Below are 144,179 nucleotides of genomic sequence, written 5' to 3'. Positions count from 1 at the left end.
GGGACCGCAGACAGGCTATCAAAGGCCTAAAATAACAAACAATAGGCTCATGGCAGTTTTACATCGGTTACATGGATACACGGGCAGGCAGCTTGGTGGTCAGTGGAGGAGTATTTAAAGTAGGGACCGCAGACAGGCTATCAAAGGCCTAAAATAACAAAGAATAGGCTCATGGCAGTTTTACATCGGTTACATGGATACACGGGCAGGCAGCTTGGTGGTCAGTGGAGGAGTATTTAAAGTAGGGACCGCAGACAGGCTATCAAAGGCCTAGAATAACAAACAATAGGCTCATGGCAGTTTTACATCGGTTACATGGATACACGGGCAGGCAGCTTGGTGGTCAGTGGAGGAGTATTTAAAGTAGGGACCGCAGACAGGCTATCAAAGGCCTAAAATAACAAACAATAGGCTCATGGCAGTTTTACATTGGTTACATGGATACACGGGCAGGCAGCTTGGTGGTCAGTGGAGGAGTATTTAAAGTAGGGACCGCAGACAGGCTATCAAAGGCCTAAAATAACAAAGAATATGCTCATGGCAGTTTTACATCGGTTACATGGATACACGGGCAGGCAGCTTGGTGGTCAGTGGAGGAGTATTTAAAGTAGGGACCGCAGACAGGCTATCAAAGGCCTAAAATAACAAACAATAGGCTCATGGCTGTTTTACATCGGTTACATGGATACACGGGCAGGCAGCTTGGTGGTCATTGGAGGAGTATTTAAAGTAGGGACCGCAGACAGGCTATCAAAGGCCTAAAATAACAAACAATAGGCTCATGGCAGTTTTACATCAGTTACATGGATACACAGGCAGCATTGTGGTCAGTGGAGGAGTATTGCAAGGAGTGTCTGTCCCAGTACTCCCAAAATATAAATAGATGTTAATGTCTCGCAAAACAACCAAAAAAACAAAAAGGTGGCATACTTAGGTACAGGGGTGGGCTCATCTGCTGAGTTTCTGACATAGTAATTTGGCAGTAACTATTTAATGGTGCCAATATAGGACACAGACACAGACTACTTTAAGTTGCATCATAGATGTCTACAAATTTGTATTGTCAGTGCCAGACATTGAATGATGTCAGCGAATAGACTAAAGATTGGTGGAGCTGTGCGACATAATTTTGCACGTGGTAGAGCACAGTTTGAGCTGGGGGAGGGGGGAACTCTCTTGAGGCCGGCGGGACCGCCCCAGGGCCCCTCATGTTACAACGGTGTGTCTGACGTTGGGTGCGCACCACCACCGCCAGAGACACTACATTGTACTATGAGGGACCCAGTAGCAATGCCGTCAACCAAAAGCGAGCACACCCACCTCTTCAGACAAACAGCAGTCTCACGGGTGCTTGCGCCAAGTCGCGATACCACGGCCCCGTGTGGGGAGTTTGGCCATTTAGGGAGGTGTAAACATGTCGTATGCTGTACAATCAGCTGCAGCAAATTAGACATTAGAAAAGTAATTCACAGGCAAGAGCTTTTCATAGGAAAGCTAGGTGTTGGCTGGGCAAGGTGGGGCAAAAGATTTCGAAATCCAGTTGTGGTTCATTTTAATGAATGTTAGATCGTCAACATTTTGGGTAGCCAGACGAGTCCTTTTTTCGGTTAATACTGAACCTGCAGCACTGAATACTCTTTCTGATAGGACACTTGCTGCTGGGCAAGCAAGCTCCTGCAATGCATATTCTGCCAATTCTGGCCAGGTGTCTAATTTTGATGCCCAGTAATCAAATGGGAATGACGGTTGAGGGAGAACATCGATAAGGGATGAAAAATAGTTAGTAACCATACTGGACAAATGTTGTCTCCTGTCACTTTCAATTGATGCAGCAGTACCTGTCCTGTCTGCGGTCATAGCAAAATCACTCCACAACCTGGTCAGAAAACCCCTCTGTCCAACGCCACTTCTGATGTGTGCACCCCTAACACTCCTAGTCTGCTGCCCCCTGGAGCTCGTGTGAGAACGATCACGTGCGCTGTGTGCTGGGAATGCCTGAAGCAAACGGTCAACAAGAGTTGATTGTTTGGTTGCTAATATTAGTTCCAAGTTCTCATGTGGCATAATATTTTGCAATTTGCCTTTATAGCGTGGATCAAGGAGGCAGGCCAACCAGTAATCGTCATCGTTCATCATTTTCGTAATGCGTGTGTCCCTTTTTAGGATACGTAAGGCATAATCCGCCATGTGGGCCAAAGTTCCAGTTGTCAAATCTCCGGTTGTGATTGGTTGAGGGGCAGTTTCAGGCAAATCTACGTCACTTGTGTCCCTCAAAAAACCAGAACCCGGCCTTGCCACGCAACCAATTTCCAGTGCCCCCGGGAAAGCTTCCGCATTACAAATATACTCATCCCCATCATCCTCCTCGTCCTCCACCTCCTCTTCGCCCGCTACCTCATCCTGTACACTGCCCTGACCAGACAATGGCTGACTGTCATCAAGGCTTTCCTCTTCCTCTGGTGCAGACGCCTGCTCCTTTATGTGCGTCAAACTTTGCATCAGCAGACGCATTAGGGGGATGCTCATGCTTATTACGGCGTTGTCTGCACTAACCAGCTGTGTGCATTCCTCAAAACACTGAAGGACTTGACACAGGTCTTGTAGCTTCGACCACTGCACACCTGACAACTCCATGTCTGCCATCCAATTGCCTGCCCGTGTATGTGTATCCTCCCACAAAAACATAACAGCACGCCTCTGTTCGCACAGTCTCTGAAGCATGTGCAGTGTGGAGTTCCACCTTGTGGCAACGTCGATGATTAGGCGATGCTGGGGAAGGTTCAAAGACCGCTGATAGGTCTGCATACGGCTGGCGTGTACAGGCGAACGTCGGATATGTGAGCAAAGTCCACGCACTTTGAGGAGCAGGTCGGAGAACCCAGGATAAGTTTTCAATAAGCACTGCACCACCAGGTTTAAGGTGTGAGCCAGGCAAGGAATGTGTTTCAGTTGGGAAAGGGAGATGGCAGCCATGAAATTCCTTCCGTTATCACTCACTACCTTGCCTGCCTCAAGATCTACTGTGCCCAGCCACGACTGCGTTTCTTGTTGCAAGAACTCGGACAGAACTTCCGCGGTGTGTCTGTTGTCGCCCAAACACTTCATAGCCAATACAGCCTGCTGACCCTTGCCAGTAGCTGGCCCATAATGGGACAACGTGTGCAACAGTGTCATCTGCCGATGGAGTGGTTGGCCGACTGCGGTCTGTGGAAGAGCTGTAGCTTCTGCAGGAGGACGAGGAGGAGGAGGAGGAGGGGGTGCGAACGCCTACAGCCAACTGTTTCCTAGACCGTGGGCTAGGCACAACTGTCCCGAAATTGATGTCCCCTGTGGACCCTGCATCCACCACATTCACCCAGTGTGCCGTGATGGACACATAACGTCCCTGGCCATGCCTACTGGTCCATGCATCTGTAGTCAGGTGCACCTTTGTACTGACAGATTGCCTGAGTGCATGGACGATGCGCTGTTTAACGTGCTGGTGCAGGGCTGGGATGGCTTTTCTTGAAAAAAAGTGTCGACTGGGTAGCTCGTATCGTGGTTCAGCGTACTCAATCAGGGCTTTGAAAGCTTCGCTTTCAACTAACCGGTAGGGCATCATCTCTAACGAGATTAGTTTAGCTATGTGGGCGTTAAAACCCTGTGTACGCGGATGCGAGGATAAGTACTTCCTTTTTCTAACCAGAGTCTCATGTAGTGTGAGCTGAACTGGAGAGATGGAGATCGTGGAACTTGCGGGTGTGCTGGTGGACCTGGCAGACTGAGAGACGGTTGGAGACGGTATTGTTTCCGCCGGTGCCCTAGATGCAATATTTCCTCCTACAAAACTGGTGATTCCCTGACCCTGACTGCTTTTGGCTGTCAAAGAAACCTGCACAGATACTGCCGGTGGTGCGGAAAATGGTGGCCTTACAGTGACGGAAGGGATGTTGCGTTGCTGACTAGCTTCATTGGCCGAGGGTGCTACAACCTTAAGGGACGTTTGGTAGTTAGTCCAGGCTTGAAAATGCATGGTGGTTAAGTGTCTATGCATGCAACTAGTATTGAGACTTTTCAGATTCTGACCTCTGCTTAAGCTAGTTGAACATTTTTGACAGATGACTTTGCGCTGATCAATTGGATGTTGTTTACAAAAATGCCAGACTGCACTATTCCTAGCATCGGATCCCTTTTCAGGGATTGCAGACTGAGCTTTAACCGGGTGGCCACGCTGTCCTCCAACAGGTTTTGGCTTTGACACGCGTTTTGGGCCAGATACGGGCCCGGCAGATGGAACCTGTTGCGATGTTGATGCCTGCTGCGGCCCCTCCTCCACCTCCGCTTCTGAACTACTGCCGCCTGCACCCTGTTCCCCCAATGGCTGCCAATCGGGGTCAACAACTGGGTCATCTATTACCTCCTCTACGAGCTCGTGTGCAACTTCGTCTGTGTCACTGTGTCGGTCGGTGGTATAACGTTCGTGGCGGGGCAACATAGTCTCATCAGGGTCTGATTGCGGAGCAGTACCCTGAGAGGGCAATGTTGTGGTCTCAGTCAAAGGAGCAGCATAGTACTCTGGCTGTGGCTGTGCATCAGTGCACTCCATGTCAGAATCTACTTGTAATGGGCATGGCCTGTTAAGTGTTTCACTTTCTAAGCCAGGGACGGTATGTGTAAAGAGCTCCATGGAGTAACCCGTTGTGTCGCCTGCTGCATCCTTCTCTCTTGTTGTTGTTTTTGCTGAGGAGGACAAGGAAGCGACTTGTCCCTGACCGTGAACATCCACAAGCGACGCGCTGCTTTTACATTTACCAGTTTCAGAAGAGGAGGCAAAAGAGCTAGAGGCTGAGTCTGCAATGTAAGCCAAAACTTGCTGTTGCTGCTCCGGCTTTAAAAGAGGTTTTCCTACTCCCAGAAAAGAAAGCTTTCGAGGCCTTGTGTAGCCAGACGACGAAACAGCCTCCACAGCTCCAGACTTAGGTGGAATATTTTTATCCCCACGACCACCTGATGCTCCACTACCACTACCATCATTACCAGCTGACAATGAACGCCCACGGCCACGACCTCTTGCACCAGACTTCCTCATTGTTTGAAAAACTTAACCAAATTAACTTTATTTGTTGCTGTCAAACAACTTACACGTTGAGCTATAACTTCAGTATGATTTCAATATCCCTTAACAGGTTGGTGAGACCACAAGCAAAATCAGGCACAATGTTACACACTCTGTTTTCTGTGGCACCAAATCACAGAGATGACACACACGCAGGACTGTCACTCAAGCACAAATGTCAATATTAATCTCCCACCTATTTTTTATTTTTTTTCTCAGGGAGACTTTAGAAACCAAATAAGATAAAATGTTTTTTTTCAGGGAGACTTTAGAAACCAAATAATAAAATAAAAAAAAAAAAGGCTTTCTATGGCCCACTGAGTGAGAGATGGCACACACAGGAGTGGCACACAAGCCCTGACTGAGGCCAATATTTTTCTCCCACTGATTGATGTAGTGTTTTTTTTAAAGGTAGATTTTAGAACCCAAATCAAGCAAAAAAATAAATAGGCTTTCTATGGCCCACTGAGTGAGAGATGGCACACACAGGAGTGGCACACAAGCCCTGACTGAGGCCAATATTTTTCTCCCACTGATTGATGGAGTTTTTTTTTTTTAACGTAGATTTTCGAACCCAAATCAAGGAAAAAAATAAATAGGCTTTCTATGGCCCACAATTTGAGAGAGAGAGGTGGCACACCCAGGAGTCAAGACTGGCACACAAGCTGAAAGGGCAATATTAATCTCCCACTGTTTTTTTTAAAAATTTTTTTTTTCAGGGAGACTTTAGAAACCAAATAATAAAATGAAATAAAAAAAAAGGCTTTCTATGGCCCACTGAATGAGAGATGGCACACACAGGAGTGGCACACAAGCCCTGACTGAGGCCAATATTTTTCTCCCACTGATTGATGTAGTGTTTTTTTGTTAAGGTAGATTTTAAAACCCAAATCAAGGAAAAAAATAAATAGGCTTTCTATGGCCCACTGAGTGAGAGATGGCACACACAGGGATGGCACTCTAGCAGAAATGCCAATCTTAATCTCCCACAAAAAAAAAAAAAAAAACAGGGACTGTCCTACAATTACTATCTCCCTGCAGTAATCTCAGCCAGGTATGGCAGGCAGCAATAGGAGTGGACTGATGCACAAATTAAATAAAAAGTGTGGACAAACAAAAAAGATAGCTGTGCAGAAAGGAAGGAACAAGAGGATATGTGCTTTGAAAAAAGCAGTTGGTTTCCACAGTGGCGTACACACAGCAATACAGCTATCACGGAGCCTTCTAGGGCAGCCCAATGAGCTACAGCGCTGAGAGAAAAAAAAAAAAATTTAGCTTCCACTGTCCCTGCACACCGAAGGTGGTGTTGGACAGTGGAAATCGCTACAGCACAAGCGGTTTGGTGGTTTATGGACCCTGCCTAACGCTCTCCCTGCTTGTGACGAAGCGGCAGCAACCTCTCCCTAAGCTCAGATCAGCAGCAGTGAGATGGCGGTCGGCGGGAACGCCCCTTTATAGCCCCTGTGACGCCGCAGACAGCAAGCCAATCACTGCAATGCCCTTCTCTAAGATGGTGGGGACCAGGACCTATGTCATCACGCTGCCCACACTCTGCGTTCACCTTCATTGGCTGAGAAATGGCGCTTTTCGCGTCATTGAAACGTGACTTTGGCGCGAAAGTCGCGTACCGCATGGCCGACAAGCACAGGGGTCGGATCGGGTTTCATGAGACGCCAACTTAGCCAAAAATCGGCGACTTTTGAAAATGAACGACCCGTTTCGCTCAACCCTAGTCACGACGCAGCCTGAGAAACTAGCTACCCCTAGAGATAGAAAGTAAGACCTCACTTGCCTCAGAGAAATAACCCCAAAGATATAGAAAGCCCCCAACAAATAATAATGGTGAGGTAAGGGGAAGATACAAACGTAGAAATGAAAACAGATTCAGCAAATGAGGCCCGCTAGTACTAGATAGCAGAAGACAGATAGGAAACTGTGCGGTCAGTAGAAAACCCTATACAAAATATCCACGCTGAGAATTCAAGAACCCCCACACCAACTAACGGTGTGAGGGGAGAAACTCAGCCCTCTAGAGCTACCAGCAAGCAAGGAAATCACATATTAGCAAGCTGGACAAAGACAGATAATAAACCAAGAAACATATTGAACACTGATTATCAAAAAATGAACAAACAGAAACTTAGCTTCTCTTGGAGAGACTGATAACGAAGGTAGTCAGGAGAGATCAAAATAGCACTGAATACATCGACAGCAGGCAACAACTGAAAGTCCAGGTGAGCTAAATAGGAAACCAACTAGCAGATAACGAGACAGCTGATCCCAGCCACAGACCTGCAGAATGACAAAAAGAGCCACCAGAGGGAGCCCAAAGATAGCACTCACACAGTACCACTTGTGACCACAAGAGGGAGCCCAAAAACAGAGTTCACAACAGTACCCCCCCCCTTGAGGAGGGGTCACCGAACCCTGATCAAAACCCCCAGGGCGATCAGGATGAGCAACATGGAAGGCATGAACCAAATCGGCCGCATGAACATCAGAGGCGACAACCCAGGAATTATCCTCCTGACCATAGCCCTTCCACTTAACCAAATACTGAAGCCTCCGTCTAGAAATACGAGAATCCAAGATCTTCTCCACTACGTACTCCAATTCTCCCTCAACCAGCACCGGAGCAGGGGGCTCAACAGAAGGAACCACAGGCACCACATACTTCCGCAACAAAGACCTATGGAACACATTATGAATGGCAAACGACGCTGGGAGGTCCAAACGAAATGACACAGGGTTAAGGATTTCCAAAATCTTATAAGGACCGATGAAGCGAGGCTTGAACTTAGGAGAGGAGACCTTATTAGGAACATACCGAGAAGACAGCCATACCAAATCCCCAACACGAAGTCGGGGACCCACACCGCGACGGCGGTTGGCAAAGCGCTGAGCCTTCTCCTGTGACAACTTCAAATTGTCCACCACATGGTTCCAAATCTGCTGCAACCTATCCACCACAGAATCCACCCCAGGACAGTCAGACGGCTCCACCTGACCCGAGGAAAAACGAGGATGAAAGCCAGAATTACAAAAAAAAGGCGAAACCAAAGTAGCAGAACTAGCCCGATTATTAAGGGCAAACTCGGCCAATGGCAAAAAAGTAACCCAATCATCCTGATCAGCAGAAACAAAACATCTTAAATAAGTTTCCAAGGTCTGATTAGTTCGCTCGGTTTGGCCATTCGTCTGAGGATGGAAGGCAGACGAAAAAGACAAATCAATGCCCATCTTAGCACAAAAGATGTTGTGAATTAGACTTTTTGGCTCCCTCTTGTGGTTACTAGTGATATGACTCTGGGATTGTCTTTCCTCAGTTTGGCACCCACCTGGGTCGTTAGTCCAGGGGTGTTGCTATATAAGCTTCCTGGATCCTTAGTCCAGTGCCTGGCATCGTTGTAATCAGATCCTTTCTGTTTGCTCCTGTCTGCTGATCCTGGTTTGTGCAAAATTAAGCTAAGTCCTGCTTCTTTGTTTTTTGGTTATTTGCTTGCTTTCATTTTTGTCCAGCTTGTACTAAATGTGATTCCTGACCTTGCTGGAAGCTCTAGGGGGCTGGTGTTCTCCCCCCGGGCCGTTAGACGGTTCGGGGGTTCTTGAATATCCAGCGTGGATATTTTGATAGGGTTTTTGCTGACCATATAAGTCATCTTACTATATTCTGCTATTAGCTAGTGGGCCTCTCTTTGCTAAATACCTAGCTCATTCTTACGTTTGTCTTTTCCTCTTACCTCACCGTTATTATTTGTTGGGGGCTTGTATCCAACTTTTGGGGTCTTTTCTCTGGAGGCAAGAAAGGTCTTTCTTTTCCCTTCTAGGGTTAGTTAGTTCTCCGGCTGGCGCGAGACGTCTAGAACCAACGTAGGCACGTTCCCCGGCTGCTGCTATTTGTGGTGCTAGGATTAGATATATGGTCAGCTCAGTTACCACTGCCCTATGAGCTGCTTTTTGTGTTTGCAGACTTAGTAATTATTTCTGAGACCCTCTGCCATTGGGGTCATAACAGTATGCCAGGCCAACATTGAATGTTTAATGTATTGCAGAAGTGGGATAATAAGAAAGGAAATTCTGAGTTTTTTTTTTTTTCCTCTCTTCCTCCCCTTTACCTCTGAGTGGCTTGTGCTTGCTGCAGACATGAATGTCCAGACCTTGATTACAAGTGTAGACCAGCTTGCTGCTCGTGTGCAGGGCATACAAGATTTTGTTACCAGTAGTCCTATGTCTGAACCTAAAATACCTATTCCTGAACTGTTTTCTGGAGACCGATTTAAGTTTAGGAATTTCAGGAATAATTGTAAATTGTTTCTATCTCTGAGACCCCGTTCATCTGGAGATTCAGCTCAGCAAGTTAAAATTGTTATCTCTTTTTTACGGGGCGACCCTCAGGATTGGGCTTTCTCGCTAGCGCCAGGAGATCCGGCATTGGCAAATATTGATGCGTTTTTTCTGGCGCTCGGATTGCTTTACGAGGAACCCAATCTTGAGGTTCAGGCAGAAAAAGCCTTGCTGGCTATTTCTCAGGGCCAGGATGAAGCTGAAGTGTATTGCCAAAAATTTCGGAAATGGTCCGTGCTTACTCAGTGGAATGAGTGTGCTCTGGCCGCAAATTTCAGAAATGGCCTTTCTGAAGCCATTAAGAATGTGATGGTGGGTTTCCCCATTCCTACAAGTCTGAACGATTCCATGGCGCTGGCTATTCAAATTGACCGGCGTGTGCGGGAGCGCAAAACCGCTAATCCTCTGGTGGTGTTGTCTGAACAAACACCTGATTTAATGCAATGTGATAGAATTCAGACTAGAAATGAGCGGAAAAATCATAGACGTCAGAATGGGTTGTGTTTTTACTGTGGTGATTCTACACGTTATATCAGCATGCTCTAAACGCCTAACAAGGGTTGTTAGTCCTGTCGCCATTGGTAATTTGCAACCTAAATTTATTTTGTCTGTGACTTTAATTTGCTCATTGTCTTCTTACCCTGTTATGGCGTTTGTGGATTCAGGCGCTGCCCTGAGTCTTATGGATCTGTCATTTGCCAAGCGTTGTGGTTTTGTTCTTGAACCGTTGGTAAATCCTATTCCTCTTAGAGGTATTGATGCTACGCCATTGGCGGAAAATAAACCGCAGTTTTGGACGCAGGTAACCATGTGCATGACTCCTGAACATCGGGAGGTGATTCGTTTTCTTGTTCTGCATAAAATGCATGATTTGGTCGTTTTGGGTCTGCCATGGTTACAGACCCACAATCCAGTCTTGGATTGGAAGGCAATGTCTGTGTCAAGTTGGGGCTGTCAGGGAATTCATGCTGATTCTCCGCCGGTGTCTATTGCTTCCTCTACTCCTTCGGAAGTTCCTGAGTATTTGTCTGATTATCAGGATGTATTCAGTGAGTCCAGGTCCAGTGCTCTGCCTCCTCATAGGGACTGTGACTGCGCCATAGATTTGATTCCAGGTAGTAAATTTCCTAAGGGAAGACTATTTAATCTGTCTGTACCTGAGCATGCCGCAATGCGTTCGTATATCAAGGAGTCTCTGGAGAAGGGGCATATCCGTCCATCCTCTTCCCCTCTTGGTGCGGGATTCTTTTTTGTGGCCAAGAAGGACGGATCTTTGAGACCTTGTATTGACTATCGGCTTCTGAATAAAATCACTGTTAAATTTCAGTATCCTTTGCCTCTGTTGTCGGACTTGTTTGCCCGGATTAAAGGTGCCAAGTGGTTCACCAAGATAGATCTTCGTGGTGCGTACAACCTTGTGCGCATTAAGCAAGGAGATGAATGGAAGACTGCATTTAATACGCCCGAAGGTCATTTTGAGTACTTGGTGATGCCTTTTGGGCTCTCTAATGCTCCCTCAGTGTTTCAGTCCTTTATGCATGATATTTTCCGGAAGTATCTGGATAAATTTATGATTGTTTATCTGGATGATATTCTGGTTTTCTCTGAAGATTGGGACTCACATGTGGAGCAGGTCAGGATGGTGTTTCAGGTTTTGCGTGAGAATGCTTTGTTTGTTAAGGGCTCAAAGTGTCTCTTTGGAGTACAGAAGGTTCCCTTTTTGGGGTTTATTTTTTCCCCTTCTGCTGTGGAGATGGACCCAGTCAAGGTCCGAGCTATTCATGATTGAACTCAACCCACGTCAGTTAAGAGTCTTCAGAAGTTCTTGGGTTTTGCTAACTTCTACCGTCGTTTTATCGCTAATTTTTCTAGCGTTGTTAAACCTTTGACGGATATGACCAAGAAAGGTTCTGATGTTGCTAACTGGGCTGCTGCAGCCGTGGAGGTGTTCCAAGAGTTGAAGCGCCGGTTTACTTCGGCGCCTGTTTTGTGCCAGCCTGATGTCTCACTTCCCTTTCAGGTCGAAGTGGACGCTTCTGAGATTGGGGCAGGGGCCGTTTTGTCGCAGAGAGGCCCTGGTTGCTCAGTAATGAGACCATGTGCTTTCTTCTCTAGGAAGTTTTCGCCTGCTGAGCGGAATTATGATGTTGGCAATCGGGAGTTGCTGGCCATGAAGTGGGCATTTGAGGAGTGGCGTCATTGGCTCGAGGGTGCTAAGCATCGTGTGGTGGTCTTGACTGATCACAAAAATTTGATGTATCTCGAGTCTGCTAAACGCCTGAATCCTAGACAGGCCCGCTGGTCATTGTTTTTCTCCCGTTTTGACTTTGTGGTCTCGTATTTACCAGGTTCAAAGAATGTGAAGGCTGATGCTCTTTCAAGGAGCTTTGTGCCTGACTCTCCTGGAGTCGCAGAACCAGTTGGTATTCTTAAAGAGGGAGTTATCTTGTCAGCCATTTCTCCTGATTTGCGACGTGTGTTGCAGAGATTTCAGGCTGGTAGACCTGACTCTTGTCCACCTGACAGACTGTTTGTTCCTGATAAGTGGACTAGCAGAGTCATTTCCGAGGTTCATTCCTCGGTGTTGGCAGGGCATCCGGGAATTTTTGGCACCAGAGATCTGGTGGCTAGGTCCTTTTGGTGGCCTTCCTTGTCACGGGATGTGCGGTAATTTGTGCAGTCCTGTGGGACTTGTGCTCGAGCTAAGCCTTGCTGTTCTCGTGCCAGCGGGTTGCTCTTGCCCTTGCCTGTCCCGAAGAGGCCTTGGACACACATTTCCATGGATTTCATTTCAGATCTCCCGGTGTCTCAGGGCATGTCTGTCATCTGGGTGGTATGTGATCGCTTTTCTAAAATGGTCCATTTGGTACCTTTGCCTAAGCTGCCTTCCTCTTCCGATCTGGTTCCTGTGTTCTTTCAGAATGTGGTTCGTTTACACGGCATTCCTGAGAATATTGTGTCTGACAGAGGATCCCAGTTTGTTTCCAGGTTCTGGCGATCCTTTTGTGCTAGGATGGGCATTGATTTGTCGTTTTCGTCTGCCTTTCATCCTCAGACTAATGGACAAACGGAGCGAACTAATCAGACTCTGGAGGCTTATTTGAGGTGTTTTGTTTTGGCAGATCAGGATGATTGGGTGACCTTCTTGCCGTTGGCTGAATTTGCCCTTAATAATCGGGCTAGTTCCGCTACTTTGGTTTCGCCATTTTTCTACAACTCTGGTTTCCACCCTCGTTTTTCCTCGGGACATGTGGAGCCTTCTGACTGTCCTGGGGTAGATTCTGTGGTGGATAGGTTGCAGCAGATCTGGAATCATGTGGTGGACAACTTAAAGTTGTCACAGGAGAAGGCTCAGCGTTTTGCTAACCGCCGCCGCGGTGTGGGTCCCCGACTTCGTGTTGGGGATTTGGTATGGCTGTCTTCTCGATTTGTTCCGATGAAGGTCTCCTCTCCTAAATTTAAGCCTCGCTTCATCGGTCCTTACAAGATATTGGAAATCCTTAATCCTGTGTCCTTTCGCTTGGATCTTCCGGTGTCGTTTGCCATTCACAACGTGTTCCATAGGTCTTTGTTGCGGCGGTACGTTGTACCTGTGGTTCCTTCTGTTGAGCCTCCTGCTCCGGTGTTGGTTGAGGGCGAGTTGGAGTACGTGGTGGAGAAGATCTTGGATTCTCGTCTCTCCAGACGGAGGCTTCAGTATCTGGTCAAGTGGAAGGGCTATGGTCAGGAGGATAATTCCTGGGTGGTTGCCTCTGATGTGCATGCGGCCGATTTAGTTCGTGCCTTTCATGCTGCTCATCCTGATCGCCCTGGTGGTCTTGGTGAGGGTTCGGTGACCCCTCCTTAAGGGGGGGGTACTGTTGTGAATTAGACTTTTTGGCTCCCTCTTGTGGTTACTAGTGATATGACTCTGGGATTGTCTTTCCTCAGTTTGGCACCCACCTGGGTCGTTAGTCCAGGGGTGTTGCTATATAAGCTTCCTGGATCCTTAGTCCAGTGCCTGGCATCGTTGTAATCAGATCCTTTCTGTTTGCTCCTGTCTGCTGGTCCTGGTTTGTGCAAAATTAAGCTAAGTCCTGCTTCTTTGTTTTTTGGTTATTTGCTTGCTTTCATTTTTGTCCAGCTTGTACTAAATGTGATTCCTGACCTTGCTGGAAGCTCTAGGGGGCTGGTGTTCTCCCCCCGGGCCGTTAGACGGTTCGGGGGTTCTTGAATATCCAGCGTGGATATTTTGATAGGGTTTTTGCTGACCATATAAGTCATCTTACTATATTCTGCTATTAGCTAGTGGGCCTCTCTTTGCTAAATACCTAGCTCATTCTTACGTTTGTCTTTTCCACTTACCTCACCGTTATTATTTGTTGGGGGCTTGTATCCAACTTTTGGGGTCTTTTCTCTGGAGGCAAGAAAGGTCTTTCTTTTCCCTTCTAGGGTTAGTTAGTTCTCCGGCTGGCGCAAGACGTCTAGAACCAACGTAGGCACGTTCCCCGGCTGCTGCTATTTGTGGTGCTAGGATTAGATATATGGTCAGCTCAGTTACCACTGCCCTATGAGCTGGTTTTTTGTGTTTGCAGACTTAGTAATTATTTCTGAGACCCTCTGCCATTGGGGTCATAACAAAAGATCCGCCAAAATCTGGACACAAACTGGGATCCTCTGTCAGACACAATATTTTCAGGGATGCCGTGCAAGCGAACCACATTCTGAAAAAATAGAGGAACCAAATCGGAGGAGGAAGGCAACTTAGGCAAGGGCACCAAATGGACCATTTTAGAAAAACGATCACACACCACCCAGATGACAGACATTCTCTGAGAGACTGGAAGATCCGAAATAAAATCCATGGAAATGTGCGTCCAAGGCCTCTTCGGGACAGGCAAAGGCAAAAGCAAACCGCTAGCACGAGAACAGCAAGGCTTAGCCCGAGCACAAATCCCACAGGACTGCACAAAGGAACGCACATCCCACGACAAGGAAGGCCACCAGAAGGATCTAGCCACCAAATCTCTGGTACCAAAAATCCCAGGATGACCTGCCAACACCGAAGAATGAACCTCGGAAATAACTCTGCTGGTCCATCTATCTGGGAAACAGTCTCTCTGGTGGACAACGGTCAGGTCTATCCGCCTGAAATTCCTGCAGCACTCGTCGCAAATCTGGGGAAATGGCAGACAAAATCACTCCCTCTCTGAGGATACCAGCTGGCTCTGAAACTCCCAGAGAGTAAGGTACAAAACTCCTAGAAAGAGCATCAGCCTTCACGTTCTTCGAACCAGGCAGGTACGAGACCACGAAATCGAAACGGGAGAAAAAGTACGACCAACGAGCCTGTCTAGGATTCAGCTGCTTGGCAGACTCGAGATAGATCAGATTTTTGTGATCAGTCAAGACCACCACATGATGCTTAGCTCCCTCGAGCCAATGTCGCCACTCCTCAAATGCCCACTTCATAGCCAACAACTCCCGATTACCAACATCATAATTCCGCTCGGCAGGCGAAAACTTTCTTGAAAAGAAAGCACAAGGCTTCATCACAGAGCAATCAGAGCTTCTCTGCGACAAAACAGCCCCTGCTCCAATCTCAGAAGCATCAACCTCGACCTGAAAAGGAAGAGAGATATCAGGCTGACATAAAACTGGAGCCGAAGAAAACCGGCGCTTCAGCTCCTGAAAGGCTTCCACGGCCGCAGAAGACCAATTAGTCACATCAGAACCCTTCTTGGTCAAATCCGTCAAGGGTTTAACCACGCCAGAAAAATTAGCAATGAAGCGACGGTAAAAATTAGCAAAACCCAAGAACTTCTGAAGACTCTTAACAGATGTAGGCCGAGTCCAGTCATGAATAGCCTGGACCTTGACTGGGTCCATCTCAATAGTAGAAGGAGAAAAAATAAAACCCAAAAAGGAAACCTTCTGTACTCCGAAGAGACATTTTGAGCCCTTCACAAATAAGGCATTAGCACGCAGGACCTGAAATACCATCCTGACCTGCTTCACATGGGACTCCCAATCCTCAGAAAAGACCAAAATGTCATCCAGATACACAATCATAAATTTATCCAGATATTCTCGGAAGATGTCATGCATGAAGGACTGAAACACAGAAGGAGCATTAGAGAGTCCAAAAGGCATCACCAAGTACTCAAAATGGCCTTCGGGCGTATTAAATGCTGTTTTCCATTCATCCCCCTGCTTAATACGCACAAGGTTATACGCACCACGAAGATCTATCTTGGTGAACCAACTGGACCCCTTAATCCGAGCAAACAGATCAGACAATAATGGCAAAGGATACTGAAATTTGACCGTGATTTTATTTAGAAGACGATAATCTATACAAGGTCTCAGAGAACCATCCTTCTTGGTCACAAAAAAGAATCCTGCACCAAGAGGGGATGAGGACGGCCGAATATGTCCCTTCTCCAAAGACTCCTTTATATAACTCCGCATAGCGGCATGTTCTGGTACAGACAAATTAAAAAGTCGTCCCTTAGGGAACTTACTACCAGGAATGAAATTTATAGCACAATCACAATCCCTATGAGGAGGCTGGGCAACGGATCTGGGCTCATCAAATACATCCTGGTAGTCCGACAAAAACTCAGGGACCTCAGAAGGAGTGGAAGAAGCAATTGACACCAAAGGAGCATCGCCATGAATCCCCTGGCAACCCCAACTTGACACAGACATAGCTTTCCAATCCAGAACTGGATTATGGGCCTGCAACCATGGCAGACCCAAAACGACAACATCATGCAAATTATGCAGCACAAGAAAGCGAATCACCTCCTGATGTACAGGAGTCATGCACATGGTCACTTGAGTCCAATACTGAGGCTTATTCTCAGCCAATGGTGTAGCATCAATTCCCCTCAGTGGAATAGGGAATTTTAAAGGCTCCAGGACCAAACCACAGCGCCTGGCAAACGACAAATCCATCAGATTCAGGGCAGCACCTGAATCCACAAAAGCCATAACCGAGTAGGATGACAAAAAACAAATTAAAGTAACAGACAAAATGAATTTAGGCTGTATAGTACCAACTGTGACAGATTTAGCGATTTTTTTTAAGCGCTTAGAGCATGCTGAGATAACATGAGTAGAATCACCACAGTAAAAGCACAACCCATTTTGACGTCTATGACTTTGCCGCTCAATTCTGGTCAGAATTCTGTCACATTGCATAGACTCAGGTCTCTGTTCAGAAAACACCGCCAGATGGTGCGCAGATTTGCGCTCCCGCAAACGCCGATCAATCTGAATGGCCAAAGCCATTGAGTCACTCAGACTTGCAGGCGTGGGGAACCCCACCATAACATTCTTAATGGCTTCAGAAAGACCTCTGAAATTTGCAGCCAGGGCACACTCATTCCATTGAGTAAGCACTGACCATTTCCTAAATTTTTGACAATACACCTCTGCTTCATCCTGTCCCTGAGATAGGGCCAGCAAAGCCTTTTCTGCCTGGTTCTCAAGATTAGGTTCCTCATAAAGCAGTCCAAGCGCCAGAAAAAATGCATCCACATTCAGTAATGCAGGATCTCCTGGCGCCAGGTAGAAAGCCCAATCTTGAGGGTCGCCACGTAACAAGGAGATAACAATTTTAACTTGCTGAGCGGAATCACCAGAGGAACGAGGTCTCAAGGAAAGAAATAATTTACAATTATTCTTAAAATTCAGAAACTTAGATCTATCTCCAGAAAACAACTCAGGAATAGGTATCTTTGGCTCTGACATAGGACTGTGAACAACAAAATCCTGAATGCTTTGCACCCTTGCAGCAAGATGATCCACACTAGAAGTCAGACTCTGAATATCCATGTCTGCAGCTGAAATCAAAGCCACCCAGAGATTAAGGGGATGAGAGAAGCTGGACAGACTGCAGCAAAGGGAGAAAAAAAAAATAGCACTCAGGACTTCTCTTATCCCACTTCTGCGATGCATTAAACACTCTTTGGCCTGCTGTACTGTTAGGGTATGTTTCCACTGTCAGGATGGCCGGCGGTATCGCCGCTCGGCGCTAAGCCCCGCCCCCTTTCTGGGACGCGATCATGCCGGATGTGTTAACTCTTCACATCCGGGATGATTGCTCTCTCCCATAGCGCCCTGTGATATGCCTTGCGGGGACGCTGCGTCCCCGCAAGGTGTACGGACATGCTGCGATCTGAAAAGACGCGCAGCATGTCCGTAGTCGCAGGGCCGCCGCGTGCGGGTTTCCACGCATAGTGGAGACGGGATTTCATAAAATCCCCTCCACTATGCTGGAACATCTGGACGCTGCTTGTTTGACGCTGCAGCTCTGCGCAGCGTCAAACAAGCAGCGTTTCCTGACCGTGGAAACATACCCTTATGATCCTTAGTGGCTGAGGATCACAGAACTGACGAGCTAAGTAACTGAACATAGAACGAGCTCTAGGGAGGTGGTAACTGGACTGACCGCAATCCTGATCCTAACCAAACACACTAAAGGTAGCCGGTGAACGTGCCTGAATTCCTAGACGTCACGACGCAGCCTGAGAAACTAGCTACCCCTAGAGATAGAAAGTAAGACCTCACTTGCCTCAGAGAAATAACCCCAAAGATATAGAAAGCCCCCAACAAATAATAACGGTGAGGTAAGGGGAAAATACAAACGTAGAAATGAAAACAGATTCAGCAAATGAGGCCCGCTAGTACTAGATAGCAGAAGACAGATAGGAAACTGTGCGGTCAGTAGAAAACCCTATACAAAATATCCACGCTGAGAATTCAAGAACCCCCACACCAACTAACGGTGTGAGGGGAGAAACTCAGCCCTCTAGAGCTACCAGCAAGCAAGGAAATCACATATTAGCAAGCTGGACAAGGACAGATAATAAACCAAGAAACATATTGAACACTGATGATCAAAAAATGAACAAACAGAAACTTAGCTTCTCTTGGAGAGACTGATAACGAAGGTAGTCAGGAGAGATCAAAATAGCACTGAATACATCGACAGCAGGCAACAACTGAAAGTCCAGGTGAGCTAAATAGGAAACCAACTAGCAGATAACGAGACAGCTGATCCCAGCCACAGACCTGCAGAATGACAAAAAGAGCCACCAGAGGGAGCCCAAAGACAGCACTCACACAGTACCACTTGTGACCACAAGAGGGAGCCCAAAAACAGAGTTCACAACAGGGGGTCTGTTCTGGGGTCTGTATACAGGGGGTCTGATCTGGGGTCTGTATATATGGGGTCTTATATGAGGTCAGTACAGATATGAATCTGATCTGGGGTCTGTATAGATGGGGATCTGATCTGAGGTCTGTATAGATGGGGGTCTGTATAGATGGGGGTCTGTATAGATGGGGGTCTGTATAGATGGTGTCTGATCTCGATATGTATAGATCGGGGTCTCATCAGGGGTCTGTATAGATGGGGTCTGATCTGGCGTCTATATACAGGGGGTCTGATCTGGGGTCTGTATACAGGGGGTCTGATCTGGGGTCTGTATAGTGGTGGTCTGTATAGATGGGGGTCTGCTCTGGGGTCTGTAGACAGGGGGTCTGATCTGAGGTCTGTATAGATGGGGGTCTGATGTGGGGTCTGTATAAAAGGTGATCTGACCTAGGGTCCATACATATGGAGGTCTTATATGAGGTCAGTACAGATGTGAATCTGATCAGGGGTCCGTATATATGGGGGTCTGATCCAGGGTCTGTATAGATGGGGGGTCTGATCCAGGGTCTGTATAGATGGGGGTCTGATCCAGGGTCTGTATAGATGGGGGTCTGTATACAGGGGGTCTGATCTGGGGTCTGTATAAATTGGGGTCTGTATATATGGGGGTCTTATATGAGGTCAGTACAGATGTGAATCTGATCTGGGGTCGGTATAGATGCCGGTCTTATCTGTGGTCTGTATAGATGGGGATCTGTTGTGAATTAGACTTTTTTGGCTCCCTTTTGTGGTCACTAGTGATATGACTCTGGGATTGTCTTTCCTCAGTTTGGCACCCACCTGGGTCGTTAGTCCAGGGGTGTTGCTATTTGAACTTCCTGAATTCTTAGTCTGGTGCCTGGCATCGTTGTAATCAGTCCTTTCTGTTTGCTCCTGTCTGCTGGTCCGGGTTCTTGCAAAATTAAGCTAAGTCTTGCTTCCTTGTCTTTTGGTTATTTGCATTGCTCTTATTTTTTGTCCAGCTTGTACTAAATGTGATTCCTGATTTTGCTGGAAGCTCTAGGGGGCTGGTATTCTCCCCCCGGGCCGTTAGACGGTTCGGGGGTTCTTGAATATCCAGCGTGGAAGTTTTGATAGGGTTTTTGCTGACCGTATAAGTCATCTTACTATATTCTGCTATTAGTCAGTGGGCCTCTCTTTGCTAAATACCTAGTTCATTCTTACGTTTGTCTTTTCTTCTTACCTCATCGTTATTATTTGTTGGGGGCTTGTATCCAACTTTTTGGGGTCTTTTCTCTGGAGGCAAGAAAGGTCTATATTTTCCCTTCTAGGGTTAGTTAGTTCTCCGGCTGGCGCGAGACGTCTAGAACCAACGTAGGCACGTTCCCCGGCTGCTGCTATTTGTGGTGCTAGGATTAGATATACGGTCAGCCCAGTTACCACTGCCCTATGAGCTGGTTTTTTGTGTTTGCAGACTTGGTAATTATTTCTGAGACCCTCTGCCATTGGGGTCATAACAGTATGCCAGGCCATCATTGAATGTTTAATGCATTGCAGAAGTGGGATAATAAGAAAGGAAATTCTGAGTTGTTTTTTTTCAAGTATTGACTTTGTGGTCTCGTATTTACCAGGTTCAAAGAATGTGAAGGCTGATGCTCTTTCAAGGAGCTTTGTGCCTGACTCTCCTGGAGTCGCAGAACCAGTTGGTATTCTGTCATGATCTCCATGGCCAGAGAACTAGCATAAGCCTCAATAGGAACAAGCTCTTGGAAGATGTAACTGTACTGACCATGAACTAAACCTACCGCATCATCTAGAAGTAGCCAGGTAGCATGTCCTACTTTTTATCCCTATATGCCCAGCGCCGGCCGGAGAACTAAATAATGCTAGCAGAGGGAAATATAAGACCTGACTCACCTCTAGAGAAATGCCCAAAAAGGAGACAGAAGCCCCCCACATATATTGGCGGTGATATGAGATGAAACAACAAACGCAGCAGGAAAATAGTTTTAGCAAATTTGAGGTCCGCTTTCTAGATAGCAGAAGACAGAAAGCATACTTTCATGGTCAGTAGAAAACCCTAACAAAACACATCCAGAAATTACTTTAGGACTCTGGCATTAACTCATAATACCAGAGTGGCAATTCCTGATCAACAAGAGCTTTCCAGACACAGTAACGAAACTGCAGCTGTGAACTGGAACCAAAATACAAAAACAAAACATGGACGAATGTCCAACTTATCTAGTAGATGTCTGGGAGCAGGAACAAGCACAGAGAGGCTTCTGATAACATTGTTGACCGGCAAGCATCTAACAGAGAAGCCAGGTTATATAGCGACACCCAGATCTAATCAGAACAGGTGAACAGGGAAGATGATGTCACAAGTTCAATTCCACCAGTAGCCACCGGGGGAGCCCAGAATCCAAATTCACAACAGTACCCCCCCCTCAAGGAGGGGGCACCGAACCCTCACCAGAACCACCAGGGCGATCAGGATGGGCCCTATGAAAGGCACGAACCAGATCAGAGGCATGAACATCAGATGCAGTGACCCAAGAATTATCCTCCTGGCCGTATCCCTTCCACTTGACCAGATACTGGAGTCTCCGTCTGGAAACACGGGAGTCTAGGATTTTTTCCACAACGTACTCCAACTCACCCTCAACCAACACCGGAGCAGGAGGCTCAACGGAAGGCACAACCGGTGCCTCATACCTGCGCAATAACGACCGATGAAAAACGTTATGAATAGAAAAGGATGCAGGGAGGTCCAAACGGAAGGAAACAGGGTTAAGAATCTCCAATATTTTATACGGACCGATGAACCGAGGCTTAAACTTAGGAGATGAGACCCTCATAGGGACAAAACGAGAAGACAACCACACCAAATCTCCAACACAAAGCCGAGGACCAACACGACGGTGACGGTTGGCAAAAAGCTGAGTCTTCTCCTGGGACAACTTTAAATTGTCCATCACCTGCCCCCAGATATGATGCAATCTCTCCACCACCGCATCCACTCCAGGACAATCCGAGGATTCCATCTGACCGGAGGAAAATCGAGGGTGGAACCCCGAATTACAGAAAAACGGGGACACCAAAGTGGCAGAGCTGGCCCGATTATTGAGGGCGAACTCCGCCAATGGCAAAAAAGCAACCCAATCATCCTGGTCAGCAGACACAAAACACCTCAGATATGTCTCCAGGGTCTGATTAGTCCGCTCGGTCTGGCCATTAGTCTGAGGGTGAAAAGCAGACGAAAAAGACAAATCTATGCCCATCCTAGCACAGAATGCCCGCCAAAATCTAGACACAAATTGGGTTCCTCTGTCAGAAACGATATTCTCAGGAATACCATGCAAACGAACAACATTTTGAAAAAACAGGGGCACCAACTCGGAAGAAGAAGGCAATTTGGGCAGGGGAACCAAATGGACCATCTTAGAAAAACGGTCACACACCACCCAGATGACAGACATCTTCTGAGAAACAGGCAGATCTGAAATAAAATCCATCGAGATGTGTGTCCAAGGCCTCTTAGGAATAGGCAAGGGCAACAATAATCCACTAGCCCGAGAACAACAAGGCTTGGCCCGAACACAAACGTCACAAGACTGCACAAAGCCTCGCACATCTCGTGACAGGGAAGGCCACCAGAAGGATCTTGCCACCAAATCCCTGGTACCAAAAATTCCAGGATGACCTGCCAATGCAGAAGAATGTACCTCAGAGATGACTCTACTGGTCCAATCATCAGGAACAAACAACCTATCAGGCGGACAACGATCCGGTCTATCCGCCTGAAACTCCTGCAAGGCCCGCCGCAGGTCTGGAAAAACGGCTGACAAGATAACTCCCTCCTTAAGAATACCTGTGGGGTCAGAGTTGCCGGGTGAATCAGGCTCAAAACTCCTAGAAAGGGCATCCGCCTTAACATTCTTAGAACCCGGTAGGTACGATACCACAAAATTAAACCGAGAGAAAAATAATGACCAGCGCGCCTGTCTAGGATTCAGGCGCCTGGCGGTCTCAAGATAGATCAAATTTTTGTGGTCAGTCAATACCACCACCTGATGTCTGGCCCCCTCGAGCCAATGGCGCCACTCCTCAAACGCCCACTTCATGGCCAAAAGCTCCCGATTCCCAACATCATAATTCCGCTCAGCGGGCGAAAATTTACGGGAAAAGAAGGCACAAGGCCTCATCACGGCGCAGTCAGAACTTTTCTGCGACAACACTGCCCCAGCCCCGATCTCAGAAGCGTCGACCTCAACCTGAAAAGGAAGAGTCACATCAGGCTGACGCAACACAGGGGCAGAAGAAAAACGGCGCTTAAGCTCCTGAAAGGCCTCCACAGCATCAGGGGACCAATTAGCAACATCAGCACCCTGTCTAGTCAAATCGGTCAATGGCTTAACGACATCCGAAAAACCAGAAATAAATCGACGATAAAAGTTGGCAAAGCCCAAAAATTTCTGAAGACTTTTAAGAGAAGAGGGCTGCGTCCAATCACAAATAGCTTGAACCTTGACAGGATCCATCTCAATGGAAGAGGGAGAAAACATATATCCCAAAAAGGAAATTCTCTGAACCCCAAAAACGCACTTAGAACCCTTGACACACAGAGAATTAGACCGCAAAACCTGAAAAACCCTCTTAACTTGCCGGACATGAGAGTCCCAATCATCCGAAAAAATCAGAATATCATCCAGATACACTATCATAAATTTATCCAAAAAATCGCGGAAAATATCATGCATAAAGGACTGGAAGACTGAAGGGGCATTAGAAAGACCAAAAGGCATCACCAAATACTCAAAGTGGCCCTCGGGCGTATTAAATGCGGTTTTCCACTCATCCCCCTGCCTGATCCGCACCAAATTATACGCCCCACGGAGATCAATCTTAGAGAACCACTTGGCCCCCTTTATGCGAGCAAACAAATCAGTCAGCAACGGCAATGGGTATTGATATTTAACCGTGATTTTATTCAAAAGCCGATAATCAATACATGGTCTCAAAGAGCCGTCTTTTTTTGACACAAACAAAAAAACCGGCTCCTAAGGGAGATGACGATGGACGAATATGTCCCTTTTCCAAGGACTCCTTTATATATTCTCGCATAGCAGTATGTTCAGGCACAGACAGATTAAATAAACGACCCTTTGGGTATTTACTACCCGGAATTAAATCTATAGCACAATCGCACTCACGGTGCGGAGGTAGCGAACCCAGCTTGGGTTCTTCAAAGACGTCACGATAATCAGACAGGAACTCAGGGATTTCAGAGGGAATAGATGATGAAATGGACACCAAAGGTACGTCCCCATGAGTCCCCTTACATCCCCAGCTCAACACAGACATAGCTCTCCAGTCAAGGACTGGGTTGTGAGACTGCAGCCATGGCAATCCTAGCACCAAATCATCATGTAGATTATACAGCACCAGAAAGCGAATAATCTCCTGGTGATCCGGATTAATACGCATAGTTACTTGTGTCCAGTATTGTGGTTTATTATTAGCCAATGGGGTGGAGTCAATCCCCTTCAGAGGAATAAGAGTCTCCAAAGGCTCTAAATCATACCCACAACGATTGGCAAAGGACCAATCCATAAGACTCAAAGCGGCGCCAGAGTCGATATAGGCGTCCGTAGTAATAGATGACAAAGAGCAAATCAGGGTCACAGACAAAATAAATTTAGACTGTAAAGTGCCAATGGGAACGGATTTATCAAGCTTTTTAGTACGCTTAGAGCATGCTGATATAACATGAGTAGAATCCCCACAATAGAAACACAACCCATTTTTCCGTCTAAAATTCTGCCGCTCGCTTCTGGACAGAATTCTATCACACTGCATGTTTTCTGGCGTCTTCTCAGTGGACACCGCCAGATGGTGCACTGGTTTGCGCTCCCGCAGACGCCTATCGATCTGAATGGCCATTGTCATGGACTCATTCAGACTTGCAGGCACAGGGAACCCCACCATAACATCCTTAATGGCATCAGAAAGACCCTCTCTGAAAGTAGCCGCCAAGGCACACTCATTCCACTGAGTAAGCACAGACCATTTACGGAATCTTTGGCAGTAAATTTCAGCTTCATCTTGCCCCTGCGATAGGGACATCAAAGTTTTTTCTGCCTGAAGTTCCAAATGAGGTTCCTCATAAAGCAAGCCCAAGGCCAGAAAAAACGCATCCACATTGCGCAACGCAGGATCCCCTGGTGCCAATGCAAAAGCCCAATCTTGAGGGTCGCCGCGGAGCAAGGAAATCACAATCCCAACCTGCTGTGCAGGGTCTCCAGCAGAACGAGATTTCAGGGACAAAAATAACTTACAATTATTTCTAAAATTCTGAAAGCTAGATCTATTCCCTGAGAAGAATTCCGGCAAAGGAATTCTCGGCTCTGATACCGGAGCATGAACAACAAAATCTTGCAAACTTTGTACTTTCGTGGCGAGATTATTCAAACCTGCAGTTACACTCTGTAGATCCATTATAGACAGGTGAACATAGAGCCATTCAAAGATTAGAAGGAGAGAGAAAAAAAAGAAAGACTGCAGCATAGACAGACTGGCAAGTGATCCAATTAAGAGCACACTAACTACTAGAGAAAAAAAAAAAAAAAAAAAAAATTTTCAGCAGACTTCTTATTTCTCTCCTTTCTCAGCCAAGGATTTTAACCCTTTAGTGGGCCGGTCAAACTGTCATGATCTCCATGGCCAGAGAACTAGCATAAGCCTCAATAGGAACAAGCTCTTGGAAGATGTAACTGTACTGACCATGAACTAAACCTACCGCATCATCTAGAAGTAGCCAGGTAGCATGTCCTACTTTTTATCCCTATATGCCCAGCGCCGGCCGGAGAACTAAATAATGCTAGCAGAGGGAAATATAAGACCTGACTCACCTCTAGAGAAATGCCCAAAAAGGAGACAGAAGCCCCCCACATATATTGGCGGTGATATGAGATGAAACAACAAACGCAGCAGGAAAATAGTTTTAGCAAATTTGAGGTCCGCTTTCTAGATAGCAGAAGACAGAAAGCATACTTTCATGGTCAGTAGAAAACCCTAACAAAACACATCCAGAAATTACTTTAGGACTCTGGCATTAACTCATAATACCAGAGTGGCAATTCCTGATCAACAAGAGCTTTCCAGACACAGTAACGAAACTGCAGCTGTGAACTGGAACCAAAATACAAAAACAAAACATGGACGAATGTCCAACTTATCTAGTAGATGTCTGGGAGCAGGAACAAGCACAGAGAGGCTTCTGATAACATTGTTGACCGGCAAGCATCTAACAGAGAAGCCAGGTTATATAGCGACACCCAGATCTAATCAGAACAGGTGAACAGGGAAGATGATGTCACAAGTTCAATTCCACCAGTAGCCACCGGGGGAGCCCAGAATCCAAATTCACAACAGTATTCTTAAAGAGGGAGTAATCTTGTCAGCCATTTCTCCGGATTTGCGACGTGTGTTGCAGAGATTTCAGGCTGGTAGACCTGACTCTTGTCCACCTGACAGACTGTTTGTTCCTGATAAGTGGACCAGCAGAGTCATTTCCGAGGTTTATTCCTCGGTGTTGGCAGGGCATCCGGGAATTTTTGGCACCAGAGATTTGGTGGCTAGGTCCTTTTGGTGGCCTTCCTTGTCACGGGATGTGCGGTCATTTGTGCAGTCCTGTGGGACTTGTGCTCGAGCTAAGCCTTGCTGTTCTCGTGCCAGCGGGTTGCTCTTGCCCTTGCCTGTCCCGAAGAGGCCTTGGACACACATTTCCATGGATTTCATTTCAGATCTTCCGGTGTCTCAGGGCATGTCTGTCATCTGGGTGGTATGTGATCGTTTTTCCAAGATAGTCCATTTGGTATCTTTGCCTAAGCTGCCTTCCTCTTCCGATCTGGTTCCTTTGTTCTTTCAGAATGTGGTTCGTTTACACGGCATTCCTGAGAATATCGTGTCTGACAGAGGATCCCAGTTTGTTTCCAGGTTCTGGCGATCCTTTTGTGCTAAGATGGGCATTGATTTGTCGTTTTCGTCTGCCTTTCATCCTCAGACTAATGGACAAACGGAACGAACTAATCAGACTCTGGAGGCTTATTTGAGGTGTTTTGTTTCTGCAGATCAGGATGATTGGGTGACCTTCTTGCCGTTGGCTGAGTTTGCCCTTAATAATCGGGCTAGTTCCGCTACTTTGGTTTCGCCATTTTTCTGCAACTCTGGTTTCCATCCTCGTTTTTCCTCGGGACATGTGGAGCCTTCTGACTGTCCTGGGGTAGATTCTGTGGTGGATAGGTTGCAGCAGATTTGGAATCATGTGGTGGACAACTTAAAGTTGTCACAGGAGAAGGCTCAGCGTTTTGCCAACCGCCGCCGCGGTGTGGGTCCCCGACTTCGTGTTGGGGATTTGGTATGGCTGTCTTCTCGATTTGTTCCTATGAAGGTCTCCTCTCCTAAATTTAAGCCTCGCTTCATCGGTCCTTACAAGATATTGGAAATCCTTAATCCTGTGTCCTTTCGCTTGGATCTTCCGGTGTCGTTTGCCATTCACAACGTGTTCCATAGGTCTTTGTTGCGGCGGTACGTTGTACCTGTGGTTCCTTCTGTTGAGCCTCCTGCTCCGGTGTTGGTTGAGGGCGAGTTGGAGTACGTGGTGGAGAAGATCTTGGATTCTCGTCTCTCCAGGCGGAGGCTTCAGTATCTGGTCAAGTGGAAGGGCTATGGTCAGGAGGATAATTCCTGGGTGGTTGCCTCTGATGTGCATGCGGCCGATTTAGTTCGTGCCTTTCACGCTGCTCATCCTGATCGCCCTGGTGGTCTTGGTGAGGGTTCGGTGACCCCTCCTTAAAGGGGGGGTACTGTTGTGAATTAGACTTTTTTGGCTCCCTTTTGTGGTCACTAGTGATATGACTCTGGGATTGTCTTTCCTCAGTTTGGCACCCACCTGGGTCGTTAGTCCAGGGGTGTTGCTATTTGAACTTCCTGAATTCTTAGTCTGGTGCCTGGCATCGTTGTAATCACTCCTTTCTGTTTGCTCCTGTCTGCTGGTCCGGGTTCTTGCAAAATTAAGCTAAGTCTTGCTTCCTTGTCTTTTGGTTATTTGCATTGCTCTTATTTTTTGTCCAGCTTGTACTAAATGTGATTCCTGATTTTGCTGGAAGCTCTAGGGGGCTGGTATTCTCCCCCCGGGCCGTTAGACGGTTCGGGGGTTCTTGAATATCCAGCGTGGAAGTTTTGATAGGGTTTTTGCTGACCGTATAAGTCATCTTACTATATTCTGCTATTAGTCAGTGGGCCTCTCTTTGCTAAATACCTAGTTCATTCTTACGTTTGTCTTTTCTTCTTACCTCACCGTTATTATTTGTTGGGGGCTTGTATCCAACTTTTTGGGGTCTTTTCTCTGGAGGCAAGAAAGGTCTATCTTTTCCCTTCTAGGGTTAGTTAGTTCTCCGGCTGGCGCGAGACGTCTAGAACCAACGTAGGCACGTTCCCCGGCTGCTGCTATTTGTGGTGCTAGGATTAGATATACGGTCAGCCCAGTTACCACTGCCCTATGAACTGGTTTTTTGTGTTTGCAGACTTGGTAATTATTTCTGAGACCCTCTGCCATTGGGGTCATAACAGGGATCTGATCTGAGGTCTGTATAGATGGGGGTCTGATCTGGGGTCTGTATAGATGGGGTCTGAACAGGGGTCTGTATAGATGGTGTTTGATCTGGATATGTATAGATGGGGGTCTCATCTGGGGTCTGTATACAGGGGGTCTGATCTGGGGTCTGTATAGTGGGGGTCTGTATAGATGGGGGTCTGCTCTGGGGTCTGTATACAGGGGGTCTGATCTGAGGTCTGTATAGATGGGGGTCTGTATAGTGGGGTCTGATGTGGGGTCTGTATAAAAGGTGATCTGACCTAGGGTCCATACATATGGAGGTCTTATATGAGGTCAGTACAGATGTGAATCTGATCAGGGGTCCGTATATATATGGGGGTCTGATCCAGGGTCTGTATAGATGGGGGGTCTGATCCAGGGTCTGTATAGATGGGGGTCTGATCCAGGGTCTGTATAGATGGGGGTCTGTATACAGGGGGTCTGATCTGGGGTCTGTATAAATTGGGGTCTGTATATATGGGGGTCTTATATGAGGTCAGTACAGATGTGAATCTGATCTGGGGTCGGTATAGATGGCGGTCTTATCTGTGGTCTGTATAGATGGGGATCTGATCTGAGGTCTGTATAGATGGGGGTCTGATCTGGGGTCTGTATAGATGGGGTCTGAACAGGGGTCTGTATAGATGGTGTTTGATCTGGATATGTATAGATGGGGGTCTCATCTGGGGTCTGTATAGATGGAGTCTGATCTGGAGTCTATATACAGGGGGCCTGATCTGGGGTCTGTATACAGGGGGTCTGTATATATGGGGGGTCTGTATAGATGGGGTGTGCTTTGGGGTTATGATCTGGGACTGTACAGATGAGTCTGTGCAGAGGGGTCTTTTTCTTTATAATATGCTATATATGTTGGGAGTTCGACCTATATAAATGGCCGGGGCATAAGGAAACATTTTTAGCAACCTCCCTGATGTCACTATTCAACAATTGCCAAGTATAATATTACCCAGAAATTTGAGCAATATTCAGTACAGTTTGACATTTTCATGCGTTTTTTTAACAACCTAAGGCTGCGTGTCCACGCTCAGGATGGCCGGCGGTATCGCCGCAGCGGCGAAGCCGCTCGGCGCTAAGCCCCGCCCCCTTTTTGGGACGCGATGGTGCCGGATGTGTACAGTACACATCCGGGATCATCGCCCCCCTCCCATAGCGCCCTGTGATATTATTTGCGGCTACGCTGCGTCCCCGCAAGGTGTACGGACATGCTGCGATCTGAAAAGACGCGCAGCATGTCCGGAGTTGCAGGGCCGCCGCGTGCGGGTTTCCACGCATAGTGGACACGGGATTTCAACAAATCCCCTCCACTATGCTGGAACATCTGGACGCTGCGTGTTTGACGCTGCAGCGTCAATCACGCAGCGTTTACTTACCGTGGACACTCACCCTATAAAAATGTTTCCAACCTAAAAATGGCCCCCTCCTTTTTTTGTTTTTTTACAGGTATTGTGTGTAGTAAATTTTCTCCTGCGGCTTTTAAGGTGATAAATAATGACAAAAGTGGAAGGTAAAGGTACTTCGCTTTGAACGTTTCGGCTCCAGCGCTCTGCGGGCCGGGTCTGCCACTGTAGTGGGCGTGGCTCCCACAGTGACGCAGAGCGGAGGCGGCAGAGTGCTGGCTGCTGCACAGCAGGGCTGTGCGCCTGCGCACTCACGTGACTTCTCTTCAGCGGCTGTTGCGTCGGTTTGTTTTCGCAGCCATTTTGTGTTGCATTACTGGGAAAAAAAAAAAACCCGTCATAGCGTCGGAGCCGGAGTGCGGGGCAGAGGCGGCGAGCTGTCACAGCCTCCCCTCCCCGCCTCCACCTGCCGCTGCTGGCCACCACCGGGGAGGGAGCAGGGAGCGGACGCCGGGGCTGCGTGTAGAAGCTCCGCTCCGGCCTGCCAAGAGCTCGTCAGGATGTGCGTCCGCCCGAGGAGGAGAAGCAGCAGCCGCCGCCGCCGCGCCTGAGGTAAGCGCTGACGGCTCCGGTGTCCGGGGAGGCGGCTGTATCCAGGGGCTGCCGGATTCTGCCCGCGCCGCTGTTTCTGGGGGGAGCACGGATTCTGCCGGAGAGGATGGTGGGGGGGAAGCTGCAGGTGTGTGACGGTTACAGTACCCCCCCACCTGGAAGTGGCACGGCCCATCCCGGGACCTGTCACCTATGGACCATTAACCATTTCAGCTTCTACCATTGCTTCTAATTAGGGGGGGTTATTGCATTTTTGTGCAGATTTTTTTTTTCTTTTGGTGTCCTCCGAAGAAATTGCTGTTTTAATATATGATTGTGGGTTCTCCTTCCATAAAATTATAATTCAACCCTTCTATTATTCCTCCTGGAAATGTGTGAATGAAGTGGTGCAACCATATATATATATATTTTTTTCCCAAAGCGATGAATGAATCTAAATTATCATATGGAAGGTGGTAAAAAACAAAAAAAACCCTTTAGTTTGTTTTCCTGGCCCCGCTGTAGCGTTCAGTCCACTCTTCATGGCCCTTGTGAGACCAATCAATGGTTTCAGGGCTAGAATGGCGTGAAGAAGACAACAGGAGAGATAGATAGATATATAATTATATTTATATTATTTTTTATTTATTTTACTCTTTTGGCCTCTGAGTTCCAATTTGGAATAGTTCTATCAATAATAATTAAAATACTAAAAATATAATAATAATTTTATTTATATAGCTCCAACATATTCCGCAGCGCTTATTCAACATTTCAACTCCACAGGCGAAAGCGTTAATTTTTTTACATTTTTTTTACCGAGTTCAATCTTAAATATTTTTTTTATTTTAATTATTATTGATAGAAATATTAAAAATTTCAGTTTTAACTCCGTAGGCAAAAAAAAAGCATTATGGGTAAGAAAAAAACAACAACTTTGCCGTCGGCACTGATGGTTATCCTGTGTAAAACGGTAACATCCATTTGCTCATTTATTCATACGTTTCCAGGAGGAGTAACAGAGGAATGCCACCAAGCAAATACATAAAAAAAACGTATTTACGCATGTTTCTGATTACATGGGCAGCCACTGATGGTTTTGTCGGTAAGGTACCAATGCTGCTTTGGGCAAGTGAGCCCATTGATTCATATGGGGGTAGGAAGTTGCAGTCAGGTCAGGACGCCCCCTACGTTCTCATCAAAGTCCTGGTTGGATCTTGGCAATGGCTGAGTTAACACTTGGGGTCAGGTTCTGCAGTCCTAGCATGAGCGATGACATGAGCTAGGGCTGCTCCTAATATGTGGTCCCCATGTCCTGGCCCTCTGTGGGGAGTACCCTGCCTGATACTTATAGCAGACTCACCGCAGTGTATGCGCGGACTGGTGACAAAAGGGACGCTTATGCCGTCGTGTGTGCTCACAGTGATGGCGAGCCCATTCATAGATGTGCAGCTGGATTGTGGGTAATCAGATAGATTACATGAAGGAGTCAGATCGGAGATGGATTGTGGGGACGGCGTTTCACTCGGCTTTTGGATAAGCAGAGTGGAAGTTGCTGGATTAGGGACTAAGCGATGAAGGGATATAATGTCAGACTCGATGGCTGCAGTATAGATTTTAGCAGGCGGATCCCTCCAATTACTATGGGGGCTCTAAGAGGGTAGTAAAGGGTCCTACAAGTTGGATTTTTACTTTTCTCGTCCATAATTCCCACAGAATTAGTGATAATTATCTGTCTTATTACAGGAAAGAGGGATGATAGCTTGTTGTCACTCACTCAAACTTTTGGCCATCACCTTTCAAATGGAAAAAGTGATTTTTATATGTTAGTTGTTATCTTTTAGTTTATAAAATTGTAGCCAGTTTCAGCCTGCAATTGTCACTACTTTATTCAAATTCAACCCCCCAGTATGTAATTTTCAGTATAATCCTAGTTTCAGATTTTTTTCTTGTGGGAATGTCTCTCACTGTAATATATGCTGGATGTGAGTGATGTGTTTCCTCTTAGTAATATAGTCTGGATGTGAGTGCTGTGTGTCCTCTTAGTAATATAGTCTGGATGTGAGCTCTGTGTTCTTAGTAATATAGGCTGGATGTGAGCGCTGTGTGTCCTCTTGGTAATATAGACTGGATGTGAGCGCTGTGTGTCCTCTTGGTAATATAGACTGGATGTGAGCGCTGTGTGTCCTCTTGGTAATATAGACTGGATGTGAGTGCTGTGTGTCCTCTTAGTAATATAGGCTGGATGTAAGCACTCTGTGCTCTTAGTAATATAGGCTGGATGTGAGCGCTGTATGTCCTCTTAGTAATATAGACTGGATGTGAGCTCTGTGCTCTTAGTAATATAGGCTGGATGTGAGCGCTGTGTGTCCTCTTAGTAATATAGTCTGGATGTGAGCTCTGTGCTCTTAGTAATATAGGCTGGATGTGAGCTCTGTGCTCTTATTAATATAGGCTGGATGTGAGTGATGTGTGTCCTGTTAGGCTATGTTCCCATGATGAAGAAGTAGCTAGCAACGCTTTGAATGCAGCATATTTTTTGCTGCCTCCAAAGTGCTGCTTTCTAATTACACAGGTAAATCCACGTGTACACTGAACAATGCGGATTTACCGAGTCAAATACATATACGCTGCTCAAAAAAATAAAGGGAACACTAAAATCCCACATCCTAGATATCACTGAAATATTCCAGTTGTAAATCTTTATTCATTATATAGTGGAATGTGTTTAGAACAATAAAACCTTAAAATTATCAACGTAAATCAAAACTAATATCCCACAGAGGTCTGGAGTTGGAATGATGCTCAAAATCAAAGTGGAAAATGAAGTTACAGGCTGATTCAACTTCAGTGGATATGCCTCAAGACAAGGAAATGATGCTCAGTAGTGTGTGTGGCCTCCACGTGCCTGTATGATCTCCCTACAATGTCTGGGCATGCTCCTGATGAGGTTGAGGATGGTCTCCTGAGGGATCTCCTAGATCTGGACTAAAGCATCCGCCAACTCCTGGACAGTCTGTGGTGCAACGTGACGTTGGTGGATGGTGTGAGACATGATGTCCCAGATGTGTTCAATCAGATTCAGGTCTGGGGAACGGGCGGGACAGTCCATAGCTTCAATGCCTTCATCTTGCAGGAACTGCTGACACACTCCAGGCACATGAGGTCTGGCATTGTTCTGCATTAGGAGGAACCCAGGCCAACCACACCAGCATATGGTCTCACATGGTGTCTGAGGATCTCATCTCGGTACCTAATGGCAGTCAGGCTACCTCTGGCGAGCACATGGAGGGCTGTGTGGCCCTCCAAAGAAATGCCACCCCACACCATTACTGACCCACTGCCAAACCGGTCATGCTGAAGGATGTTGCAGGCAGCAGATCGCTCTCCACGGCGTCTCCAGACTGTCACTTCTGTCACAAGTGCTCAGTGTGAACCTGCTTTCATCTGTGAAGAGCACAGGGCGCCAGTGACGAATTTGACAATCCTGGTGTTCTGTGGCAAATGCCAAGCGTCCTGCACAGTGTTGGGCTGTGAGCACAACCCCCAATTGTGGATGTCGGGCACTCAGATCATCCTCATGGAGTCTGTTTCTAACCGCTTGTGCAGACACATGCACATTTGTGGCCTGCTGGAGGTCATTTTGCAGGGCTCTGTCAGTGCTCCATCTGTTCCTCCTTGCACAAAGGCTGAGGTAGCGGTCCTGCTGCTGGGTTTTTGCCCTCCTACGGCCCCCTCCACATCTAACGGTGTACTGGCCTGCCTCCTGGTAGAACCTCCAGCCTCTGGACACTACGCTTTCAAACACAGCAAACTTTGTTGCCACAGCTTGCATTGATGTGCCATCCTGGATGAGCTGCACTACCTGAGCCACTTATGTCGGTTGTAGAGTCCGTCTCATGCTACCACAAGTGTGAAAGCATAACCAACATTCAAAAGTGACCAAAACATCAGCCAGAAAGCATTGGTACTGAGATGTGGTCCCCACCTGCAGAACCACTCCTTTATTGAGGGTGTCTTGATAATTGCCAGTAATTTCCATCTGTTGTCTATTCCATTTGCACAACAGCACGTGAAATTGATTGTCAATCAGTGTTGCTTCCTAAGTGGACAGTTTGATTTCACAGAAGTTTGATTTACTTGGAGTTATATTCTGTTGTTCAAGTGCTCCCTTTATTTTTCTGAGCAGTGCATATTGTGGAAATTTACATGCTGCGGCTTTCTATAAATCTCATCCTCTGTGCTTGTACCTTTATAACGCTGCTGTACCTGATCGTGGGCATGTACCCTTAGTAATATAGACTGGATGTGAGCGCTGTGTGTCCTCTTAGTGATATAGGCTGGATGTGAGCGCTGTGTGTCCTCTTAGTGATATAGGCTGGATGTGAGCGCTGTGTGTCCTCTTAGTGATATAGGCTGGATGTGAGCGCTGTGTGTCCTCTTAGTGATATAGGCTGGATGTGAGCGCTGTGTATTTCTCCCAGTAATATAGGCTTTATAGGAGGTCTGTTGTCTTTACCAGTAGTACTGGCTGGATGAGAGTTCTGTGTGTCTCAACCAGTAATATAGGCTGGATGTGATCTCTGTGTTTCTCTTCCAGTAATATAGGCTGGATGTGAGTGCTGTGTGTCCTCTTGGAAATATAGGCTGCATGTGAGGTCTGTGTGTGTCCTCTTGATAATATAGGCTGGGTGTGAGCTCTGTGTGTTTGTCCTCTTGGTAATTTAGGCTGGATGTGAGTGATCTGTGTCTTCTTAGGCTACCTTCCCATGATGAGGAAGTAGCTAGCAGCGCTTTGATTGCAGCGTATTTTTGCTGCATCCAAAGTGCTGCGTTCTAATCACGCAGGTAAATCCACACATGTTCACTTAACAATACGGAATTACCGAGTCAAATACATACAGGTCCTTCTCAAAAAATTAGCATATAGTGTTAAATTTCATTATTTACCATAATGTAATGATTGCAATTAAACTTTCATATATTATAGATTCATTATCCACCAACTGAAATTTGTCAGGTCTTTTATTGTTTTAATACTGATGATTTTGGCATACAACTCCTGATAACCCAAAAAACCTGTCTCAATAAATTAGCATATCAAGAAAAGGTTCTCTAAACGACCTATTACCCTAATCTTCTGAATCAACTAATTAACTCTAAACACATGCAAAAGATACCTGAGGCTTTTAAAAACTCCCTGCCTGGTTCATTACTCAAAACCCCCATCATGGGTAAGACTAGCGACCTGACAGATGTCAAGAAGGCCATCATTGACACCCTCAAGCAAGAGGGTAAGACCCAGAAAGAAATTTCTCAACAAATAGGCTGTTCCCAGAGTGCTGTATCAAGGCACCTCAATGGTAAGTCTGTTGGAAGGAAACAATGTGGCAGAAAACGCTGTACAACGAGAAGAGGTGACCGGACCCTGAGGAAGATTGTGGAGAAGGACCGATTCCAGACCTTGGGGAACCTGAGGAAGCAGTGGACTGAGTCTGGTGTGGAAACATCCAGAGCCACCGTGCACAGGCGTGTGCAGGAAATGGGCTACAGAGAAGCAGCACTGGACTGTTGCTAAGAGGTCCCAAGTACTTTTTTCTGATGAAAGCAAATTTTGCATGTCATTCGGAAATCAAGGTGCCAGAGTCTGGAGGAAGACTGGGGAGAAGGAAATGCCAAAATGCCTGAAGTCCAGTGTCAAGTACCCACAGTCAGTGATGGTGTGGGGTGCCATGTCAGCTGCTGGTGTTGGTCCACTGTGTTTCATCAAGGGCAGGGTCAATGCAGCTAGCTATCAGGAGATTTTGGAGCACTTCATGCTTCCATCGGCTGAAATGCTTTATGGAGATAAAGATTTCATTTTTCAGCACGACCTGGCACCTGCTCACAGTGCCAAAACCACTGGTAAATGGTTTACTGACCATGGTATTACTGTGCTCAATTGGCCTGCCAACTCTCCTGACCTGAACCCCATAGAGAATCTGTGGGATATTGTGAAGAGAAAGTTGAGAGACGCAAGACCCAACACTCTGGATGAGCTTAAAGGGAACCTGTCACCACGTTTTTGGAAGATGGGATAAAAATAGCGTTAAATAGGGGCAGAGGTGGGCGTTACATTAGTGTGTGTGTTATGCGTTTATTACCCACCTAAGTTGCCGAAATAACTTTGCAAAGTCTCCGTTTTCGCCTGTCAATCAGGCTGGTCAGGTCGCATGGGCGTTGTCTTCCCCCAGATTTGGCGTAGTTTTCCGTTGGTGGCGTAGTGGTGTGCGCATGCCCAAAGTCCGGAATCCTCTTCCAGGGGATTTAAAATAGCGCGGTGTTCGTTATTGCATTGGTGATCGGTGGGCGCGGCCATCTTCCTTTGGCCGCGCGTGCGCAGAAGCGGCGCTCTGCTGGCCGCGGCTTCAGGAAAATGGCCGCCGCGATATCCATCTGCGCACGCGCGGCATCCCGCGGCCATTTTCCTGAAGCCGCGGCCAGCAGAGCGCCGCTTCTGCGCACGCGCGGCCAAAGGAAGATGGCCGCGCCCACCGATCACCAATGCAATAACGAACACCGCGCTATTTTAAATCCCCTGGAAGAGGATTCCGGACTTTGGGCATGCGCACACCACTACGCCACCAACGGAAAACTACGCCAAATCTGGGTGAAGACACCACGCCCATGTGACCTGACCAGCCTGATTGACAGGCGAAAACGGAGACTTTGCAAAGTTATTTCGGCAACTTAGGTGGGTAATAAACGCATAACACACACACTAATGTAACGTCCACCTCTGCCCCTATTTAACGCTATTTTTATCCCATCTTCCAAAAACGTGGTGACAGGTTCCCTTTAAGGCCGCTATTGAAGCATCCTGGGCCTCCATAACATCTCAGCAGTGTCACAGGCTGATTGCCTCCATGCCACGCCGCATTGAAGCAGTCATTTCTGCCAAAGGATTCCCGACCAAGTATTGAGTGCATAACTGAACATTATTATTTGATGGTTTTTTTGTTTGGTATTAAAAAACACTTTTATTTGATTGGTCGGGTGAAATATGCTAATTTATTGAGACAGGTTTTTTGGGTTATCAGGAGTTGTATGCCAAAATCATCAGTATTAAAACAATAAAAGACCTGACAAATTTCAGTTGGTGGATAATGAATCTATAATATATGAAAGTTTAATTGTAATCATTACATTATGGTAAATAATGACATTTAACACTATATGCTAATTTTTTGAGAAGGACCTGTATATAGTGGGAATTGTCAAGCTGCGGCTCGTAGACCCATACCGCTGTGAGTTTACACGGCATCAAATAGAACGACAGTGGGGATGGGATTTCTATAAATCCCATCCTCTGTGCTTGTACCTTTATAACGCTGCTGTACCTGATCGTGGGCACGTACCCTTAGCAATATAGGCTGGATGTGAGCGCTGTGGGTCCTCTTAGTAATATAGGCTGAATGTGAGGTCTGCTATTCTTTCCTAGTAATATAGGCTGGATGTGAGTTCTGTGTGTCTCTCCCAGTAATAAAGGTTGGATAGGAGGTCTGTTGTCTCTCTCCCAGTAATATAGGCCGGATGGGAGGAATGTTGTCTCTCTCCCAGTAATATAGGCTGGATGGGAGGTCTGTTGTCTTTCTCCCAGTAATATAGGCCGGATGGGAGGAATATTGTCACTCTCCCAGTAGTATAGGCTGGATAGGAGGTCTGTTGTCTCTATCGCAGTAATATACTGTAGGCTGGATGGGAGGCCTGTTGTCTCTTTCCAAGTAATATAGGCTAGATGGGAGGTCTGTTGTCTCTCTCTTTCCCAGTAATAGAGGCTGGATGGGAGGTCTGTTGTCTTTCTCCCAGTAATAGAGGCTGGATGGGAGGTTTGTTGTTTCTCTTCCAGTTATATAGGCTAGATGGGAGGTCTTTTGTCTCTCCCAGTAATAGAGTCTGGATGGGAAGTCTGTTGTCTCTCTCTCTCTCCCAGTAATAGAGGCTGGATGGGAGGTCTGTTGTCTCTCTCTCTCTCCCAGTAATAGAGGCTGGATGGGAGGTCTGTTGTCTTTCCCAGTAATATATGGTAGGCTGTATGGGAGGTCTGTTGTCTCCCAGTAATATATGGTAGGCTGTATGGGAGGTCTGTTGTCTCCCAGTAATATATGGTAGGCTGGATGGGAGGTCTGTTGTCTCTCCTAGTAATATAGCCCGGATGGGAGGTCTGTTTCTCTCCCAGTAATATAGGCTAGATGGGAGGTTTGTTGTCTCTCTCCCAGTTATATAGGCTAGATGGGAGGTTTGTTGTCTCTCTCCCAGTAATAGAGGCTGGATGGGAAGTCTGTTGTCTCTCTCTCATTAATAGAGGCTTTATGGGAGGTCTGTTGTCTCTCTCTCCCAGTAATAGAGGCTGGATGGGAGGTCTGTTTTCTCTCTCTCTTCCCCAGTAATAGAGGCCGGATGGGAGGTCTGTTGTCTCTCTCCCAGTAATAGAGGCCGGATGGGAGGTCTGTTGTCTCTCTCCCAATAATATAGGCTTGATGGGAGGAATGTTGTCACTCTCCCAGTAATATAGGCTGGATAGGAGGTTTCTTGTCTCTATCCCAGTAATAGAGGCTGGGTGGGAGGCCTGTTGTCTCTCTCCCAGTAATAGAGGCTAGATGGGAGGTCTGTTGTGTCTCTCTCTCTCTCTCTCTCTCTCTCTCTCTCTCTCAGTAATAGAGGCTGGATGGGAGGTCTGTTGTCTCACTCTCTCCCAGTTATAGAGGCTGAATGGGAGGTATGTAGTCTCCAAGTAATATAGGCTTGATCGGAGGTTTGTTGTCTCTCCCCCACTAATAGAGGCTGGATGGGAGGTCTGTTGTGTCTCTCTCTCTCTCTCTCTCTCTCTCCCAGTAATATAGGCTAGATGGGAGGTTTGTTGACTCTCTCCCAGTTATATAGGCTAGATGGGAGGTTTGTTGTCTCTCTCCCAGTAATAGAGGCTAGATTGGAAGTCTGTTGTCTCTCTCCCAGTAATAGAGGCTGGATGGGAAGTCTGTTGTCTCTCTCCCATTAATAGAGGCTTTATGGGAGGTCTGTTGTCTCTCTCTCCCAGTAATAGAGGCTGGATGGGAGGTCTGTTGTCTCTCTCCCAGTAATATAGGCCGGATGGGAGGTCTGTTGTCTCTCTCCCAGTAATATAGGCTGGATGGGAGGTCTGTTGTCTCTCTCCCAATAATATAGGCTCGATGGGAGGAATGTTGTCACTCTCCCAGTAATATAGGCTGGATAGGAGGTTTCTTGTCTCTATCCCAGTAATAGAGGCTGGGTGGGAGGCCTGTTGTCTCTCTCCCAGTAATAGAGGCTAGATGGGAGGTCTGTTCTCTCTCTCTCTCTCTCTCTCCCAGTAATAGAAGCTGGGTGGGAGGTCTGTTGTCTCTCTCTCTCCCAGTAATAGAGGCTGGATGGGAGGTCTGTTGTCTCACTCTCTCCCAGTTATAGAGAGGCGGAATGGGAGGTATGTAGTCTCCAAGTAATAAAGGCTTGATCGGAGGTTTGTTGTCTCTCCCCCAGTAATAGAGGCTGGATCGGAGGTCTGTTGTGTCTCTCTCTCACAGTAATAGAGGCTGGATGGGAGATCTGTTGTCTCTCTCTCTCTCTCTCTCTCTCTCTCTCTCTTCCCCCCCCCCCCCAGTAATACAGGCTGGATGGGAGGTTTGTGGTCTCTCCCAGTAATAGAGGCTGGATGGGAGGTCTGTTGTCTCTCTCTCTCTCTCTCCCAGTAATAGAGGCTGGATGAGAGGTCTGTTGTCTCTCTCTCTCTCCAAGTAATAGAGGCTAGATGGGAGGTCTGTTGTCTCTCTCCCAGTAATATAGGCTGGATAGGAGGTTTCTTGTCTCTATCCCAGTAATAGAGGCTGGGTGGGAGGCCTGTTGTCTCTCTCCCAGTAATAGAGGCTGGATGGGAGGTCTGTTGTCTCTCTCTCCCCCAATAATAGAGGCTGGATGGGAGGTCTGTTGTCTCTCTCTCTCTCTCCCAGTAATAGAGGCTGGATGGGAGGTATGTAGTCTCCAAGTAATATAGGCTAGATGGGAGGTTTGTTGTCTCTCTCCCAGTAATAGAGGCTGGATGGGAGATATGTTGTCTCTCTCTCTCTCTCTCTCCCAGTAATAGAGGTTGGATGGGAGATTTGTAGTCTCTCTCCAAGTAATAGAGGCCGGATGGGAGGTCTGTTCTCTCTCTCTCTCTCTCTCCCTCTCCCTCTCCCTCTCCCTCTCCCTCTCCCTCTCCCTCTCCCTCTCCCTCTCTCTCCCAGTATTAGAGGCTGGATGGGAGGTCTGTTCTCTCTCTCTCTCTCTCTCTCTCTCTCTCTCTCTCTCTCCCAGTAATAGAGGCTGGATGAGAGGTCTGTTGTGTGTGTCTCTCTCCAAGTAATATAGGCTGGATGGGAGGTTTGTTGTGTCTCTCCCAGTAATATAGGCTGGATGGGAGGTCTGTTCTCTCTCTCTCTCTCTCTCTCTCTCTCCTAGTAATAGAGGCTGGATGGGAGGTCTGTTGTCTCTCTCTCTCTCCAAGTAATATAGGCTGGATGGGAGGTTTGTTGTGTCTCTCCCAGTAATATAGGCTGGATGGGAAGTCTGTTGTCTCTCCCAGTAATATATGGGAGGTCTGTTGTCTCTCCCAGTAATATATGGTAGGCTGTATGGGAGGTCTGTTGTCTCCCAGTAATATATGGTAGGCAGGATGGGAGGTCTGTTGTCTCCTAGTAATATAACCCGGATGGGAGGTCTGTTTCTCTCCCAGTAATAGAGGCTGGATGGGAGGTCTGTTGTGTCTCTCTCTCACAGTAATAGAGGCTGGATGGGAGATCTGTTGTCTCTCTCTCTCTCTCTCTCTTCCCCCCCCCCCCCCAGTAATACAGGCTGGATGGGAGGTTTGTGGTCTCTCCCAGTAATAGAGGCTGGATGGGAGGTCTGTTCTCTCTCTCTCTCTCTCTCTCTCTCTCTCTCCCAGTAATAGAGGCTGGATGAGAGGTCTGTTGTCTCTCTCTCTCTCCAAGTAATAGAGGCTGGATGGGAGGTCTGTTGTCTCTCTCCCAATAATATAGGCTCGATGGGAGGAATGTTGTCTCTCTCCCAGTAATATAGGCTGGATAGGAGGTTTCTTGTCTCTATCCCAGTAATAGAGGCTGGGTGGGAGGCCTGTTGTCTCTCTCCCAGTAATAGAGGCTGGATGGGAGGTCTGTTGTCTCTCTCTCCCCCAGTAATAGAGGCTGGATGGGAGGTATGTAGTCTCCAAGTAATATAGGCTAGATGGGAGGTTTGTTGTCTCCCAGTAATAGAGGCTGGATGGGAGGTTTGTAGTCTCTCCAAGTAATAGAGGCCGGATGGGAGGTCTGTTGTGTGTCTCTCTCTCTCTCTCTCTCTCTCTCTCTCCCAGTAATAGAGGCTGGATGAGAGGTCTGTTGTCTCTCTCTCCCAGTATTAGAGGCTGGATGGGAGGTGTGTGGTCTCTCTCCCAGTAATAGAGGCTGGATGGGAGGTCTTGGGAGGTCTGTTCTCTCTCTCTCTCTCTCTCTCTCTCTCTCTCCCCCAGTAATAGAGGCTGGATGAGAGGTCTGTTGTCTCTCTCTCTCTCCAAGTAATATAGGCTGGATGGGAAGTCTGTTGTCTCTCCCAGTAATATATGGGAGGTCTGTTGTCTCTCCCAGTAATATATGGTAGGCTGTATGGGAGGTCTGTTGTCTCCCAGTAATATATGGTAGGCAGGATGGGAGGTCTGTTGTCTCCTAGTAATATAACCCGGATGGGAGGTCTGTTTCTCTCCCAGTAATAGAGGCTGGATGGGACGTCTGTTGTGTGTGTCTCTCTCCCTCTAATAGAGGCTGGATGGAAGGTATGTTGTCTCTCTCCAAGTAATATAGGCTAGATGGGAGGTTTGTTGTCTCTCTCCCAGTAATAGAGGCTAGATGGTAGATCTGTTGTCTCTCTCTCTCAGTAATAGAGGCTGGATGGGAGGTCTGTTGTCTCTCTCCCAGTAATAGAGGCTGGATGGGAGGTCTGTTGTGTGTGTGTGTGTGTCTGTGTGTCTCTCTCTCTCTCTCTCCCAGTAATAGAGGCTGGATGGGAGGTCTTCTCTCTCTCTCTTCCCCCCCCCCCCCCAGTAATAGAGGCTGGATGGGAGGTCTGTTGCCTCTCTCTTTCCCAGTAATAGAGGCTGGACTGGAGGTCTTTTGTCTCTCTCTCTCTCTCTCTCCAAGTAATATAGGCTGGATGGGAGGTTTGTTGTCTCTCCCAGTAATATAGGCTGGATGGGAAGTTTGTTGTGTCTCTCCCAGTAATATAGGCTGGATGGGAGGTTTGTTGTCTCTCTCCCAGTAATATAGGCCGAACGGAAGGTCTGTTGTCTCTCTCCCGGTAATATAGGCCGAATGGGAGGTCTGTTGTCTTTCTATATAGGCCGGATGGGAGGTCTCTTGTCTCTCTCCCAGTAATTGTAGACCGGATGGGAGGTCTGTTGTCACTCTCCCAGTAATATAGGCTGGATGGGAGGCCTGTTGTCTCCTTCCAAGTAATATAGTCTAGATGGGAGGTTTGTTGTCTCTCTCCCAGTTATATAGGCTAGATGGGAGGTTTGTTGTGTCTCTCTCCCATTAATAGAGGCTGGATGGGAGGTTTGTTGTCTCCCCCAATAATAGCGGCTGGATGGGAGGTCTGTTGTCGCCCTCTTTCTCCCAGTAATATAGGCTGGATGGGAGGTTTGTTGTCTCTCTCCTAGTTATATGGGCTGGATGGGAGGTCTGTTGTCTCTCCCAGTAATATATGGTAGGCTGGATGGGAGGTCTGTTGTCTCTCCCAGTAATATATGGTAGGCTGGATGGGAGGTCTGTTGCCTCTCCCAGTAATATATGGTAGGCAGAATGGGAGGTCTGTTGTCTCTCCTAGTAATATAGCCCGGATGGGAGGCCTGTTTCTCTCCCAGTAATATAGGCTGGATGGGAGGTTTGTTGTCTCTTTCCCAGTAATAGAGGCTGGATGGGAAGTCTACTGTCTCTCTCTCTCTCTCCCTCTCTCTCCCAGTAATAGAGGCTGGATGGGAAGTCTACTGTCTCTCTCTCCCTCTCCCTCCCAGTAATAGAGGCTGGATGGGAGGTCTGTTGTCTCTCTCCCAGTAATAGAGGCTGGATGGGTGGTCTGTTGTCTATCTCTCTCTCTCTTCCTCTCCCAGTAATAGAGGCTGGATGGGAGGTCTGTTGTCTCTCTCTCTCTTTCCAAGTAATATAGGCTATATGGGAGGTCTGTTGTCTCTCCCAGTAATATATGGTAGGCTGTATGGAAGGTCTCTTGTCTCCCAGTAATATATGGTAGGCAGGATGGGAGGTCAGTCGTCTCTCCCTAGTAATATAGCCCGGATGGGAGGTCTGTTTCTCTCCCAGTAATATAGGCTGGATGGGAGATCTGTTGTGTCTCTCTCTCTCTCTTACTCTCCCAGTAATAGAGGCTGGATGGGAGGTCTGTTGTCTCTCTCTCTCTCTCTCTTCCTCTCCCAGTAATAGAGGCTGGATGGGAGGTCTGTTGTCTCTCTCTCTCTCTCTCTCTCTCTCTTTCCCAGTAATATAGGCTGGATGGGTGGTCTGTTGTCTCTCTCACTCTCCCAGTAATAGAGGCTGGATGGGAGGTCTGTTGTGTGTGTATCTATCTCTCTCTCTCTCTGTCTCCCAGTAATATAGGCTGGATGGGAGGTCTGTTGCCTCTCTCTCTCCCAGTAATAGAGGCTGGATGGGAGGTCTGTTGTCTCTCTCTCTCTCTCCAAGTAATATAGGCTGTATGGGAGGTCTGTTGTCTCCCAGTAATATATGGTAGGCAGGATGGGAGGTCTGTTGTTTCTCTGTTGTAGTATAGCCCGGATGGGAGGTCTGTTTCTCTCCCAGTAATATAGGCTAGATGGGAGGTCTGTTGTCTTTCCCAGTAATATATGGTAGGCTGTATGAGAGGTCTGTTGTCTCTCTCCCAGTAACATAGGCTGGATGGGGAGGTCTGTTGTCTCGCTCCTAGTAATATAGGCTGGATGGGAGGTTTGTTGTCTCCCAGTAATATAGGCTGGATCGGAGGTTAGTTGTCTCCCAGTAATATAGGCTGGATGTGAGGTCTGTTGTCTCTCCCAGTAATAGCGGCTGAATGGGAGGTCTGTTGTCGTTCTCTTTCTCCCAGTAATATAGGCCAGATGGGAGGTTTGTTGTCTCTCTCCCAGTTATATAGGCTAGATGGGAGGTTTGTTGTTTCTCTTCCAGTAATATAGGCTAGATGGGAGTTTTGTTGTCTCTCTCCTAGTAATATAGGCTGGATGGGAGGTCTGTTGTCTCTCTCTCTCTCCCAGTATTATAGGCTGGATGGGATGTCTGTTGTCTCTCCCAGTAATATAGGCCGGATGGGAGGTCTGTTGTCTCTCTCTCTCTCTCCAAGTAATATAGGCTGTATGGGAGGTCTGTTGTCTCCCAGTAATATACTGTAGGCTGGATGGTAGGCCTGTTGTCTCTTTCCAAGTAATATAGGCTAGATGGGAGGTTTGTTGTCTCTCTCCCAGTTATATAGGCTAGATGGGAGGTCTGTTGTCTCTCCCAGTAATAACGGCTGGATGGGAGGTTTGTTGTCTCCCAGTAATAGAGGCTGGATGGGAGATCTGTTGTCTCTCTCTCCCTGTAATAGAGGATAGATGGGAGGTATGTAGTCTCTCTCCAAGTAATATAGGCTAGATGAGAGGTCTGTTGTCTCTCTCTCCCAGTAATAGAGGCTGGATGGGAGGTCTGTTGTGTGTGTGTGTGTGTCTCTCTCTCTCTCTCTCTCCCAGTAATAGAGGCTGGATGGGAGATCTGTTGTCTCTCTCTCCCAGTAATAGAGGCTCGATGGGAGGTCTGTTGTCTCTCTCCTAGAAATAGCGGCTGGATGGGAGGTTTGTTGTCTCTCTCTCTCTCCAAGTAATATAGGCTATATGGGAGGTCTGTTGTCTCTCCCAGTAATATATGGTAGGCTGTATGGAAGGTCTGTTGTCTTTCCCAGTAATATATGGTAGGCTGTATGGGAGGTCTCATGTCTCCCAGTAATATATGGTAGGCAGGATGGGAGGTCAGTCGTCTCTCCCTAGTAATATAGCCCGGATGGGAGGTCTGTTTCTCTCCCAGTAATATAGGCTGGATGGGAGGTCTGTTGTCTCTCTCTCTCTCTTCCTCTCCCAGTAATAGAGGCTGGATGGGAGGTCTGTTGTCTCTCTCTCTCTCTCTCTCTCTCTTTCCCAGTAATATAGGCTGGATGGGTGGTCTGTTGTCTCTCTCTCTCTCACTCTCCCAGTAATAGAGGCTGGATGGGAGGTCTGTTGTGTGTGTGTCTCTCTCTCTCTCTCTCTCTCTCTCTGTCTCCCAGTAATATAGGCTGGATGGGAGGTCTGTTGCCTCTCTCTCTTTCCCAGTAATAGAGGCTGGATGGGAGGTCTGTTGTCTCCCAGTAATATATGGTAGGCAGGATGGGAGGTCTGTTGTTTCTCTGTTGTAGTATAGCCCGGATGGGAGGTCTGTTTCTCTCCCAGTAATATAGGCTAGATGGGAGGTCTGTTGTCTTTCCCAGTAATATATGGTAGGCTGTATGAGAGGTCTGTTGTCTCTCTCCCAGTAACATAGGCTGGATGTGGAGGTCTGTTGTCTCTCTCCTAGTAATATAGGCTGGATGGGAGGTTTGTTGTCTCCCAGTAATATAGGCTGGATGGGAGGTCTGTTGTCTCTCTCTCCCAGTAATAGAGGCTGGATGAAAGGTCTGTTGTCTCTCCCAGTAATAGCGGCTGGATGGGAGGTCTTTTGTCGTTCTCTTTCTCCCAGTAATATAGGCCAGATGAGAGGTTTGTTGTCTCTCTTCCAGTAATATAGGCTAGATGGGAGTTTTGTTGTCTCTCTCCTAGTAATATAGGCTGGATCGGAGGTCTGTTGTCTCTCTCTCTCTCTCCCTGTATTATAGGCTGGATGGGATGTCTGTTGTCTCTCCCAGTAATATAGGCCGGATGGGAGGTCTGTTGTCTCCCTCCCAGTAATATAGGCCTCATGGGAGGTTTGTTGTCTCTCTCCCAGTAATATAGGCCGGATGGGAGGTCTGTTGTCTCTCTCCCAGTAATATAGGCCGGATGGGAGGTCTGTTGTCTCTCTCCCAATAATATAGGCTGGATGGGAGGTCTGTTGTCTCTTTCCAAGTAATATAGGCTAGATGGGAGGTTTGTTGTCTCTCTCCCAGTTATATAGGCTAGATGGGAGGTTTGTTGTCTCTCTCCCAGTTATATAGGCTAGATGGGAGGTCTGTTGTCTCTCCCAGTAATAGAGGCTGGATGGGAGGTCTGTTGTCTCTCCCAGTAATAACGGCTGGATGGGAGGTTTGTTGTCTCCCAGTAATAGAGGCTGGATGGGAGGTCTGTTGTCTCTCTCCCAGTAATAGAGGCTGGATGGGAGATCTGTTGTCTCTCTCTCCCTGTAATAGAGGATGGATGGGAGGTATGTAGTCTCTCTCCAAGTAATATAGGCTAGATCGGAGGTTTGTTGTCTCTCCCAGTAATATAGGCTAGATGAGAGGTCTGTTGTCTCTCTCTCCCAGTAATAGAGGCTGGATGGGAGGTCTGTTGTGTCTCTCTCTCTCTCTCTCTCTCTCTCCCAGTAATAGAGGCTGGATGGGAGATCTGTTGTCTCTCTCTCCCAGTAATAGAGGCTGGATGGGAGATCTGTTGTCTCTCTCTCCCAGTAATAGAGGATGGATGGGAGAGCTGTTGTCGCTTTCTCTCACTCCCAGTAATAGTCTGGATGGGAGATCTGTTGTCTCTCTCTCCCAGTAATAGGCTCGATGGGAGGTCTGTTGTCTCTCTCTCCCAGTAATAGAGGCTGGATGGGAGGTCTGTTGTGTCTCTCTCTCTCTCCCAGTAATAGAGGCTGGATGGGAGGTCTGCTCTCTCTCGCTCTCTCTCTCTCTTCCCCCCCCCCCCAGTAATAGAGGCTGGATGGGAGGTCTGTTGCCTCTCTCTTTCCCAGTAATAGAGGCTGGATGGGAGGTCTGTTGTCTCTCTCTCTCTCTCCAAGTAATATAGGCTGGATGGGAGGTTTGTTGTGTCTCTCCCAGTAATATAGGCTTAATGGGAGGTCTGTTGTCTCTTCCAGTAATATAGGCTGGATGGGAGGTCTGTTGTCTCTCCCAGTAATATAGGCTGGATGGGAGATCTGTTGTCTCTCCCAGTAATATAGGCCGGATGGGAGGTATGTTGTCTCTCACCCAGTAATTTTAGACCGGAAGGGAGGTCTGTTGTCACTCTCCCAGTAATATAGGCTGGATGGGAGGCCTGTTGTCTCCTTCCAAGTAATATAGGCTAGATGGGAGGTTTGTTGTCTCTCTCCCAGTTATATAGGCTAGATGGGAGGTCTGTTGTGTCTCTCTCCCATTAATAGAGGCTGGATGGGAGGTCTGTTGTCTCTCCCAGTAATATAGGCTGGATGGGAGGTTTGTTGTCTCTCTCCTAGTTATATGGGCTGGATGGGAGGTCTGTTGTCTCTCCCAGTAATATATGGTAGGCTGGATGGGAGGTCTGTTGTCTCTCCCAGTAATATATGGTAGGCAGAATGGGAGGTCTGTTGTCTCTCCTAGTAATATAGCCCGGATGGGAGGCCTGTTTCTCTCCCAGTAATATAGGCTGGATGGGAGGTTTGTTGTCTCTTTCCCAGTAATAGAGGCTGGATGGGAAGTCTACTCTCTCCCTCTCCCTCCCTCCCTCCCTCCCAGTAATAGAGGCTGGATGGGAGGTCTGTTGTCTCTCCCTGTAATAGAGGCTGGATGGGAGGTCTGTTGTCTCTCCCAGTAATATATGGTAGGCTGTATGGGAGGTCTGTTGTCTTTCCCAGTAATATATGGTAGGCTGTATGGGAGGTCTGTTGTCTCACAGTAATATATTGTATAATTGTAGGCAGGATGGGAGGTCAGTCGTCTCTCCCTAGTAATATAGCCCGGATAGGAGGTCTGCTTCTTTCCCAGTAATATAGGCCGGATGGGAGGTCTGTTGTCTCTCTCTCCCAGTAATAGAGGCTGGATGGGAGGTCTGTGTGTCTCTCTCTCTCTGTCTCCCAGTAATAGAGGATGGATGGGAGGTCTGTTGTGTGTGTGTCTCTCTCTCTCTCTCCCTGTAATAGAGGCTGGATGGGAGGTCTGTTGTGTGTCTCTCTCTCTCTGTCTCCCAGTAATAGAGGATGGATGGGAGGTCTGTTGCCTCTCTCTCTTTCCCAGTAATAGAGGCTGGATGGGAGGTCTGTTGTGTGTGTCTCTCTCTCTCTGTCTCCCAGTAATAGAGGATGGATGGGAGGTCTGTTGCCTCTCTCTCTTTCCCAGTAATATTGGCTGGATGGGAGGTCAGTTGTCTCTCCCAGTAATATATGGTAGGCTGTATGGGAGGTCTGTTGTCTCTCCCAGTAATATATGGTAGGCAGGATGGGAGGTCTGTTGTTTCTCCCTTGTAATATAGCCCGGATGGGAGGTCTGTTTCTCTCCCAGTAATATAGGCTGGATGGGAGGTCTGTTGTGTGTGTGTGTGTCTTTCTCTCTCTCTCTCTCATATAGTCTGGATGGGAGGTCTGTTGTCTCTCTCCCAGTAATAGAGGCTGGATGGGAGGTCTGTTGTGTGTGTGTGTGTGTCTCTCTCTCTCATATAGTCTGGATGTGGAGGCTTGTTGTGTGTCTCTCCCAGTAACATAGGCTGGATGGGGAGGTCTGTTGTCTCTCTCCTAGTAATATAGGCTGGATGGGAGGTTTGTTGTCTCCCAGTAATATAGGCTGTTTCGGAGTTTAGTTGTCTCCCAGTAATATAGGCTGGATGGGAGGTCTGTTGTCTCTCTCTCCCAGTAATAGAGGCTGGATGGGAGGTCTGTTGTCTCTCCCAGTAATAGCGGCTGGATGGGAGGTCTGTTGTCGTTCTTTCTCCCAGTAATATAGGCCGGATGGGAGGTTTGTTGTTTCTCTCCCAGTAATAGAGGCTGGACGGGAGGTCTTTTGTGTGTGTCTCTCTCGCCTAGAAATAGAGGCTGGATGTGGAGGTCTGCTGTGTGTCTCTCTCTCTCTCTCTCTCCTAGTAATAGAGGCTGGACGGGAGGTTTGTTGTCTCTCCCAGTAATAGAGGCTGGATGGGAGGTTTGTTGTCTCTCCCAGTAATAGAGGCTGGATGGGAGGTCTGTTGTCTCTCCCAGTAATAGAGGCTGGATGGGAGACCTGTTGTCTCTCTCTCCATGTAATAGAGGCTGGATGGGAGGTATGTAGTCTCTCTCCAAGTAATATAGGCTAGATCGAAGGTTTGTTGTCTCTCCCAGTAATATAGGCTAGATGAGAGGTCTGTTGTCTCTCTCTCCCAGTAATAGAGGCTGGATGGGAGGTCTGTTGTCTCTCTCTCCCAGTAATAGAGGCTCGATGGGAGATATGTTGTCTCTCTCTCCCAGTAATAGAGGCTGGATGGGAGGTCTGTTGTCTCTCTCCCATTAATAGAGGCTGGATGGGAGATCTGTTGTCGCTTTCTCTCTCTCCCAGTAATAGAGTCTGGATGGGAGATCTGTTGTCTCTCTCTCCCAGTAATAGAGGCTGGATGGGAGGTCTGTTGTCGCTCTTTCTCCCAGTAATATAAGCCGGATGGGAGGTTTGTTGTCTCTCTCCCAGTTATATAGGCTAGATGGGAGGTTTGTTGTCTCTCTCTCTCTCTCTTTCTCCCAGTAATAGTGGTTGGATGGGAGGTCTGTTGTCTCTCTCCCAGTAATAGAGGCTAGATGGGAGGTCTGTTGTCTCTCTCTCTCTCCCAGTAATAGAGGCTAGATGGGAGGTCTGTTGTGTGTGTGTCTCTCTTTCTCCCAGTAATAGAGGCTAGATGGGAGGTCTGTTGTCTTTCTCTCTCTCTCCCAGTAATAGAGGCTAGATGGGAGGTCTGTTGTCTTTCTCTCTCTCTCCCAGTAATAGAGGCTAGATGGGAGGTCTGTTGTCTCTCTCTCTCTCCCAGTAATAGAGGCTAGATGGGAGGTCTGTTGTGTGTGTGTCTCTCTTTCTCCCAGTAATAGAGGCTAGATGGGAGGTCTGTTGTCTCTCTCTCTCTCTCCCAGTAATAGAGGCTAGATGGGAGGTCTGTTGTCTCTCTCCCCCCCAGTAATAGAGGCTAGATGGGAGGTCTGTTGTCTCTCTCTCCCCCAGTAATAGAGGCTAGATGGGAGGTCTGTTGTCTCTCTCTCTCTCTCTCTCTCTCCCAGTATTAGAGGCTGGATGGGAGGTCTGTTGTCTCTCGCCCAGTAATAGAGGCTGGATGGGAGGTCTGTTGTCTCTGTCTCTCAGTAATAGAGGCTGGATGGGAGGTCTGTTGTCTCTCTCTCTCTCTCTCTCTCTCCCAGTAATAGAGGCTAGATGGGAGGTCTGTTGTCTCTCTCTCCCCCAGTAATAGAGGCTAGATGGGAGGTCTGTTGTCTCTCTCTCCCCCAGTAATAGAGGCTAGATGGGAGGTCTGTTGTCTCTCTCTCTCTCTCTCCCAGTACTAGAGGCTGGATGGGAGGTCTGTTGTCTCTCGCCCAGTAATAGAGGCTGGATGGGAGGTCTGTTGTCTCTGTCTCCCAGTAATAGAGGCTAGATGGGAGGTCTGTTGTCTCTCTCTCTCTCTCCCAGTATTAGAGGCTGGATGGGAGGTCTGTTGTCTCTCTCTCACCCAGTAATAGAGGCTGGATGGGAGGTCTGTTGTCTCTCTCCCAGTAAGAGAGGCTGGATGGGAGGTCTGTTGTCTCTCTCTCTCTCCCAGTTTTAGAGGCTGGATGGGAGGTCTGTTGTCTCTGTCTCCCAGTAATAGAGGCTGGATGGGAGTCTGTTGTCTCTCTCCCAGTAAGAGAGGCTGGATGGGAGGTCTGTTGTCTCTCTCTCTCTCTCCCAGTTTTAGAGGTTGGATGGGAGGTCTGTTGTCTCTGTCTCCCAGTAATAGAGGCTGGATGGGAGGTCTGTTGTCTCTCTCTCTCTCCCAGTTTTAGAGGCTGGATGGGAGGTCTGTTGTCTCTCTCTCTCTCCCAGTAATAGAGGCTGGATGGGAGGTGTGTGCTTCTTCCATTAAGGCCAGGTTGAGTATTTGGTTAGTATTTTGCTTCCGTATTTATAAGCCAAAACATAGTGGATGAAAATACGGAAGGGGTGACCTGTTTCTAGTATACTTTTCCTGTGATTGTTCCACTCCTAATTTTGGTTTTCAGGCCAAATTCTTAATTTGTTAATATGGCCTAAAGCTGGGTTCCTGACTGGTGTATTTTGTGTTCATTATGCAGACCACAATGCCTGGACAGATTGCGGGTCTCCTGACCTGACCTTACAGCTTCACAAATCTGTTAATTCAGGTCAGTAGACCTGCAGTCAGTCTAGGAATTACGGTCTGTATATGCCCCTCATGAAAGAAGCCGTAAACCAGTCAAATATGGGCTGGATGTGAGGTTCATGCGCGTCTCTCAGTAATATAGGCTGAATGTGAGCTCTTTGTGTATAAGTTGTGCTGCTGTCTACTTTAGCTCATAAATCGGCACAGCTTCTATCCTGCCCTGCTTTCCTCTTTACCTGTAGAAATTACTCCAAATTTCTTCCTTCTTGCTCATTGTACAGTTCTTTGCCCATTCACTTTTGTTTTAGCCAAAGTTTGGGCATTTGAGGTTTCCCTTTGAGTCTTCAGTGATATAGTGCACCATGGCATGAGGAGGCCATGGTTGCCCTGTAGCTGTGTCCGTGTCAGTCACTCTGGGGACCTGCTGTGGACATTGATCCTTTCAGCATCTTTTTTAAGGCTGGGGCAATAAAGTTGCGGGATTTCTACAGCCAGTACAATTGGCTCTGGAGAGAAGGCTGATGGGCCTGGATCATATCTCTTGCATCCAAGGTGCAGAAGTCAGGGGATTAGTGCGGCTCCTCTAGGAGGTCATATTTGTTTCCTAACTGTTGTGCAGATGGTTGTTGAATCTCTGAATGATGTTCCCACATGATTTTGTGTTGATCCATGTGCAAAATGGATTTGAGGTCAAACATGGTGCTCCTGCAATGTAAAGTGGAGATTGCCAGAAGAAGCAGCCTCTGAACACCATGGTGGGTGGTGCTGTCATGTGGATCCTATTACTATGGATCATGGTAGCAAAGTGCTGATAGAGGGGAGCAATAGCTTAATAGACATAAGGGTTATTGCCAAGTAGTGTAGACCACTAGTTGGGGTTGTAAACTTTTTCCCAGACTCCTGCTTCATATATCGCATGTGCTGTGTACCTGTTATGTCCGTGTGTTGACTCCTGCCCCGGGCTGGGGTACGTGCTGCCTTTGTATCTTTATATTTGCATCCTGTAAAGTATCTGCCTAATAAATAGGTCAGTGTGATTCATGAGGAAATCAATGTCACCATTAGATCACTTTCACCAATATGTCGCCTAGTCTGCCGGAGGCCTGGATACGATCATGGCTTCTGTTCATCTGGGATGATAATTTACTGGAAGTTTTCTCTTAGTGTTGATTGTCTTTACAACTAAATATCAAAGTTGGACCTTGATCCTGGTGCCACCTATCCGAAAATATTAGTGAACGATGGCGGATGGAAAAACTCTATAAATCTGCTGCTGGGGGACGCATGTGGGATCAGGACGGTACTTTATATTATGATGTCGTGGAGCTGCTATTTGAGCACTTTCCTAATCCTTACCTGAGCACAGGTCTAAGGGGGCCGAGTCAAGTCAGGGTTGAGGGGAATGTTTTGGCATTTTCCTGGAAGCTGCCGGTTGCCCTTACTTGATAGTTTCTTTGGAATTTGGGTAAGTGTTGTTAATATAATTATCTGATGGTGATCGGATCTGTATTCCCATCATTCTCTATAGTCCGGGGTCCTAGTGACAGCAATGTATCCAGGAGTAAAGTCTAAAAAGCAGCCCCCAATGGTGGGTGGGTGGGTGGGTGTGTGTGTGTATATTAATATATATTATATATATATGTGTGTGTGTGTTTATTTAATTAGATTGTATTTATTATTTTGTTAATGTAATCTAAATAGTAATTCCCCAATCTAAACCTTGCAGTATTTTTACCACCCATCATCCCCTTATGTTAGGACACAAGTGACCACCCTAGAACCCCTCCCCTTCCATGCTGGGGGTGGGTGTCAGAACATGCCATCTGCTTGTGTCAGGGCTGGGCTATAGATGCCCGATTGCTGAAGCCCCCCATACGCGGCGGTGCATGTGTTTAGCGGCCAGCATTGGTGGCTGTGCGTGCTGTATGTCGCACCGCCGGAGCCCAGCGCCTGTCACGTTGTATTCTAGGCAGAGCAGGAAGTCCTCACACGTTCCCTGTTACTAGGGAATAATCGCCAGCAGTTCTGCTGTGCAGCTCTGCTGTGCAGTTTGCGTGCCTTTGATGTAGTGCAGCGCGGCGGTGAAGGCGTTAAGGAGGGGAGCGCCGCTGCGGAGGACTGCTGCTGCTGGAAATAGATGTAGTTGCAGTGAATTTTGCAGCAAAGTTCCACTCCACGTGCTCTACCTGGTTTTGTGGGAGAGGGCGTTTGATCTGAGAGCACTTTTATCTATATTTTTTTGTGTTGGTGTAAAATTTTGTCAGGTGTTGTTGGGGGGGGGGGGGGGGTGCACCTGATTCGTTGGGAGATTGGTGACGGGTCGGGATTGGTAACTGCAGCAGTGCGTTATTTATATCTGCATGTTCCTGGAAGGAACAGTGGCTTTGAAAAAGAGGGGGGTATTTTTGGAGAGAGCCTGAACTGCTCCGGTTTCTCTCTTTGTTTGGGCATAATCATTCACTGCATCATATATAACCTAGCAACATGCATCACCGCAGAGCCGCTCCCGGGATTGGCTGCAAGTAGCATTTGTGGCAGCCAATAGGGAGCCTGTTACCATAGCAGAGGAAATGTTAGAGGTGAGTCTGCAGAGGCATGCACGGGAACATTTGTGCCCTTATGCTCCGTGCTCGGGGAATCTGTGATACTTACAAAAGGCTGATTGATAGCGCTGAGTGCGCACATGGAGCATTTATCCCCGTGCAAAATAGAGGGGGAAGGGGTATAATGCACAAGGAAGGGGTTAAAGCTATGAGAAATGTAATTTCTCCCCCCCCCCTCCCCAAACCTTGATGAAATCTAATTATAGAAGGGGCTGCCATTTTTATTTTTTTGATCACGGCCCCCTCCTCACTGATAGCAGCCTCCTCTGTCACTAGGAATAGGCTTCTCCGAGACCACCTTCTTCACTTGTGATATTAGCTGTGTTTTGTAGGATGTGGCCAAGAGGGGGGGGGGGAAAAAGGGGGGGGGGGGGAGTAGTGATGCTTTATTTTGTTAACCCCTGCCGTGCTGGGGAGAAGCCAAGTTTCATGCATCAGATGCATCCTCCCCCTTTTTGCATCGGCGGTTAGTGCGGAGTGGACTGGTGACCTGCAGCCGTCAGGTACACTGCAAACAGCGTGGGCTTCAGGCGGGCCCGTCAGGACTTGTGCATGCTGCTTGTTGGGCAAGGAGGGTCCCCCCCCCCCCCTTCTTAAATGTATATATTTTGGGGTCGGCGTTGCATTCGCTGCAGTGTGGAGAGGGGGGCCGGGCTGCTGCAACTTGCTGGACTTGTGTGTTACACCGTGCTTGCATCATCTGTAAAGTGGATGTATATACAGCAAAATTGGTTATGGGCGCGTGGTGGTGTTTTTATTTTTTGCGGGAGGGAGCGGGGGTGCCATATTTAGAGGGGTAAGAGAGTAAAGTAAATGTAACTGACAAAGATCAGGTGAAGAGGAAACGTCTGCAGTGTCATTAGAAATTCTCACCTTCAGACTTCTCCTGTGATATGGTGCTTTGGGTTAAGATACAATGGCACTGATATGATGACTGATTGCAGCAGCTAATGGGGAACTCGCTCCGATCCAGTCCGGTGGACCCACGGTGATGCTACAGATACATTTCACCAGGGTGAGAAAAGTCATCGGCAGGGCAGATGTTGGTGTCGGAGAGGCCTGTACTGTTCATGAGTGTACGAGGTCTACCTTCTTTTGGCGGGCTATATAGTTATTATTTGGGCCACAAAGTGGCTCTATGGATTGGAAATGACGCTGGTCCATGAGTGCCGTGGACACATCCTTCTATAGAAGACCATCAGTCACTATTCTATTAGTGCTCACCTTGCCTGTATTTGGCCTGAAGAAATCCAGTCTGAGTCATGTATGTCTGGTTTTACATGTTTCTTTTAGTAGTAGTCATTACCTGATGGCCTAAAAAAAGAAGAAAAAAAAAACTTGAAGTTTTGAAAACTTTTTGAAAAGTTTGCCCATGTCCAAGTCGAAGTATCAGTGGTGGCGTTGCTGTCTACAGAGATTGTCCCGCATACTTTCCATTTCAATGTGATTTTAGACCAGACCTCACTATGGCCGGTGTCTCGCCTACCACCGCCCTGGTATCTGGGCCCAAAAGTGTGGCATTGACAGTATTAGGTCAATGGGTTATAGATGCTTTTCTTCTCGGAGGGGGGATGGATATGATAAGCACCTGACTCCAAATAAAAAGTTAACTAAAGAGCTGCTGCCACGTGGACAACCTCTTACGTAGTGCAAAAGTTGGCTAAATTGTCAAGAGGTTACTAATGTACTCCATACACGAGGGCTGAGCTTTCAGTAAGGTTACGTTCACATTTGCGTTGTGCGCCGCAGCGTCGGCGACGCAACGCAAACAAAAACGCAGCAAAACGCATGCACAACGCTGCGTTTTGCGACGTATGCGTCCTTTTTTTGGTTGATTTTGGACGCAGCAAAAATGCAACTTGCTGCGTCCTCTGCGCCCGGACGCGTGCGCCGCAGTGACGCATGCGTCGCAAAACGCAAGTGCAACGCATGTCCATGCGCCCCCATGTTAAATATAGGGGCGCATGACGCATGCGGCGCCCGACGCTGCGGCGCAGACCGCAAATGTGAACGTAGACTTAGCTAACTTCTTCGACGACTCACCCTATATTTCTTTGAGGAGCAGTGGATGTTATTGCCACATAGTCCTGCGGGCACTATTCTCCTAACAGAGCAATGGATCAGAATTGCTGAGCTCCAGTATCACTTAAATGGGTTGTTTCGACTCATATCCCTAGACTAGGTCATCAATATCCAGTCTGTGGGGTCCAACACAAGTGACACCCCCCCCCCCCCCCAATCACCCCCATTTGTTAGCTGATTGCAGCTCTTGAGGCACCCTTTTGTACACATTGTTCAGGGTCAGTACAGCTCTGCACACTCATGTCCCATTCACTTCACTGGGAGCTGGGCTGCAGTACCTGACGACGGCCACTACCCAGTGCCTGGAGCTATGCTAAGTCTACATTGGGGGTCCGGGACGCCTCTGGAGCAGTAACCAAGTGGGTTCAGTTGATTAAAGCCCCAGCCAGCCCTGACACTTTTGGTGAAATTAAGAGAATTGGATGCACCCATATTGTCACATTTACTTAAATAAGTTATTTATCCAGAGGATAGGTGATAACTTGTTGATGGGGGGGGGTCCAACTGCTGGGACCGGTATTGATCAGCAGAGATGGGCACTTGTATTCCTGTTAGATTTGATTAGCAGTGAGTGGGCTCCGCTTATTCTGAGCTCTACTTTTTCTGGCAGCCCTATAACATATGAAGGGTGCTGCGGTCAGGCACCCGAACTGCCACTTAATTTTGCAACAAGGATAAAATATTCCCCGTTTTTCTGATTCAACGAGCCCCTCACCGATCAATAAGTCCTCACCAATTCTGTGGATATATGATAGCATCCCCTTCATCTCTGCTCCAGAAGCGACAAAAACTCTTTTGATTGTTGCTACCTAAAAGTGTCACTACAGACTATTTCCTTCCTTATGGAGGAGAACTAATTTACATACTTTAGCCAGAGAGCATTGCTTGTAAGGCTACATTCCCATGATGAGCTTTTGAGTGAGTTTTTAATGTTGCAGATTTTCTGCACACATTAAGCAACATAGGTTACTTGCATTATATGCAAAATACACAACGTAAAACCTCATCGTGGGAACGTAGCCTTAAGGGTATGTGCAGAGATTTGGACACATAAGAGGGCATGGGATCTGGATGCATCTCTGGACTCCTAGTGGACTATGCTGTAACATTTGGACGCTACAGAAGTTCACAGCGTCCAACCCGCAGTATTTACTGATCCTCTGCACATACCCTCCACAAAGGACCAACCCCTTCCAGGAGTTTATTAACAAAGTACAGATTTCTCAAAGTGTTAACCAAGAGCTCTCACAGAAGTGTCCTGTGTGTAGAAGCTGCTGTAAGCAAAATATCTGCTCTCCCCAAAAACTTCTTTGAAGTTTGAGGCAAACTTTTTTTTTTTTTCAATGCTCTCTAGCTGTGTACACATGGATGACCAATAACTAAATACTTCATTGTAACTGCACAGTCATTTAGCCCTAATAGTATCACAGGAGTACGTTGCCTCATTGTATTAATGAGCTGCGATCGCCATCGATAATCCCAGTGCGCCTAAAAAAGAACCGGAAGAACAAACTATTTTAAACTCTGCTATTTGGCAAGGGTCTTATAGGTGTTTCAGGTGACTCCTCACATTATGAATGGGAGGGGTAGTGCGTCCGTCACCTTGTTGTTCAGCCTCTGATACTGCATCATCATAATCGTATCTCTACTACTGGATCAGTGACTTTACAAGACGAGGGGAACTAAATAGCTGATGTCATCTATACTTGCTAGATGAGTGCTGATACCCCCCAAAATTTGGACGATGGGTGGAATCGGCAAGGGAAAAAAATCCATGCAGTTGCCTTGATCAAACTTTAAAGGGAACCTGTCACCCCCAAAATGGCTGGTGAGGTAAGCTCACCGGCATCAGGGGCTTATCTACAGCATTCTGTAATGCTGTAGATAAGCCGCCGATGTTACCTGAAAGAGGAGAAAAAGACGTTAGATTATACTCACCCAGGGGTGGTCCCGGTCCAGTCGGATGGGTGTCTCCGGTCCGCTCCGGCGCCTCCCATCTTCATTCCATGATGTCCTCTTCGGGTCTTTACGCCGCGGCTCCGGCGCAGGCGTACTTTGCCTGCCCTGTTGAGGGCAGAGCAAAGTACTGCAGTGCGCAGGCGCCGGAAAGGTCAGAGAGGCCCGGCGCCTGCGCACTGCAGTACTTTGCGCTGCCCTCAACAGGGCAGGCAAAGTACGCCTGCGCCGGAGCCGCGGCGTAAAGACCCGAAGAGGACGTCATGGAATGAAGATGGGAGGTGCCGGAGCGGACCGGAGACACCCATCCGACCGGACCGCAACGGGACCGCCCCTGGGTGAATATAATCTAACGTCTTTTTATCCTTTTTCAGGTAACATCGGCGGCTTATCTACAGCATTACAGAATGCTGTAGATAAGCCCCTGATGCCGGTGAGCTTACCTCACCAGCCATTTTGGGAGTGACAGGTTCCCTTTAAACATTAGACTCCGGTTCTGCAAGATGTGAGATTGGGTAAGGCTGATGTCACCAGGTTTTCTGACCTTCCGGATATGTTCCCACGATCAGCAACTGCTGTGGGTTTGAAGCTGCCTATTTATGCAACTTCAAACCCACAGCGGCCAGATACCTGCATCTGCGGCCGGGGAACACCTGTGGACATTGACATGCAGCGCGTCTTTCAAGACCGCAGCATGTCAATTTCTCTTTTGTAGACGCAGCTCTCCGTAACAGAAATTAAATCAATAGAATATATTGAATGCAGTAAATCCACACGGTTCAGTGAACACATGCGGATTTACCTGCATTTAATACAAGGCAGCGTTTTGGACACAGCGAACATGCACTTTGTCCAAAGAGAAGCTACTTTTTGATTGTGGGAACATAGCCTAAAGCCGGGTTCTTGCGATCTGGAACTAGCACTACTTTGGATGCAAAGTATTTTTGCTGCTTCCAAAACATTGCCTTCTATTGAACGCAGGTAAATCTGCATGTGTACACTATAAGGTGTGCGGATTTACCACATCCAATACATTCTATTGGTGAAATTGACATGCTGCTGCATGCATGAACGCAGCAATTAATCATCGTAGGCGCATACACTTAGGGTGAGCTTTATTCAAAGAGAGGTTGGCCAGATAGGGCAGCTCCTCCTATTTCCCATCCCACGTGATATTGCACGTTTGTAACATATCCTACTAAATGTGGTAATAAATATTCAAGCTCGGCTGATCTCAGCTTGCATGTTTATGGGAGAGTTGTGGGCGATTCAGCCTAGTTGTATGACCAACTTTGGAAAAAGTTTAGCTCCCGGTTAGAAAGTCAGCTGTGTTCTCGGTTTGGAGCGCATTTTGGGTTTGTTGGAGAAGTTGTGGTGGTGTGGGATCTTGCAGGATGTTTCTGGGCTCTGCTTTTACGTCTTCCATCATTCACCATGTTCATTCTTTTGAAAGCTGAACCTGAAACTAATATGCTCTTCTGAGGTTTGATCGGAGAGTTGGGCGAGTTGAGTCTTTCGGGTGTTCTGAGCTCCTACACCAGAAAGATTATAGCATTTACTGTAGTCTGGCTGTGTATTCCTGGTACTTCAGGTAAGCACTGGCCCATCTGCTTGCACGTGGCGCTGCCTGCTCTTTGTTATTCAGTATTGGATGTGGTGACATTAGCCCAGTTGTCTGCAGGTAGTTGGCAAGTTTCCTACTGGTTCCATCCTCCCTGACACGCATGCTCTTCTGAGCATGCATTCATTCTCAATTCCAGAGAAGTCACCGTTGGGGCCTCCTGTTATTCCCACTGAAGAGAATGCGGCCATTGAAATCCAAAATATCCAACTCCTCTACATTTGTCAGGAACTCTGCTTTCACATTTTTGTTTGGCCAGTCCTGCAGAAATTGCCTGATTTGGCTCACTTTGATCTTTCAGGCCTTGTTCACTCTAGCAGTACAGCTTCAACCATGGCAAGTTAGGTTAGTTTTGGAACAAACTTCTAGTTGGCTTGTCGCATTTTTGTTGTGGTTGCATTAAGTTTGTTGTAGAAGATAAAGGCGAAAGAAAGTGAAAGCCGGTGTCTATATCTGTACAGTAGCTGTGGTTGTAGGCACAATCAGTGTGGCTGTGCGTGGTGCTGCGCCTGTTAACGGTGCTATTATACCGCATAGTGTGAGGGGCTAGTATGAAGATGCTGGGGTGCAGCTGGGCAGTCACTGCATCATATTGGAGCTCTATATGAGGGCATTGCTGGATATAAAGGTGCATTATTACACAGCAGTGCTATGTGTAGGGGGTCTGTATATGGTGCTTGGATGCATATGTTGTATGTTATAGGCACGGTACACATTCTCATCAATTAATTTTGTCTAACTGGTCAGTGGTTATAAGATGCAATATATAATCTGTACTGGTAGGCTGCAGTTTTTTCCCGCTGTCCTGTTAGTGAAAGGATGGAGTTTGTGCCCTGTCCTGGCAGTAAAGACAGAATGTGTGCACTGTCTGCTCTGGCATTTTGGGGGTATATTGTGGCCTTTAACCTGGCAGTTTTAAGGGCGGTGATTGTGGCCAGCGTGTTTTTGCAGTTTTAGTAACTGTTTGCCTCTCTCTGTCCTGGCAGTGGAGGTTGAGTGTATGGGTGTAGTGTCTGTGTACAGTGTCCTGGCTGTATGTGTGTGGGGGTGCAAGGTTTGTCCTGGCTGTGTGTGTGGGGGTGCCCCTTGTCCTGGCGGTGGGTGTATGTGGGGAGGATGGTGCAGGCTGCTACCTATCCTGTCTAAGGTTCTCCCTCTCCTGGCACTGTGTGTGGGGGGGTGCCCCCTGTCCTGGCTGGCTGTGTGTGTAGGGGCTGCAGGGTGCTCCCTGTCCTGGCTGTGTGTGTAGGGGGTGCAGGGTGCCCCCTGTCCTGGCTGGCTGTGTGTAGGGTGCCCCCTGTCCTGGCTGGCTGTGTGTAGGGGGTGCAGGGTGCCCCCTGTCCTGGCTGGCTGTGTGTAGGGGGTGCAGGGTGCCCCCTGTCCTGGCTGTGTGTAGGGGGTGCAGGGTGCCCCCGTCCTGGCTGTGTGTAGGGGGTGCTTGTACATTACACCGTGAGCTCAGCTTCTCTCCTATAAACTCCCCCATGGTTGCGCCTGTTTCACTTGCTGCTTTATCAGCTGCTTCACGGAGTCCCTGTGAAAGCAGCCAATCAGCGCTCGTCAGCCAGACTCCTCAGCCAATGGCAGCTGCCCCTGTCCTGTTCCCGCTGTGCGCGCCAGCCAATCGGCGTCTTGTTGCTAAGGCGTTGGTGCAGCTTGGGGCATCGCTGGCGATTCCCCCCGCACAAGCTCGTGTTCCCGCCCTCCCGCCCGCAGTTGGACACGTCCGCCGAGCGCCTCAGAGACGGGCGGGTGACTCAGCAGAATCAAACATGTCTCTGTCAGTTTAGAGCAGAGCCCTCCTCCTCTCACCGCCCACACAGCCCGGCGCGTACAGCGGAGCTCAGCCCGGGGAAGCTGCGGAAGCTCCTGCACTGAGGATGTCGTCTGCTCGGCGGCCGCCTGCCATCACTGCCGGGGAGCGGGGACGCTGGAGCTGCGCCGCCTCACAGCCAGCGGGCCGCTCTGACAGATAGACGGAGGAGATAAGCGCGGGGAGGAGGAGGGGCGGGCGGTTTTTTTTTTGTTTCCCGCCCGTTTTGAAACGGAAGCGGCGGGGCCGCGCAGGGCGGGAGCGCGCCCCTGACACAGATCTGCTTACGTTACTATAAATGGTCTGAGGCGGCGGGCGGCCGGGGCGCTCACATCTACAGCCCGCTGCGGGGAGGCGGCGGCGGAGGAGGACAGGGCCGGGCCTGAGGAAGTCACCTATCATTGTGTCTGTGACGCGCCTCCTCCCAGCCCTTCCCCTTGCTGGTGGCTGCAGTGGTACATCCCAGGGTGTGGAGCCTCAGACCTGGGCGAGCGCAAGAGTTTCCAGAGGAGCCGGAGATTGTGCTGATCCAGCCCGGGACGCCCGGCAGCGGCTACAGCAGCGGGGGCCGCTTCCTCCTGCCCCGGGGGTTCGTGGCGGACACTCCCGGACGTGACCTTCCATGACCCGCGTTCACCTTGCCCTGGTCGGGCGGTCCGCCTGAGCCTCGTCTGTCCGCCCCCGGCGGGTCGCAGCATGCGCCCTCAAAGATAAGGCCCGGCGTCGGCCTATGCTAGCACTTGGTGGAACAGGGTTACTCATCAATCTCCTCCATGACTGGATTACCACTCTCATCATCGCTGGCGAGCTGAGGGGCTGCAGAGAGCGGCTGCCATGGCCACAGACCCCCTCTGATCCGCTGGAGTTAGATTCAGACCCGGATGACATGGATTTCTGACAATTTTCGGATTCTCTTGTTTTCCCCCTCCACCCTTTTACATTTTTTTTACCCCCCTTTGGTTTGCTGACAACTTGTGTTTCCTGGTCTGACTACCGACTCTGCTGCTGAGAAGAAACACATCGATGGTGATCACGTCCAGTTCTGAAGAGGCGCCCCCTCAGAGAATGCTGACGGCGTTGCCCACGGAATGGGGCACTAAGGATCCGGCGTCGGCGGTGTGCCACGGCGGCAGGAAGCCTTCCAGAAGTTGGTATACCTACCTAGCCAGTACTATCAGTGTCGTGGTGAATACCGCATGTGTGCCGACACTTTTCTGCCTTATTTTGAGTTGTCGATTCCGCCGGGGCACCACAGTGCCCGATGATGTGCAGAATATTATGGGTAGATGGTACGAGAAAAACACACCCGAGACACAACTGTCAGAAGAAAAGTTGTGCTTTTGTCAGATCTAAAGACATTGCGCAACTTCGATGCCTTAGGGAAAAGCTGTAACACTTCTGAAAGTTGGTGCAGGAAATTCAGGCAAAATTACTTAGTTTATGAAGGAATGAGCTAGTGGGTTTTTGTTTTTTTTGAAGGGCGAGTCATCAGTTCCCTGGGTGAAGTGTATTTATAAGTATCTCTTGACTCAGGTCTGACCCCGCAGTGAGTCGTCTGGAAGGGTACAGATTAATCAGAGGATGACTCAAAGGGGGCAAAGATGAGGGGTCCGGAGACTAATCCCGTGACTCAAAGGGGGCAAAGATGTACTAGGCCGTTATCCCGTACTGACTCGATACATAGTTGTGATTTCTATGACCTGCAAGAATGCCATATAAATCCCAGCTATATATCAAGTCAGTACGGGGATAAGGATGATGGCCTAGCACATCAGGTTACAGCAGTGGTGACCACCTGTAAGAACGCCATATATATCCCAGCTATGTATCGAGTCAGTATGGGGATAAGGATGATGGTCTAGCACATCTGGTTACAGCAATCGTGACCACCTGCAAGAACGTCATATAAATACCAGCTATGTATCGAGTCAGTACGGGGATAGGGATGATGGCCTAGCACATCTGGTTACAGCAATCGTGACCACCTGCAAAAATGCTATTTAAATCCAACTATGTATCAAGTCACTACAGGATAAGGATGATGGCCCAGCACAGGGTTTTGTTTTTTGGATATAATTGTACAGAATTACATTTCTTGACCGGGTGAGCTGAAGGTCTTAAATTTCGACTTAAATTATCCATGTTCTCAATTGTCACACTTGTGTGTTTTTTTTGTGGTTCAGAGTTGCAGCGCAGCAGTAAAGCGAGGTGCTATCACCCAAGGTTAGGTGACCTGAATGAGACCGTAAGGCTACTTTCACACTAGCGTCGTGCACTGCAAGTCGCAATGCGTCGTTGTGGAGAAAAGAACGCATCCTGCAAAGTTGTCTGCAGGATGCGTTTTTTTCTCCATAGACTTTTATTAGCGACGCATTGCGACAGTTGCGTCGTGTTTTGGCGCACCGCTGCCACAAATAAAAGTTACATGTAACTTTTTTGTATGTGTCGGGACCGCCATTTTCGACCGCGCATGCGCGGCTGAAACTCCGCCCCCTCCTCCCCGAACCTTACAATGAAGCAGCGGAAGCATCTTAAGACTGCTTCCGCTGCCAACGGCGGGCATTTTCTTCACAGTATGCGTCTGGCCGACGCAGCGCGACGGCCCCGTACCGGCGCTAGTGTGAAAGCAGCCTAAGGTGTATTTTTCGCTTTACCTTCATGTTGTGGGGGGTCACTGATTTTGTAAGACTTGCATGTAATTTTACGGTTTTCTGTGGAGAGGTTCAGATTGTGTCCTTAGCAAACAGAGCTTTGATCTTAGGCCGGACTGAAATAGCCTGGGATAGTCGCCATTGAGCTAGGACTTTAATTGACAGTTCGAAAGTTGTAAAATCACCTGGGCATTAATGTAGATGTGAATGGCAAATAATACTCTGGGCTTCGTCCCTGGTCGTTACCATGGACAGAGCAGATGAGGCCTGGGCCTACCCAACCTGGCTTACTGGTTTAATAGAAATGAGCCAGGACCCTGTAGCCACCGAATGGGAGTCCTGCAAACGTCCTCCTATCGGTAATGTGGTGTCACCATTGCGGCATGAGGTGCCAGGCCAGCTAGTCATAATAGGAGCCAGGGATGGCAATAGGATGATGTTTTGAAGGAGGCCATGGAATACCCACCTGCAAATCAATTTCCTCATGTCTGTATCTTGCAATGGTTGACGAGGACAGACCCTCATTTTTGGGGTTTGAATGTGAGGAGTGCATGGTGGGTTCACCATTGTCAGCGATAATGTTAGGCCCCCACACCCTTTTAGATGTTCTTAAAAGGATCAATGATGTAGAAATGTATTTGGGTTTGAAAATAAAATGTTGGTGGCCTAGAAAAAGCTGAAAGGGGGAGTCAGCCACCCTATCTTCAGGATTATCATGGCTGGTTGCAGCCTAATATCTATAATGCATCTTTCTTAGGCCGTGTTTACATTGTGTTGCAATCGCACCTCTGCTGCAGGCTTGTGTCTGAGCTTTGATCTGTCTGACTTAGGGTACCGTCTCACAGTGGCACTTTGGTCACTACGACGGCACGATCCGTGACGTTCCAGCGATATCCATACGATATCGCTGTGTCTGACACACAGCAGCGATCAGGGACCCCGCTGAGAATCGTACGTCGTAGCAGATCGTTTGGAACTTTATTTTGTCGCTGGATCTCCCGCTGTCATTGCTGGATCGGTGTGTGTGACACCGATCCAGCAATGCTTTCGCTTGTATCCAGGGTAAACATCGGGTAACTAAGCGCAGGGCCGCGCTTAGTAACCCGATGTTTACCCTGGTTACCATCGTAAATTAAAAAAAAAAAAAAAACACCGTACATACTCACATTCCGGTGTCCGTCAGGTCCCTAGCCGTCTGCTTCCCGCACTGACTGACTGCCGGCCGGAAAGTAAAAGCAGAGCACAGCGGTGACGTGCGGGAAGCAGACGGCTAGGGACCTGACGGACACCGGAATGTGAGTATGTACTGTTTGTATTTTTTTACATTTACGATGGTAACCAGGGTAAATGGTTACCCGGGGACTTCGGCATCGTTGGTCGCTGGAGAGCTGTCTGTGTGACGGCTCTCCAGCGACCACACAACGACTTACCAACGATCACGGCCAGGTCGTATCGCTGTTCGTGATCATTGGTAAATCGTTTTGTGTAACGGGTACCCTTAGGAGCCAGAGATTTCATAAAATCTCAAAAAAGATTTTATCTTGAACATTTGATACCTGGGTTATAAGAGCTGTCTGTGTGTGGAGTGACTAAGGTTTTTTTTTTTTTTTCTACATTTTATGGTTGAGCTGAGTCAACCTGTTTAGTATAGAGTGTTCAGTGTTTTGTAACTTGGCGGGAGGTTGCTCAATGGAGTCCCAAGTCTGAGGGGTAATATTACACATCTCTGGTGTTGAAAGTAACATGCTGGAGAGGATGACTTGTCAAGTTATTGTACCAAGAGTGGATAAGGTTGTGCACATACCTCTTCCCTTTTCCAATGTTATAAGGTCCAGGTTGATTGTATCATTTAGAGCAGGGGTGTCAAACTGCATTCCTCGAGGGCCTCAAACCTTGAGTGTTTTCAAGATTTCCTTAGCATTCCACAAAGTGCTGGAATCATTCTGTGCAGGTGATTAAATTATCACCTGTGCAATACAAGGAAATCCTGAAAACATGACCTGTTTGCGGCCCTTGAGGAATGCAGTTTGACACTAATGATTTAGAGAATACAGTTTGCATTTCATCATCTTTTTTTGTAATGTTTTGGTTTTCTTTTAGTTTGGGGTCAATCTCTCAGTTAATGGCTACATGTTGTAAGTTTAGAAGACCTAGCAGCATCGAGCAGCTACAATAAGGTCTTCTGGATTGGTGTCCCACACTGGCGCAGGGCTGTAGGTTCTAGGCATCAAATGATTTCAGCTGTGACTGACTCTATTTAGTGATCTGTCTATAAGAAATCCAAAGTACCCGATGGCAGTGGACACATCGCCCCCTATTTGTAGAATTACTTTTTATGCAACGATGATTAATGGTGAATTCCATCTCCCATAGTCCTGACGTTGCTGAATATTTTCATTCATTCATTGTCTCGTCCTTATATCATTTACGAAAACCAGTGTAGTTAAAAAAAAAAAAAAAATCTTTTAGAACTCCTCTTAAACTCTAAAAGTTTTAAGCAAGTGAAATTCTGATTTGACTTCCTTTTCATGATCCTTCTCCAGTCTGTCGCTCAAGTAAGACTGGTCAGTGATCACTATTTACTAGAACCTACATGTCCACCTTTAAAACATCATGGAGGTCCCAGTGATTAGAATTCTTAGTTTGTCCTTTGGGTCATCTCCAGCATAATAGAAGCTGTATGAAGGCCTCTCTTGAATCTCACTGCTTTTAGTTTGGTAATCGGTGAGGATCCCTGCAGTAGGACCCAGCGCCACCCATCAAAATATGAATGGCCTGTCCTAGAAATGAACCATGCGCCTATGATTCCCGATGATTCATATAATCTTTAGCCTACTCTTTCCCCCTACTGATAAAATTTAGTTTGTAGGCAACAAGGAGAGCGCTAGTGGAAAGGAAGTGACAACTGCTCTCAGCACATTTTTAGCTTCCAGTTGTCATATTGTCAGCTGTTCCCAATGTGAATATTCACGTGGTAAATGATTCTCACGAAAGAATATTATCTGTCTTTAAAATGGTGTCCGTCCTTACCAGAAGACATTAGTTCTAACCTCCATTTCAATGCTGTTATCAGCCCAGCATTTTACTTTGCCATCATTGAAGGGTAGCCAAGTTTTTTTTTTTTTTTTTTTTTACAAGTATAGTACTGACTTACAATGTCCTCGAGGACTTCATGGTTGGTTTTCTGTTCACCTTGACCAGATTGGTTTCTTTCCCATCTGTTTGATAAACTTGAAAACGTTTAAGACCTTGCTCCTTATGAGGGGTTTCCAGCACTCTCTGGGGGCGTTGGGCTGTGTACCAGCACAACACCCCCAGAGAGTGCTGAAAAGCCTTCTTTGAAAACACTCTTTAAGGAATTATAACTTGGGTTTAAAGGAGAATATCAAGTCGTGGTGGGAATTAAAATATTTGGAAAGCTATATAAAGAATAAAACTGTCCCTAAAGGGCTATGTATTAAGCTACGTATTAAGCCATCACACTACGTATTAAGCCATACAGCCATCACCACAAACAGCAAATCCTCCTTATGATCATGGAGTTTGGTCCCGTACTGGCAGAATTATTGGATTTCGGTAACAGATCGATTTGATGTTCATGCTGAGTATCGTATGGTGCTGACTCTTATCCCCTTGTATTGTTAATGGATAAATAAATAAATGATCTGATGTGTGGGCATCAATATGTCTAAAATGGCATTTTGGGCAGTCGTTGATTTTAAGTCTCAGACTTGAATTACGGAGGCTAAGAACAGAAATGGAGTTGATAAACTTTAAGAAGCATGGCTGCCAGCCTTCAGTTGCTTTTGGCTAGTGGTTTGCAATCGGTGGCTCTCAAGCTCTTGTAAAACTTCCCTACATGACCCAGCTATCTGCAGCTTTTAGTGTCCAGGACCTTTCAGTTTTGACAACTAGATTCTTAGGGTGCAGACGCCTTTCTTCAAACAATGAAATATCAGGTGATTTTTAATTTCCAAAGCCAGTCAGCAGTTATCAAGATTTTCCTTTATGGTAAAATATTTTCATGTAACTTAAATGTTTCAGAAAGTTGGAGCAGGAAACGCTGCCCTGTTTTTTTTTCATCCCAACGATGGTTTTATTTTCAGCTATTCATAGCATCAGACCTTGTGTGCAGTTCAGACCTTAAATGAACCCAGTGTATCACCAGGCAATTAAGGACCACTTGGCACAGTTTCTGTAATCTGTTGCAGAGAAGAACAGAGTAACTTTAAGGGACAGACTGTAAACTTAATGCTTTCTGCACACACCGCTGAGAATGGAATAATTGTGAAACCTATTGAGCCTAAACGGCAAAATTATCACTTATTAGCACGTGAGGCTCTAAAGTCTTAAGAAGGCAACTTTAAAAAAAATTCTAGAGCCGTGCAGTTCGTTGGTCGGCTATGAATAGGTTTTGTGTAGAGGATGGAGAACTACAAATACCGTATATACTCGAGTATAAGCCGAGATTTTCAGCCCACTTTTTTGGGCTGAAATTGCCCCTCGCGGCTTATACTCAAGTCATACCCAGGGGTCGGCAGGGGAGGGGGAGCGGGGACTGTCTAATAATACTCACCTAATCCTGGCGCGGTCCCTGCTTCCCGGCGCCGCAGTTTCTTCCTGTAGTGAGCGGTCACATGATACCGCTCATTACAGTAATGAATGTGGCCCCACCTCCCATAGGGGTGGAGCCGCATATTCATTACTGTAATGAGCGGTAACGGTGACCGCTCACTACAGGAAGAAAATGCGGCGCCAGGGAACAGACGTGAAGGAACCTCGCCGGAAGCAGATGAGTATGACGGGGGGCAGTGCCCGATATTCACCTGGTCCTCGTTCCACCGTCGGCGCCGCTGTGTTTTCCGCAGTGACGCTCAGGTCAGAGGGCGCGGTGACGCGATTAGTGCGCGCCACCCTCTTCCTCAACGTCGGTGCAGAGGATGGGAAGACACAGCGGCGGTCAGCGTTGGAATGGGGAGCAGGTGACTCTAGCAAGTGCCGGGGGCCGGAGAGGTGAGTATGTAATTTTTTTATTTTGTTAATCGCAGCAACAGCATATGGGGCAAATATCTGTATGGAGCATCTTATGGGGCCATGTGCAGCATGATATGGGGGCAAATATCTGTATGGGGCATCTTATGGGGCCATGTGCAGCGTTATATGGGGACAAATATCTGTATGGGGCATCTGTATGTGGCCATGTGCAGCATGATATGGGGGCAAATATCTGTATGGAGCATCTTATGGGGCCATAATCCACATTTGTGGAGCATTATACGGGGCAAATGTTTGTATGGAGCATCTTATGGGGTCATAATCAGCATTTGTGCAGCATTATATGGGGCATATTTTAATATGGAGCATCTTATGGGCCCATCATAAACTGTATGGAGCATTATATGGGGCTCCTTATTCAATATGGATGTTCAAAAACACTTAAACTACTGATGTCTCAATGAATTTTACTTTTGTTGGTATCTATTTTTATTTTTGAAATTTACCAGTAGCTGCTGCATTTTCCACCCTAGGCTTATACTCAAGTCATTAAGTTTTCCCAGTATTTTTGTGGCAAAATTAGGGGGGTCTGCTTATACTCGAGTATATATGGTAGTTTTGAATGATTATTCATGGTTAAAATATCAGCTTTAAAGGGAATCTTTTTGCTACTTATCTGAGGCCTCTGGTCTCTACATTGTGTCAAAAACCTGTTGATATATATCTCCTTTAATGATTTATAGCGGTCTATCACAGAGGTCCCCAACCTTTTTTGCACCAGGGACCGGCTTTAAGCAAGACCAGTTTTCCATGGCCCGGTGGGGGTGGGGCAGGGGCGGGGCTTTGGTCATATGGGGGTGGGGTTATGGAGGGATGGAGCTTAGTGCATACTTATCATATAATTATGACATTTATAATGAGAATGTGATTCAACTTACCATAGGTTCAGAATGAGTGGGAGCACCATGCTTGTTTCCCTGGTGCTCTGCACCATTATTGCCCCATAGCTGTGCCATACAGTGCTCTGCACCGTTTATTATTGCCCCATAGCTGTGCCATACAGTGCTCTGCACCGTTTATTATTGCCCCATAGCTGTGCCATACAGTGCTCTGCACCGTTCATAATTGCCCCATAGCTGTGCCATATAGTGCTCTGCACCGTTCATATTTGCCCCATAGCTGTGCCATATAGTGCTCTGCACCATTATTGCCCCATAGCTGTGCCATACAGTACTCTGCACCATTATTGCCCCATAGCTGTGCCATATAGTGCTCTGCACCATTATTGCCCCATAGCTGTGCCATACAGTGCTCTGCACCATTATTGCCCCATAGCTGTGCCATACAGTGCTCTGCACCATTATTGCCCCATAGCTGTGCCATACAGTGCTCTGCACCATTATTGCCCCATAGCTTTGCCATACAGTGCTCTGCACCATTATTGCCCCATAGCTGTGCCATACAGTGCTCTGCACCATTATTGCCCCATAGCTGTGCCATATAGTGCTCTGCACCATTATTGCCCCATAGCTGTGCCATACAGTGCTCTGCACCATTATTGCCCCATAGCTGTGCCATACAGTGCTCTGCACCATTATTGCCCCATAGCTGTGCCATATAGTGCTCTGCACCATTATTGCCCCATAGCTGTGCCATACAGTGCTCTGCACCATTATTGCCCCATAGCTGTGCCATATAGTGCTCTGCACCATTATTGCCCCATAGCTGTGCCATACAGTGCTCTGCACCATTATTGCCCCATAGCTGTGCCATACAGTGCTCTGCACCGTTTATTATTGCCCCATAGCTGTGCCATATAGTGCTCTGCACCGTCCATTATTGCCCCATAGCTGTGCTGCTGCTGCAATAAAAATAATAAATGACATACTCACCTCTCTTGCTTGCAGCTCCTCAGCGTCCGGTCCCGGCGTCTCTCCGCACTGACTGATCAGGCAGAGGGCGGCGCGCACACTATATGCGTCATCGCGCCCTCTGACCTGAACAGTCAGAGCGGAGAGACGCCGGGAAGACAGAGCGGCGCCCGGCGTGTGGAACGAGGACAGGTGACTATGTAATACTTACCTGCTCCCGGCGTCCCGCTCCTTCCCCCGGACAGATGGTCTTCGGTGCCGCAGCCTCTTCCTCTATCAGCGGTCACCGTTACCCCTGATTAGAGAAATGAATTATGCGGCTCCGCCCCTATGGGAGGTGGAGCAGCCTATTCATTTCTCTAATGAGCGGTCCCACGTGACCGCTGTACAGGGGAAGAGTTGCTGCACCCGGAGACCGTGGGACGGGCAGGGGGAGCATCAGGATCGCCGGGACTAGGTAAGTATGCCTCAGCGCCCTCTCCCCCTCACCCGCCGACCCCACCGCCGACCGTGACTCGAGTATAAGCCGAGGGGGCACTTTCAGCCCAAAAATTTGGGCTGAAAATCTCGGCTTATACTCGAGTATATACGGTAGCTGTCAGCGGCGCCGCGGACCGGCTGAAAAACCCCAACGGCCCGGTCCTGGTCCGCGGACCGGCGGTTGGGGACCTCTGGTCTATCATACAGAAAATAAGATCAGATCATTCTGATCCTGGGTCCTGGGGTAAGACTCTTCTTTTGTATTGGATCCATTTGACTTTGATGGCTAAGATGCATTGTAAGTACACCTTGTGTAGTAATATAGGCTCTGTCGCTTTGTGATTTATATACAGTAGCTTCAAACTAACATTTATTGAGACTTTATGGAACAATATGTATAAATGCAGCAAAACAGGACCAGTATAGTGTTTTAACAGTGGATGGGTGACAAATGCAGAAAGAAACGGCAATAAAAAGATGGCTGGACATAAGAAAATGCTATGGTAAATTACATATTTATGCCAAAGAAAAAATGGTGTAACCATAAACCACAAAGAGTAAGATAAAAGATGAAATTTTACTCAAAAATTACTTAAAATATCCAAATCCCAATCAATAAGTTTGAGACAAAGGAGGAAAAGATAGGGACATGAACCATATGATATCATATGTGGGGAAAAAGCAGTGTAATATTTTTATATAGGTGCTAAGTGCTGCATAGGACTCAACAAATCTTGTAATAGACCTGATAATATTACATGGTGTTTTTCCCTATATGATAACATCTTATGGTTCATACCTCCCCTCTTTGTTCCTACTTTGTTCATAAACTTGTTTGGTATTCATTATTTTATGTAATTTTTTGAATAAAATTTTATCTTTTATCTTACCCTTTGTGGTTTATGATTACTCCATTTTTTTTCCCTTTGGCATTAATGTTTGAGTACTCCACTTTCGTACTTTCTTTATAATGGGGAAACTGCACTATTTCTTGAATAAATTGTGTATTTTGAATACCTGCTTATTAAATTACATATTTGCAACCTCATGCATCAGACCATAGAAGCGTTGGCTCAGACTGTCTAGGGCTCGTAGGTGATGTAGAACTGATCCCATGGTATCTGACCATAATGCAGAGATTTTCTTATATATTATTGACCCTGTCCTTTTGCAGTCAAGCTAAGAAGCACATACACAGGCTAAAGATTGTCCGGACCCTCCGATATCAGTGGGCTTGGCCGAAAGTCTGTGTATGGGATGAGAGAGGGGTCCAACATGTCTGAATTCGGCTTGCCAATCCTTCCGTTCACTGTCGCTTTAGAGGACATGTATCACATAGCTGAGCCAAAACACTCCTGTGTACTTTTCTGTTGTCTGGGGGACTTTACGGTCAGGCGGCTTCTCCTTTGTTTCACCCTCCAATGGTAGTTCCTGTTATATATCTAACCGAGATAATCAGTAGTTTCCTCATACACTGCAGTAATTATCCCAGACTGATTGGAGCTGGATGTCCTCGCTGGTCTCTGGGCAGTTTCATAACTTTTCTAGCCCTCTTTCAGTCAGAAATCGGACTGGTTCTGATCGGTTGATGTTCACGGTGCTCTAATATCGGTCTAGCAAGCTTTTAAAGGATTTGCCCATCCCTGGTGGGGTATGCAGTGTATTCCAAAGTGACTTTATGTAATGGGTCAAGGTGCATTCCTCCACCTTGACCTATTTCTTCCTGCAATTCAGACGGTTACTCTATCTGTAAGCTAGATCAGGAAGTTGGCACCAATATCTGCCATGACGACGTGCAGCTACCTTTTGTCATCCAGCCTGTGCACAGCTAGTCTTTACTTTTTTTTGTTACCTTTAGTCTGTTCTTGAATTTGTCATCGGGGAAAAAAAAAACACCTTCATTGAGAAAGTAATGCCTACATGAAAGCCCGCAGGCGCCCTGCGAGATGGCAGTGGAATCTCTTGTATTTTTAGTTCACTTGCTATTAATACACCGTGAAGCGGCACTTGAATCCCGTGTGCTCAGTCCTTACTTGCCTTCTTTGGCATCGTAGTGAGTTGTGAACCCGGCGACTTCAGAGTGCTAAACTCGCTGCTCCTCTGCACCAACCCAGGGTGTTAATTGGCAGCGCCTTATGGGTGAAACGGCATTGTTACTGTGTAGTGAAAAAATTTTTTTTGTTTAAAATGTTACACATACCGGGGAACTTCTAGTAAAAAGTCTGAACTTCAATGTAGTCAGATGGCTATAATCGGATATTGTGTGCTGTATTATACACGGTCTGGGGCAATGAGTCTGATGTACCCACGGCACACTATCTTCATTGATTGCAGCGTACTCTGTGGGGCCTTAGGCTATGTGCACACTTTGCAGATTCTGCTGCGGATTTTTCCGCAGCGGATTTGATGAAATCCGCAGTGCAAAAAGTACTGCGGATTTATCGCGGTTTTTTGTGCGGTTTCCACTGCGGTTTTAGACACCTGCGTTTTTTTTTAACATGGAGCAGGTGCCAAACCGCTGCGGATTCCGCACAAAGAATTGACATGCTGCGGAATGTAAACCGCTGCGTTTCCGTGCGGGTTTTTCCGTTTTGCGGGTTTGTGCATGTGCACAGCGTTTTTTGTTTTCCATAGGTTAACATTGTACTGTACACCACATGGAAAACTGCTGCGGAAGCAAAAACCGCAAAGTGTGCACATAGCCTAAGACCAGAAACAAAAGACCATCCATCTCGCCCTCTTCATGGGTTTATTAGCTCCTTCCATATTGATCCTCAAAGTGGTCAGTTTTGGGACCTTATCTGCTGGACCAAATAGATTAGAAGTACTTGCGTTGAAGGTTTGAGACATTTTGAGGTCCATTAATTCTCATATTTATTAATGCACCCATTGATTGAAGCAAATTTTAGTTGTGCACGTGTAATCTGTCGACAACGTCAGAGATTCGTGTGGGTGTCTGGTTGCTTCCAGTGGAAAGCGATCAACGGCGATTGACTATTAGTAGGGTATGTATTATAACGTATCTCAGCGAAGGATGGATGTTTTCTAGTCCCATGGAAAGCAAAGCTGTTTGAGGGGTAAGTGAGAAATCGTTATTGAGATTATTGATAAATAGGGAAACCTGGTTCCATAAATCTACAATCTTCGGGCAAGTCCAGAAAATATGGAGTAGGTCTCCTTAACTTAATCCTCATTACAGGCTCTAAGTACCCCAGGACGTGTTACCCAACTTTATTTTATTCTAGTTGTTTTAGTTATGTTAGTTCATAACTAGCTCATTAGCTTAAATTGTAACCTAGATCATAAGTGATTATAAATGACATAAAGGATGGTCATTAGTGTTGAACATTCCGATACCGCAAGTATCGGGTATCGGCCGATATTTGCTGTATCGGCATTCCGATACCAAGTTCCGATATTTGTGATTGCATTCTTAGGAACGGAGGCTGCCGGTTACATCGCTAAGGTCCAGGGTCCGCCAGAGGGGTGAGTATATCCATATTTTTTATTTTAATTCTTTATTTTTTACATGAATATGGATCCCAGGGCCTGAAGGAGAGTTTCCTCTCCTTCAGACCCTGGGAACCATCCAGGATACCTTCCGATATTTGTGTCCTTTTGACTTGTATTGGTATCGGGTATCGGCGAGATCCGATATTTTGCCGGTATCGGCCGATCCAAACCGATACTTTCGAATATCGGAAGGTATCGCTCAACAGTAATGGTCATTCTTGGAAATAAAGTTTACTCCCATTAACAAATCAGAAAGTTACCGTATATACTCGAGTATAAGCCGACCCGAGTATAAGCCGACCCCCCTAATTTTGCCACAAAAAACTGGGAAAACTTATTGACTCGAGTATAAGCCTAGGGTGGAAAATGCAGCAGGTACCGGTGAATTTCAAAATTAAAAATAAATACTCCATACCGTTCATTATGGCCCCATAGATGCTCCACATAAAGCTGTGCCACATATAATGCTCTGCAGCGTTCATTATGGCCCCATAGATGCTCCACATAAAGCTGTGCCATATATAATGCTCTGCACCGTTCATTATGGCCCCATAGATGCTCCACATAAAGCTGTGCCATATATACAATGCTCTGCACCGTTGCCCCATAGATGCTCCACATAAAGCTGTGCCATATATACAATGCTCTGCACCGTTGCCCCATAGATAGCTGTGCCATATATATAATGCTCTGCACCGTTGCCCCATAGCTGTGCCATATAGTGCTCTGTACCGTTGCCCCATAGCTGTGCCATATAGTGCTCTGCACCGTTGCCCCATAGCTGTGCCATATAGTGCTCTGCACCGTTGCCCCATAGCTGTGCCATATAGTGCTCTGCACCGTTGCCCCATAGCTGTGCCATATAGTGCTCTGCACCGTTGCCCCATAGCTGTGCCATATAGTGCTCTGCACCGTTGCCCCATAGCTGTGCCATATAGTGCTCTGCACCGTTGCCCCATAGCTGTGCCATATAGTGCTCTGCACCGTTGCCCCATAGCTGTGCCATATAGTGCTCTGCACCGTTGCCCCATAGCTGTGCCATATATATAATGCTCTGCACCGTTGCCCCATAGCTGTGCCATATATATAATGCTCTGCACCGTTGCCCCATAGCTATGCCATATAGTGCTCTGCACCGTTGCCCCATAGCTATGCCATATAGTGCTCTGCACCGTTGCCCCATAGCTGTGCCATATATATAATGCTCTGCACCGTTGCCCCATAGCTGTGCCATATATATAATGCTCTGCACCGGTTGCCCCATAGCTGTGCCATATAGTGCTCTGCACGGTTGCTCCATAGATACTCCACATAAAGCTGTGCCATATACACAATGCTGTGCACCGTTGCCCCATAGATAGCTGTGCCATATATATAGTGCTCTGCACCGTTGCCCCATAGCTGTGCCATATAGTGCTCTGCACCGTTGCCCCATAGATACTCCACATAAATCTGTGCCATTGCTGCTGCTGCAATAAAAAAAAAAAAAACAACATACTCACCTCTCTTGCTTGCAGCTCCTCAGCGTCCCGTCCCGGCGTCTCTCCGCACTGACTGATCAGGCAGAGGGCGTCGCGCACACTATATGCGTCATCGCGCCCTCTGACCTGAACAGTCAGAGCAGAGAGACGCCGGGAAGACAGAGCGGCGCCCGGCGTGTGGAACGCGGACAGGTGAATATGTAATACTTACCTGCTCCCGGCGTCCCGCTCCTTCCCCCGGACAGCTGGTCTTCGGTGCCGCAGCCTCTTCCTCTATTAGCGGTCACCGGCACCGCTTCATTAGAGAAATGAATAGGCGGCTCCGCCCCTATGGGAGGTGGAGCAGCCTATTCATTTCTCTAATGAGCGGTCCCACGTGACTGCTCAGGGGAAGAGGCTGCGGCACCCGGAGACCGTGGGACGGCAGGGGGAGCGCCAGGAACGCCGGAACTAGGTGAGTATATGACAGTCCTCACCCGCCGACCCCACCACCGATCATGACTCGAGTATAAGCCGAGAGGGGCACTTTCAGCCCAAAAATTTGGGCTGAAAATCTCGGCTTATACTCGAGTATATACGGTATTTGCCAGGAGTTCTCTACCCTAAACACCATCTCCCCTATTCCTCCTCCCCTCACCATCCCTCCTTATTGATAACACTTCAGAGAACTGATGTAAAGAGAAAACGTCAATATACTCTGCAATGTTGATTTATTAACTGTTAAATACAAAATGTTAATAAAAATGTTGGTAAAAGAAGTACTTGCGAACACTAGGTAACCCCATCTTACGCCAGAGACAGCTTGGGTTTAAAGGAGTTGTACAGGACTTTAAGATTGATGGTCTCACTTTAGGATAGGTCATCAGTCTGATTGGCAGGGTGGTGGTGGGGGGGGGACGGGTGATCAGACTCTGACCTATCCTAATGCTAGGCCATCAATGTTAGAGTTCTAAACAGCCCCTTTAATTTATGTCCTCCCCCATAAATCTATCATTCATCTATTGAGGGATATAGCATTATCTGGTTTGTGCGTGATCTCCTGAATTACTGTGATACAAGCTGGGCAGTATTGGGGACAATGTAATGTGAGTTTGTAGACCAGTCTGAGTCTTAGTTACCATTGGTAAATTCAGCAGATCAATAATTTCGAAGCAGCTAACAACATACGTATTGAGCTGATGTAAGAGCACTAGTTGAGACCTCTAGTAATATTCAGTCACCTCCCCTGACTTGCCCATTTTGATATAATGCTCGTATTCTCTAGCATCTTTTCTCACAACTCTTCTTGTACTAAAGAAAGGGGTATGTAGTGGCATAAACCGAATTGCTAACTTCCTACTGACACCATGCAGAGTAGTAGTAATAATAATAACAAAAAAAAATGTTTATTTCTATAGCGCCAACATGTTCCGCAGCACTTTATATTATAGAGGGGATTTGTTCAGACAATAGACATTGCAGCATAATAATAAACACAGATCAAAACAGATACCAGGAGGAGTGAGGGCCCTGGTGCTCTCAAGCTTACAAAGTATGAGGAAAAGGGGAGACACGAGAGGTGGATGGTGACAATTGCTTTCGTTGTTCGGACTAGCCATAGTGTAAGAATCGGGTGTTCATGTAAAGTTGCATGAACTGGTTATCAGCCTAAATATGTAACAGTACAGACACACAGCTATTAACTGCATAAACCATAATCGGGTTCCTCACATCATATTCTCACTTTAAGTTTTTTGAATGGGCCACACAGGGATAGTTAGGTTAATGCGTTGAGACAGTAGGCCAGTCTGAACAAATGCGTTTTTAGGGCACACTTAAAACTGTGGGGATTAATTGTATTAACCTGGGTAGTGTTTTCCAAAGAATTTGCGAAGCACATGAAAAGTCTTGAAGATGGGAGTGGGAGGTTCTGATTATTGAGGATGCTAACCTCGGGTCATTTGCAGAATGGAGAGCATGGGTAGGGAGGTAGACTGAGACCAGGGAGGAGATGTGGGTTGGTGCTGAGCCATGGAGTGCTTTGTGGATGAGGGTAATAGTTTTGTACTGGATTCTGGAGTGGATGGGTAACTAGTGTAATGACTGGCACAGGGTAGAGGCATAAGTGTAACGACTGATGAGGAATATGATCCTGGCTGCAGCATTCAGGACAGATTGGAACGGGGAGAGTTTGGTAGGGAGTTACAATAGTCCAGACGAGAATGAATTAGAAACAGTAAGAGTTTTTGCAGAGTCGAAAGTAAGAAAAGGGCGAATTCTAGAAATGTTTTTGAGATGCAGATAAATAAGAGCGAGCCAGTGATCGGATGTGGGGGCTGAATGAAAGCTCGGAATCAAGTATGACCCCAAGGCAGCAGGCATGTTGCTTGGGAGTAATGGTGGAACCACACACGGAGATGGCAATGTCAGGCAAAGGTAGGTTAGTAGAGGGAGAGAACACGAGGAGTTCAGTTTTTGACTGGTTCAGTTTCAGATAGAGGGAGGACATGATGTTAGAGACAGCGGTAAGACAATCACTGGTGTTTTCTAATAAGGCAGGCGAGATATCAGGAGCAGAAGTGTATAATTGGGTGTCGTCAGCATAGAGATGGTACTGGAAACCAAATCTACTGATTGTCCAATAGGGGCAGTATACAAAGAGAAGAGGAGGGGGCCTAGGACTGATCCATGAGGAACCCCAACAGTAAGGGGAAGGTGAAAGGAGGAGGAACCAGCAAAAGATACAGTGAAGGAGCGATCAGAGAGATAGGAGGAGAACCAGGAGAGAACGGTGTCCTTGAGGCCGATAGAGCGTAGTGAGGAGGAGCTGATGATCCACAGTATCGAATGCTGCGGAGAGATCCAAGAGAATTAGCATGGAGTAGTGACCATTAGAATTAGAGTATTAAAAGATAAAAACAAAAATCTGTATTTGTGGCACATTTTTATTGGGAAGATGTTTTTATGCTAAGTTGAGGAAATGCCTCGGGGCCGAGTAGCTGCACATGAAGCTTAATTGTCTCCATTATGTCTCCAGAGTTTTCATTCTTAATTTTTTGTATCCATATCTCTTGTATGTTCAAATATATATATCGGTTTCCACCACAAGGTTATGCAATGAGGAGGGCCATTTCCACCACCAATATTTGTAGTTTTCTTTGCTATTCTTTTGAAAAGTAGATATCACTTGTGTAGGCCTGGTCCACACCTTTTTAACTGAGAGGCCAGAATCTGGCGCAAATTGTCACAAATTCACACTTATTTATAGCAGGCGTACATTTGATTTTCTGAATTTTAGGGCAGTTCAGAATACTCCAAATTTATTTAAAGGGAGGAATACTGCCTAAAATGACTGTTCAAACCCAGCATATGTGCATGTACGAGCAGTTCTGAGCTCTTATTCCGTTTTATTGTCTCCCTGCTGTGGATCCTGTAAAGTCAGAGCTGTCAATCAAGGAAGGAGGGGGGAGAGATAGACTGGAGAACAAGTAGGTGGGAACGTGCACTGATCTGTTTGATCCCGGCCAAGGGTGCACTCATGGTTTGAGCAGTGGTTTTGTGCTGTGCTTGGTTTGAGCAGTGGTTTTGTGCTGTGCTTTATGTCGACTCTATTCCTTAAAGGGGTTGTTCCCACTGCAGAACTGAGCGTCCACAAGACGAGGCGCCTGCACACTCCCGTTCCTGCCAGGTATATTCCAGCTGGCAATTTATTCATACATTTCCATGTGGAATGACAGGCGTACAGCGTTGGAGAGAAATTAAAATGCTCCAGAAGGATTTTGGTGCTAAATACATATATTTACCAAAACTGACATATGGAGAGGGGACGATAGATATAAGATGGCTAAAATCCTGGAGTTCGTGAATGTATTGTTGTAGCATAAAGCGCGGATCTTGTGGGCGTTTCTAACCCTGTAATCCACAGGCGTGATTCGGTGCGCACCATCACATTCCGGGCTGCCGCTGTTCAGGGCATCTGGCTTCTTTCTTTCGCCGTGGATTGGGGGCGGCCGTGGCACTTCCATCTGTATTCGGTGCATTGTGGATATAAACACATATAACGCATAATAGCACGGTATTTAGGAAGGTTTTTCTGCTGCAGATCCTCCTTTCCCGTCTCTGACAGGGAGGAGTTCGCCGGTTTCCTTGCCAACCACGAACCGGCTGCTGGCAGCTGTGTTTAGTCAGCTGTGTGCATGGTGGTATTATGGGTACTGCCGCTGCTGAGACAGCACAGCTGACTTTTTTTTTTTTTTCTTATTTTTAGTCTAACCCTGCCCATAGATACTAGTTCTTCATTGGATACCTGTATTGCTGGTTGGACCAATTAGAGGAGGAAATTAGAACGACTTTTGGACTAGCAAGCAGTGTGCCTGCTGGTCCCCAGCGAGCAGACATAAATTCATGTTTGCTAAGTGTGTTATGTAAGGCGGAGAAGTTTGCTTTGCTGGAGACTTTCTTCCTTTCTCGCCGCCCAAAAGCTAATGAATGGTCCAGACATATAGCAACAGTCCTCCTCCATATGTCATAAATGCGGAATTGTAATTCAGCAGTTGGCGTTACGTTGAGCATCATAGTGCATTCATGTTTCAGAAGGGGATGATTTTCTTTTTTTTCCTTTTTGTCTGAGCTGTTGCTTGGCAACCTGTAGATGCGCTACGAGAGCACTTGTATTGAATAGCGGTTGCATATTGTCACTTTGTACCGATTGTCCTAATTCAGTTTCAGGAGATGCAGGTATGTTGTTCCAGCAAGGTGATTAAAACATGCATCTGATTTGCCCAGTTGTTTTGGACTCGGTTTGTGCAATGTTGTGGCCCAAGATTTGGAAACGAGAAACCGCTGAAAATGAATAAATCTGTGGTGTTGGAGTAACGAGGCTTGAATGCGTCTTGTTTGTAGTGTATTGGCATCTGAATATCTTAAAGACGTTGACAAGTTTCAAATTGCAACACCAAGAAGGAAAAGTCGTGAACGGTGAATCATAGGATCAATGGACATGTTAATGATCTGTAAAGGATGATCAAAACGGAAACCAAAGTTTCTAAACATATTGATTGTCAGAAACCATGGTGTAAGTCACACGCAGAAGTGCACACTTGTATGTCTGAAGATGCTTCTGTGGTGGTAGCACGTTTAGACCATGCAGGGCAGGCTACTCACGAGCATCGTGTTCAACAGCAGTGACTGAGATACTTAAATAATAATTTATATTTCTACAGCACAAGCAAATTCTGCAGTACGTTACAATTTAAGGGGACATATATAAAATAACACATAGTTCACCACTTACAGCAGGAATGGGGGCTGTGCTTACAATCTAGAAGGAAATAAGGGGGGGCACAATAGGTAAAATGGGCTTGTCGTGTAATTTCAGCCATCATTATAATAGGGGTAATGGTACAAATCTGTATGATTCAGTCATCAGCCAGGGCTATTGGGTGCATGGAGGATGTGGAGACAGGTGAATAGGAAGTAACAGAGAAGAGTTAGATTTGTGAAGTGAGGTGACAGTAGGCCTGTCTAAAGAGATGTGTTTTTAAAGCACATTATATGGACTGCCCATGGATATATTAGGGACTGGTGTTAGAGGGAACATTTGCTGTCATTTTTTTTGTAGGTTAAGGTTGATCTGGGAACAGCTCTGATTTGCCTGTTTTTTTAGAGGGTCCTGCTTGCAAAACTAACATTGGAAAGACCTTTTGAAATAGAATTTCTTTTGAATGTGATTAGCTCGGTCTGCAGCTTCGTTAGTTTGCTTTATAAAAAAAAAAAAAAAGTAGCTAGACTCTTAAGTGGTGGTCCATGTGTGTTCCTAGTCTTCATCTGCACAGTTATGTCTGAGCCCGGTGTATGTGAAGGGTATGCAGACATATTGGTTTTAAACATGCCTCCCTTAATGGGGGGGTAATTTGGACACCTTTTTTGTGAAATAATCACATGCCACTAAATTCTCCATCGCCGTGTCCGGTCTCTCCAAGCATCAAGCTTTCAACGTGTGCTTGTAAATTTTAGAGGTGCCACAGGCTTCTGCATGTTTTACATATTGATACCTGTGTGTCATTTAGTAGTGAGTAAGCTTTTCCAATTTTTATTTCCATGTAGGTGGCAGCAGTACAGGATGCAAGTCCTCCTCTTCTTTCTGTCTGGCTGCCCCTTTTGCCTTTGTCCCCACTGAGGCAAGCATGTCGAGCCAGCACAGCCACGCTCCGTTCTCCAGCCTCCAATCAATGGCTGATCATCAGCAGGTAACTAGAACATGGCCTTACGTTATATCACTTGTTTTGCGCCACCACATTTTGCAGAGTGGTGCACGTGGTTCATGAACTCTGCGTATGAGCAACAATGCTCTTTTTATTTTCTTTGCATTTCTTTATGCCTTTTTAAGAGCCATAAGGCACATGCTCCACAGAAAGGGTTGTGCCTTTTCAGACAATGTTCTTTTGCAGCTTCACTTTAACAACAAACCATCTTGTTGTTGCCTTCTCTGGTCCTCTGGCGAGTCTGCGCCACTATTTCTAGCTTTGACTGTGGCATATGTTGTCGCAATCATTGAGCTCAATGGGTCGCCCATTTACATTGAGCTCACTGATTATTTGTCAATGACTCAGTGCTGTAGCCAATGTTCGACACTGGGGGCTGTGGCAGAGCTTTACAGGTGGACCCAGTGAAGGCAAGGACAGTTGTGTGGTGTTTTTTTTTGTTTTTTTACCATAGCAGAACATTGGCTAAAAGGGGACAATCCCTTAAAAAGTGGTGTAAATATAACATAGACTTTAAAAAGGGCAAAAAAATGTGAATAAATAAAAAAAAATAGGCACAAACCTCACACAAGTACATATGAGGTCGTACGAGTGACACCTTCCCAGAATGTGGGGGGGGAAATCATTATGTAATTAGAGAGATCTTTTTTTGCTTGCCTACTTTTTCCACAAATATTCACAAAATGTAGCTTTTTTTCTTCAGTTTTTGTTTCATAATTCGTGTATGTAAATGGCTTGGTTAATTAACACCAAGTGGGTATTATTTTCATGTATGCACCAGGTCCTGCCAGACATGACAATTCTACAACGGCGGATTCCATTAACCTTCCGAGACTCGGCAGCTGCACCGCTACGGAAGCTTTCAGTGGACTTGATAAAGACTTACAAGCACATAAATGAGGTTAGTTCACAATAATTGTCAGTATAGTTGTGAATAATTATTAAAGTTGTTCACATATTGCTGTTTTGCCACAAACTTTTGAAAAGGAAAGTCTCTGCACACCCATTTTATTTTAAGTTGATCCATTGCCTCACACTTTGCATCTCCCTGTCAGATTTAATTTCGGGTTCTGCTTGCACTTGATGTAATTTGCTTGAGTGACTACAGTCCTTTGTCAGAGTTCTGAAACAAAATGATGAAAAAAAGTTGAATTTCGCTCGGTAATATAAAGTTATACCAACTCCTGAATGGTTTTCCCACACTAGTGAATGTCAACCGGATATACAGTAGGGAAGAGAAGTATTTCATATATTATTATTTATTTCTTATTGCGCCATTTATTCCATGTTGCTTTACATGTGAGAAGGGGTATACATAATAAGAAAGTACAATAATCTTAAACAATACAAGACACGACTGGTACAGAAGGAGAGAGGACCCTGCCCACGAGGGCTCACAATATACAGCTGATTTTGCAAGTTTTCCCACCTACAAAGAATGGAGAGGTCTGTAATTTTTATCATAGGTACACTTCTATGCCAGATTTTTTATTTGGTTCGGGCCTGGAGACTGGCTAGGCCACTCCAAGACCTTTGAAATGCTTCCTACGGAGCCAATACTTAGCTGCCCTTGCTTTTTCGGGTCATTGTCATGCTGGAAGACCCAGCCACGACCCATCTTTAATCCTGTTACTGAGGGAAGGAGGTTGTTTGCCAAAATCTTGCGATACATGACCCATCCATCCTTCTTCTCTTCAATACGGTGCAGTCGTCCTGTCCCCTTTGCAGACAAGCACCCCCTAAGTATGATGTTTCCCCCACTATGCTTCACGGTTAGGATGGTGTTCTTGTAGTTGTACTCATCCTTTTTCTTCCTTCACATACGGCGAGTGGAGTTGATACCAAAAAGTTCTAATTTGGTCTCATCTGACCACATGACCTTCTCCAATGTCTCCTCTGAATCATCCAGATGGTCATTGGCGAACTTCAAACGGGCTTGGATATGTGTTGGCGTGAGCAGGGTGACCTTGCGTGCCCTGCAGGATTTTAATCCTTGATGGCCTAGTGTATTACTAACCGTAATGTTTGCTACTGTGGTACCCGCTCTCCTCAGGTCATTGATCAGGTCCTTTCTTGTAGTTCTTGGCTGATTCCTGACCTTTCTCAATCATCTTTACCCCACAAGGCGAGATCTTGCTTGGAGCTCCAGACCGAGGCTATCTTGTGTGTCTTCCATCTTCTAATAATTGTGCCAACAGTTGTTGCCTTCTCACCAAGCTGCTTGCCTATTGTCCTGTAGCCCATCCCAGCCTTGTACAGGGCTACAATTTTGTCCCTGGTGTCCTTAGACAGCTCTTTGGTCTTGGCCATGGTGGAGAGGTTGAAGTGTGATTGTGTGTGGACAATTGCAATTAATACAGATAATGAGGTCAGAGTAGGAGGGCTTCTTAAAGAAAACCTACAGATTTGTAAGAGCCACAATTCTTGCTGGTTGGTCGGAGATCAAATACTTAATTTGCATTTTATTGCATGACATATGTAATAGTCATACAACGTGATTTTTCTGGATTTTATGTTTAGAGTCTGTCTCTCACAGGTGAAGTGTAGCTACGATAAAAATTAGACCTCTCCATTCTTTTTAGGGGGGAACTTGTAAAATTGGCAGTGTATCAAATACTTAATTTCTCCACTGTATATAACTCTTGCCAAATGCACATTCATGCACCTCCCTGGATGGGAGAAGTTTAAGAAATCCTGTTTGTAAATCCATCATGACCTAAATAGGCATATATAGATTTCCATAGAACAATTTTTAGTTCCCCTTTCAAACTATGTGTAGAAACCAAAGGAATCATCTCCTCACAACACAACGTATAACTTGTGCAGCGATATATATATATTTTTTTTTTTTCTTTCCCTTCAATTAACGACCAATGACACTGAAATGTAATTAGTGTATGTGTAATTTCAGGTTTATTACGCTAAAAAGAAGCGCCGTGCCCAACAAGTGCCACCCGAAGACTCCAGCACGAAGAAGGAAAGGAAAGTGTTCAACGATGGATTTGACGATGATAACTACGATTACATAGTTAAAAACGGAGAGAAGTGGATGGACCGATACGAAATAGATTCACTGATTGGAAAAGGATCTTTTGGACAGGTAAACGGATTGGAGAATCATTCAGAAAAGCCTGTGTGTGATATATATGATATTCATCTCTGTGTATGTGTATACATCATATATCCTGTCCTCTGCGTTATAACTGTGTGTGTGTGTGTACATGTACCGTATTTTTCGGACTATAAGGCGCACCCCAAATTTGGGGTGAAAATTGCAGAAAAAAAGATTTTTTATAAGATGGGGGTCCATCTTATTGTCCGAATTTACAGTATCTTACCTGAGGGCTGGCGGTGGCAGAGCAGGGTCACAGGAGGCATGGTGTCGGCAGAGGTGGGGTGATGCGGTACGGCGTGAACCTGAGCAGGGTCCCTTCCTGCTTAGGTGGGCAACGCCACGGCCTGGTGTCCATGGGAGGGTTGCAGCAGTGGTTACCGGCGGAGGTGCTGGGATGAGGAGGTGCTGGGATGAGGAGGTGCTGGGATGAGGAGGTGCTGGGATGAGGAGGTGCTGGGATGAGGGGGTGCTGGGATGAGGAGGTGCTGGGATGAGGAGGTGCTGGGATGAGGAGGTGCTGGGATGAGGAGGTGCTGGGATGAGGAGGTGCTGGGATGAGGAGGTGCTGGGATGAGGAGGTGCTGGGATGAGGAGGTGCTGGGATGAGGAGGTGCTGGGATGAGGAGGTGCTGGGATGAGGAGGTGCTGGGATGAGGAGGTGCTGGGATGAGGAGGTGCTGGGATGAGGTATGGCGTCAGAGGGGTCCCTTTCCCCGGTGAGGTGATGCAGCAGCCCGGTAAGCAGCAGAGCCGGGTGAATACTGTTATTAGCGGTGGTGGCGGCCATCTTCCCGAGGCCGCGGGTGCGCAGATGAAGCGCTCTGCTTCCCGGGGCTTCAGGAAAATGGCCGCGGGATGCCACGCGTGCGCAGATGGAGATCGCGGCGGCCATTTTCCTGAAGCCACGAACTTCAGGAAAATGGCCGCCGCGATCCCCATCTGCGCACGCGCGGCATCCCGCGGCCATTTTCCTGAAGCCCCGGGAAGCAGAGCGCTCCATCTGCGCACGCGCGGCCTCCGGAAGATAGCCGCCACCACCGCTAACAGGATTCACCCGGCTCTGCTGCTCACCGGGCTGCTGCATCACCTCACCGGGGAAAGGGACCCCGCTCACTGCGCCTCCTCATCTCCGCACCTCTGCCACCGTACCTCTGCCGCCACGGTAAGCCTGCATTGCGACTATTAGACGCACCCCCCATTTTCCCCCCTTTTTTGGGGGGGAAAAAGTGCGTCTTGTAGTCCGAAAAATACGGTATATTTTACAGCTAAAGAATAATGATCGTTTTAGAATATTGATTTGGGTTTGAGGCTTTTTTTATGTGATGTTTGTGACTCATTCATCAGTATTGGAGCCCGTATATTACAGCGGCCACTAAACAATCTCTTTGATAACAGCAGTTTTGTTGCTGATATGAATTAGTACATAAATGAGAATGGTGCGGTCAATACTATATAACTATAGTTCCTAGCTTTACTAGTATATCTTATGAACGTGGTGTTTTTATTTTTCTTCTGCGTTAAACCCAACTATGTATTTTTCAGGTGGTGAAGGCATACGATCACCACGATCAAGAATGGGTAGCCATTAAAATTATTAAAAATAAGAAGGCTTTTTTGAACCAGGCCCAGATAGAGCTGAGACTACTTGAGCTTATGAACAAACATGACACCGAAATGAAGTATTACATTGGTAAGTAATGACACAATTATTAAAATTGATGGTTTATCCTGACAATGGGCTGTGACTAGGAGAAAGCTGCAAGTGCTTGTGACTGCTTAAGGGTATATTCTCATGGAGCAGATATTCATTCCTGCAGCTCAAGTCTGAACGGGGCTTGAAGAAATCCTTTTGCTTTTCACCAAAACTAATCAAGATGAATGGAACAGATCTTAAGTTGCAGAATTTTCTGCTCCTTAAAAGTTTACCTTAAGGCTCATTAAAAAAAAAAACTGGTCTGACCAGAGCGTAATCCAAATTCGTTTTCTAGAGCTCTTTGCATTTTGCCACTTTTCCAGTTTGCTATTTTTGGGGGAAAAACAAACTGACATCCTGCTTACCTTTGACTTCTTAGTTGTAGAGATTTAAATATTAAAAAATAAACTCTGTAAATCCCAAAAGAAACTGTGTATTGTGGATGCGACTTTCTAACGCAGTGATACAATTGCACTGGATGTGTCTGCGGTCTGAAATGTCACCAGCGTTCTTTGTCTTTGCAGTGCATCTAAAGCGGCACTTTATGTTTCGGAACCATCTATGTCTGGTGTTCGAGCTTCTGTCCTACAACTTGTATGACCTTCTAAGAAATACAAACTTCCGTGGAGTTTCTCTAAACTTAACCCGAAAGTTTGCTCAGCAACTGTGCACCGCTCTGCTCTTCTTGGCCACTCCTGAACTCAGCATCATTCATTGCGACCTGAAACCCGAGAACATTCTTCTATGTAACCCAAAACGTAGTGCCATCAAAATTGTGGACTTTGGTAGCTCCTGTCAGCTTGGACAAAGGGTATGTGTTTAGTAGTGATGTAAAAAACATTCTCATAGTCTTGTCAGGAGGGACTTGTGTAATGCAATAGGTCAGGTCGTTGGAGTGGAGCAGGATCGGTAATGTTGAATTTCGGATCCCAAGCATGTTTTTTTTTGGGGGGGGGGGGGGGGGGGTTACTGATTTTCAGTATGTCTGCCTGTGACTTGCTCCCTTCTCACTAAGAATGCACACACATTTTTTTTTCCTTTTTAGCTCATGAATCCATCAAAAATCATTTATTTGCCTGCTGTGCCCAAATAAGTTAAATAACAATATTTTTATTTTTTGATTTTTTTTTTTTTTTTTTTCTTTTTCTCTAGTTTGTCCAAATAAGTAGCAATGTTGGCCATGATTCATTCCATCTGTCTTCAGCTGCCCGGGCATCTGTTTAGGTTGCCTTGTGGAAGGAATCAAATCTCTTAGCTATCTAGTAACCACAAATCTTATTATTTTCAAAGATCTACCAGTATATTCAAAGCCGCTTTTATCGGTCGCCTGAGGTGTTACTGGGGATGCCGTATGACCTGGCAATAGACATGTGGTCTTTGGGGTGTATTTTGGTGGAAATGCACACAGGAGAACCTTTATTCAGCGGATCCAATGAGGTAAGAAATGGTGATAAAGAATAACCGCTGCCCAATATGATTAAATTATTTTGCCTGTCTATTTCTCTAGAATTGTATAATAATTTATTTCCTGCTTGAAGGCAGCGATTTCATGTATAGCCCAGTCTCATCATGGCTGCTGTTCTGCATTTGTGAAGTATAAAAACTAATAAAACTGCTTGTGATACAAAAGGTGGACCAGATGAACAAAATAGTGGAAGTCCTGGGAACTCCCCCAAACCACATGTTGGATCAGGCCCCAAAGGCACGGAAATACTTTGACAAACTTCCTGAAGGAACGTGGACTGTAAAGAAAAATAAAGATATCAAGAAGGTAAAACCATTAAAAAAATTCCATTACTTGTGATGTGATCATCTGCTAACTTCATACAATTTTGATGAATATCGACATGTATCAAGGTTTAAAATATCAGAGTTTTTCTGCTTGGTGCTCTAAATGAAACCTACGATCTGAAATCTTTTATTCTTTTAGGACTACAAAGTGCCAGGAACTCGTAGGCTTCATGAAGTTCTGGGTGTAGAAACCGGTGGTCCCGGTGGACGTAGAGGAGGAGAACAGGGACATTCGCCATCCGATTATCTCAAATTTAAAGATTTAATTTTACGGATGTTGGATTATGACCCTAAAACTAGGATTACCCCTTTTTATGCGCTCCAGCACAATTTCTTCAAGAAAACGACAGATGAAGGGACAAATACAAGTAACAGTAACTCTACAAGCCCTGCAATGGACCATAGTCACTCTACCAGTACAACTAGTTCTGTGTCCAGCTCAGGTGAGGTATTGCCTGTGCCGGCACAAAGTATTACAGCATATTTTACAGCTATGACAAAATGTGTGTTGGCTCCAAGTCGGTCTGTTGTAAATCTGATCTCTACTGTTGGAAGGATATATATAATATGTATGTGCTTTGATAAGCCGCCAATTCTGTCCTCTTGGTTCCTCATAGAGGATGGGAATATATAGGGATTATTAAGATTATAATACATACAAGATATATATATATATAATATAAATATATTTATTTATTTTTTTATAACTTTTGTAATGCCATGTTATAAAAGTCCTATATATTTAAGAGAAAACATAAAATTATATTTTTTATGTATATAGAAAAATATATAATTTTGTTTGTAAAATATATACATTAAAGTTAATACTATTTATCACTTTTTCTTAAAATATAGCAATATTTTTTTGTATAAAAATATTTTTATTTCATAGATCAATATAGTGCACATAAAATAAAAAAACTAGATAAAATATATTCAGATAAATTCGCTCCTTTCTCATCCTTGACTGATTTTTCACTCTCAAAATTCTCTTTTCACTGGTAAAATCTGTCTTAAGTGAACAGTTTCCTATTACTGAGATAGGCAAGTCGGTGCTCATAAAGCTCTATGGAGAGCAAGCGTGCAGCAGATTGTTGGCCTCTCGTTCCTCCATAGAATTTTAAAGGGAACCTGTCACCCCCAAAATCGAAGATGAGCTAAGCCCACCAGCATCAGGGGCTTATCTACAGCATTCTAGAATGCATTCTGGAATGCTGTAGATAAGCCCCCGATGTATCCTGAAAGATGAGAAAAAGAGGTTCGATTATACTCACGCGGGCGGTCCGGTCCGGGGCCTCCCATCTTCATACGATGACGTCCTCTTCTTGTCTTCACGCTCCGGCGCAGGCGTACTTTGCCTGCCCTGTTGAAGGCAGAGCAAGGTACTGCAGTGCGCAGGCGCCGGGCCTCTCTGACCATTCCCTGCGCACTGCAGTACTTTGCTCTGCCCTCAACAGAGCAGACAAAGTACGCCTGCGCTGGAGCCGCAGCGTGAAGACAAGAAGAGGACGTCATCGTAAGAAGATGGGAGGCGCCGGACTGGACCACAACACCCATCAGACCGGACCACAGCGGGGAAGGCCCCTGGGTGAGTATAATCTAACCTCTTTTTCTCATCTTACAGGGTACATCGGGGGCTTATCTACAGCATTACCGAATGCATTATAGAATGCTGTAGATAAGCCCCTGATGCTGGTGGGCTTAGCTCATCTTCGATTTTGGGGGTGACAGGTTCCCTTTAAAGCACAAACTATTATCTCCTATCTCAGTAACGTCTAAACAGAATACAGATTTTTCCAATAAATTGGGCATGAAAGATCAGTCCAGGAGGAGAAAGTGGATTTTCTGATAAAGCTGCTTATTTTCATGTGTACTGTTTTCTTATGATTATTCTCTGCTTATTGAACGTGGTTTCTTCTGCATGGTCATCAGCATCGCTGCTGTGAACAGAAAGTTTTTTAAGTTATTGGGCATATCAAGCTCAAAACTATTGACCATATGTCACAAATGTGTATCTGAAGGGATTTTCCATTTTATCTCTGAAGTTCTCAATCTGACTTGTTTGAGTTTGGTCAAGCATATTTGTCGGATGTTTGATCTTAGAGGAATTAATCGTGGAGGGGTCTCCCTATCTGAGCCATTCGATATGCGGCGTCCAGAGGTGGCTGGGACTGCAGAGGCCTCTGCGCCATCGTCTCTGTAACTTATCTCGATTGTAGCGTGACCCCTCCAATGTTCTCCTAATCCCACCACCTCTTGTTGCTTATGAAAGGCTAAAATGATATTTTATTTTTTTTTTTTCTTGAGGCGAGTGCCCATGTTTGTTTTGTAATTGTTCGATAATGGCTTACACACTTGAATGCTTTATGCAGTGCCAATGTAATCTGAAGCCCTACATCATTCACTTTAGTGTGTCAGCCATTTACACACTATAGAAAGCCACATATAACACTTGATATGGGTTTGAGAGTGCGGGAGGAAACCAGGACCGCCTGGATGGTTTGGATGAAACCCACCCAAACTGTATGCCACTGATGCCCTTGGTAGTTCCAAGCCCTAGGACCTCAGTGCAAGGTTGCAGCGATGACCACGCAGGTGCAAACTGAGTAACAATGTATAGATTTATCATGGAAGATCAGGAGCAATTGTTGTGTTCATTGTTCTTGGTTTTATTCCATCCATTTCTGTCGAGTCTTCAGCCCCTTAAAGGGAACCTGTCACCACGTTTTTGGAAGATGGGATAAAAATAGCGTTAAATAGGGGCAGAGGTGGGCGTTACATTAGTGTGTTTGTTATGCGTTTATTACCCACCTAAGTTGCCGAAATACCTTTGCAAAGTCCGTTTTCGCCTGTCAATCAGGCTGGTCTGGTCAAAAGGGCGTGTTGTCTTCCCCCAGATTTTGTGTAGTTTTCCGTTGGTGGCGTAGTGGTGTGCGCATGGCCAAGGTCCCGAATCCTCTGCCAGGGGATTTAAAAGAGCGCGCTGTTCGTTATTTCATTGGTGATCGGTGGGCGCGGCCATCTTCCTTTGGCCGCGCGTGCGCAGAAGCGGCGCTCTGCTGGCCGCGGCTTCAGGAAAATGGCCGCGGGATGCCGCGCGTGCGCAGATGGATATCGCGGCGGCCATTTTCCTGAAGCCGCAGCCAGCAGAGCGCCGCTTCTGCGCACGCGCGGCCAAAGGAAGATGGCCGCGCCCACCGATCACCAATGAAATAACGAACAGCGCGCTCTTTTAAATCCCCTGGCAGAGGATTCGGGACCTTGGGCATGCGCACACCACTACGCCACCAACGGAAAACTACGCAAAATCTGGGGGAAGACAACACGCCCTTTTGACCAGACCAGCCTGATTGACAGGCGAAAACGACTACTTTGGTAACGTATTTCGGCAGCACAGGTGGGGAATCGGGGTACACAAACTACACTATTGTAATGCTCAGCTCAGGCCCTATTTAACAGTATTTTTATCTCATACCGAAAAAACGGGGTGACAGGTTCCCTTTAAGTAGACTGGTTTCTGGACACGTCTTGCTTGTGTCGTCTGCTTCTTCTCATACTTGTTCTGCTTTACCCACAGGAGGATCAAGTGGCTCTTCTAATGATAACCGCAATTACCGGTACAGCAACCGATACTATAACAGCGCCGTCGCTCACACAGATTATGAGATGCAGAGTCCACAGGTAAGCGGTTGATACAGTTCCTGCATAGTCTTAACATTGCGTTGAGGGAAAGATAATGGGTACAAGACTTTCATACTGCAGATTGCTCTAGATCTCCAGAAAATGTGATTTATGTATTTTTTTTAAACTTCTAACTGTATATGGAAGAGTTTCCGTATTGCAGATGATTGCTGGCGCACGAGTGTAGAATAAGCAGATGATGACTTACCATTGTAGGGAGGAAGGAGTCGCTACTGTCTCCTGTACAGTGTGCGTTTACTGACACACAACGGCGCCACCTGGTGTTCAGTGGATGGCAATGTACATACACTGAGCTGATTGCCAAAAATTGTGTGCAAGGAATGATCCTGGGATGTGGAGAGGTTGAATGTCGTCTACTCAGTGAGACAAATCTCTGTTCCCGGGGTCAATGCTTTCTGCAGCACTCGGGCTCTTGTTATAGTCACATCCGCGTGTGAGACGTATGGAAGTGATCAGTACGGGATGTATGGCATTACCTGTATGTTAATGTGGTTGTGTTTCTCGTCTCTCCCCAGACTCATTCTCAGCAGCAGATAAGACTGTGGGCCGGCGGAGATGTTCCCATCACAAACAGCGATTCCTACCCTCAGATCTTACCTCACAAGCCTACTCCCAGTCAGCCGCAGCATTTTCATGGAAACGAACCACATCACCCTCACCCACTGTATCATCACGTTAACCGGCCACACTACCATCGGCAGCTCATCACCTCCTCTTCTCCGCAAATCCCCGAGTCTATGGAGCTCAGCTTGGGACACAGACACCCCCAGTCTTCCTCTTCATTGCACCCACACCACCCTAGCTTAGACTGCACTCCGTTTGGCTCCTCAAACTTACACTTAGGGGTTTCTGCTTTTCGGACTAGAACAGTCAGCGGGCATAACGATTCTGGCGTGCCTCTGAATTATCCCTACTCTAGCAACACATCCAGCATGGTTGGACCACCTCATATCCGAAACAGGACGGAAACTGAAGAGAGTGCGATGTTAGGCGTTTGTGTCCCTCAGAGTACGGCAGCAAGCTCTTGATGATTCTTTCATGTAAAATTAAAGCCATACCAATAATAGAAAAAAATGAATTCGGAGGAGGAGGGCTGACAGGCTGCAGGGTGGGGTTGTGGAAAAAGGGTGAGCTGGCTTTTATCACAACCATCAAAACAAAAAAAAATGTCAAGGTGTAGCTGTTAATGTGAATTGTTTATTTATTAAAAAAAAAAAAATCACTACGAGAGGAGTGTGAAGTGTGTGTTGACCCATGAGAAGCCGTTTTAAACAGACTTCAATTGGACTGCTCTTTTTCTTTTTCTTTTTTAAATTTTCTTTATTTTTTATTGCTTTTTTTGACACACTGGTAGAAGTTTAACCTGTGCAAAGACTTCAAGACATTTCCAATGCTTCCATTTCTATCATAAAAGTTCCTCTTCAGAAGAAGCAGGATGATCCAGACTTACTTTGCACGTCAGTGAACTCGTTTACAGGCCAAACGTCACTCTGCAAAACACTGTCTGTGCCAGTTGCCCTACGCTGCCATCTTAAGCATTCATCCAGATCTCTCCTGTGTTGCCCCCCTGTCCTTCCCCCACCTTATACCAACCTTCTCGCTAGGGTGCAGATTTATGCACTTCACTGGAATAACCTTGGCTGCTAACTCCACTCTCTCAACTGGAATTGCTGCTAAAACTCTTTAACAGTTTTTGCTTTCTAAGAAACCTAAAGGTTCCCCCATGTCTTTTATTTATGACTTCGTACTCAGTCGGTTTTAGCTGTTTCAGGAAAGATTTTTAGGAGCCTTTTTTTTTTTTTTTTTTTTTTTTTTTTTAAATAACCAATTAATACAGAATTTCAGTGTCTCTTATTCTCCCATCACTTTTTTTTTTTTTTTTTCTACCTTTGGTCATCCTTCTAGATTATTTTTTTTTTGTTTGCACACCCATTTCTTGTTTTTTAACACTACATTATATATATATATATTTTTTTTTAATTGCATTTCCCTTTTTCGGCCTCTTAAGTTCCGTGTGACCTGTGATGGCACATCTTCATGGGTTATTGTAAGACGCTAAGCCCTTGCTTCAGTATTAACTTTTACAGCGCTATGTGCTGTAACAGTAGGGTTTTTTAAATTTTAATTTTTTTTCCCCAAAGCTTTCAAAATGTAAAGACTAACCCGTCCTTTTTTTTTTTTTTTCTTCTTCATATCTCTGTGGATAGTAAACGTACTGTTTTAATTTTATTTTTTTTATTTTTTTTTTTTATTTTTTTTCCCCCCTTTTTTATTTATTGTACCAAAGAATGGTATTGAGGCATCACTTTTAAAAGAAAAAAAAATGAGGAAAAAAAAAATATTAGACATGTAAAATGATTGTCTTTTTAAATGTTTCCTTTTTCTGTTCTTGCGTGTTTTTAATTGGGCTTAAAAATTCTGAATCATGTGTAGTTGCTGTTTGGACTCCAAGGCCTTTCACATTCATGTTTGTTTCAAGTATTGTGGGTGATTTTGGAGGATCCTAAAAATAAAGTAATAGACAGCTACAGAAGATCGAGAGGATTGGTGTCGATTGTGTCTTTAAAAAAACCCTTTAAAAGGAAATGCATTAAGAAGAATCACAACTTTTAGCCTTGCTGTAATTATATCTTCACAAATGCTTCTGTGAATCAAATGGAAATAAAGGATGATTTTTACTTTGCTGCCAGAAATTCTTTCAATATCATGTGCCAGAAGGATTGATGGTAGCAAAGGATTGAACCATGTATTTCGGCTTTATCTATAGGAGAAGAGATGGAAATCTTTGTACTGTCTGGTATGCCTGTTGCCCATATACCTTCTACTAAAGTATATTTTTTATTTGTTTTTGCTTTTTATATCTTTCATTCTAGCAAAAAGCCTCTAAATTTATAACTTTATGGCATTTAAGTATTCGTTTCATTCATTTTTCCCCACCCTTTTTTTTTCTGTTTTCTTTTTCTTGAACTGGTTTGGAAAGTTTTAATTGTGAAGTGATATAAATATATAGATATCAACATTTCCTCCCAAGGTTTTTACTAATGTGAAAAAAGGGATTTAAACTTGACTCATTTCTCTTTCTCTGCTTTGTAACTTGTGGAGATATTTTACTTTTTTTTTTATTTTTAGCCTTTTCCAAAAAAATAATGAAAGTATGATGCTCTCCGTTTCATTTGTAGCCCCCCCCCCCCCCCCTGTCTTTTTTTTTTTTTATTATTTGCTGATCTATTCTGTGAATTAAAGTCCCTACTGTTAAAGTACAGAGCAGGTTTGTACTGCACAAGAGATCAATAAATGAGGCTCTACTTTGGACTTTTTTGGTGTGTGCGGGGGAACAAAATAGTTAATGGATGTTTTGGGGAAGGGGATGGGTCCTTTGGATTTGTACAAATCTTGCAGCCGAAAGCTTCGACTTCGTCTCCTAAAGCTGTTTTATGGTAAGCGTGTGTCAAGAACTTGTATATCGATACCGATCATTGGGCAACGTTGGACAAGTCTGTATCGTCTCCAGTTGGAGCGACCGTCGGTCACACAAGGATCTGTCTAAATGATTGTGTTTAAGGGATTTGTACATACTGTATGTTTCTCCATACATTTAAGGATGATAAAGTTATCTTTTCTATAGAAGAATGCTTTGTATAATATTTTTTTTTTACCTACTGTATATCTGCAATGCGACTTAATAGAATATTTAACAGGGAGAAATTCAAGAGTCTACATCTGGGCAAGAAAAATGAAAATGACGTGCAGAATGGGAGGAATAGAACTAGGCAACGGCATGTGTGAAAAAGACTTGGGTATATACTAATAGATCACAGACTGCACAGGAGTCAACAGTGTGATGCAGCAGCAAAAAAAGGCACACACAATTTTAGGATGTATAAGAGAAACATAGAGTCTAAACGACATGAAGTAATTCTCCCCCTCTACTCCTCCTTGGTCAGACCTCATCTGGAATACTGGGTTCAGTTCCGGGCTCCACATTTTAAAAAAGACATAGAAAAACTGGAGCAAGTTCAGAGAAGAGCGACTAGGATGGTGAGTGGACTGCAAACTATGTCCTATGAGGAACGGGTAAAGGATCTGGGAATTTTTAGCTGCAAAAAAAGACGACTTAATAGCTGTCTACAAATATCTGAAGGGCTGTCATATTGTAGAGGGATCATCCTCATTTGCACATGGAAACACGAGAAGCAATGGAAGGAAACTGAAAGGGAGAAGATACAGATTAGATATAAAAAAAAATTTTTTTGACAGTGATCAGTGAGTGGAACAGGCGGCCACGAGAGGTGGCTAGTTCTCCTTCAGTGGAAGTCTTCACACAGAGGCTGGACAGACATCTGTCTGATATGGTTTAGTGACTCCTGCTTTGAGCAAGGGGATGGATATGACCCTGGAGAAGTCCCAACTGATCCCTTTCCATGTGCTTCATATACAGGGGTTGGACAAAATAATGGAAACACCTGGAAACCTCAGCAAAAGTTAGTTTAATATGGTGTAGGTCCACCTTTTGCGGCGATTACAGCCTCAATTCTCAGAGGTATGGGTTCATACAAGGTGTGAATTGTTTCCAGAGGAATTTTAGCCCATTCTGCAGTTAAAACACCCTCCAGTTCTTTGAGCGACGATGGCGGCAAAAATCGACGTCTAACTTGAATCTCTAAAATTGACCATAAATGCTCAATTATGTTGAGGTCTGGGGCATGTGGGGGCCAGATGAGATGCTCAACTCCATTAGAATGTTCCTCATGCCTTGCTTTAATGATTCTAGCTGTATGAATTGGTACTTTATCATCCTGAAAGATGGCGTTCCCCTCCGGGAACAGTGCTTCAACCATTGGATGCACTTGGTCGCCCAAAATGCCTAAATAATCTCGGCTGTTAATTCTTCCATGAAGGGATATCATTGGCCCGGCGGATCTCCACGAAATAGCACCCCGGATTATCACAGAACCTCCGCCATGTTTTACGGTTGGGAGAAGGCAGTCTGGATGGAATGCTTCTTTCAGCTGTCTCCAAACATACACTCGGCCGGAGGTCAGAAATAGGGTAAACGATGATTCGTCTGAGAATATCACATGTTTCCACTGCTCGAGAGACCAATTCTGGAGGTTTCTACACCACTCTAAACACTTGGAAACATTTGTCATTGAGAGCAGCGGTTTTCTAATTGCAGCTCTTCTGTGGAATCCAGATTTGTGCAGCTCCCGACGAACAGTTTTCGTGGAAACTGGGATCTGTAGGTGTCCATTGAGCTCAGCAGTGATTTTCGGAGCCGTGGTCTTGCGATCCTCTCTCACAATTTGCTTTAGAGTCCGATGGTCTCTGTCAACTTTGACTTTCGGCCGGACCTGTGCTTTGCTGCGGACGTTTTTCCTTCTCTTTCAAACGCAGTCACTACATTGGAGACAGTACCTCTTGACACGTCAAGCATTCGGGCACTTTCTGTTACACTAGCGCCTGCCATACGAGCACCAATAATTTGGCCTCTTTGAAAATCCAAGAGGTCTGCCATTTGTATCAGGTTCTCATCAATGTTCTTACAATTATGCAAAACAAACAGTTAAATTACATACACATATCACATAACACAAATAATCAACTACAAAATATTACCATATGTCACGGTTTGCATGTTTATCACATGTCCGAAGATTATGATGCCAAAACATTAGGTGTTTCCATTATTTTGTCCAACCCCTGTATATTGCCCGTTATACCCGAGTCCGTTAAAGCTACTGCTAGGTTTTTCTAGGACAAGAAAAATCCATGTGCGCCGACGCCGTTACAACAGGGTTTAATGGATCTATACGTCGGCTTGGGAATACAGATGATGGCAGCACACGTGTGTGACCACCACTCCGTTCTTCCAGTTGCTGGCGGTCCCAGCAATCTTAAAGGTGCTAAAAAAATTAAAATCCGATAGTTTGATTCGATCAATACAAAAATCGATGTAAAGAAAAATTAAACATAGGATTGCAGCTTTTGTAAAACTCCCAATTTAGAAAAATTTTACATGAATTTATCCCATATTATGAACGGTCTAAAAGGAAGAATAAAATCCATAATTCACATTTTCAGTCACCGCATCCCACAAAAATCACAATTAAAATGTACAACTCCTAAGATAGTTTCCTTTATAAATGTCAGAAAAAGAAAACTTAAAGGTCTCGGACAAAATAGCAGCACACACAGTTCTTTACGGGGATGGTGAACCTGCCTTATGAATTTGATCTGCAGCATGGATCTAAAAGTAGGACATGTCAGCCTTTTTTGGGGGGGTTTTGTTCCCCTCTGCAGATGTGTGAAGAAGCTCATTCATTGTAATGGGTTGGGATCTGTTTAAAAGAATGTTAGACAGCAAATGTGCAGAAAAATTCTGATGTGTGAAAGATTCCTAAGGGTATGTGCACACGTTGCGGATTTCTTGCAGAAAATTCCTGAAGAAAACCGGAAATTTTCTGCAAGAAATCCGCATTTTTTTTTTTTGCGTTTTTTTTCCGTTTTTTTCGCGTTTTTTTAGCATTCTGCAAGCGTAATTAGCTTGCAGAATGCTAAAGTTTTCCCTGCGATCTGTAGCATCGCTTGGAAAACTGACTGACAGGTTGGTCACACTTGTCAAACATAGCGTTTGACAAGTGTGACCAACTTTTTACTATAGATGCTGCCTATGCAGCATCTATAGTAAAAGATAGAATGTTTAAAAATAATAAAAAAAATAAAAAAATGCTTATACTCACCCAGACATCTCACCGGCGTCCGTTCCGTATAGCTGGTCTGTGCGCACAGGACCTCCCGTGACGTCACGGTCACGTGAGCGGTCACATGACCGCTCACGACCAATCACAGGACAGTGACGTCATTCGGCGAGGTCCTTCAGCGCACACCAGGTACAGAAACCGAACAGCAGCGTGCGAGGAGGCGGCAAGACATCGAGGGTGAGTATAGGACTGTTTATTATTTTATTTCTTATTTTTTGACCACTTATATGGTGCCCAGTGCGTGGAGGAGAGTCTCCTCTCCTCCACCCTGGGTACCAACCGCATATAATCTGCTTACTTCCCGCATGGTGTGCACAGCCCCGTGCGGGAAGTAAGCAGATCAATGGACCCCTAGGTGTGCGGAATCCCTGCAATTCCGCATTTTTAATGAACATGTTGCTTTTTTTTCCGCTATGTGATTTTTTCGCGGAAAAAATCGCAACATTTGCACCAAAAATGCGGAATACCCTGTAAATAATAGGAGGCTTATGTAAGCGTTTTTTTTCGCGTTTTTATCACGTTTTTATAGCGAAAAAACGCGAAAAAAACGCTAACAATCCTGAACGTGTGCACATGGCCTAACACTGCTGAGACACCAGCAGTCAGATACAAACAAATGGAACAAGTATGCAAATCCTATGCAGGTCTCCACTGGAGGGGAGTAGGAATGTCATACTTTTAGCTTACATGAATGATTTGTTCGTGTAACGCAGAGATGAAGCCGATCTGCCCTCCCCCCCCCCCCCAAAAAAAAAAAAAAAAAAAGCTTCCAGCTATTCTGGATATTAAAGGGAACCTGTCACCCCCCCCCCCCCCCCCCCCCCAAAGGCGTTTTTAACTAAAAGCCACCTTGTGCAGCTGTAATGCTGCATTCTGACAAGGTGGCTCTTTTAGTTCTGGGTGCTGTAACTGCCGAAATAATCAGTTTTATAATTTGTTCTTAATACCTTGTCTTCAGTCAAGGAGGCAGGCAGGATTTTCCCCCCTGCTTCAGACGCCACACAGCTGTCACTCAAATCGTCTTGGCAGCGCCGGGCGCCGCCTCAGCGCTTTTTTGAAAATAGCCGGCGCCTGCGCTCTTTTCTCCTGCTTTGTGCAGGCACAGTGAGCGCTGCCCGTCTTTCCTCATGCAGTCTCGGTGACTGCGCCTGTGCGGCCGCCCTGCTTGTGAATCCCAGCACCGCAGTGACTTAAGATTTATTCACATTGCGGGGCTGGGATTCACAAGCAGGGTGGGCGCACAGTCGCAGTCACCGACACTGCATATGAGGAAAGACGGTCAGCGCTCACTGCAGCTGCACCAGGCAGGAAAAAAGAGCGCAGAAAGAAGATTTGAGTGACGGCTGTGTGGCGTCTGAAGCAGGGGGGAAACGCCTGCCTCCTTGACTGAAGACATGGTATTTAGGACAAATTATAAAACTGATTATTTCATCAGTTACAGCACCCAGACCTAAAAGAGCCACCTTGTCAGAGTGCAGCATTACTGCTGCACAAGGTGGCTCTTTTAGTTAAAAACGCCTGGGGAAGGGGTGACAGGTTCCCTTTAAATGAGAACTCATAAAAACAGCAGAACGCTGATGCCAGTGATGGAGGCTTACACCAAATTGGTAAAACACTCGCTCGGTTCATACTGCTAGTTAAGGTCAGGTTTACATTGTCTTTTGAACTATGCTGTAAAAAAAAAATGTCACAAAACAAATTGCAACTTGAGTTGTGTGAAATCTGTAGCTGGTGTGAGCAGAACCGATATTGTATATGAAATTTGTGTAGCCAGGATTAGAAGATTTTCATGCAGTATGGAACCAGTATACAAGTGTGAAAACTAGGCCGGTTTCACATTTGCGGTTGTGTCCGCAGCGTTTCTTCCGCGATTATCCGCATGCGTTGTGTTTTCTTATATTTAACCCCTTCATGACCCAGCCTATTTTGGCCTTAATGACCTTGCCGTTTTTTGCAATTCTGACCAGTGTCCCTTTATGAGGTAATAACTCAGGAACGCTTCAACGGATCCTAGCGATTCTGAGATTGTTTTTTCGTGACATATTGGGCTTCATGTTAGTGGTAAATTTAGGTCGATAATTTTTGAGTTTATTTGTGAAAAAAACGGAAATGTGGCAAAAAATTTGAAAATTTCGCAATTTTCACATTTTGAATTTTTATTCTGTTAAACCAGAGAGTTATGTGACACAAAATAGTTAATAAATAACGTTTCCCACATGTCTACTTTACATCAGCACAATTTTGGAAACAATTTTTTTTTTTTGCTAGGAAGTTATAAGGGTTAAAATTTGACCAGTGATTTCTCATTTTTACAACAAAATTTACAAAACCATTTTTTTTAGGGACCACCTCACATTTGAAGTCATTTTGAGGGTTCTATATGGCTGAAAATACCCAAAAGTGACACCATTCTAAAAACTGCACCCCTCAAGGTGCTCAAAACCACATTCAAGAAGTTTATTAACCCTTCAGGTGTTTCACAGCAGCAGAAGCAACATGGAAGTAAAAAATGAACATTTAACTTTTTAGTCACAAAAATGATCTTTTAGCAACAATTTTTTTATTTTCCCAAGGGTAAAAGGAGAAACTGGACCAGGGACGTTGTTGTCCAATTTGTCCTGAGTACGCTGATACCTCATATGTGGGGGTAAACCACTGTTTGGGCGCACGGCAGGGCTCGGAAGGGAAGGAGCGCCATTTGACTTTTTTAATGAAAAATTGGCTCCAATCTTTAGCGGACACCATGTCGCGTTTGGAGAGCCCCCGTGTGCCTAAACATTGGAGCTCCCCCACAAGTGACCACATTTTGGAAACTAGACCCCCCAAGGAACTTATCTAGAAGCATAGTGAGCACTTTAAACCCCCAGGTGCTTCACAAATTGATCCGTAAAAATGAAAAAGTACTTTTTTTTCACAAAAAAATTATTTTAGCCTCAATTTTTTCATTTTCACATGGGCAACAGGATAAAATGGATCCTAAATTTTGTTGGGCAATTTCTCCTGAGTACACCAATACCTCACATGTGGGGGTAAACCACTGTTTGGGCACATGGTAAGGCTCGGAAGGGAAGGAGCGCCATTTGACTTTTTGAATGGAAAATTATCTCCATCGTTAGCGGACACCATGTCGCGTTTGGAAAGCTCCTGTGTGCCTAAACATTGGAGCTCCTCCACAAGTGACCCCATTTTGGAAACTAGACCCCCCCAAGGAACTCATCCAGAGGCATAGTGAGCACTTTAAACCCCCAGGTGCTTCACAAATTGATCCGCAAAAATGAAAAAGTACTTTTTTTTCACACAAAATTTCTTTTAGCCTCAATTCTTTCATTTTCACATGGGCAACAGGATAAAATGGATCCTAAAATTTGTTGGGCAATTTCTCCTGAGTATGCCGATACCTCATATGTGGGGGTAAACCACTGTTTGGGTGCACGGCAAGGCTCGGAAGGGGAGGCGTGCCATTTGACTTTTTGAATGGAAAATTAGCTCCAATCGTTAGCGGACACCATGTCGCGTTTGGAGAGCCCCTGTGTGCCTAAACATTGGAGCTCCCGCACAAGTGACCCCATTTTGGAAACTAGACCTCCCAAGGAACTAATCTAGATGTGTGGTGAGCACTTTGAACCCCCAAGTGCTTCACAGAAGTTTATAACGCAGAGCCATGAAAATAAAAAATAATTTTTCTTTTCTCAAAAATGATTTTTTAGCCCACAATTTTTTATTTTCCCAAGGGTAACAGGAGAAATTGGACCCCAAAAGTTGTTGTCCAGTTTCTCCTGAGTACGCTGATACCCCATATGTGGGGGTAAACCACTGTTTTGGCACACGTCAGGGTTCGGAAGGGAAGTAGTGACGTTTTGAAATGCAGACTTTGATGGAATGCTCTGCGGGCGTCAGGTTGCGTTTGCAGAGCCCCTGATGTGCCTAAACAGTAGGAACTCCCCACAATTGACTCCATTTTGGAAACTAGACCCCCAAGGGAACTTATCTAGATGTGTAGTGAGCACTTTGAACCCCCAAGTGCTTCACAGAAGTTTATAACGCAGAGCCGTGAAAATAAAAAATGTGTTTCCTTTCCTCAAAAATATTTTTTTAGCCCAGAATTTTTTTATTTTTGCAAGAGTAACAGGAGAAATTGGACCCCAAAAGTTGTTGTCCAGTTTCTCCTGAGTACGCTGATACCCCATATGTGGGGGTAAACCACTGTTTTGGCACACGTCGGGGTTCGGAAGGGAAGTAGTGACGTTTTGAAATGCAGACTTTGATGGAATGCTCTGCGGGCGTCAGGTTGCGTTTGCAGAGCCCCTGATATGCCTAAACAGTAGAAACCCCCCACAAGTGACCCCATTTTGGAAACTAGACCCCCCAAGGAACTTATCTAGATGTGTGGTGAGCACGTTCAACCCCCAAGTGCTTCACAGAAGTTTACAACGCAGAGCCGTGAAAATAAAAAATCATTTTTCTTTCCTCAAAAAAGATGTTTTAGCAAGCAATTTTTTATTTTCACAAGGGTAACAGGAGAATTTGGACCCCAATATTTGTTGCCCAGTTTGTTGTGAGTACGCTGATACCCCATATGTGGGGGTAAACCACTGTTTTGGCACACGTCGGGGTTCGGAAGGGAAGTAGTGACGTTTTGAAATGCAGACTTTGATGGAATGCTCTGCGGGCGTCAGGTTGCGTTTGCAGAGCCCCTGATATGCCTAAACAGTAGAAACCCCCCACAAGTGACCCCATTTTGGAAACTAGACCCCCCAAGGAACTTATCTAGATGTGTGGTGAGCACGTTCAACCCCCAAGTGCTTCACAGAAGTTTATAACGCAGAGCCGTGAAAATAAAAAATAATTGTTCTTTCCTCAAAAATTATGTTTTAGCAAGTAATTTTTTATTTTTGCAAGGGTAACAGGAGAAATTAGACCCCAGCAGTTGTTGCCCAGTTTGTCCTGAGTACGCTGGTACCCCAAATGTGGGGGTAAACCACTGTTTGGGCGCACGTCGGGGCTTGGAAGGGCGGGAGCACCATTTGACTTTTTGAACGCAAGATTGGCTGGAATCAATGGTGGCGCCATGTTGCGTTTGGAGACCCCTGATGTGCCTAAACAGTGGAAACCCCTCAATTCTAACTTCAACACTAACCCCAACACACCCCTAATCCCAACTGTAGCCATAACCCTAATCACAACCTTTACCCCAACACACCCCTAACCACAACCCTAACCGCAACACACCCGTAACCCTAATTCCAACCCTAATCCTAACCCTAATCCCAACCGTAACCCTAATCCCAACCCTAACCACAACTGTAACCCCAACACACCCCTAACCCTATCCGTAACCCTAACCACAAGCCTAATCTTAACCCTATTTCAAACCCTAGCCCTAATTCCAACCCTAACTCTAATTCCAACCCTAACCCTAAGGCTATGTGCCCACGTTGCGGATTCGTGTGAGATTTTTCCTCATGATTTTTGAAAAATCTGCAGGTAAAAGGCACTGCGTTTTACCTGCGGATTTACAGCAGATTTCCAGTGTTTTTTTGTGCAGATTTCACCTGCGGATTCCTATTGAGGAACAGGTGTAAAACGCTGCGGAATCCGCACAAAGAATTGACATGCTGCGGAAAATACAACGCAGCGTTTCTGCACGGAATTTTCCGCACCATGGGCACAGCGGATTTGGTTTTCCTTAGGTGTACATGGTACTGTAAACCTGATGGAAAACTGCTTCGAATTCGCAGCGGCCAATCCGCTGCGGATCCGCGGCCAATCCGCTGCGGATCCGCGGCCAATCCGCTGCGGATCCGCGGCCGATCCGCTGCGGATCCTCTGCCTATCCGCTGCGGATCCGCTGCCGATCCGCTGCCGATCCGCGGCCGATCCGCTCTGTGTGCACATGCCATAACCCTACCCCTAACCCTACCCGTAACCCTAACCCTACCCCTAGTTCTAACCCTAGTTCTAACCCTAACCCTAGTGGAAAAAGAAAAAAAAATATTTTCTTTATTTTATTATTGTCCCTACCTATAGGGGTGATAAAGGGGGGGGTTTATTTATTATTTTTTTATTTTGATCGCTGTGATAGAACCTACCACAGCGATCAAAATGTACCTCTAATGAATCTGCCGGCCGGCGGGCGCACTGAGCATGCGCCCGCCATTTTGGAAGATGGCGGCGCCCATGATGGAGGCGGACAGGGACCGGGAGCCTCGGTAAGTATAAGGGGGGGGAGATCGGGGCACGGGGGGGGCGTCGGAGCACGGGGGGGTGACATAGGAGCAGGGGGGGAGCGGGCAGGAGGACGGGGGAGCGGACAGCAGGACGGGGGAGCCGGCAGGCGGACGGAGGGGACCGGACCCTATAACGGAGCACTGGGGGGGCGATCGGTGGGGTGGGGGGGGGGTCACATTAGTGTTTCCAGCCATGGCCGATGATATTGCAGCATCGGCCATGGCTGGATTGTAATATTTCACCAGTTTTTTAGGTGAAATATTACAAATCGCTCTGATTGGCAGTTTCACTTTCAACAGCCAATCAGAGCGATCGTAGCCACGGGGGGGTGAAGCCACCCCCCCCTGGGCTGAAGTACCACTCCCCCTCTCCCTGCAGATCGGGTAAAATAGGAGTTAACCCCTTCACCCGATCTGCAGGGACGCGATCATTCCATGACGCCACATAGGCGTCATGGGTCGGATTGGCACGGGTTTTCATGACGCCTACGTGGCGTCATGGGTCGGGAAGGGGTTAACATTAGGGATGCATGAGTCGGTTGCGTTTTGCCGCATTTGACCACGCATGCGTCGTTTCCTCATCTGCGGTTTGGTGCGGTAAACGCAACGTAGTAATTTTAGAGGCGTCAATTTGCCGCCTAGAAACGTATGCGGTTGTTAGCGCAAGGAATGTGGCAAAAAAATGCATTACTATCTATGGGAACGCATGCGTACACATGTCTTTGCGTACGCATGCGTTTGATGCGCTTGCGTACTTTGGACTGCGCATCTCCATTAAAAACACCCTCCTGGAAATATCAAACGCATGCGCATAAAAAGCGCAAACACATGTAAAAACGCATGCAAACACGTTTTTTTTACCATCATGCGTAAGCTGATGCGGATAAAAAACGCGTTATCAGACGTTTGCATGCGTTTACGGTTGCGGATGATACGCTGCGGATTGTAACGCAAATGTGAAAGTAGCTTTAGTGTTTGTGTTTTCCACAGTTGTTATGTTAACGAGTCACTGTGTACATGTTACATTACTTATCCTGAGTTACATCCTGTATTATACTCCAGAGCTGCACACACTGTGCTGGTGCAGTCACTGTGTACATACATTACTTGTACATATTGACTGCACTAGCAGAATATTGAGTGCAGCTCTAGAATATAATACAGTATATAAACTGGTCAGTTATTTATGTACTGCACCAGCAGAATAGTGAGTGCAGCTCTGGAGTATAATATATGATGTAACTCAGGATCAGTAATATATGTACACAGTGACTGCACCAGCAGAATAGGGAGTGCAGCTCTGGTCTATAATACAGGATGTATATAGGATAGCTGCGGAGACACCATCACGTGCCTTTTACTAGGCACTGCTCCTAATAGCCAGATTCCTACTCCACAGTGATGAGGGGCAAACACCCCGAAACAGCTGTCTGTGGATGGATACCATGCTTGGCATAGGTGGTTTTCCTTTATTGGATGTTTTCCTTTATTGGATGCTGCCCTTCCCGTGGTTGTTCCTTCCCGGGGAAAGGTCTGGCTATTCACTGCTTGCGTTGAGAAACACGTGATGGTGTCTCCGCAGCTATCCTACATGCATTTGCATATTTCCCATAAGGGATGGGGGCAGTGTTCTGGATCACTGCGTTGAGAAACACGTGATGGTGTCTCCGCGGTGTTGGATGTTTTGGTCTCCCCGAGGCCAATCATCTGTTCCTTCACAGCCTTTTACTAGGCACTGCTCCTAATAGCCAGATTCCTACTCCACACTGATAAGGGGCAAACACCCCGAAACAGCTGTCTGTGGATGGATACCATGCTTGGCATAGGTGGTTTTCCTTTATTGGATGTTTTCCTTTATTGGATGCTGCCCTTCCCGTGGTTGTTCCTTCCCGGGGAAAGGTCTGGCTATTCACTGCTTGCGTTGAGAAACACGTGATGGTGTCTCCGCAGCTATCCTACATGCATTTGCATATTTCCCATAAGGGATGGAGGCAGTGTTCTGGATCACTGCGTTGAGAAACACGTGATGGTGTCTCCGCGGTGTTGGATGTTTTGGTCTCCCCGAGGCCAATCATCTGTTCCTTCACAACATTATAATACAGGATGTAACTCCGGATCAATAATGTAATGTATGTACACAGTGACTGCACCAGCAGAATAGTGAGTGCAGCTCTGGAGTATGATACAGGATGTAACTCGGGATCAGTAATGTCAAGTATGGACATAGTGACTGCACCAGCAGAATAGTGAATGATATTGATTACAGCTGTATATGATTCAGCCTGTATTACCATATTTAGTTGTATCTATATGAAAATATGGTGTTTTCTGATTAGTTAGGTCATGTTATTTTATGGTGATTACTTCCTGGAAATTACATGAATTTGTTTTTTCTAACAAATTATCAGAGGTTCCTGTGTGATAAATTAATGTTGACTGTAGCAGAGAAGTTCTCTGCAGCAATTACAGAAACTCCTATCACACCTACTGATGATGGTAGTAAGGCTCCTGTCTCATAGTTATAATGATGGCGATTACAGTTCAGCATCTGTTATCAGTCTGTCCTCAGGGCAGACACAGTACAGTCTCTGGCTACCTATGTACGGCTGTGCCATGGGATGTATAGCGTGTATTAATGGACGTATTGCCCGATTAGTCACATTCATAGTTCTCCAATGACCTTGTCATCTTGCTCCCCCTAGTGGCTGCTTTTTCTTGCAGGGATATTATGTATTTGGCATAAACTCTAGCATTGCATGCTGTGGAGAGGATTTCTGTTATTTCCCCCACTAGTGTTTTTTTTTTTTCTGCTGATATTTTTTTGCACAATACATTGACTCTAAACAGACAGGTTGGAGGAGGAAGAAATCATGATTTATTTGATTTCCCATAACAGCACCACGAGAGAGAGGATCCACCTTCAGGAACAGGAAACCTACAGACGTATGCGGGAGTTAGGTGCCGCCCTTTTCAGTTGGTTTCCTGTCCCTGACAGGTGAACCTCATACCTGTGAAGAAGGTAAAAGATATAAGGTATTACCAGGCCCGGCCGGTTGGCTCAGGCAGTTTGGGTCCTCTGCCCTCGGCCTGTCCTGTGCCATGGAAGCATCACAGTGGGCACTGTACGATAGTGAGCAGTGGCAGGCAAGCAGTTTACAGGTGGGATGGCTGGCTTGGTTGTGATCTGACGCTGAGGTGCAGGTGAGTATGCTTGGTTGGCGGTGATGTGTAGGCTCTGGTGCTGCGTTCTGGGCATGCGGCGGTGATGCCTCGGATGGCTGAGCCGGGCCCGGGTGGCAGCATCTGGCGCACTCTTGATGCGGCCGGCGTATGCCCTCTTGTGATGCGGCTGGGGCGCGTCCTGTGATGCTGCTAGGATGCGCCCTGTGACGCAGCTGGTGCGCGCCCTCTGTGACGCCGGCAATATGGTGGCTGCTGCGGCTGTAAGTTCCTGGGGCTGTGGGCAGGCACATCTCACGTAATGGGCGGCGCTAGTCGGAGTCATGTGGATCTGGTCATCGGGGAGGGGGGGGTGTTGCCAGATGTGGGAGTGCCTGAGGAGCGATCGGCAGTCCAGGAAGAAGCACCTGGCAGGCGACGTGGAAGAGTGGCACTCAGCCATGCGAGATTAGCTATGTGATTCCCCGCTGTCCACATCCAGTTTCTTAGAGGGGGACCTGCTGACCCTGTAGTCCGGGGAGTACCGGAGTTGCCTTGGATATTTAAAGCAGGCCTGGAGCAAAACCATGTGCTTCCAGACCCATAATCCAGCCAGGAATCATGGAGTTGCCAGAGCGGCTGGAACAGGTGCAGCATTCACCTGTGCAACAGCAGCTCGCTGAGGAGCCTCACCTGTGAGTGACTCAGCAACAACCGCCTTTCAGCGCAGGAGGTGGTCATATGGGTGATAGAATATCCTTTCAGAGGAGTTCCAGCAGAACGGATGAGTCTCCAGCCCCTAAGGATCTGTTGGCTGAGAGATGTCAGCCATTACCGTTCAGTTATTCTGTACTGGTAAGTGATCTTCGTGAAAGTTTTCTCGGTGATGTTGTCTTCCCCTCATCTCTCCCTAATTTCTGCTAAAGGGAATAAATTACCTCTAAGACCAGGCATAAAGAAAGCTCAATTTGCAGGGCCTTGCTACCAGATTCTAATGGGAAGAAGCTGTGCCAGCCATGCATTCAACGGATGGTAGCGGAAGAGACACCAGACTTTGCGTCCAGCCTGAGAGAGATCGTTAGGGCAGAGGTTATGGAATCGGTAAGATCCGTTTCCCAGGAAGGTGTCCGTAAGGAAAGAGTAAGGAGGTCCAGGTCCCTGGTGTCGGACAGTGATAGTGACTCAGGAGATTCTCGGCCTCAGCTGCTTTAACATCTTTATCGTCGGATGCCCGGTGAAGCCGTTCCTGCTTCCCGGTCGACCAGGTGAACCAACTTGTCAAGGCGGTTAATAATACCATGGGGATTGTGGAGCCTCGGCCTGAAAAATCCATACAGGATGTGATGTTCGGGGAGGGGGTTGGACCAGAGAGCTTGCAGACCCTTTCAACTGAACGATAAAATCCGTTCTCTTATTTTACGGGAATGGAAGAGACAAGACAGGATGGCCCTTTCTAATTCAGCGTGAAGGGCTTTGTGGCTAAAGTGTTGACCATGAGACATCCAGGCCAGGTCAAAGCTTTGCACCATCCCCTGTGAAGGCGAGCACTTGCTCGGACCAGTGTTGGACGAACTCTTGGAAAAAGCGGGGGACAGTAAAAAGAAGTTCCCTAACCTGTTGGGTCCTTGCTATGGACGTACTTTCAACAGGAGAAGATTCAGCCGTAGGTGGTCTTCCAGGGCTAAAAGCAGATGGGATGACATGAAAAAGAGTTAAAAGACTCATGTTTGGTCCCTCCCGGGATCACAGGAAACCGGCCCAATGACTGCCAGCCCAGGTAGGGGGAAGGCTGTCGATCTTCTACCTGGCCGGGTCAAAAATCTCAAATAGCGTATGGATCCATAATATCAGTTCAGGACTAAAACTGGAGTTCCATGTAATACCTCTGGACAAATTTATAATTACTCCCACTTGTTCCTCAGCGACAGAACAGCAGGCTCTGGAATCAGAAGTCCTGGAACTATGGCACAAGGCGGTCTTGGAAGAAGTTCTTGTGTCAGAAAGAGGTAGGGGATTCTACTCCACTTCTTCCTGATTAAAAAGTCGGATGCTTCCTTTCTGACCATTATTAATCTAAAAGGTCTGAGAAAATTCCTGGTGGTTCGTCCCTTTAGAATGGAGTCTGTTAGGTAAGCAATTAAGTTGCTCTTCAAAGATTGCTTTATGGTAGTATTGGATCTTAAGGATGCATACTACCACATACTTATACGTACAGATCACCAGCAGTTCCTTTAGGGTGGCGGTATCACTGGGAGGTACGGTTAAACATTTCCAGTTTAGAGCCCTCCCATTTGGTCTTGCCATTGCTCCACAGGTCTTCACCAAGGTGATTGCAGAGGTCATGGCACTTCATGAACAAGATGTCGTGGTGATCCCGTTTTGATGACTTTAATTGTAGGCAGTTTGGTCCTGCACTGCACTACTCAGTTGAAAAGGGTTATGTCCACACTAGAAGTGTTGGGGTGGCTTGTAAATATCAAAAAGTCACAGTTACAGCCCCTAAAGGTGCAGGAATTCCTGGGTCTGGTGCTGGACTCTGAGAATCAGCAATGTCGGTTACCGTTGTCTCAATTAGATGGTATTCCGCATCAAGTTCAGAAGGCAGTGATTGATTCATCTATGTCCCTTAGAAGGGCGATGTCCTTTTTAGGTTCACTCACTTCTTGTATTCCAGCGGTTCGCTGGGCCCAATTTCAATACTAGGGCATTGCAGTGAGATGTATTATATAACAACCGCCAGCTTGGGGGGTGTCTGGGAAATAAAATCTCTGTCTCCCTTTACGATACAGTCCCTTCTTTGGTGGTTAGTCTTATTAAACTTGTCCAGAGGGGTTCCCTGGGTAAACCATATTTTCAGGATTATCACTACAGACACCAGCCCCACGGGTTGGGGGGCTAATTTGGGTGAGGTGTAGATTCAGAGGAGGTGGACAAGCAGTGAACAGTCTGGTTCGTCTAACCTGAAAGCTGTTGGCAGTAGAGCTGGCAATAAGATGGCTCCTTATGGCCTTACAGGGTCGACATGTAAGAGTTCTTTCTGACAATCGGGTAACTGTAGCCTACATCAATCACCAAGGGGGACCCGGTACAGGTCTTTGATGAGAGCGGTGGATCATATATTTCAAATGCCCGAAACTCATCTGCAGTCGTAACCTTCCCTGCACATAAGAGGAAAGGAGAACATCAAGGCTGACTTCCTAAGCCACAACAAGCTCAGGGAGAATTAAACCAAAATGTCTTCAACCAAATTTTGCAGATGTGGGGATGTCCGGACATAGATCTCTTTGCCAACAGAGGGAACAGGAAGGTGCATTGGTTCTGTTATCTAAACCCCATTGATGGTCCGCAAGCGATAGCCCTGTTAATTCTGTGGTATTTCAATCTGACATATGCCTTTCCTCAGTTAGCCCTGATTCCGTTGTTACTGAGGAAGATACGGGAGGACACGGCATGTGTTATCCTAATTGCCTCCTTTTGGCCCAAGAGGCCGTGGATTTCCTGGCTGAGGAGGATGTCCATCACCAAGCCATGGGTTCTTCCAGAACTCTGACCTCCTCTCCCATAGACCAATCTTCCATCCATGAGTGTCCAGTTTACATCTGTCGGCGTGATGTTTGAGAGGGCTCTGTTGATAGGGAAAAGGTTTTCTCATAACCTTGAAAACACCTTGCTTAAGAGTAGGAAACCATCCACAACAAAGATATACGCCAGAACCTGGAACAAGTTTTTATCAGCCTAATGCGCAGAGGTTGGAGGAAAGGCTCAGATAGGCCAAGTGTTGGAGTTCTTCCAAAAGGGCTTAGAGATACGTCTATCCACAAACAACCTCAAAGTCCAGGTGCCAGCCCTGGGGGCCCTATATAATTGTTCTGGCGGGCAATAATTGGGTGGCAAGGTTTATTAGGGCATCTGCTATGTCTAGGCCCATCCTGGGACAGGTTAATGCCTTGGGATTTGAACCTTGTTCTAACAGCATTGACAGTCTCCCTGTTAGCCCATCGAGGTAGCCCCAATTAAAGTTCTTTCTCTTAAAACGGCCCTTCTTGTTGCATTAACATCAGCCCGTAAGGTTAGTGACATTCATGCCCTGTTCAGAATTCCACCATATACCCATTTTAGGGAGGTTAGGGCCATTTTGAAGCCGAATCCCTCGTATTTACCAAAAGTAGCCTCTAAGTTCCACAGACTACAGGAGATAGTTCTTCCATCTTTCTGTGCCAACCCCGGGACTCAAAGGAATAGATGTTAGGAGGTGTCTTCTGAGGTATATTTCAGGCACTGACCCATGGAAGAAAGAGAATTCTTTATCTCCTTTAAGGGAGCTAGGAAGGGGTTTAAAGTCTCTTAAGGCACTTTAGTTAGGTGAATCAGGGAAGCAATTTATTTGGCCTATACAGGAAGTGGTGTTGCAGTTCCGGAGGATCTGAAGGCTCACTCCACACGAGCCGTGTCAACTTCCTGGGCAGAGAGATTACAGGTGTCGATGGAGGAAATATGTAAGGCATCTACATGGTCTTCTCCCTCCACGTTTTTCACACATTATGATATGGGTGCCTCCTCCGATCTCACACTTGGGAGAAGGATGCTAAAGGCTGTAGTCCCTCCCTAATTTTTCTTACCTCTGTATTTCTCTCGTGGTGCTGTCATGGGAGACCAAATAAATGCTTAGTTACTTACCGGTAACTGTGTTTTTTCGGAGCCCATGACAGCACCGTTATATTCCCTCCTTTCACGTGTGGGGGGAACCCTTCTCTTTGCCTTAGCATAATCACATGTGAAAAGTTATTTTTTTATACGGAATAATATGTATATATTGCTACTAACTTGGGAGGTCCTCTCTTGCTCTGCAATCCAACTGATGCAGGAGAGACTAGGTTTCCTGTCCCTGAAGGGCGGATCCCCTCTCTAGTGGTGCTGTCATGGGCTCCAAAAAACAGTTACCGGTAAGTAACTAAGCATATTGCTCCCATATGTGAATACTAGTACTAAAAGTGTGAAACAACTGAAATTATGTCTTATATTCTAGGTTCTTCAAAGTAGCCCCTTTTTGCTTTGATGACTGCTTTGCACACTCTTGTCATTCTCTTGATGAGCTTCAAGAGGTAGTCACCGGGAATAGTCTTCCAACAATCTTTTGAAGGAGTTCCCAGAGATGCTTAGCACTTGTTGACCTTTTTGCTTTCACTCTGCGGTCCAGCTCACCCCAAACCGTCTCGATTGGGTTCAGGCCTGGTGACTGTGGAGGCCAGGTCATCTGGCGTAGCACCCATCACTCTCCTTCTTGGTCAAATAGCCCTTACACAGCCTGGAGGTGTGTTTAGAGTCATTGTCCTGTTGAAAAATAAATGATGGTCCAACTAAACGCAAACCGGATGGACAGCATGCCGCTACAAGATGCTGTGGTAGTCATGCTGGTTCAGTATGCCTTCAATTTTGAATAAATCCCCAACTGTCACCAGCAAAGCACCCCCACGCCATCACACCTCCTCCTCCATGCTTCACGGTGGGAACCAGACATGTAGAGTCCATCTGTTCACCTTTTCTGCATCGCACAAAGACACGGTGGTTGGAACCAAAGATCTAAAATTTCGACTCATTAGACCAAAGCACAGAGTTCCACTAGTCTAATGTCCATTCCTTGTGTTCTTTAGCCAAAACAAGTCTCTTCTGCTTGTCGCCTGTCCTTAGCAGTGGTTTCCTAGCAGCTATTTTACCATGAAGGCCTGCTGCACAAAGTCTCCTCTTAACAGTTGTTGTAGAGATGTGTCTGCTGCTAGAACTCTGTGTGGCATTCACCTGGTCTCTAATCTGAGCTGCTGTTAACCTGCGATTTCTGAGGCTGGTGACTCGGATAAACATCCTCAGAATTTAATTTAATAATAAATTCTAACAGTCTATTCAGTAGGACTATCAGCTGTGTATCCAACAGACTTCTGCACAACACAACTGATGGTCCCAACCCCATTTATAAGGCAAAAAATCCCACTTACTAAACCTGACAGGGCACACCTGTGAAGTGAAAACCATTCCTGGTGACTACTTCTTGAAGCTCATCAAGAGAATGCCAAGAGTGTGCAAAGCAGTCATCAAAGCAAAAGGTGGCTACTTTGAAGAACCTAGAATGTAAGACATATTTTGAGTTGTTTCACACTTTTTTGTTAAGTATATAATTCCACATGGGTTAATTCATAGTTTTGATGCCTTCAGTGTGAATGTACAATTTTCATAGTCATGAAAAGACAGAAAAATCTTTAATTGAGAAGGTGTGTCCAAACTTTTGGTCTGTACTGTGTATGTATGTATGTATGTATGTATGTATATATATATATATATATATATATATATATATATATATATATATATATATTAGCTCAAAAAAATGAAGGGAACGCTAAAATAGCACATCCTCGATATCACTGAATGAAATATTTCAGTTGTAAATCTTTATTCATTACATAGTGGAATGTGTTTAGAACAATAAAACATAAAAATCATCAATTTAAGTCAAAATTAATATCACACGAAGGTCTAAAGTTGGATTGATGCTCAAAATCAAAGTGGAAAATCAAATTACAGGTTGATACAACTTTAGTGGAAATGCCTCAAGACAAGGAAATTATGTTCTGTTGTGTGTGGCCTCTACGTGCCTATATGATCTCCCTACAACGCCTGGGCATGCTCCTGATGAGGCGGCGGATGGTCTCCTGAGGGATCTCCTCCCAGATCTGGACTAAAGCATCCGACAACGCCTGGACAGTTTGTGGTGCAACGCGACATTGGTGGATGGTGCGAGACATGATGTCCCAGATGTGTTCAATCGGATTCAGGTCTGGGGAATGGGCGGGCCAGTCCATAGCTTCAATGCCTTCATCTTGCAGGAACTGCTGACACACTCCAGCCACATGAGGTCTGGCATTGTCCTGAATTAGGAGGAACCCAGGGCCAACCACACCAGCATATGGTCTCATAAGGGGTCTGAGGATCTCATCTCGGTACCTAATGGCAGTCAGGCTACCTCTAGCGAGCACATGGAGGGCTGTGCGCCCCTCCAGAAAAATTCCACCCCACACCATTACTGATCCACTGCCAAACCTGTCATGCTGAAGGGTGTTGCAGGCAGCAGATCGCTCTCCATGGCGTCTCCACACTCTGTCACGTCTATCACATGGCATACTGGCCTGTCTCTGGGTAGCACCTCCAGCATCGACACTGCACTGACAGACACAGCAAACCTTGCCACAGCTCGCATTGATGTGTCATCCTGGATGAGCTGCACTACGTGAGCCACTTGTGTGGGTTGTAGAGTCCTTCTCATACTACCACGAGTGTGAAAGCATAACCCACATTCAAAAGTAACCAAAACATCAGCCAGAAAGCATTGGTACTGAGATGTGGTCTGTGGTCCCTACCTGCAGAACCACTACTTTATTGAGTGTGTCTTGATAATTGCCAATAATTTCCATCTGTTGTGTATTCTATTTGCCCAACAGCATGTGAAATTGACTGTCAATCAGTGTTGCTTCCTAAAGTGGACAGTTTGACTTCACAGAAGTGTGATGTGGCTTGGAGTTATATTCTGTTGTTTAACCCCTTCACCACCAAGGGTGGTTTGCACGTTAATGACCGGGCCAATTTTTACAATTCTGACCACTGTCCCTTTATGAGGTTATAACTCTGGAACGCTTCAACGGATCTTGGCGATTCTGACATTGTTTTCTCGTGACATATTGTACTTCATGTTAGTGGTAAAATTTCTTCGATATAACTTGCGTTTATTTGTGAAAAAAACGAATATTTGGCGAAAATTTTGAAAATTTCGCAATTTTCCAACTTTGAATTTTTATGCCCTTAAATCACAGACATATGTCACACAAAATACTTAATAAATAACATTTCCCACATGTCTACTTTACATCAGCACAATTTTGGAACCAAAATTTTTTTTTGTGACGGAGTTATAAGGGTTAAAAGTTGACCAGCAATTTCTCATTTTTACAACACCATTTTTTTTTAGGGACCACATCTCATTTGAAGTCATTTTGACGGGTCTATATGATAGAAAATACCCAAGTGTGACAACATTCTAAAAACTGCACCCCTCAAGGTACTCAAAACCACTTTCAAGAAGTTTATTAACCCTTCAGGTGTTTCACAGGAATTTTTGGAATGTTTAAATAAAAATGAACATTTAACTTTTTTTCACACAATATTTATTTCAGCTCCAATTTGTTTTATTTTACCAAGGGTAACAGGAGAAAATAGACCCCAAAAGTTGTTGTACAATTTGTCCTGAGTACGCTGATACCCCATATGTGGGGGTAAACCACAGTTTGGGCGCATGGCAGAGCTTGGAAGCAAAGGAGCGCCATTTGACTTTTCAATGCAAAATTGACTGGAATTGAGATGGGACGCCATGTTGCATTTAGAGAGCCCTTGATGTGCCTAAACATTGAAACCCCTAACAAGTGACACCATTTTGGAAAGTAGACCCCCTAAGGAACTTATCTAGATGTGTGGTGAGCACTTTGACCCACCAAGTGCTTCACAGAAGTTTATAATGCAGAGCCGTAAAAATAAAAAATCATATTTTTTCACAAAAATGATCTTTTCACCCCCAATTTTTTATTTTCCCAAGGGTAAGAGAAGAAATTGGACCCCAAAAATTGTTGTGCAATTTGTCCTGAGTACACTGATACCCCATATGTGGGTGTAAACCATTGTTTGGGCGCAGGGCAGAGCTCAGAAGGGAAGGAGCGCCATTTGACTTTTCAATGCAAAATTGACTGGAATTGAGATGGGACGCCATGTTGCGTTTGGAGAGCCCCTAATGTGCCTAAACATTGAAACCCCCCACGAGTGACACCATTTTGGAAAGTAGACCCCTTAAGGAACTTATCTAGATGTGTGTTGAGCACTTTGACCCAACAAGTGCTTCACAGAAGTTTATAATGCAGAGCCGTAAAAATAAAAAATCATATTTTTTCACAAAAATGATCTTTTAACCCCCATTTTTTTATTTCCCCAAGGGTAAGAGAAGAAATTAGACCACAAAAGTTGTTGTGCAATTTGTCCTGAGTACGACGATACCCCATATGTGGGTGTAAACCATTGTTTGGGCGCATAGCAGAGCTCAGAAGGGAAGAAGCGCTATTTTACTTTTCAATGTAAAATTGACTGGAATTAAGATGGGATGCCATGTTGCGTTTGGAGAGCCCCTGATGTGCCTAAACATTAAACCCCCCCACAAGTGACACCATTTTGGAAAGTAGACCCCCTAAGGAACTTATCTAGATGTGTTTTGAGAGCTTTGAACCCCCAAGTGTTTCACTACAGTTTATAACGCAGAGCCGTGAAAATAAAAATTATTTTTTTTTTCACAAAAATGATTTTTTAGCCCCCAGTTTTGTATTTTCACAAGGGTATCAAGATAAATTGGACCTCAAAAGTTGTTGTCCAATTTGTCTGGAGTACGCTGATACCCCATTTGTGGGGGGGGGACCACTGTTTGGGCGCATGACAGAGCTCGGAAGGGAAGGAGCGCCATTTGGAATGCAGACTTAAATGGATTGGTCTGCAGGCGTCACGTTGCATTTGCAGAGCCCCTGATGTACCCAAACAGTACAAACCCCCCACAAGTGACCCCATATTGGAAACTAGACCCCCCAAGGAACTTATCTAGATGTGTTGTGAGAACTTTGAACCCCCAAGTGTTTCACTACAGTTTATAACGCAGAGCCGTGAAAATAATTTTTTTTTTTTTTTCACAAAAATGAAATTTAGCCCCCAGTTTTGTATTTTCACAAGGGTATCAGGATAAATTGGACCCTAAAAGTTGTTGTCCAATTTGTCCTGAGTACGCTGATACCCCCTATGTGGGGGGAACCACTGTTTGGGCGCATGACAGAGCTCGGAAGGGAAGGAGCGCCATTTGGAATGCAGACTTAAATGGATTGGTCTGCAGGCGTCACGTTGCATTTGCAGAGCCCCTGATGTACCCAAACAGTACAAACCCCCCACAAGTGACCCCATATTGGAAACTAGACCCCCCAAGGAACTTATCTAGATGTGTTGTGAGAACTTTGAACCCCCAAGTGTTTCACTACAGTTTATAACGCAGAGCCGTGAAAATAAAAATTATTTTTTTTTTTCACAAAAATGATTTTTTAGCCCCCAGTTTTGTATTTTCACAAGGGTATCAGGATAAATTGGACCCTAAACGTTGTTGTTCAATTTGTCCTGAGTACGCTGATACCCCCTATGTGGGGGGGAACCACTGTTTGGGCGCATGACAGAGCTCGGAAGGGAAGGAGCGCCATTTGGAATGCAGACTTAAATGGATTGGTCTGCAGGCGTCACGTTGCATTTGCAGAGCCCCTGATGTACCCAAATAGTACAAACCCCCCACAAGTGACCCCATATTGGAAACTAGACCTCCCAAGGAACTTATCTAGATGTGTTGTGAGAACTTTGAACCCCCAAGTGTTTCACTACAGTTTACAACGCAGAGCCGTGAAAATAAAACATATTTTTTTTCCCACAAAAATGATTTTTAGCCCCCCAAATTTTTATTTTCCCAAGGATAACAAGAGAACTTGGACCCCAGAAGTTGTTGTTCAATTTGTCCCTAGTACGCAGATACCCCATATGTTGGGGTAAACCCCTTTTTGGACGCACGGGAGAGCTCGGAAGGGAAGGAGCACTGTTTTACTTTTTCAACGCAGAATTGGCTGGAATTGAGATTGGACGCCATGTCGCGTTTGGAGAGCCCCTGATGTGCCTGAACAGTGGAATCTCCCCAATTCTACCTGAAACCCTACCCCTAACCTCACCCCTAACCGTTTACTGAACATTTTCTGACAGTCATAAGTGCCACGTATATAAGTGCCACGTATATAAGTGCCACGTATTTAAGAGCCACGTATTTAAGTGCCACGTATTTAAGTGCCACGTATTTCAGTGCCACGTATTTCAGTGCCACGATATTTCAGTGCCACGTATTTCAGTGCCACGTATTTCAGGCACTGAAAAATACGTGGCACGTAAATACTTCAGTGCCACGATATTTCAGTGCCACGTATTTCAGTGCCACGTATTTCAGGCACTGAAAAATACGTGGCACGTAAATACGTGGCACGTAAATACGTGGCACGTAAATACGTGGCACTTAAATACGTGGCACTTAAATACGTGGCACTTAAATACGTGGCACTTAAATACGTGGCCACTGAAATATCGTGGCACTTATATACGTATATACGTATATAAACGTATGTTTCAGTGCCACGTATTTCAGTGCCACGTATTTCAGGTTAGGGGTAGGGTTAGCGGTAGGGTTAGGGTTTTTTGTTTTTTTCTTGTTTTCTTGTGTTTTTCTATAAAAACGCATGCGTTTTACCGCGTTTACATGCATTTTTTCACACATGTGGTTTTTTTAAAAAACGCATGCAGATAAAAACGCAAGTGTGAAACCAGACTAAAAGACGCTTTTTATAGCAAAAAAGTTTTTGCGCCTCCACATTTTGAGACCTATAATTTTTCCACATTTTGGTCCACAGAGTCATGTGAGGTTTTTTTTTTTTTGCGGGACGAGTTGACGTTTTTATTGGTAACATTTTCTGACACGTGACCATTTTTTATCACTTTTTATTCTGATTTTTGTGAGGCAGAATAACCAAAAACCAGCTATTCATGAATTTCTTTTGGGGGAGGCGTTTATACCGTTCCGCGCTTGGTAAAATTGATAAAGCAGTTTTATTCGTCGGGTCAGTACGATTACAGCGATACCTCATTTATATCATTTTTTTATGTTTTGACGCTTTTATACGATAAAAACTATTTTATAGAAAAAATAATTATTTTGGCATCGCTTTATTCTGAGGACTATAACTTTTTTATTTTTTTGCTGATGATGCTGTATGGCGGCTCGTTTTTTGCGGGACAAGATGACGTTTTCAGCGGTAACATGGTTATTTATATCCGTCTTTTTGATCGCGTGTTATTCCACTTTTTGTTCGGCGGTATGGTAATAAAGCGTTGTTTTTTGCCTCGTTTTTTTTTTTTTTTCTTACGGTGTTTACTGAAGGGGTTAACTAGTGGGCCAGTTTTATAGGTTGGGTCGTTACGGACGCGGCGATACTAAATATGTGCACTTTTATTGTTTTTGTTTGTTTTTTTTAGATAAAGAAATGTATTTATGGGAATAATATTTTTTTTTTATTATTATTTATTTAGGAATTTTTTTTTTTTTTTTTTTACACATGTGGAAATTTTTTTTTTAACTTTTTTACTTTGTCCCAGGGGGGGACATCACAGATCGCAGATCTGATAGTGTGCACAGCACTCTATCAGATCCGCGATCATACTTTCATCGGAGCAGGCTGCAGCTTTCATCTGCAGCCTGCTCCGACCCGGAAGTACTCCCTGCAGGACCCGGATACAGCCCCTCGGCCATTTTGGATCCGGGGCCTGCAGGGAGAAGACGTTCGGTACGAGGTGAGTACATCACCTTGTACCGATCGTCTCAGGGAAGCACGCAGGGAGCCCCCTCCCTGCGCGATGCTTCCCTGTACCGCCGGTACACCGCGATCATGTTTGATCGCGGTGTGCCGGGGGTTAATGTGCCGGGGGCGGTCCGTGACCGCTCCTGGCACATAGTGCCGGATGTCAGCTGCGATATGCAGCCGACACCCGGCCGCGATCGGCCGCGCTCCCCCCGTGAGCGCGGCCGATCGCGTATGACGTACTATCCCGTCGGCGGTCATGGGGGCCCACCCCACCTCGACGGGATAGTACGTCAAATGTCGGGAAGGGTTAAGTGTTCCCTTTATTTTTTTGAGCAGTGTGTATGTATATGTGGATATATATATATATATATATATATATATATATATATATATATATATATATATACACACTCACCGGCCACTTTATTAGGTACACCATGCTAGTAACGGGTTGGACCCCCTTTTGCCTTCAGAACTGCCTCAATTCTTCGTGGCATAGATTCAACAAGGTGCTGGAAGCATTCCTCAGAGATTTTAGTCCATATTGACATGATGGCATCACACAGTTGCCGCAGATTTGTCGGCTGCACATCCCAAAGATGCTCCATACAAGGCAGGATGGATCCATGCTTTCATGTTGTTTACGCCAAATTCTGACCCTACCATCCGAATGTCGCAGCAGAAATCGAGACTCATCAGACCAAGCAACGTTTTTCCAATCTTCTACTGTCCAATTTCGATGAGCTTGTACAAATTGTAGCCTCCGTCTCCTGTTCTTAGCTGAAAGGAGTGGTACCCGGTGTGGTCTTCTGCTGCTGTAGCCCATCTGCCTCAAAGTTTGACGCACTGTGCGTTCAGAGATGCTCTTTGGCCTACCTTGGTTGTAACGGGTGGCGATTTGAGTCACTGTTGCCTTTCTATCAGCTCGAACCAGTCTGCCCATTCTCCTCTGACCTCTGGCATCAACAAGGCATTTCCGCCCACAGAACTGCCGCTCACTGGATTTTTTTTCTTTTTCGGACCATTCTCTGTAAACCCTAGAGATGGTTGTGCGTGAAAATCCCAGTAGATCAGCAGTTTCTGAAATACTCAGACCAGCCCTTCTGGCACCAACAACCATGCCACGTTCAAAGGCACTCAAATCACCTTTCTTCCCCATACTGATGCTCGGTTTGAACTGCAGGAGATTGTCTTGACCATGTCTACATGCCTAAATGCACTGAGTTGCCGCCATGTGATTGGCTGATTAGAAATTATGTGTTAGCAAGAAGTTGGACAGGTGTACCTAATAAAGTGGCCGGTGAGTGTATATATATATATAATACATACACACACACACGCGCTTCTCACAAAATTGGAATATCATCACAAAGTTAATTTATTTCAGTTCTTCGTTGCAACAAGTGAAACTCATATTCTGTGTAGTCATTACAAATGGTGATCTATTTCACATGTTTATTTCTGTTAATGTTGATGATTATGGCTTACAGCCAATGAAAGCCCAAAATTCATCATCTCAGTAAATTAGAATAATTAGCAAAAAACACCTGCAAAGGTTTCCTAAGTGTTTAGAAAGGTTTCTTAGTCTGTTTCAGTAGGCTCCACAATCATGGGGAAGACTGCTGACTAACAGATGTCCAGAAGGCCGTCATTGACACACTCCACAAGGAGGGAAAGCCACAAAAGGTCATTGCTAAAGACGCCGGCTGTTCACAGAGTGCTGTATCCAAGTATATTAATGGAAAGTGGAGTGGAAGGAAAAAGTGTGGTAGAAAAAGGTGCACAAGCAACCAGGATAACCGCAGCCTTGAAAGGATTGTTAAGGCCATTCAAAAAATGTGGGGGAGATTTACAAGGAGTGGACTGCTGCTGGAGTCATTGCTTCTAGAGCCACCACACACAGATGTATCCAGGACATGGGCTACAAGTGTCGCATTCCTTGTGTCAGGCCACTCATGACCAATAGACAACACCAGAAGTGTCATACCTGGGCCAAGGAGAAAAAGAACTGGACTGTTGTCTGTGGTCCAAGGTGCTGTTTCCAGATGAATGTAAATTTTGCATTTTGTTTGGAAATCAAGGTCCAGAGTCTGGAGGAAGAGTGGAGAGGCCACAATCCAAGCTGCTGGAGGTCTAGTGTGAAATTTCCACAATCAGTGATGGTTTGGAGAGCGATTTCATCTGCTGGTGTAGGTCCACTGTGTTTTATCAAGACAAAGCGCAGCCATCTATCAGAACAATGTAGACCACTTCATGCTTCTTTCTGCCGACAAGCTTTTCGGAGATGGAAATGTCATTCTTCAGGAGAACTTGGCACCTGTCCACACTGCCAGAAGTACCAATACCTGGTTTACAAACAACAGTATCACTGTGCTTGATTGGCAGCAAACTCACCTGACCTTCACCCCACAGAGAATCTATGGAGTATTGTCAAGAGGAAGATGAGACACCAGATCCAACAATGCGGACGAGCTGAAGGCTGCTATCAAAGCAACCAGGGCTTCCATAGCACCTCAGCAGTGCCACACGCTGATCGTCTCCATGCCACACCGCATTAATGCAGTAATTGATGCAAAAAGAGCCCCAAGTATTGAGGGCATTTACTGAACATACTTTTCAGTAGGCTAACATTTCTGATTTTAAAATAATTTTTCAAGCTGGTGTTATAAAGTGTTCTAATTTTTTTTTTAATCAGATATTTTTTATTAAATTTTTCAGAACATAACAGAATTTTCACCAAACTACCTCACAATCTTTCCCCCATTCCCAACCGCTCCCCCCCTACTCAACCCTGGTCCAATGATGAAATATATCACAAGAAAAATACCGACATAGATAAGGCACATATCCCAAAAGTGTTCTAATTTACTGAGATAATGACTTTTGGGTTTTCTTTGGCTGTAAGCCATAATCATCAACATTAACAGAAATAAACACATGAAATAGATCACTCTGTTTGTAATGACGCTATATAATGAGTTTCACTTTTTGGGTTAGTTCACACAGAGCGTTTTTGCTGCTTTTTTTTTGCTGCTTTTTTTTGCTGTGTTTTTTAATGCTAATTTTCAGCTGCTTTTTACAGTACCAGTAAAGCCTATGAGATTTCAGAAATCTCATGCACACACATTGATTTTTTTTTTGTCATCAGTAGTGTTGAGCATTCCGATACTGCAAGTATCGGGTATCGGCCGATACTTGCTGTATCGGAATTTCCGATACCGAGATCCGATACTTTTGTGGTATCGGGTATCGCAACAACATTAATGTAATAATGTGTAAAAAAGAGAATTAAAATAAAAAATATCGCTATACTCACCTGTCCGACGCAGCCGGGACCTCAGCGAGGGAACCGGCAGCGTTGTTTGTTTAAATTTCGCGCTTTTACTTGGTTACGTGAAGTCCCGGCTTGTGATTGGTCAGGGCGGCCATGTTGCCGGGACGCGGACCAATCACAGCAAGCCGTGACGAAATTACGTCACGGCTTGCTGTGATTGGTCCGCGTCCCGGCAACATGGCCGCCATTAACCAATCACAAGCCGTGACGTCACGGGAGGCTGGACATGCGCGTATTTTGAAAAGCGCGCGTGTCCAGCCTCCAGTGATGTCCTGGCAACATGGCCGCCATTAACCAATCACAAGCCGTGACGTCACGGGAGGCTGGACATGCGCGTATTTTGAAAAGCGCGCGTGTCCAGCCTCCAGTGACGTCCCGGCAACATGGCCGCCATTAACCAATCACAAGCCGTGACGTCACGGGAGGCTGGACATGCGCGTATTTTGAAAAGCGCGCGTGTCCAGCCTCCAGTGACGTCCCGGCAACATGGCCGCCATTAACCAATCACAAGCCGTGACGTCACGGGAGGCTGGACATGCGCGTATTTTGAAAAGCGCGCGTGTCCAGCCTCCAGTGACGTCCCGGCAACATGGCCGCCATTAACCAATCACAAGCCGGGACGTCACGGGAGGCTGGACATGCGCGTATTTTGAAAAGCGCGCGTGTCCAGCCTCCCGTGACGTCACGGCTTGTGATTGGTTAATGGCGGCCATGTTGCCGGGACGCGGACCAATCACAGCAAGCCGTGACGTAATTTCGTCACGGCTTGCTGTGATTGGTCCGCGTCCCGGCAACATGGCGCCGTGACCAATCATAAGCCGGGACGTCACTGGAGGCTGGACACGCGCGCTTTTCAAAATACGCGCATGTCCAGCCTCCCGTGACGTCACGGCTTGTGATTGGTTAATGGCGGCCATGTTGCCGGGACGCGGACCAATCACAGCAAGCCGTGACGTAATTTCGTCACGGCTTGCTGTGATTGGTCCGCGTCCCGGCAACATGGCCGCCCTGACCAATCACAAGCCGGGACCTCACGTAACCAAGTAAAAGCGCGAATTTTAAACAAACAACGCTGCCGGTTCCCTCGCTGAGGTCCCGGCTGCGTCGGACAGGTGAGTATAGCGATATTTTTTATTTTAATTCTTTCTTTTACACATTAATATGGTTCCCAGGGCCTGAAGGAGAGTTTCCTCTCCTTCAGACCCTGGGAACCATCAGGAATACCGTCCGATACCTGAGTCCCATTGACTTGTATTGGTATCGGGTATCGGATTGGATCCGATACTTTGCCGGTATCGGCCGATACTTTCCGATACCGATACTTTCAAGTATCGGACGGTATCGCTCAACACTAGTCATCAGTACTTTGTGCTTTGCTGCGTTTTTTGGACATAGAGCATGTTACTTCTTTGGGTAAGTTCACACAGGGCGTTTTTGCTGCTTTTTTTTTTCTAAAGCAAAACCTGATCTTCTTGGCAGGAAAGAAACTGCGTAAAAAATACAGGTTTATTTGTATTGAAGAACTGAAATAAATTAAGTTTTTGATGATATCCTAATTTTGAGACAAGCACCTGTATATATATATATATATATATATATATATATATATATATATATATATATATATATATATATATATATATACACTCACTGGCCACTTTATTAGGTACACCTGTCCAACTTCTTGTTAACACTTAATTTCTAATCAGCCAATCACATGGCGGCAACTCGGTGCATTTAGGCATGTAGACATGGTCAAGACAATCTCCTGCAGTTCAAACCGAGCATCAGTATGGGGAAGAAAGGTGATTTGAGTGCCTTTGAACGTGGCATGGTTGTTGGTGCCAGAAGGGCTGGTCTGAGTATTTCAGAAACTGCTGATCTACTGGGATTTTCACGCACAACCATCTCTAGGGTTTACAGAGAATGGTCCGAAAAAGAAAAAAAATCCAGTGAGCGGCAGTTCTGTGGGCGGAAATGCCTTGTTGATGCCAGAGGTCAGAGGAGAATGGGCAGACTGGTTCGAGCTGATAGAAAGGCAACAGTGACTCAAATCGCCACCCGTTACAACCAAGGTAGGCCTAAGAGCATCTCTGAACGCACAGTGCGTCGAACTTTGAGGCAGATGGGCTACAGCAGCAGAAGACCACACCGGGTACCACTCCTTTCAGCTAAGAACAGGAAACTGAGGCTACAATTTGTACAAGCTCATCGAAATTGGACAGTAGAAGATTGGAAAAACGTTGCTTGGTCTGATGAGTCTCGATTTCTGCTGCGACATTCGGATGGTAGGGTCAGAATTTGGCGTAAACAACATGAAAGCATGGATCCATCCTGCCTTGTATGGAGCATCTTTGGGATGTGCAGCCGACAAATCTGCGGCAACTGTGTGATGCCATCATGTCAATATGGACCAAAATCTCTGAGGAATGCTTCCAGCACCTTGTTGAATCTATGCCACGAAGAATTGAGGCAGTTCTGAAGGCAAAAGGGGGTCCAACCCGTTACTAGCATGGTGTACCTAATAAAGTGGCCGGTGAGTGTATATATATATATATATATATATATATATATATATATATATATATATATATACACAAATACATACACACAAACAAACATATATAAGTATACATAAATTCATATATATACACAATATATATATATATATATATATATATATATATATATATATATATTATACACATGCTGTATTTTCACAGATGCATACATGTAGATATATACACACATCTGTATATACAAGTGCACACATGCTCACAAATATATATATATATACACATATTCATACACGCACATATATTAACGCCTGTATATGCATACATATCTATATACACACACAATATAAATATGTACACACACAGACATGTACACTCATGCATATGTACGTGCATGTGTATATATACATACATCCAGAAATATACATGTGCACACACAAACGCTGTATATCACAAAAATACACATATGCACATATAAATAGATACAAACATGCACAGCAATAATATATATATATATATATATATATTAGGGATTGGCTCGAGTGAGCAGAGGTAGGGCCGCAGTAATGAGGCAACACACAGGCTTACAGTCCAAACTTCAGTGGTTTATTGGCACTTTAAACAGTCCATGACAGAAAGTAAGAGAAAAAAAAAAAACATACTCCAGCTTGGAGAACCACTGGTCTCAGACTCCCCCTTACACGGGATTGGCTTAACTAAGCGGCTGCCAAGTCAGCGGCTTCCGCCAGGTGCCATTCCCAGGGTTGCTAACAGTCATGTCACCGTCCTTTGCGGCATATGTGGCAGAGAAAAACAGTTCAGGCTCATTCCAGCCCAGCTCGAAACCCAGAATAACATGTGCCAAACAAAAGAAACTCCATTACATAGTCTATAGCCACACCCACAGGTGAGGTACAGATCACATGGGCTGATCACGTGATCTTGACATCACTGCAGGTCCTCAACCTTAGGAAAATAACAGGCCAAAATTTATCCTGCTGGGAGAAATATATCTTCCGTCCAGCACTACACCTTTTACTGCACCTCAATATATATATATACAAACTAGCTGTTTCCAGCCAGCTGACGCTCAGCATGCTCATTGCTATCTAATTAACGTTGCTAGTGATTAAACTAAAGTAAATAATGACAACATTCAATAGGGTTTACGCAGGTGGTAAATTAACCCCTTCATGACCCAGCCTATTTTGGCCTTAATGACCTTGCCGTTTTTTGCAATTCTGACCAGTGTCCCTTTATGAGGTAATAACTCGGGAACGCTTCAACGGATCCTAGCGATTCTGAGATTGTTTTTTCGTGACATATTGGGCTTCATGTTAGTGGTAAATTTAGGTCGATAATTTCTGCGTTTATTTGTGAAAAAAATTAGAATTTGGCGAAAATTTTGAAAATTTTGCAATTTTCACATTTTGAATTTTTATTCTGTTAAACCAGAGAGTTATGTGACACAAAATAGTTAATAAATAACATTTCCCACATGTCTACTTTACATCAGCACAATTTTGGAAACAACATTTTTTTTTGCTAGGAAGTTATAAGGGTTAAAATTTGACCAGTGATTTCTCATTTTTACAACAAAATTTACAAAACCATTTTTTTTAGGGACCACCTCACATTTGAAGTCAATTTGAGGGTTCTATATGGCTGAAAATACCCAAAAGTGACACCATTCTAAAAACTGCACCCCTCAAGGTGCTCAAAACAACATTCAAGAAGTTTATTAACCCTTCAGGTGTTTCACAGCAGCAGAAGCAACATGGAAGGAAAAAATGAACATTTAACTTTTTAGTCACAAAAATGATCTTTTAGCAACAATTTTTTTATTTTCCCAAGGGTAAAAGGAGAAACTGGACCACGAAAGTTGTTGTCCAATTTGTTCTGAGTACGCTGATACCTCATATGTGGGGGTAAACCACTGTTTGGGCGCACGGCAGAACTCGGAAGGGAAGGAGCGCCATTTGACTTTTTGAATGAAAAATTGGCTCCAATCGTTAGCGGACACCATGTCGCGTTTGGAGAGCCCCCGTGTGCCTAAACATTGGAGCTCCCCCACAAGTGACCCCATTTTGGAAACTAGACGCCCCAAGGAACTTATCTAGATGCATAGTGAGCACTTTAAACCCCCAGGTGCTTCACATTGATCCGTAAAAATGAAAAAGTACTTTTTTTTCACAAAACAATTATTTTAGCCTCAATTTTTTAATTTTCACATGGGCAACAGGATAAAATGGATCCTAAAATTTGTTGGGCAATTTCTCCTGAGTACACTGATACCTCACATGTGGGGGTAAACCACTGTTTGGGCACATGGTAAGTCTCGGAAGGGAAGGAGCGCCATTTGACTTTTTGAATGGAAAAGTAGCTCCAATCGTTAGCGGACACCATGTCGCGTTTGGAGAGCCCCTGTGTGCCTAAACATTGGAGCTCCCCCACAAGTGACCCCATTTTGGAAACTAGACCCCCCAAGGAACTTATCTAGATGCATAGTGAGCACTTTAAACCAACAAGTGCTTCACAGAAGTTTATAACGCAGAGCCGTGAAAATAAAAAATAATTTTTCTTTCCTCAAAAATGATTTTTAGCCCAGAATTTTTTTATTTTCCCAAGGGTAACAGGAGAAATTGGACCCCAAATGTTGTTGTCCAGTTTGTCCTGAGTACGATGATACCCCATATGTGGGGGTAAACCACTGTTTGGGTGCACGGCAGGGCTTGGAAGGGAAGGCACGCCATTTGTCTTTTTGAATGGAAAATTAGCTCCAATCATTAGCGGACACCATGTCGCGTTTGGAGAGCCCCTGTGTGCCTAAACATTGGAGCTTCCCCATAAGTGACCCCATTTTGGAAACTAGACCTCCCAAGGAACTAATCTAGATGTGTGGTGAGCACTTTGAACCCCCAAGTGCTTCACAGAAGTTTATAACGCAGAGCCATGAAAATAAAAAATAATTTTTCTTTTCTCAAAAATTTTTTTTTAGCCCTGAAGTTTTATTTTCCCAAGGGTAACAGGGGAAATTTGACCCCAATAGTTGTTGTCCAGTTTCTCCTGAGTACACTGATACCCCATATGTGGGGGTAAACCACTGTTTGGGCACACGTCGGGGTTCGGAAGGGAAGTAGTGACGTTTTGAAATGCAGACTTTGATGGAATGCTCTGCGGGCGTCACGTTGCGTTTGCAGAGCCCCTGATGTGCCTAAACAGTAGAAACCCCCCACAAGTGACCCCATTTTGGAAACTAGACCCCCAAATGAACTTATCTAGATGTGTGGTGAGCACTTTGAACCCCTAAGTGCTTCACAGAAGTTTATAACGCAGAGCCGTGAAAATAATAAATACGTTTTCTTTCCTCAAAAAATTTTTTTAGCCCTGATTTTTTTATTTTCCCAAGGGTAACAGGAGAAATTTGACCCCAAGAGTTGTTGTCCAGTTTCTCCTGAGTATGCTGATACCCCATATGTGGGGGTAAACCACTTTTTGGGCACATGCCGGGGCTTGGAAGTGAAGTAGTGATGTTTTGAAATGCAGACTTTGATGGAATGCTCTGCGGGCATCACGTTGCGTTTGCAGAGCCCCTGATGTGCCTAAACAGTAGAAACCCCCCACAAGTGACCCCATTTTGGAAACTAAACCCCCAAGGGAACTTATCTAGATGTGTGGTGAGCACTTTGAACCCCTAAGTGCTTCACAGAAGTTTATAACGCAGAGCCGTGAAAATAAAAAATCATTTTTCTTTCCTCAAAAATAATTTTTTAGCCTGCAATTTTTTATTTTCCCAAGGGTTACAGGAGAAATTGGACCCCAAAAGTTGTTGATCAGTTTCTCCTGAGTACGCTGGTACCCCATATGTGGGGGTAAAGCACTGTTTGGGCACACGTCGGGGCTCGGAAGGGAGAGAGCACCATTTTACTTTTTCAACGCAAGATTGGCTGGAATCAATGGTGGCGCCGTGTCGCGTTTGGAGACCCCCTGATGTGCCTAAAAAGTGGAAACCCCTCAATTCTAACTCCAACACTAACCCCAACACACCCCTAACTCTAATCCCAACCCTAACCACAACCGTAACCCCAACACACCCCTAACCCTAGTCTTACCCCTAATTCCAACCCTAAGGCTATGTGCTCACGTTGCGGATTTGTGTGGATTTTTCCGCAGTTTTTGAAAAATCTGCAGGTAAAACGCACTGCGCTTTAGCTGCGGATTTACCGCGGATTTCCAGTGTTTTTTGTGTGGATTTCACTTGCGGATTCCTATTATGGAGCAGGTGTAAAACGCTGCGGAATTGCACAGAATTGGTATGCTGCGGAAAATACAACGCAGCGTTTCCGCGCTGTATTTTCCGCACCATGGGCACAGCGGATTTGGTTTTCCATAGGTTTACGTGGTACTGTAAACGTGATGGAAAACTGATACGAATCCGCAGCGACCAATCCGCTGTGGATCCGCAGCCATATCCGCACCGTGTGCACATAGCCTAATTCTAACCCTAATTCCAACCCTAACCCTAATTCTAACCTTAATTCTAAACCTAATTCTAACCCTAGCCCTAAGTGCAACCCTAGCCCTAAGTGCAACCCTAAGTGCAACCCTAAGTACAACACTAAGTGCAACCCTAAGTGCAACCCTAGCCCTAAGTGCAACCCTAAGTGCAACCCTAAGTGCAACCCTAGCCCTAAGTGCAACCCTAAGTGCAACCCGAAGTGCAACCCTAGCCCTAAGTGCAACCCTAAGTGCAACCCTAGCCCTAAGTGCAACCCTAAGTGCAACCCTAGCCCTAAGTGCAACCCTAAGTGCACCCCTAAGTGCACCCCTAAGTGCAACCCTAGCCCTAAGTGCAACCCTAAGTGCAACCCTAAGTGCAACCCTAGCCCTAAGTGCAACCCTAAGTGCAACCCTAAGTGCAACCCTAGCCCTAAGTGCAACCCTAAGTGCAACCCTAAGTGCAACCCTAGCCCTAAGTGCAACCCTAAGTGCAACCCTAAGTGCAACCCTAGCCCTAAGTGCAACCCTAAGTGCACCCCTAAGTGCACCCCTAAGTGCAACCCTAGCCCTAAGTGCAACCCTAAGTGCAACCCTAAGTGCAACCCTAGCCCTAAGTGCAACCCTAAGTGCAACCCTAAGTGCAACCCTACCCCTAACCCTACCCCTAACCCTACCCCTAATGGAAAAACAAAAATAATTATATTTTCTGTATTTTATTATTGTCCCTACCTATGGGGGTGATAAAGGGGGTGATTTATTTACTATTTTTTTTATTTTGATCGCTGTGATAGAACTTATCACAGCGATCAAAATGTGCAGGAACGAATCTGCCGGCTGGCAGATTCGGCGGGCGCACTGCGCATGCGCCCGCCATTTTCCAAGATGGCAGCGCCCATGAAGCAGACGGCCGGACACCGGGAGGGACATCGGAGCTAGGTAAGTATGGGGGGGTGGGACCGGAACACGGGGGGGGGGATCGGAGGACCTGGGGAGCGGACGGGAGGACCGGGGGAGCCGACAGGAGGGAGGAGGGGAGCGGAGCGGAGATCGGGGCAAAAAGGACGACTGGGGGGGCGATCGGTGGGGTGGGGTGGGGGCAGATCGGGGTCTCCAGCCATGGCAGATGCTATTGCAGCATCGGCCATGGCTGGATTGTAATATTTCACCATTTTCATAGGTGAAATATTACAAATCGCTCTGATTGGCAGTTTCACTTTCAACAGCCAATCAGAGCGATCGTAGCCACGGGGGGGTGAAGCCACCCCCCCTGGGCTGAAGTACAACTCCCCCTCTCCCTGCAGATCGGGTGAAATAGGAGTTAACCCCTTCACCCGATCTGCAGGGACGCGATCATTCTGTGACACAGCATATGCGTCACAGGTCGGATTGGCACCGACTTTCATGACGCATACGCTGTGTCACAGGTCGGGAAGGGGTTAACTTAAAATGAAGTTAATAACAATAATAATAATTAAAAATCAGAATAATGCTAATACATTTTATTCACAGTGTAAAATCAAAAGCAAACTGGATTTGTGTGGTAATGTGTGGGGACAGAGCCTCATGTGGTAATGTGTGGGGACGCAGTCTCATGTGGTAATGTGTGAGGATGGAGCCTCATGTGGTAATGTGTGGGGAAGGAGCCTCGTGGTAATGTGTGGGTACGGAGCCTAGTGTGGTAATGTGTGAGGACGGAGCCTCATGTGGTAATGTGTGGGTACAGAGCCTCGTGTGGTAATGTGGGGGGATGGCGCCTCATGTGGTAATGTGTGAGGATGGAGCCTCATGTGGTAATGTGTGGGTACGGAGCCTCGTGTGGTAATGTGGGGGGATGGAGCCACGTGTGGTAATGTGTGGGGACGGAGCCTCGTGTGGAAATGTGTGGGGACGGAGCCTTGTGTGGTAATGTCGGGGGACGGATTATGTGTGGTAATGTGGTGGGGGGCGGGATTATGTGTGGTAATGTGGTAAGAAAGCAGGATTATGTGTGGTAATGTGATGGGGGCGGGATTATGTGTAGTAATATGGTGGGGGGGCGGGATTAAGTGTGGTAATGTGGTAATGTGGTGGGGGGTGGGATAATGTGTGGTAATGTGGTGGGGTCGGGATTATGTGTGGTAATGTGGTGGGGGGCGGGATTAAGTGTGGTAATGTGGAGGGACGGGATTAAATGTGGTAATGTGGTGGGGGGCGGGATTATGTGTGGTAATGTGGGGGATGGGATTACGTGTGGTAATGTGGTGGGGCGGGATTATGTGTGGTAATGTGGTGGGGGGCGGGATTATGTGCGGTAATGTGGTGGGGGGCGGGATTATGTGTAGTAATGTGGTGGGGGGATTGTGTGTGGTAATGTGGTGGGGGGCGGGATTGTGTGTGGTAATGTGGTGGGGGGCAGGATTGTGTGTGGTAATGTGGTGGGGGGCGGGATTATATGTTGTAATATGGTGGGGGCGGGATTGTGTGTGGTAATGTGGTGGGGGGCGGGATTGTCTGTGGTAATGTGGGGGGCGGGATTGTCTGTGGTAATGTGGTGGGGCGGAATTGTGTGTGGGAATGTGGTGGGGGCGGGATTGTGTGTGGTAATGTGGTGGGGGCGGGATTGTGTGTGGTAATGTGGTGGGGGGTGGGATTGTGTTTGGTAATGTGGTGGGGGAGCGGGATTGTGTGTGGTAATGTGGTGGGGGGGCCGGATTGTGTGTGGTAATGTGGTGAGGGCGGGATTATGTGTTGTAATGTGGTGGGGGCAGGATTGTGTGTGGTAATGTGGTGGGGGGGCGGGATTGTGTGTGGTAATGTGGTGGGGGTGGTATTATGTGTGGTGATGTGGTGGGGGGCGGGATTGTGTGTGGTAATGTGGTGGGGGATGGGATTGTGTGTGGTAATGTGGTGGGAGCGGGATTGTGTGTGGTAATGTGGTGGGGGGTGGGATTGTGTGTGGTAATGTGGTGGGGGGCGGGATTGTGTGTGGTAATGTGGGGGGCGGGATTATGTGTGGTGATGTGGGGGGGCAGAGCTACTGTGCAGGGGGTGGGATTAGCGAGTAATCACGATGCCTCTTATATATAGATGCGCACATACATTTATAAACAAAGAAAAAGGAGTACCAAAATACCCATAAAAATATCAAATATTTATTGGTTATCAGTAAAATAATAAACACCATAGACACAAATATATTAAAAGAGTTATATGGACAAACGATTTATATAGTGAAGGACACAAACAGAAAAGTCCGACACAATTTCTTGTATGTAAATAGGACCGAGAATTCAATGATTGTTATATATCTATTGCAGCACTGTCACAGCACAATGGGTATATTTAGGGTTAATTAAAAACACATTATCACCATAGCTATGGCCCTATGTAGATACCCAGATGTTTAAACAATATGCATCAGAGCAAAAAATAATGTCAGACTACGCAGCTCCAACGCGTGTTTCGCGTGGGCTTCCTCAGGGGGCCGCGCCCATGCCTCAATGGCTGCCAGACCTTGAAACACTCTGCCGCAGCTGCCGGACCTCGTAAAGAACATACACGTCTGTGTGTATGCCGATATGTCCACATGCATGTAATTGTGATCATGTGTTCAATAGTGTATAAATATGTATTGGCAAGTATGTTTATTGTGGAGAAACGGGGTCAGTGGGTGCTTTCGTCCGCTGGCCTGGCTGTCTTTAGCAAGACAGCATGGACCAGGGCTCATACCACTGAATGCCCGCTCTATCTCCCGGTGGGCAATACATTACACAGACAACACAGGGTTAAGGTAAAAAAGTGTGGCAATACTTTATTGAACCACAACACACAATAGCAAACAGAACAATCTCAGCAATTACCCCAACATAGTGCACATGACAGGATCTTCCGTTGTCTCACCGGGATAATGGTAGATGTTATATCAGAGCTCCCTGGGTCGCTATTCCACCTGTGATATACACACAGAGAAGAGATATTGACAAGCGTAGGAAGATGACAGAACAGTCCATAGAATCCATACAAGGTCCAAAGCCAGTTGACACGAGAGTCACCACTTGGCTTATCTGACCATCTCCATGGAACCAGGCAATTAGTGGGTCCCAAACCTGGCTTTCTCCAAACATATCCATGGTTCAGAGGATGATCACTGGATCAGATCTGTGTCCTTCCAACCGGAGCCGAAAACCCCTAGGTTGTTTCCTATAGAATCATAGATATATGTCCCTTGTGATGGTGCCATGATGAATTGGCTGCAGTCCTTTCTCTTGTCTGGTAGCTCTGTGTTACTTTAGTTTTCCATGATGTGATCTCTGAGTCTTTTTATACCCAAGGCATGTAAGCTATTTTTAGAATTACCCCGGGTCCTTCAGTCCAACATCAAGATAAGGTAAACAATGGTAATGGGACCAAGTTGCACTATTAGCATATCAGCACACATCAATAAACAAAGCTTGACACACCCTATGTGCAGTCACTATTACAGACTTACACAGTATGTTAGATAGTATATCAGTTAGCAAGTCTATCTTTTTGACCCACCAGACATAAACACTTAAATTCACAAGCCAATATACAGATAAAAAGCCAGTTCTTTTGGTTTGCAAAAACATGGTTGTTTGGGAAATTAAGATGCAATCTGGTTTCTTCACATTGCTCCCCCATCTTAATTAACCAGACATGATAGGCTTCCGATTAGGGTTGAGCGAAACGGATCGTTCATTTTCATAAGTCGCCGACTTTTGGCAAAGTCGGCGTCTCATGAAACTTGACCCGATCCCTGTGTGGGGTCGGCCATGCGGTACGCGACTTTCGCGCCAAAGTCGCGTTTCAATGACGCTAAAAGCGCCATTTCTCAGCCAATGAAGGTGGACGCAGAGTGTGGGCAGCGTGATGACATAGATCTCAGTCCCCACCATCTTAGAGAAAGGAAATTGCAGTGATTGGCTTGCTTTCTGCGGCGTCACAGGGGCTATAAAGGGGCGTTCCCGCCGACCGCCATCTTACTGCTGCTGATCTGAGCGTAGGGAGAGGTGCTGCTTCATCAGAAGCAGGGATAGTGTTTTGCAGGGTACATTCACCCCCAAACCGCTTGTGCTGTAGCGATTTCCACTGTCCAACACCACCTTTTGTTTGCAGGGACAGTGGAAGCTACATTTTTTTTTCCTCAGCGCTGTAGCTCATTGGGCTGCCCTAGAAGGCTCCCTGATAGCTCCGTTGCTGTGTGTGTACTGTTGTGGATTCTGTTTGTGGGCTCCCTCTGGTGGTTACTGCTGGTACTGGGTGACTTTGGTGGGTTGCGGCCTTTGGTTTCCATCTGTCCATCAGAGGCTGGGTGTTTCCTATTTTACCTGGCCTCTCTGTCATTTCCCTTGCCGGCTATCAATGTGTTCAGATGTGCTCTGTTTGGTTCCTGCCTACCTGCTCCCAGATCTTTCAGGATAAGCTAAGTGCTGATTTTCAGTTGTTTGGTTTTTTGTCCAGCTTGCTTAGAATGTCTCTTTGTTAGCTGGTTGCTCTAGTGGACTGAGGTTCTCCCCATGTGCCATGAGTTGGCACATGGGTTCTTGTAATCTCAGGATGGTTTTTTTGATTAGGGTTTTTTGCTGACCGCTCAGTCCCCTTTTGTGTCATTCTGCTTTCTAGTTTTCAGCGGGCCTCTATTTGCTAAAGCTATATACATCATCTCTATGTGTGTGCCTTCCTCTCATTTCACCGTCAATACATGTGGGGGGCAACTATATCTTTGGGGTTAATTCCTCTGGAGGCAAGTGAGGTCTTTGTTTTCTCTGCAGTACTAGTTAGCTCTTAGGCTGGTGCGTGGCGTCTAGAACCAACGTAGGCACGCTCCCTGGCTATCTCTAGTTGCGTTTGTCAGGCGTAGGGCAGCGGTCAGCCCAGGTTCCATCACCCTAGAGCTTGTCCTATATTTATTATACTTTGCTCATGCTGTGCTATCCCTAGCCATTGGGGATTCATGACAGTATAGCCGGCCATACAAAGTGTTAATTGTTTGGGCTGAAGCAGGAGAATAAGAAGTGTTCAAGGAAAATTTTTTTTTTTTTTTTTTTTCCTTCAGAGTTTTGCTGCCTAGCCCTTAATTGCTGTCTAGCTGCTTCTTACCTCCTCTTAACCCTTGAATGGCTCTGATCTTAGCTGTTTATCATGGATGTCCAGAGTTTGGCTTCCAGCCTGAGTAATCTCGCGGCAAAGGTTCAAAACATACAGGATTTCGTTGTTCACACTCCCATGTCTGAACCTAGAATTCCTATTCCAGAGTTTTTTTCTGGAGATAGATCTACCTTCCTGAATTTCAGGAACAATTGTAAATTGTTTCTCTCTTTGAAATCTCGCTCCTCTGGAGACCCTGCTCAACAGGTCAAGATTGTTATATCGTTCCTACGGGGCGACCCTCAGAATTGGGCATTTGCATTGGCACCAGGGGATCCTGCATTGCTCAGTGTGGATGCGTTTTTTCTGGCATTGGGATTGCTCTATGAGGAACCTAACCTAGAGATTCAGGCTGAAAAGGCTTTATTAGCCCTCTCTCAGGGGCATGATGAAGCGGAAATATATTGTCAGAAATTTCGGAAATGGTCGGTGCTTACTCAGTGGAATGAGTGCGCCCTGGCTGCAAACTTCAGAAATGGTCTTTCTGAGGCCATTAAGGATATTATGGTGGGGTTCCCTGCGCCTACAGGTCTGAATGAGTCTATGGCTATGGCCATTCAGATTGATCGGCGTAATCGGGAGCTTTTGGCCATGAAGTGGGCATTTGAGGAGTGGCGTCATTGGCTTGAGGGTGCTAAACATCGCGTGGTGGTCTTGACTGATCACAAGAATCTCACTTACCTTGAGTCTGCCAGGCGTTTGAATCCTAGACAGGCTCGTTGGTCGTTATTTTTTTCTCGTTTCAATTTCGTGGTTTCATACCTGCCAGGTTCAAAGAATGTGAAGGCAGATGCTCTTTCCAGGAGTTTTGTGCCTGACTCTCCTGGAGACACTGGGCCTGCTGGTATCCTTAGGGATGGGGTAATATTGTCCGCCGTATCCCCAGACTTGCGACGCGCATTGCAGGAGTTTCAGGTGGATAAACCGGATCGATGTCCACCAGAAAGACTGTTTGTTCCGGATGATTGGACCAGTAGAGTCATCTCCGAGGTCCATTCTTCTGTGTTGGCTGGTCATCCTGGAATATTTGGTACAAGAGACTTGGTGGCCAGGTCTTTTTGGTGGCCTTCCTTGTCTAGGGATGTGCGTACCTTTGTGCAGTCTTGTGAAGTGTGTGCTCGAGCTAAGCCTTGCTGTTCACGGGCTAGTGGGTTGTTGTTATCCTTGCCCATCCCGAAGAGGCCTTGGACGCACATTTCCATGGATTTTATTTCTGATCTCCCGGTTTCACAGAAAATGTCCGTTATCTGGGTTGTGTGTGACCGCTTTTCTAAGATGGTTCATTTGGTGCCCTTGCCTAAGTTGCCCTCCTCCTCTGAGTTGGTTCCTTTGTTTTTTCAGAACGTGGTTCGTTTGCATGGGATTCCGGAGAATATCATTTCTGACAGGGGATCCCAGTTTGTGTCTAGATTTTGGCGGACGTTTTGTGCCAAGATGGGCATTGATTTGTCTTTCTCGTCTGCATTCCATCCTCAGACGAATGGCCAGACGGAGCGAACTAATCAGACCTTGGAAACTTATTTGAGGTGTTTTGTTTCTGCTGATCAGGATGACTGGGTTGCTTTTTTGCCACTGGCCGAATTTGCTCTTAATAATCGGGCTAGTTCGGCCACGTTGGTCTCTCCTTTTTTTTGTAATTCGGGGTTTCATCCTCGTTTTTCCTCTGGTCAGGTGGAGTCTTCGGATTGTCCTGGAGTGGACGTGGTGGTGGACAGGCTACATCACATTTGGAATCAGGTGGTGGACAATTTGAAGTTATCTCAGGAGAAGACTCAGCAGTTTGCTAATCGCCGTCGCCGCGTGGGTCCCCGACTTCTTGTTGGGGACTTGGTGTGGTTGTCTTCTCGTTTTGTCCCTATGAAGGTCTCTTCTCCTAAGTTCAAGCCTCGGTTCATCGGTCCTTATAGGATCTCGGAGATTCTTAACCCTGTATCTTTCCGTTTGGATCTTCCAGCATCGTTCGCTGTTCATAATGTGTTCCATCGGTCGTTGTTGCGGAGGTATGAGGTGCCTGTTGTTCCTTCGGTCGAGCCTCCTGCTCCGGTGCTGGTGGAGGGAGAATTGGAGTATGTTGTTGAAAAGATCTTGGATTCTCGTGTTTCCAGACGCAAACTCCAGTATTTGGTTAAGTGGAAGGGTTATGGTCAGGAGGACAATTCCTGGGTGGTCGCCTCCGATGTTCATGCGACTGATTTGGTCCGCGCCTTCCATAGAGCTCACCCTGATCGCCCTGGGGGTTCTCGTGAGGGTTCGGTGACCCCTCCTCAAGGGGGGGGTACTGTTGTGGATTCTGTTTGCGGGCTCCCTCTGGTGGTTACTGCTGGTACTGGGTGACTTTGGTGGGTTGCGGCCTTTGGTTTCCATCTGTCCATCAGAGGCTGGGTGTTTCCTATTTTACCTGGCCTCTCTGTCATTTCCTTTGCCGGCTATCAATGTGTTCAGATGTGCTCTGTTTGGTTCCTGCCTACCTGCTCCCAGATCTTTCAGGATAAGCTAAGTGCTGATTTTCAGTTGTTTGGTTTTTTGTCCAGCTTGCTTAGAATGTCTCTTTGTTAGCTGGTTGCTCTAGTGGACTGAGGTTCTCCCCATGTGCCATGAGTTGGCACATGGGTTCTTGTAATCTCAGGATGGTTTTTTTGATTAGGGTTTTTTGCTGACCGCTCAGTCCCCTTTTGTGTCATTCTGCTTTCTAGTTTTCAGCGGGCCTCTATTTGCTAAAGCTATATACATCATCTCTATGTGTGTGCCTTCCTCTCATTTCACCGTCAATACATGTGGGGGGCAACTATATCTTTGGGGTTAATTCCTCTGGAGGCAAGTGAGGTCTTTGTTTTCTCTGCAGTACTAGTTAGCTCTTAGGCTGGTGCGTGGCGTCTAGAACCAACGTAGGCACGCTCCCTGGCTATCTCTAGTTGCGTTTGTCAGGCGTAGGGCAGCGGTCAGCCCAGGTTCCATCACCCTAGAGCTCGTCCTATATTTATTATACTTTGCTCGTCCTGTGCTATCCCTAGCCATTGGGGATTCATGACAGTGTACGCCGCTGTGCAAACCAACTGCTTTTTTCAAAGCACAAATCCTGTTGTTCCTTCCTTTCTGCACAGCTATCTTGTTTGTTTGTCCACACTTTTGTGTGCAGCAGTCCTTTTTATAGCTGCCTGCCATACTTTTCTGAGATTACTGCAGGGAGATAAAGATTGGCAAGTCTGCCTCTGTGCCAGTGCTGTGTGTGGCATCTGTCTCTCATTGTGTGCCACCGAAAACCAGTGTGTAATACTGGGCCATTTTGTTTTTTGTAAATTCTCCCTGTAAAAAATAAATAAATAGTGGGAGATAAAGATTGGCAAGTCTGCCTCTGTGCCATTGCTGTGTGTGGCACCTGTCTCTCATTGTGTCCCACCGAAAACCAGTGTGTAATACTGGGCCTTTTTTTTTTTTTGGTAAATTCTCCCTGTAAAAAAATAAATAAATAGTGGGAGATAAAGATTGGCAAGTCTGCCTCTGTGCCAGTGCTGTGTGTGGCATCTGTCTCTCATTGTGTGCCACCGAAAACCAGTGTGTAATACTGGGCCATTTTTTTTTTTTGTAAATTCTCCCTGTTAAAAAAAAATAAATAGTGGGAGATAAAGATTGGCAAGTCTGCCTCTGTGCCAGTGCTGTGTGTGGCATCTGTCTCTCATTGTGTGCCACAGAAAACCAGTGTGTAATACTGGGCCATTTTTTTGGGGGGGTAAATTCTCCCTGTAAAAAAATAAATAAATGGTGGGACATAAAGATTGGCAAGTCTGCCTCTGTGCCAATGCTGTGTGTGGCATCTGTCTCTCATTGTGTGCCACCGAAAACCAGTGTGTAATACTGGGCCTTTTTTTTTTTTTTTTGTAAATTCTCCCTGTAAAAAAAAAAATAAATAGTGGGAGATAAAGATTGGCAAGTCTGCCTCTGTGCCAGTGCTGTGTGTGGCATCTGTCTCTCATTGTGTGCCAACGAAAACCAGTGTGTAATACTGGGCCATTTTTTTTTTTGTAAATTCTCCCTGTAAAAAAATAAATAAATAGTGGGAGATAAAGATTGGCAAGTCTGCCTCTGTGCCAGTGCTGTGTGTGGCATCTGTCTCTCATTGTGTGCCACAGAAAACCAGTGTGTAATACTGGGCCATTTTTTTTTGTGGTAAATTCTCCCTGTAAAAAAATAAATAAATAGTGGGACATAAAGATTTGCAAGTCTGCCTCTGTGCCAGTGCTATGTGTGGCATCTGTCTCTCATTGTGTGCCACCGAAAACCAGTGTGTAATACTGGGCCATTTTTTTTTTTTGTAAATTCTCCCTGTAAAAAAAAAAAAATAGTGGGAGATAAAGATTGGCAAGTCTGCCTCTGTGCCAGTGCTGTGTGTGGCATCTGTCTCTCTTTGTGTGCCACAGAAAACCAGTGTGTAATACTGGGCCATTTTTTTGGGGGGGTAAATTCTCCCTGAAAAAAAAAATAGTGGAAGATTAAGATTGGCATTTCTGCTTGAGTGCCGGTCGTGTTTGTGCCATCTGTCTCAAATTATTGGGGCACAGAAAACCTAGTGTGTAACATTGGGCCTGGTTTTCCTTTCAGTGTCAGCCACCTATAAAGGTGTATATAAATCCTACAGAAGTTAGAGTTCACCTTATAAGTTGTTTTACAGTAACAAATACCGTTACTTTGGTTACGTTTTGCAAACAATGAGGAAGTCTGGTGGAAGAGGTCGTGGCCGTGGGCGGTCATTGTCAGCTGGTAATGATGGTAGTGGTGGTGGAGCATCAGGTGGTCGTGATAAAAGCAGTACAGCACCTAAGTCTCGAGTTGTTGAGCCAGGTTCGTCGTCTGGCTACACAAGGCCTCGAACGCTCCCTTTTCTGGGAGTAGGAAAACCGCTTTTAAAGCCGGAGCAGCAAGAACAATTTTTGGCTTTCCTTGCTGACTCAGCCTCTAGCTCTTTTGCCTCCTCTTCTGAAAGTGCAAAATGTAAAAGCAGCGCGTCGTTAGTGGATGTTCACGGTCAGGGACAAGTCGCTTCCTTGTCTTCTTCACCCAGAACAAGAGAGAAGGATGCGTCAGGAGACACAACGGGTTACTCCATGGAGCTCTTTACGCATACCGTTCCTGGGTTAGACAGTGAAACAGTTAACAGGCCATGCCCATTAGAAGTTGAATCGGACATGGAGTGCACTGATGCACAGCCACAGCCAGATTACTATGCTGTTCCTTTGACTCAGACCAGAACATTGCCCTCGCAGTGTACTGAGCCAGAATCAAACCCAGCTGAGACTATGGTGCCCCGTCACGAACGCTATACCACCGGCTTACACGGTGACACAGACGAAGTTGCACACGAGATAGAAGAGGAGGTCATAGATGACCCAGTTGTTGACCCCGATTGGCAGCCATTGGGGGAAGAGGGTGCAGGCGGCAGTAGTTCTGAAGTGGAGGAGGAGGAGGAGCTGCAGCAGGCATCAACATCACAACAGGTTCCATCTGCCGGGCCCGTATCTGGCCAAAAACGCGTGCCAAAACCAAAACCAGTTGGAGGACAGCGTGGCCATCCGGTTAAAGAAGCTCAGTCTGCAATGCCTGAAAAGGTATCCGATAGTAGAAAGAGTGCAGTCTGGCATTTTTTTAAACAACATCCAAATGATCAGCGCAAAGTCATCTGTCAAAAATGTTCAACTACCTTAAGCAGAGGTCAGAATCTTAAAAGTCTAAATACAAGTTGCATGCATAGACATTTATCCACCATGCATTTGCAAGCCTGGACTAACTACCAAACGTGCCTAAAGGTTGCAGCACCCTCGGCCAATGAAGCTAGTCAGCAACGCTACATCCCTTCCCTCACTGTAAGCCCACCATTTACCGCAACACCTGCAGTAT

The 144,179-nt window shown here is 46.1% G+C and overlaps 1 protein-coding gene across 3 annotated transcripts; it reads left to right on the top strand.

Moving 5' to 3' along the window:
* Positions 1-29,978: 29,978 nt before the first annotated feature.
* LOC143770481 (dual specificity tyrosine-phosphorylation-regulated kinase 1B-like) lies at positions 29,979-94,349 on the top strand. 3 transcript variants are annotated; one of them, XM_077260125.1, is made up of 11 exons: positions 29,979-30,215; positions 82,685-82,827; positions 83,624-83,743; positions 85,754-85,942; positions 87,500-87,647; positions 88,175-88,461; positions 88,941-89,087; positions 89,281-89,421; positions 89,581-89,884; positions 93,019-93,122; positions 93,659-94,349. In XM_077260125.1, exons 2-11 carry the CDS (start codon positions 82,765-82,767, stop codon positions 94,169-94,171), a joined length of 2,016 nt encoding a protein of 671 aa, XP_077116240.1. In that variant the 5' UTR covers positions 29,979-30,215; positions 82,685-82,764; the 3' UTR covers positions 94,172-94,349. The 3 variants fall into 3 exon arrangements, with proteins under 3 accessions (XP_077116240.1, XP_077116243.1, XP_077116239.1); XM_077260128.1 differs by lacking the exon at positions 29,979-30,215 and adding an exon at positions 62,067-62,760; XM_077260124.1 differs by lacking the exon at positions 29,979-30,215 and adding an exon at positions 62,089-62,756.
* The last annotated feature ends 49,830 nt before the right edge of the window (positions 94,350-144,179 follow it).

Source organism: Ranitomeya variabilis, chromosome 4 (assembly GCF_051348905.1).
Source record: "Ranitomeya variabilis isolate aRanVar5 chromosome 4, aRanVar5.hap1, whole genome shotgun sequence".
NCBI classification, from domain to species: Eukaryota; Metazoa; Chordata; class Amphibia; order Anura; family Dendrobatidae; genus Ranitomeya; species Ranitomeya variabilis.
This window is presented reverse-complemented; position numbering and strand designations above follow the sequence as displayed.

Coding starts and splice junctions, on each gene's coding strand:
- LOC143770481 (XM_077260124.1), top strand. CDS start 62,633: ATGGTGATCACGTCCAGTTCTGAAGAGGCGCCCCCTCAGAGAATGCTG. Junction 88,462..88,940: donor CCTGTCAGCTTGGACAAAGG/GTATGTGTTTAG, acceptor TTATTTTCAAAG/ATCTACCAGTATATTCAAAG. Junction 89,885..93,018: donor TAGTTCTGTGTCCAGCTCAG/GTGAGGTATTGC, acceptor CTTTACCCACAG/GAGGATCAAGTGGCTCTTCT.